Raw genomic sequence first — 144,179 nt, forward strand, 5'->3', positions numbered from 1 at the left:
AGCAGCAAGCAGCAGAGAAACAGCAGATCAATTATCTCCAGTTATTATTGTGTTAAGTAAGGATGGAACAACCCAGTATTTTCTGATATGTATATAATACATTCATTTATTTATTTGCTTGAGAAAAGAGATTGCCTTCCTTTGAACTTTTCTGAGTGACAGAACGCTCCCTTGTCTCCCAACAACTAAAATTAGCCCAGTTTTAATACACTTCCAAGAAGGAAATTAGTTGATCAGGAACAAATTAATAGATTTTGCTTGTCCTTCAAAAGAGAATCAATTCTAGAATGACAGCAAATAGTGTAAGCCTGAATTCACTTTTTACAGAGTTAATGAGGACCTGAAACAGGCATAGACAATGAACACCTCAGTATATTGTAAACTCTAAATTTACAGCAAATTCAACAAAATAATTAGTTCCACTGTTCATTTAATATGTCTAGGTTGTTGTTCAGGATGTAATACGATATTTCAGCATTGTTCACCTTTCCGGTTTCCTTATTGTTACCTTTGATGAGTATAGAGATAATAAATTACAGGACTTTTAACTCATGGTTACCGTTGCAGAACTGTAAATATGCATGTTCTAGAAACATGACAGAATATAAAGAAATTGCCATAGTTATCTGGAGGAAAAAACACCCCTCACATCTGTAGAGAGCTGCAGCTGCACAGAATAAAGTTGCAACACAACTAACCAAAGAAGTGGTAGGGAAAACATGACAGCCAGCAAGACTGTAACATGAACAGCATCACCAAAGTTAGAGAGGAAAGTACAGAATAATTATTGACTTCTTATTGCCCAAGCAGATGTTTAAATAGTCAGCTCTTCACTGATTCCACGCAAGCTGATATATAGAGAGAAGCATAATGATTAGCAAAACAAAGGCTTGTGTCTATGTCTTACTCACCTCTTGGTATTTGCTGCTCAAAAATGCTTTGTGCAAAAGATGGGTTTTACTAAAAGAAGAGTGATGCTGGTTTGTTTTTTTTTTTTTTAATAAGACATAGTTGGAAGTTTTTCAAACTCCAGTGAAGATCTTGCAAAGTTAACGACTATGACATTATGGAAATAGTTCAAAGTATCTTCACTCTAATCCTTGAGCACTCTGGATTTGTTTCAAGGCACAGTGAAACTTCTTTTGAGAAATTAGTAGGGAGAAATATAACAGAACTGACAGAGTTGGTTCAGATAAGGAGCATAGATGTTTTAGACAGAGAATTAAAAATATATCTCTGAGCCTGGACGCTTTATTACTGAGAAATATCAGCAACTCAGCTTTAAGGAAATGTAGGTGGGCATCAAGTAGCACTAACTGCTCTATAGAGAATAGAAATGGATGCTGTGCAAACTGTAATTGATGGTACTTCAGTTTAGAAATGTTGTTGAGAGCGTAAATCATGTGGGTCATAAAAATAGACAATAACATTTTTAACCTTATGTTAGGTTCTAATTATAATTAAAACAAGTTAAAAAAAATCTGTACCTCTTTTGCAGCACTGTCATTAGCCTCAGAAAGAGAAACCAGAATTTAGTATAGTTCATATAGCAAAGCAGGAAAGAAATGGAAGGAAAGAATTCAATAGTTCAACAATGCAGATAAAATAAAACCCGAAAAAGTGATGGGGAGTTTCTCCGATGTCCTGACCCACAGCTACTCACTTGCCAACTGGCAGAATCAAAGCAGCTGCAGTGCTTTCAGAGCCTTCTCTGAGTGCATTCCCCCCATTGATGAAATCTCTTCATAGTACAATGAAAAGAAGCCCAGCCAAAGTATACATGGTTTGTACTTTCTAGAACACGACCTTCAGTATTATTTGGGGAACTAAGCTCATCCATTAAAATAAGATATTAAAATGGGTTTAAGTGATTATAAAAATCAGCATTTTTACATAGGATAATACTCCTCAAAAATAAGACAAGATATAGAAATAATGTATCTTATTTTGTGAGAAATCATGTATCTTATTTTGTGAGATATTCTCTATTAGCATTGCTTTGCACCTACAGCACAAATAATGAGGCTCAGAACTCAAATCTGAATACAGCCAAATTCACATTTCATTTGGTAGTAGAAATAAATGTGGACATAATCCATATTATTATGATTATTGTCTTATAAATCCCATTGACAACAAAGCAAGGTTGCATTGATTGTTTCCAAGACGGATATGCAAATGAAACAATTGATTTCCAGTCTGGATAACAGATAATAGTGAAACAGCTTAATGCTACATTTTCTTACTCTCAATACTATTGACAAAAAGGCTAAAGACAGATTTTGGAATCCAAAAAGCATCTGGAAAAACAAGGATTCATGCATATATGTATAAAGCCTGTCTATCCAATGATACACAGCTAATATATCCTGAAAAGGTTACTATAAGTCTAACTGCGGTAGCATTTTACATGGTCAGATGTACCAAAATACAGCTGCATCAATCAATGTATAGTGCAGGCATGCAGCTGCATCGGTAGTGGAATTCACAGAGACATGTATAGATCCTTCATCATTGTTTTCACTGGGATTATGCACAGTTCTCTGTCTGGAGTGGCTTGATCTGACTTCCTCGGTCCCTAAGAGCATCTACCCAGCAATAAGAGCAGTCCTCTCAAGAGCAGAGGGAAAGAAGCACGGACTAGTTTTCTGTGAATGTCTTATGCTCTTTGACAGTAACATGGGAAAGAGGAAGGTAGCTGAAGTAGGTCTCTGTGAATTAAGTTGACCTCTACCATAATTCTGCAAAGGTCCTCTGTTACATAGCCTCATCTTCAGCGCAGGCAAGTTCCTGCACAGAAGATGCGGCAGTTTCCAACCTGAGTCCGTTCGCGTGTCCAGAAGAAGCCGGCTCAGCCCACAAGGAGCACCTGGCTGTTGGGAAAAATGGCTCCAAGCCACACTCCGAAAGATGTGCTGACTCCTAACACCGCAATGCAGCGGAGGAGAAAATCTCTGCTGGCAGAGCAGCTTCCAGGAAGAACTTAAATTGCACTCATGACTCCACTGCTAGGGAAGGGAATCGAATTGCAGGGGGAAGTACATCGGATCATGCCTGCCTATCTGGAGTATCCCATAAAAATATCATACTCTGTCAGAGTTTTAGTTCATTCCTCGATGAAACGTGAGCTACCACACTATCTGCTCCTTCAGTATGAATGGCAGACAGAAAAAAGATACTTTTACCTATTTGTAAATATTTAATGATATTTTTCCTTTCTGAAGAGATTTGATCTTTTTTTCAAGTAGTCCTGTCATAGTTTGCCAGTAACTGAATAGGGCCTGCTAAAGTGCATCTGAACTTTAGCAGAATGTCTTTTTTTGGTAAAAGGAGAAACCAGCATATAGCTGAAATGTGCTTTCCCACACATTGAATTCGTTCCTATATTTTGGCATCCCATGATGCCAAAAAGGTCCAATTTAGGACTGGATGCTTAGGTTCATCACTGTCCAGAGAAGACTCTTTGTGAAGACCTAGCAATCTAATGATAGACAAGATGCAACAAAAAATGAGATCCAAAGTTCACTGAAGTCTTTATGACACAAATTTCTCTAGGGATTTAAAACCAGAAATATCAATACCAATTTATCTCTTTCTTCTATGCTGTAGGGTAACTAGCTTAAAGTTCTTATAATTTTGTATGTCTGTGTGAAGAATATACAGATGAAAAACAGAGTGAAAGAGCTGAAGGTTTTTATTTTTACTTAGTACTGCATTCCCTTTCTGACAACAATCTGCATTCCTCCAAATCCTGGAAAGAAAATAAATTTTATCTCTGAAGAAGACTTTGCTTGTAGCAAAATAAATGCCATGAGCTCCACAGTTTTAATTGTTTTGATGGTATTATCTTTTTGAAAAGAAATACACTCTATCTCTGGTCTCCCCTGAGAATGCTCACGGCAATGAACTTCCTGTAAAATCCAGGGACAGTGTTTCTCTCGCAGGACTGATAATTGATTTGATTTCATTCACTGCAAAAGGCAAATCTGACCAACTGCTCTTAGGCAGTTGAACATGACAGCTTTAGATATGCAAGTGCAATGGATAGATCTATTAGTGTCTGCTTATCTCAGTACTGAACAGAACTCTGCTTACTGCATTCAATCAGCAAATGACTTAAAATCTGTAAGTGGTAAGTTGGGAATCTTAAGTCTTTCCTTGGGATGACTTTTTTTTCCTTGACACCAAGGAAATTAATAAAATTTGGAAGTATTATTGATGATACCTGTCATGGTGTAACTGATTTTAGCTAATTTTACTACTTTCAGCTAATTTTAGTCACTTAAAAGTTCTCCGTTTGAGACCTAGTCTTACTACAGGTTTCTTACAGACACCTCAGAAGGTATTTCATCCCTGTGTAATACCAATTTCTAAACTAGATGGAATTAATTACCACCTGGAGGTGTCTAATTCTCCATGACAGTCAATATAGGCACAGACAGTAGCAATCCCACTGGAAAAGCGCATTGTTCAAGTAGGAATTTCTCAGGACATACTAACAACTCATAGGGTTGAGCTGAGGTTTTTTTGGATGATGAAGCCTATTATAAAGCAGTCTACTAAAAAGAAAGACCCTTAGCCATTTATGCAGCCCTCAAAGCCCTCTATTTAAAACAAAACTTACTAAGGACTTTACATCACTGCTGTAACAATCCTTGTAACTTTTGAACATGCATCCCCGAATATATTTTGCATTTAGCACTGAACTGGAAGCTAAATACATAAGACCTTAGAACATTTTGCAATTCATTGCATACCCTTCATGCTTTTGTTTTGCTTCAGCCCTTTATTTTGATGCTCTTAAAAGATGTCACTAAATACGTCCTGTGTCAGTGGTGTACCCTTGAAATATCATTGCACTCACAGAGGGTCTCAAAAGACATTCATTTAGAAAGGACATATATTGTCAAGTTTCTTTGCTTTTCTCCTCTTTGATTGCTATTGATGAGCAAAGGCAAACAATGGTTGTTGTTCACACATGTTGTGGTTCTGCTATTAGGTGTATCCAGAATCATGCACACACAAAAGGAAAGGGACCTCAAGAGGTCATTTAATTCATCCTCTACCCTAGTAAGGCCATTTAGAAGTTGGAATAAGCTCTGATCTTAGCCCCTAAACAACCTTAGTTCTTCGAAACTCGGAATAAAAGGAAAAAGCTCTGGATATCCTCACAGATTGTCACTGTTTAATAGCATGCTAATACTGTTTGTTTCTATTAGCAGCATTAGCAGCCTTTGGCAAAGCTGAACATGAAATGTTGCCGACTCGCCTACAGAAGTAGACCGAGGAGGGGAGAATTGCATTATACTGTTTAATTTTACTTAAATAGAACTTACATACTAATTTTTCTAAGGAACACGTTAAGTATGGAGACATTCTGTAGTCAGTCCTTTTTCCTTCTTAACACCAATGAAATAAGAAAGAGATAACTATAGAATGTTTTGGACCAGTAGAGGCAGACTGTGACACAGGATGGATTTCAAAACCATGAACAATGTGATGACACCTCATTTATATCCTATTGCTTGTTCCATTATCTGCCAGAAGAAACACATGACAAACTCAAGTTGGGCTAACGTTCTTGTTGAAAGGGCTCCTCTACTCCATCAAGTATTTGCAGCAAAATAAATCACATTTTTCACATAATATTTTAAAAAGTATTTAATTTTTGTGCTCTAAAAAGCATGTATAGGACCCATTTTTCATCTCACACCCAAGCCTCCACACTTAAAAGTGTTCTGTACAAGTGCTGCAGGTGAATATTGTCCTGGCAACAATATCATGCAGGTCTGCAAAGGAAGGAAGAAAGTGTGGCAAGATTCAGGTAGCAGAACCTTGTGAACAAGGGAAGGAGAAAGCATTGTTTTGGCTACACAGCTAGGGCTAGGCACATTTGCTCCTCTGCGGAGATCAGCAAAGGCATCTGCATGGATTTAAAAATGCTCGACCAGAGCACATGCTGTTCCAGGTAAGAACTATCATACCACATAAGGCCAGTCTGGCTTCTTGTGTCTGACCATGACGGGTGATGAAAACATCCTCTTACGTCTCTTGCACACTTACAGAGTTTACGGAACAAGGTGTGCACAGTGTCATTCTTTCCCTGGGTTCCACACCCGGTTGTGGAAGTCTGTAGTTCAGCAACTCAGTCAGATTGCACCTACACCCATCATGGTTAAAATCTGCTGATGACCCAGTACTCCATGAACTGTTTAATTTTTGCTGGAACACACTTTGCACCCTGGCCTCTGCAACACATTTGTTTTAAGCTTGTTGCCTGTTAACTTCATTTCCTATTCACCTTCTCCACACTGATAAGATTTGATAAACCTCTATCACGTCCACTTGAATCCTCCCTTTTCACATGCAAGAGTCCTAGTCTTGTTTCCTTTATCTCATAGACAAGCCATTCCACATCATTGACAATTCTTCTTCCTTCTCTTTGTATCTTTTCAGAGGTAATAAAACCTTCTTTTCTGAGCCAGGTTGACCAGGCATGTACACATAATAATCAAAATATGATTTTTTTTTTCTGCTTTTAATGCCTTTTACATGTTACAGATCTACAAAGCCAACAGCTACAAATACCATAATTCATAATTAAAACTAAAAAATACTCTTCCATCACCAATAAAAGATAGGCTTGAGAAAACATATAGGCTTTGCAACATTCTTGAAAGCTGATATTCTGACTATTAGACTAATGGAGACAACGAATTCCAGCACTGAAGGTCTTTCAGTGTGTATGCCCCCTTAGCGTTCTCCAGATATTTTAATCAACTGACTTTTAGATGGAATACCTCAGCCGCTATGGTTTACCAGGGGAGTTCAGGCTGTCATCTGGGCACCTAGGAGCTTTCTGAAGATCAGACAGTGTTATTGTATGTTGGGGTTTTTTTTAAGATATGTGGCCAGGTTGATTTCTGTTTTTTTTTTCTCTTGTTAAAGGCTTTCTTAGAATTTAAACAACTACTCTGTTTTCATCTGCTATCTGTAAACTAAGCCTGATCCCTAGGAAGCGCAAACTCCTTTCATTCATCATCGGGGTGTGTTAAATTCACAAGTCTTGCCTGCATAATCAACATCTCAACTACCTTTTAAAAAACACTGTGAAAAATAAATCTGATAAAAGGACTGGAAGCCATCTGATAATTTCTTAGGGAAGACTGGAGTCTAGCCACCACATGTCTAGTAGGTATTAGTTTGAGACAGGATCTTATTGAGGCAGGACACTAATCTTTCTTTTCCCTCTTTTTTGACAGATCAAAAAAGTAAACCTTAGGCAGTTAGGTATTTAAATTTGTCCCATGGAACTAGGTATTGTGGTACAGCAGATCATTTCTAGTCTACTACAATATTCCACGTAATGCTAATCAGTAGAAACATACATCTAACAAACCAACAGTTATTAAAATTGCATTCAAATAATTAATTTTGCTGAGAAAAGGAAGTTGTTAGCTGGTATCTGATTTGTACATTAATGGCAAAGCTTCATTTGTTGTTAAGCATTTTACAATTTTCAAAACAGAAAATTTGCACATCACAAATGAACTTACAGAGTTCTTTTTTACAATGCTGTGGGTATTTGGAACATCTATTTTTGAAAAATGGAATAGTTTTTTTGACAGTTTCACAGCACCCTTTCACATCACCCTTTGCTACAACATTAAAACTCACTGCATAATTTTATCCCTCCTCAACAATTCCGAATTTTAACTTAAAATAATCCTCCTCGCATTTTGGATTGTTTATATTATGTAAATTGCTTATTTTTGTGATTGGGATTGGGGATTCTTGTTCAAAGAATATTCAGTGTTACTGTGATGTAAGTAATAGATACCTAGTATTTTCCACAGAATTTTAGGAAGGGATTCCAAGGTGGTCATCCAGTCATCTCTCCATCCCAAAGCAAGATGAATGGATCTATATCATATGCTATCTCATATGCTCCTCTTGCAAATTATTTAATTGTATGTCTCCTCAGACAACCTATTCTACTACTGCTATGGCTATCAGAAAATATTTTTCTAGTATCAAAACTAAATCTAAGCTCCAAATAATTTGAGGACAGTTAGGGGCTTCCTGAGGCAGATATGACTTTTATGTATTTGGATGTCTTTTGTGGATGTTCGTTCCATGAACTCTTCCAGTGTTACTACGTCAGTTTTCAGCAATCATCACATCATTTGGCAAGAACTGCAGTTGTACTATCTCTTTTTGTTTGCTTCTGAAACTAATTGTTACCAGCTTCATTCAGTGTATCCTTGCCTGACTGCAGAGAGTGAACAACAGATCCCCATCTTCTCTCTCCATGCCCCTCATTTTTCCATTTCTACTATGTCCTCTCCAGTGTTTCTTTTCCAGATAGCAGAGTTCCAACTCAGTTCCCACTTACATGGAAGCCAATCCACATCTCTTGGTTGTCCTTGTTGTCCTTTCTAAACCTTTTCCAATTCTTAGATCTCTTTTCTCCAATTTAGCCTTCCAGGTCAGAGTCATTGGAACATGTCATGGCATTATCTCACTGAAACATTTTACAGAATGAAACAAAGAAACCATTACATGGAATCAGATCACAACAGATTGCTGTGGATTCCCACACACTTCCTTGCATTTGGAAGTAGATCATAAATAACAACTTGTTGGGGTATCATTATCCCAACATTTTTACTTTCTCACTTTACAGCATTTTCATGTAACCCATACTTCTCTGGCTTGCCAAGTTTACATTAAATAACACCTGAAGCACCATTAAGGCCAAAATATCTGACGTTGAATGCTTCTTCACACTTGACAACATGCATTATCCTTCCAGAAGAAGAATGAATTGACAGGCTCACTCTGGCAGTTGTTTCCTTGTTGACTTTTAGGCATCTACTGTTTTTCTTCTGGCACTTTTGCTGGAATTTACGTTACAGACTTGCTGACAAATGCCCAGGTTTTCCTCCCTCATGCAGGCAGGTACTATACTTGCTCTTTTTGAACCCCACCTGTCCTCCATGGTCCATTTCAGCTAGGTCTTGACAAGTCTTAGGAGGGAGTTCATGAGGCACAGCTGACTTGACAGCACCTAACTGATCCTTCCTTAATCTATTCTCAGAGTATAACAGTTTCTCCTTGGATTCAAGTGCTTTATCTGCTTTGTTGTAGTTGGGGTTGACAACTGAAACACAAAAAGATGAGTAATTTATGAACATTTGTTCTTTGCTTCTCATGTCTGACTCTATGTATTATTGCTGTTATTGAATGCTGCTTATTTTTTTTATTTGGTTTTTTTTTAGGTTAGAGGTCCTATATCTTCCTTTTCCTGTGCTTACTTTGAAGTGCTAGTCAAGTGAATCACACTTTCCATTGTTGCTATGCACTCCCCTCTTCATTTTCCGTAACTCCTCAGGTTTAAAGCTCTGAGATTTTGGCTGGTGAAAACCTTTCTCTCCGGCCTGGGACTTCTCTGATGAGCCTGGCATTTCACAGCAGGGATTAGAGCAGAGCTGCCCCATCCTGCTCAGGTGCGTTTGCCAGGTGCCGTTACGTCCTGTAGCTCTGGGGAAACGCAGGCCCTGAGGCCACACTCGCCGCATCACTCAGTACAGGCGACTTCAAAAGGCAGTAATTTTTTTTTTTTTTTCAAAACCCGTAACAAGCAGATATTTAAATATCCGTATTCCACAGGTTTTGAAAATTTATCCCCCCCCGCGATCTCTTTTCTTTTGTCGCCTAGGAAAAATGTAAACCTCCGCAAGCCCCGCCCCACACCACGCCGCTATCGGCGCGGCCTGCGGGGAATGGCGCCACTCCCGCCCGCCGGCCCCGCCCGCCGGCCCCGCCCCCCGCGCATGCGCGCAGCCCTCCGCCCTCCGCGCATGTGCAGAGCGCGGGGCCCGGCGGCGGCCTGGGCAGCCTGGGCGCGCGCCGTCGCCATGGGCTGAGGGGGGAGGCGGTGGCGGCAGCGCAGCCTAGCCTAGCCTAGCCTAGCCTAGCCTAGCCTCAGCGGGGGGTGTCAGCGGCTCCAGGCTGGGCGCCCCGAGGATGGAGAGAGCCATGGAGCAGCTCAACCGGCTGACGAGGTCCCTGCGCCGCGCCCGCACCGTGGAGCTGCCGGACGGTAGGAGAGGAGCGGCAGGCCGGCGGTCTGTCCCGGGGCCGCGGCGGCCTCCCCGGCCCGGGCGGCGGGGAGCTGAGCCGGGGGCCGTTGCGTAGCCCCGCCCGGTGAGGCGAGTCGGGGGGATGGAAACCGGCTCCCTCCCTCCCTCCGCCTCCGAGGGGCTTTTTTATTTGTAATGGGGGTAACAACAACAGCAACGACTTCCCCGTCCCCTTCCTTTCCCCGGTGTCTCGCCGCCGCAGGACGGCGGGGTCTGTCACAGGGCGCCGGGTGCCCCTGCCCGCTGCTGCCGCCCCTGGGCCCGGGCGAGCGGGTGGTCTGGGGTGCTGGACCCTCCTTTTATTCCGTTTTAAATCTTTCGTTAGGTGCTTCTTCGGTGACACACTAGTGATGGCAGATCTTCGGGGTTTTTTTTTTTTTTGTTTTGTTTTTAATAGTGCTGAATTTTGTTTTAAGAGGTGTAAGTCACCGTCACCTGTTACAGCCTAATTTTTTTGTGCTCTAAACTGCTTCTCGTGGGTTCTAGCCACCCGATATTGGGATAGAGTTGAAAATACAGCTTCAGGCACTTATGGCAAGTAGTTTAGTGTTCCAGCCAGGCCCATCCTTTGGGCAGGCTACCCCTGCGAAAGCTTTTGGTAATGCAAAAGTTTCTGTTCATGTGAGTCATGTGCTGTCATTGGACTTTTTTCAGGGTTTGTTTTTACAGACGAGTCTTTGGCGGTATGTCTGCCAGCTTTCATTTCCAGTGTTGGAGGAAAATGAGTAATACTCTGTTTTCTCTGTGTGTTCCCTGTTTGGACTTCCTGGCTGCTACAATATGCACTTCCCCATACACTGAGCTGCTACACCCTTTCCTTATTGTCACCTGTCAACAGTTTCAGTGTCTGCCAGTGCAGTCGCTCATAAATCTCACAAAACAGCAGACAAGTTTCGGATGGATTTTGCTGCTTCCTGTAAGCTCTTGGATGGCAGTAGTGAAAACTGATGTAATTTGTTAATATAAGCTCAGACTTACAGAAATAATGTAGTAGCACCAGTTTAACTAATTGATGATGGTAATATGAATAATGCTTAGCACAACGTATGCTGGCTGGAGCTGCTTTAAATATACTCCAGTACTAGTGTAGGCAAATTCATTCTGAATTTGAGTTCAGGTATTTTCTTCCTGTCTTGGGCATTATTATCTTACACTTCAGAGGTAATTATGTCTGTCTGTGGCGGTGCAAATGCAAGCCCTGTGAGCTCCAGAACAAGTACTTCTCTTGCCCTGTTGTACAGAAGGAATGTCAATCCTATGTAGTCTCTAAGAATTACACGAAACAAATCACAGCTGGACTGACATAAGGAGATAAATGGACTTCAGCCACTGAAGTCTCAAATTACATTCCAAGAAAACCTCCATTCAATGGCCATCTAAATTTGGGTACTTTTTGGCTCATTACATGTCTTCTTTCTTGACCTTGGTGTCCCCTAGGTTCTTGCAGGACTGCCCAAACTCTTCCTGAGAAGCAGGTTTTGGTTGTAGTGTTTTGCTCCAAACATGTACTGACAGGATCAGCTTAGAAAATACCACCACCGGTCTAGTATGGCATGTGGTTTGGTGGCTTCTTGTGTGCTGTGTGCGGCCTCTTGAATTATGATTCCCCCCTCCCCCCCCACATTTGAATAGCTTTAATTTGAAAGAGATGTAGTTAACCTCTGCATCCTTAAACTAAGAGTCATTGTACTATCTTAGAAAGTGGAGATGTATGTTTGAACTCCCTTATGCTGAGGAAGGCACTAAATCTAGGTATTTAACTTCCTTTGCATGTGCTGTAGCCATTAGGGTATTAAATGGATGGTGCTGACACTTCTTTAAGACTGTGATCTCTGCCAAATTCAAGCTAGTATCTCTTATGGAATAAAATACTAAGTGTATCTTGTCAGGTCAGGATTCTAGATGATGAATTTTACATGATTTTTTTTTTTTTTTAAAGCAAGCATTAACACCTGAGTCCAGTGCCAGTGAATACCTTGAGCTGATCTTGTCAATAGGAAATAGTATTGGTTTTTTTCATCACTTTTCTAAAGTATCCTTTAGCAGGCGTTTTCTGGGCACTTAAGACCTTGACGCAAATTTCTGGATTCTACTGTTAAGGCTCAGTGCCTGAAAACTAGGCCTTGCAGCCCGAAGTTGTAGGTTTTGGGCCCTTTGTTGCTTGACTCTGCATTTTGGGTGCTTTTTTTGTCTTTAGTCATGGTTTGATGTGCAAACAAGTTAGATAACAAATAAGTTCTGTAAGTGCATGAGGCATGCGATGCTTTTTCTCTCCCTAGTGTCATGTACTTTTACTTTAAGTCAATAGGAGTTTGTTTATGAATAGGGGTAATATTTACCAAAAACAGGCACAAAATCTCCTTAGTTCCACACCCTTGTACCTGTATTTCTGTACAGGAAAATCTGCATATGCTCCACAGAGTAGATTCTGTTAATAGAATAGCAAGGGCTTAGTTTTGTAACTGTACCATAAACAGCTTTTATGGCCCAGCTACACTCATATTTAACTATTATCTTTTTATAGATCACTATACTTGCAATATAGTTAAATTTAATTAGGATCAATATTAAGCATTTCAGTTAAGCTTGTATATTTGAAACTTTTTTTTGGCCTCTTCTCTTGAATAGGGCATGAGAGTGAGAATATGTAAGGATGTCATGCTCAGATTTGGTTGGTGTTCTCAAGTTCTCTTCTTGTTTCAGTTGGAGAGCTTCATCTTCCTGCCAAGAGATCTGTGGAACAGAGCTCAAGCAAGAGAAATTTTTTTTCATTTGTGTATACTGGGAGCTAATCACAGATACATTTTTTTTAAAAAGTGATCAAATCTTTTCCACAATTGATATCTCTATTTAGCATCTATTTAATTTTATTTCCAGGACTCTCCTGCTGTGTGTGTCCCCTCCCTCCCAGCCTGCCCTCCTGCCCCCCCAGCAGTCAAATTCTAGTAGTGCATATTGAGGATGGAGTTATCTGATGCTCACAGAGCTCTGCCATAAGGAACAGTCTGTAGACAGTTCAAAGTCTTGAACTTGGTAATAGTTAGAATTACTGTCTGCAGCTTTCAAAAGTCATTTGATGTTTTGAGAGGCTCGTGTCTCTTCACCATGCACTCACTGTAAGCAACACTGTTTTGGTGGTGGGTTTTTTTTTTCATTTTTATAAATAACAGAATTAATGTGATTTGAATTTGGATATGACTTACCTCTTCTCAGTGTTCAAAGGTAATAATGGATTAGCATTGCTTCTTTCTTTTGTTAGCTACAGGCAGACTGCTTCAAATAGTGGGTAGCAGCACTAATCTTGGAACTCTGTAGAAGACTAATCATTAATAACATAGCTGCAGTATGATAAGGGTTTCTCTGACTCAACTTGATAACTCTGAAGAATTCTTTGTTTAATATTTGGTAAATGTCAGCTTGCCTGTCTAGTGGAAGTAGTGAAGGTATAGAAGCATGGTATGTAAAAGGTATGAGAAGCTACACTTGTTTGGGTCTGTTTTAATTCTTACTGTTCTGATTGCTTTGTAACTTTGGTATTTGGATCATTTAAGATGATAAGGAAAAAGTTCAAAATAAATGTTTTACGAGAACAGTCCTATATTTCCATATCCTGGAACCATAACCTGGGTTCTCAGAAAGTGTAGTCCCTCCTGTCATAAGCCAGTGTCTATGTGAAGAGTCTGTGGAGATTGTACTCCCAACAATGGGTAGTTTGTGTCAAGCTAGAAAACATAATCATTATACGTCAATAATAATTATTAATAATAATATTATACATTAACATATAGTAATTATTAATAATATTAAAGCCTTTTAAGTTTTGTCAAATTCATCCTTTAAAAATAAGGTTTTACTCCAGAAAGTCTGTAAGTGACCAAACAGGCACGTCATACCCATGCAGTGTGCTGGTACGCGCAGCAGTTGTACTGACAGAGACTGTATAGCCAAATGTCACTCTGTTCCCACCATTGACTTGCATCTTTGTGTTCTGGCCTTTTTTCATTGCCATCAGGTGTGGAATATGAAACTGATTAGAAATTAAAATGAAATTTATTGCATTCAGGTATTCAAGTTTAGAGACAAAAATGAACAGTTGTGGAGTAACCTAAATCATTTTTACAAATGCGTAGGTATCAGGGCTATGGAAGTCACCTTGAAACACCAGCAGTTTCCTTCTTTTTTTAAGCTATTTACTTTTTTTTTGTTAATGCACGTTTCTTAAATACTTTGGCTTAATTAACAGAATTGTCAATTTAAAGAAATGGATGCTTCATTGAAAATTCTGTAATTATTACTTTGTTAAAGAAAAAAAGCCACATTGCAATTTCATGTATTGCAATTCTGTTACCTCTTCCATCTAAGTATGGTGGCTTTTTCTTTATAATGAAATTTTAGGTACATATAACCTTTGTAAAAAAGAATGATCTTTTGAACAATGGACACTGTAAAAGGTAAATACATATTGCTAGATGAATTTATTTTACATAAAAGATTTCTTTATGATAACGGAGTACTTTAATTTTTTTCACAGATAATGAAACTGCTGTCTATACACTAATGCCGATGGTTATGGCTGACCAGCACAGGTGAAAGCTTCTTTAAATTTCTGTTGTTTTTTTTTTTTTAAGGTCTGAAAAACCAGCATGTTTTGTAAAGTTGTAGCTGCTAGAGCGCATGCAGGAGTTCTGCTGCTGAATTGCTGAGATAGCTTCTGTAGCTGAAGTTAGTCACTGACTGTGTGCATCCCAGCATATTCTTATCCGAGAGACCTGTTTTATTTTATGCCATAGACTGGACCTGGGATTTGTTCTGTTGATGCACATAGAGAAATTTGTGCTATGATAAGAACAAAAGCATTGTTTTGTAACTGGGTTGTAGCTCTGAGTGTATATTTATTGATGACATAGAAGCTCTTAGTCTCATTAGATGTCTCGGAAACACATGGCATAAGATCTTGTTCCACTATGAGAGTGATATTTCTGGATTCCTCAGATGAGCAGCTGTTTCTCCTACTCAGTTGTCCTCAAAGTGGTTGGGACCTGGGGGCTGTGTAGTGCCAGCTTAGTGCTGCTACTGTCTGCTGAGTTGTGTAGGCAAGCAGGTAGTAACTCTTACTGAAACTCACTGTTTATCTAATCAGGATGAGCATTTGTTCTGCTACATAATATCTTGTTGCTGTTGTGTCCAAGGGTTTTAAATTATGTGATCAGCTCATTACTGGAGGTTGAAATCACCAGTTCACTTGCAGTTTTGCCTGTTTTTAAATATTTTGTCTTAACTAATATTTTATCTTTACTAATTCATTAGGGCTTGAAGGGTCCTATTTAAATTTCTTATCACATTGGCATATCGTGTGTCCTTCTACTTCATCATGATTTCACATACCAGTCTTCCTTGTGAACTTTGCCTATGTTTGGGAAAGCTGCTGGATATCTGGTTAGGGTATCTGTGTTGAGATAAGGAGGAAAATGGTAATTTATTGTTTTTCAAACCAATGCTGTTAATATGCTTGTTTTCCATATTTGTAAGAAGTGATTTGGCCATCTGCTGTAATTCTTACTAGTTTACATTTGAAACAGTTGCTCATTGTCACAGTTCATTTTTTTTTTTATGTACAAGTGAGAGAGTAAAAGTACTGTTAATATGCAGATGCTTGAAAGCTGTTCGATTTCTTGTTCAGAAATTAGTTGGAGGGAAAAGAAATAGTGATCAAGTAAGAAATAGAGTACTTCTGTACAAGTTACTGTATATACTTTGCTTGGATATTGTGAACTATTTCCTAACTAAAATTGTATTTCTCTTTGAAGGTCTGTCTCAGAGCTGCTGTCAAATTCAAAATTTGATGTGAATTATGCATTTGGACGTGTGAAGAGAAGTTTGCTTCATATTGCAGCAAAGTAAGACTTACTTGAGTCCAGTCCAGAAGTTAACAATGAAAGTATTACCACAAATCTAAGGCACCAATGTAAGCTGGAAAACTCTGTAGTATCAGTTAACATTTTGTTTTTACACTTCTTTTTTGTATTTTGTTTGTTCTTTTAGCAACGTTTCTGCCTCATTGAGAGGACAGGTTTTACACACGATATCAAATGGCTTTCCAGATTCTAGTGAAGGTGGATACTTTTTTTCCTTTCTGTGAAATCTCAGTCTGTGAAGAACTGTAGCCATTACGTGTATCCTGTATAGCTGGGTTACTCTTGCCTTTGTAGATTTAGAGAAGCCTTGTCTGCAGGTGCTGCTTGTTTTTGAAGTATTCTAAAACAGTGGGAAGCACTTGGATGTTCATTGGGAAGCAGCTGTTCTGAAGTACTTCATGTGATCATAACTGAAGGGGATATAACTTGGCCAGTCACTTCTAATAAATTTTTGTATCCTTGATAAAGGACTTAAGTGCAAATTTCAAATCCATGACTTAGATTGTTTATTATTTATGTTGCTCTTCAGTGGGGATAAATCTATATTGCCAAGAAACAGCCAGATTAACACAACCTTAATAGAAATGAACCAGATAGTTTTTGAAATAGCCTTTCAGGAAACTAAACTTTAAACTAATGAATGAATGTTCTATATTTGGGTCCCATTTTAAATAACTTGAAAGTTTGTACATTTAAACTGTTAAAAAAAAAAAAGTAAAAATAAAAGAAATAGTAGTAGTATTGCATATAAATAGCACGTATTTGGGCACAATAAAGGTATAAGTTCCAGCTTTCGAAGCAGACTGTTTTAGAAATATCTGTTTCCCAAATATTCCATCTCAGAATTACATGCTGCTTATATAAAATTTACTTAAGGAAGTACTTAAAGAAAAAAATGCAAGCAAATTTTTAGCATGAATCTTAGCAGTATTTTTGAAAAACTGTATTTATTGATCATAAACCCCAAGAAATTGTGTTACACTTAGTTTCTGGATTCTCTTTTATCTTGGCTAGTTGTTGTGTCATTAAGAGGTTGTCGAGATGCTGGTTTTGCAACTTGTACAGCTTGTCTTCAGTTTCTTTGGGTGGCTGTGTAGCAGTTCTGTCATTGGGAAAACTAGTAATAATGGATAACCTGGTCGTGACAAATGCAAAAATACTGTGTGTTTATCCTCCCAATCAGCTCTTCTTCTTGAAGAGTTCAGGCATAAGATGCATGTATAATGCAAAGTTTGTGTTCTTGGTGACACTGATTATCCTGAAGAGCTGCTATATTATGAAAAGTAAAAGTGAGTTACAGATTCAAAACAAATAGCAAAGAAATTTTTGTATGAGTTTTAGAATTCTTCTGATATTTAAACTTCTAAATGTAACTTCCAGACACTGAAGCATAACAAAAAAAAATTACATCGGAATTGTTATGTAATGGAAAATTCAGTCCTGTGAATAGATTAAAGGTGAGGGAGGTGAGAGGAAATAGTAAGCAGAACACTTGAAACAGTTTGCATTTTAAACAATTGGCAGTCTTAAAGATTCACCCTTGGGTTTTGAAGTCACTAAAATCACATAGAAGGCTAGCACCTATTTATTAGTACAAGTTATGATCAGTCAGTTCTCACTGCATTTAAGTGTCTTTCCTTTAGCTTTGTGTAACGAAATATGGGGTGTAAAAACAGCTTTGTGTTAAGATTTTCTACTGAATGTAATCTGTACATAGTATTGCTGTTGTCTTTGTGTCAATATATCTTTGGTTTGTAAATATCGTTGTTACAGTTTTTCCCTTCCTTATTTTGTTCTTAGCTGTGGATCAGTTGAATGTCTTGTTCTATTATTAAAAAAAGGGGCAAATCCAAACTATCAGGACATTTCAGGATGCACACCTCTCCATTTAGCAGCAAGGAATGGGTAAGAAAAAAAACTCTTAAAAATGTTTTGTGCATAAAGCACTTGAGCTGACATGTTCTGTAATATTTTTGCGTAGTTCAAACAAAATACTTTGATTTTCACTTTTGAAAATAGGGGTGGCACACTTGCAGGGAACGTGGAGGTTAAAATCCATACTTTGAATATTCAGGAAATAATTTCGTAAAATAGGAACTGCCAATTTCAGTGCCAGTCATTTTATTGTTTTCTGTTAAGCAGGAGCTTAATGATTCTTACAACAGTGATGGAACAGGGGATGCATTCACCTTCCAGTTAGCTAAGTAAGAAAAGATTTTGAAGAGGACACTGGAAGGTTTGGAAGGGTTCAGAGTTTTCAGATTTTTCTCAGATAGTATCTCCAAGGAAATTTTTACTACAAGGAAAGGAGTACAAAGTTTGTCTGCACAGCATTAGGAGAAGGAGGGGGGGGAACCACAAAACAGTGAGCAAGCACCTTTTTAAGATCTTTTAAGATCCTATTTCTTGAATTGTAGTATGTGAAAACACACAATGATAATGTTGTCTTTTTCTTTTCAGAGCGTGTATGTGTTACAGTAACTGAATTGTATCATGGCTGGCATTTCAAATGAGGAGGTAGCATTTAGTGGCTTTTAGGTATGTGGGAGGAGTATTTGTAGGAGAAGGGAGGAAGAAGCAGCCAAGTGGTACATGATGAAATGCAGAAATACACACAGGAGACAGTTATGTGGAAAGGAGGCATGAGAAAGGTGTGAGAGGTACCAAATAAAAAGGAAAAGTAAGAATAAACTCTTAAGGGTAAAAGCACTTAGAGCATTAGAGAGCATTAAAAGACAAAAAAACCCCATGAAGTAGGAAAAACACCCCTACTTTCATTAAGGCAGTTATTGTACTTGCCAAAGATTTACATAGTGTTACAATGAGTGTCTCATTAAATAATGATTTAGTGCTGTACTGTAAATGTGTTCACAGAAGTGAACAGACTATGAAGTGTACAGACTATGATGAACTTCATGGGTTTCCATTAGTGGAACTCTAGCTTCTCGTCTTGAGAGCGTAGTTCATGCTGAGCTAAAGCTGTTAGAGTGGTGGTGAAGTACTTCTACACTTTCCACAAAAACATTCAGCTACACAACTGTGTTTTTAGCCCTGTGCTATCATATGCTACATTTGCACTGTATGGGTCTCTGGTGCCACTGATGATCACTTTTTTCACATGCTCAGTACCATACTCCTTGTAAAGTAAAACTACCTGCTGTGGTTTGTGCAATGATGAATTAGAGTGAGTGGAGCTCTAAGAAGATACTCTGTCTTCATAAATTATTTTCCCTGGCTGCATTTTAATGTATTCTTTTGTTTATAGCCAGAAGAAATGTATGAGCAAGCTGCTGGAATACAGTGCAGATGTCAACATTTGTAATAATGAAGGCTTGACTGCAGTAAGTGCTATTTGTTTTCATGGTGCTCTTAAAATGAATGAAGAATTTGAAGATTCTCATTTCTTAAGCTTCTGCCATCTTACATGTAAATAAACAAAACTGCTGTGTATCCAGTGCCCTTAAGAATCAAAAGATGTGATCGAAGAACCTAAGCATATGATAGTATTGTTCAAAGCTTCTCTTTGTGAAAATATTGACAGTAGTACAGTCAGGTTTAAAATCATATTTATGAAATTGCTAAAGGAAACATATCATCGTTTTCTATTTAGATTCATTGGTTGGCTGTCAATGGCCGAACAGAATTGCTTCATGATCTTGTTCAGCATGTTAGTAATGTAGATGTTGAAGATGCAATGGGACAGACAGCCCTTCATGTAGCTTGTCAGAACGGACACAAGACAGTAAGTTCCTGAATTTTATTAACACATTGGATTTGTGAAGAATTGGGTAAAGCCTCAGTGTTGTTGTGTGTGGTTTTTTTATAAACTTCAGGCTAGTCATGCACATGATAAAGGTTAGAAGCGTGAAGAACTCTATTGTTTGTCTTAGTATTGACTGCATACACTTCCATGGGAACAACTAATTTATTCTTGTGGAGATGATTGATCTTGGTGTTTATGGAAGTTTAAGTGACTTACTGTATACTATTCAGCTGTTCTGTAGTACTATTATTGCCTTGTTTATTGCAGGTTTTGATGTAATGTTGAACATTGGAAAATGTTCTTACTTTTTAGAATGTGTTTGATTCATAATTGTACGTTCTATCATATGCTTTTGAAATCTGAAATGATCTTAATTTACTGTGAATAAAAAATGAATGCAGAGTTGGGTCAGTTAAATATCGAACATTAGAAGTAAACAAGTTCACATAGACTCTTCTCTTATTGATCTCTGTAAATAATTTTTAGACCTGGCCTTGCATTAGGGCTGACTATTTACTCTTGGAGTACAGTCTGGATGCTTTACTTGAACTGCATTACAGCCACGTAGAGTAGTGATCTTGAATTATACAGATTGTCTCCAGCACTATTTACTGTTAAAAAACCCCTTTCTTTCTACCTAGATCCTTTCTGTTCTCATTGTCAGAGCTCAACTTTGGAAGACCAAATTCTAAGAAACTGTTATCTATAGACTTACCTACTTTATGTGACTGGAATATAGCAAAAGTTGTTTGAAAGTCTGCTCAACGTTTTCACATTTTAGAATTTGCTTACTTATTTCTTCTAGTGTGTGTTTAAAACTTCAGCTTGTGTTAAGGTTGTCTATGGCTGTCACTAACTTGAGATTTACTTTTCTAAAAAGTTGTTTTCTTTTCTAAATGGCTTGTAGTTCCAGGGATCTTTGGGATTAGCTGAAGTTCAATAAAAGGCATTGTTATTAAAACGGGAAGTTCAAAGGAAGCTTTATGAGCTCTGACAGCCATAATTTTCCATATAGTGTTTAGGAATTTTGGTTTTGAGATTCATTACTGAAAATTAAATCCTTCAGTGTAATTAGACACTAAATAGTTGCAAGCCAATAGACGTTTCTGTTGCTTTTTTTCTAATGCTGGTGTTTTCTTCTGTTCTAGACGGTGCAGTGTTTGCTAGACAGCGGTGCAGATATAAACAGGCCGAATGTGTCAGGGGCAACTCCGCTCTATTTTGCTTGCAGGTATGTATTCTTAACTTTTTAATACTGTGCTTAACCCCCGCCCCCCCCCCCCCACCTTCTGCAGTAACAATGATTAGAAAGCACAAAATTTAGAAAATGCAAAAGCTGACTGGTATTTAATCTTGCCTCATGTTTCAGTGTAGTTTGGTGACTCATCTAAATACTTATCTTAGTACTGCAGGCTTATATACCTCTTTCTAACAGACATGTTAAACACATAGCCGTGCGTGTTCTAGCATGAGTCGTAAGTCAATGACTGCTGAACTTTTTCTCTGAAAAAATGGGATCTACCAACTTAAGATTATTTTGAGTAAACTAAAAATGCAGCCTTTTATAAGGCAAGTTTGACTATTCTTCAATGTACATTGTTGTATTATAGTGTACATGAAATGTGCATATATGCCTTAAAGTTACAATGTTGAAATTATATTGTTGCTTTGATCAGTTCTGTTTTCTTCACAGTTTAGTTTTATTTCAAAACTAACCACATATGATAAATGACCTTTTGTTTTAATTGGAGCATTTCTGCTATTTGGTAGAACATTTACAATTTTATAATCCCTGTTTTGGTTACAGGTTAAATAGTTCACCTATGATTAAATGTTAATATAAACAAAAGGAGAAATGGACTGACCTGGTGGCCTGCCAAGAGTTATGTTGTGGGAGCCCTGGTCTCTGGAGCCTAGTGTATGATGACTTCTTGGCAGTTGAGAAGGGAAGTGGAGAATAAACAGCTGCTAGCTAATTGAATGCCTTGGTGCTTGATTTAGGGACTGGTATTGGCTTTAAAAGAAGTAAGCAACTTGCCTCAGCTTGGAGGTTTTCCCTGAGAAGGGAATGTGTTGCAAGTGCAGTGGTCATGTTACTTTAGAAATTAACAACTGGAGTGGCTGGCAGAGTAGAATGAATAGGGTGCATAGTGGATGTCAGCATCTCCTTGTCAGAAGTGCCAGCTGGTGGTGCTACCACCCGGGAAGAAAGGTTATAGGTCCCTGATGACAGGAAGAGCATGATGTGGTAGCAGTGGCTGGCGATGGCTGGAGAAAGGGTATTGGTGCTCAAAGTCTGACTCTGACACCCCCCCCCCCCCCCCGCCTTTTTTTTTTTTTTTTTTTAAGGTGTTGGGTTGTGCACTTAGTCTAGAGAATTACAGTGAAGAGGTGCTTCAAGTAGGCCATTAGTCTTAGCTCCTTTCTGAGATCGGGTAGCTGACTCTCTTTGTGTCGGGGCAGTCTGGTACATTAGTTAACCTGTTGGTTTCCTGGGCTGGAAGGACATGAACGAGGAGGACTCATCTGGGAACTATTGAGAGACCAGTGAAGCTGCCTCTTGCCCCTCAGCTGTTAATTGTCACTTTTTCTGTGCCCTTCCTGAACCATTAGGGCAGGCAGCCTTGGTGTGTTCCAGGACAGCAAATATTCATATACATTTGTGTAAAGGGCACGCTGCAAACTAGCTTGCGATCTCAAAATTCATTGAAAAACTTGTATCTGTAACCTTAATTGCTGTGTCTTTTGTATCAGTCTTTCGTTTCGCTCTTTAGATACTTCTGTATTACTTTTATCAGTGTATGCACTAAATATTGGTGAAGGCAACAGTCTTCAGTGTGTTTTTAATGAAGTCAACTCTAATCACTGGTACCCAGTTTCTCATTTTCTTCAGAAGAAAGGGCTTTGGAAAGTACATACTCTAGCTGTTGAGGGATATAAATAATCTTTGGCCTTATTTTTTTCTAGGCAATGATGGCCTGTTGGAATAGTTGGTTGTGAAATTCTTGACTCAAGGAAACATAAGTGTCCTATACCAACCTATAAATAGATGAGTGAGACTGTGAAACAGACTCTGAATGGAAAAGTAAAACTCATCGTTCTTCACATTTAAAGGCTAGGCAAAACATTCACATGTACTGGTTAAAAGAAATTAGAGCCAAGAGTGATGTATTGAACTCTTGTGCAAAAGAAGATGTTTTACCAATTAAAAAAAAAAAAAAAAAAACCAAACCTTACTAATGTTTTACTGATGGCTAAAGCAAAATTGGATTATTTTCCCCAAATCTGGTAGGAATGAGCAAAGAACTCAGTGAAGAAAACTGTGTGTGAAGTAAATTAGGGTATGAATTGCAAAAGAGCTCTTCTTTTTTTTTTTCAGGAAATGCAGCTCATACATATTTACAAGTCTAGGCTAAGATGAATAATTTCTGAATGATGAGGGTGACTCTGGCTTGATAAATGGCCCACACCTAATTTTGCACTGTGCTTCTGCAGTGGCCTTGAAAGGTAGTAGAAGAATATAAGTGACATTATCTTCCATCCTGTGTTTCTGCTTAGTTTCATAACATAACTATTTGTTTTCTCCTAGCTGATGTTGGTTTTCTCTGTTAGATGCAATAAAGTCAGATTTATCACTCATAGTAGAGCATAAGTGCTGTATTAACTCTTTCTTCTCTTCTTTTAAATAGCCACGGTCAGAGAGACACTGCACAAATTCTTTTGATGAGAGGAGCCAAATATTTACCGGACAAAAATGGTATTACTCCACTGGATCTCTGTGTACAGGTATTGAGTTAACGACACTATTAGGACCCAGACTAACACGCTTTTTCTGTGAACTTCTATCACTTACTACCGTGCCACCTGATCGGTGTTGTCTTTTTTATTTTTAAGGCCTATGAAAGATGGTAGTCCTTTGGCAAAACAGAAAAGCAAAAACTTTTTGCAATTAAATTGATCCTATGGGCAGGTTCCCAATTTATACCCTTTACAAAAGTCTTAACATTAAAGACTTTGCAAGATTGGAGCTCATGAGAAACAAAGAGTTTGCAGAACTCCATTTGAGTAGAAAGTTTGGGAAACCTTGGTATAATGACCAATAATAGACTCTGTTTAGGTGCTTGACTATTAACAACTAAGAGGTAAAGGTGTGCAGAAAGGAGTGATTTCCTCCCCCCCACCCCCCAATAGATTTTTCTTTTTTCTTGAAGAGATATTGCTAATAAAAACAAACAAAATGTACATGGTGCTGACTCTGTTACTTTTCAAAGGTATTCCAAATACTGTATCTGGATGAGGAACAAAAGTCTTAAGCATTTTTAACTACTGTGCAAAACGCAGTCTTTCTTGTTTGATACCAAATATTGTTTATACTGCTTGGTAGGGTGTCTTTTCTTTATTTGTGAACACTTACACATTTTTCTGTAGGATCAGTTTAAGGTCAGTGTGTAAATAACATGTAATAATGGATGGAAGGTTTTGAACCTTTGCTAGTAATGAGCAGACTAGAACGCTGTGAACTGGAGGCTGTAAAAGAAATCACTGCACTTGGTGGACATCACATTACCTTGGTGCATGTCATTAGTTTGGCAGCATAAAGTTGAAATGTTCAAATCTTTTGCTGTACTAGCAGATTATTTTAATCTCGAATTATTTCATTTCTGAAGATTCCTCATGTGCCTCAGACCTGCAGTTGAAGTAGCTATGTGCATGTGGTAGAGATTGCTGTCTCCGGTACCTGTGGGGTATTTTTGGAATGTCTAACTCTGAAAAATTTGTTTCATAGACTATCTGTGGAAGGTCTTGGTCAGATTAGGTTACTTACAGCATTTCTTTTTGCATATAAGAAATCCTAATAAGTCCTCAGCTCTGAGCACTCCGAAGTGTCAGATCACTTTATTGTCTCACTACTGACTCAACTGTGAAGCTTGGAGTGCGATTTTTTTTTTTCTTTACTATAGCAAAATGACTTGCTGTTACCATAAAACCACATGTCAATTTTGAGGCTCTCTGCAGCTACAGACCTGTAAGACAGTATACCCCTGCGTACTTAATGATACTATTCTTAGTTTTTATGACTAGTGTTTCGACGGTCTGCTTCAGTCTCCAGTTTTACAATCCCTAGGGCACCACTTTATACATAAAATTGTCAGCTTTTTTTAGGTGCAAGTAGTGACACCTAGTGTTTGCTGTTTTGTAGTGATGATGTAGTGTTTGAGATGATCTAGTTTAAAAGTTCATGATACTAAGTGAAAAAGGAGAAAAAAAAATTTCTTTCCTTTTACATCAAGGGTTTTATTCTTTGCTTACAGGTTTGCTTTTCAGAGTAGATACGTGTTTTTAGAAGACTGAAATTATAGTCATATACTTGCCAACATGGTATTACCTTGATTTTTGAGGAGCTGACTTTTCATTAATTCTTACAGATTCTGGGTGGTTTTAATACTTAATTTCTTGGCACCAGGAACAATTAAATGAATCTGTTTAATGAATCCGTTTTCACTGAAGCGAGTTATAAACTGTCATGGAAAGAGAAGGAGCTTCTGGAGTTGCAGCATTTAATACAATATGTGGTCGTCTTTCCAGTGTAGAATTTGATGTGTATTTGGGTGTTAGGTGCCTGCTTAAAAATGCAACTGTGTTAAATAGTATTTGATACAAATAAACCACAAATTCAAGTTCTGCGCTTTCAAAAAAAAATTCTTCTTGCAAGGTGTGAAGTTAGTCTGAGCTGTTGATATAAGGCAGAAGTGGAATCATACTTGTGTATTGATTTTAAAGTTAACTAAGCCTTTCATGGGTTTATCCTATTTCTTTAACAAGTCAGATTTGTGCCTTATGAACCTTTAGGAAAGTATTTGTTCTGAAGGATTAGATTCTGGGCGTAATTAGATGTGTGTCATCCATCAGCAATGGAAAGAGAAGCTAAATATTGCACTGTTTTTAATCTCTGGTAAATTGTTAGGTGAAGGGATGCTCAGATATAACTTTGGCTTTCTAAGTAGGAAAGTGTTTCAAAACACAGGAGAAAGGGAGCGGATATATGTGAGCCAAAATACAGAAAGAATTTGATTCTGTCTTCTCCTGAAGGTTTTGTGATATCTAACTTTGATACATTATTGAATTTCATTTTATTTTACAACTGGATTTCTCCATTCAGCATTTAAGAAAAAAAAAAAATTTGTAATCCACAGTAGGTTTTAATGCTTATAATAGTATAAACCCCAATTCTAATGTTTCTTTTAATTAAAATGATTTTTGAACTATTGCTTTTCAGGGTGGTTATGGAGAGACTTGTGAAGTCTTAATACAATACCATCCTCGACTTTTCCAGACAATAATTCAAATGACACAGAATGAAGATCTACGGGAAAACATGGTAATACAGTATTACATGTTGTATAGTTACTGATCTGTCTGTGTTGTGGAGATCTGATTGTTTAATATGAGTGTCGTGATTAGAAGACACTACCAGCAGTTGACTGTCAGTGCCACAGTAGTTGACCACTATATACATTCCTTTCCCCCATGGAAAATGTACAGTCTTCACATAGTTTTGAACACAAGAATTTGGGATTAAATGTAGGATCTATTTTCATTTAGTGTTCTAACTTTGCGTATTTGGCAATTGAAAGAGCAGACTTGTTGCAAGCTTCAATACAAATGTGCTGGTAGAACATTCTATATATACAATTACTGTGTGTAATGGGGCCTGTTTTCCTTCATTTGGTGGTTATCTGCAGATATGCATTCTAGGATGTGTCTTGAGGCTTGAATCATCTAGAATGAACTTGAACATTCAGAGCATGAGCACTCATCTGTATGAAGTTGCCTTGTACAATTAGAGTGTAAAAGATTGCAGCCGCAATTTCATTTGGTTATTATTGCTGTAGATGAAACTATTCTGTTCCTTTTTCAGTGGTTCTTCTATACTTTGTTTCTTTTATTATTGTGTAGTGCAATCTAAAGCAAAGAAAAAGCAAGGAAAATTAACTTTTGCTTCTTGATTGTGTAGGGGGAAGGAAGCATGGGGTGCTTTTTTCCCCTTCCAAATCTAGCTAGCTGTGGATTTTTAATATATTGTTTGGTTGAAAATAACCACAAACAATTTTACAGACTGTAAATTTAAAAAAAAAAAAATAGATTTAGTAAGGTATGGGCTGCCACTTCACTGAACTTGATTTGCTGGATTTCTGAAGTTTTTATTGTTCTCTCTCATCCCATTACTTTCACTACAAGACTGAGGATTTGTAATTCTATATAGAAACTGTTCAAATTTCTGAGACAGGGTTGAGTTTTACAAAGTAAAATGACGGGGAGAGAATTCTCAAAGTGTATATTAGAATCATGGGAGATGGTGTGGATGATTGAAATAAGAGAAAGTTAAAGAACTAAAGCAATGGAACAAAAAAGACTTACTACAGAAAGGCAAAGCATGTTATTGTATATTGTAGAAGTGAAGACAGTAAGCAACAAAAATGAATGTTTTTGGAGAGGGCATGCAAAATATGAGGGTATGCAAAATATATTAGATAATACATGGTATAGTTATGCTTCATTGCCAAAACAGAAGTATATTTTAAGTGTAGGGTTTTTTTATGGCCAAGTCTGAGCTATTTTGTCCAAAGTTTTGGATGATGGCCAGTTAATTTTATCTGAAAGTGATGACATGAAGAGACTGGATGTGTGTTAGAAGTCAGGACTCACACTTTAAATGTTCTTGACAAACTGGAAAAAATTATCGACAGACTGTGGGGAGAAAGATACTGCCTTAGTCATTTGTAGCTAGAGATTCAACTGAACCTTGAGGAAAAACTTTCACATAGTCAAGGACAGTGAAGTATGAGAAGAGATCAGTTAGTGAAGCTGCAGGGCTTCTAGAATGGAAGACATCTGAAAACCAGGCAGGCAAATTGGGCAAGCCAGTTTGGATTTCAGATACAAATGCTCCTGTCTTGGGGCAGAGTGTTGGACTAGATGACCTTTATGAGATTCCTTTTCATTCCACCTTTCTACAGGAGGAGGTGAGACTGATTACTGAACTTTCTGGAAGTGAGAGAGGAGGGAGTAAATGAGGATACAATAGAAATGTATGAATAGCAGTGCCACTGAAGAGTTAGTTTATCTGGAAAAAAAATGTTGAGGCTAGAGAGAAGTGTAGAACAAAGGAGTTGAAGACAGGGCAGTATCTGGGGGTCTGCAATATCTAGTCTTTGTGAGCCAAGTGATGGTATTAGCAAGAAAAAGGACAATTTTGAGAAGAGGGTAATCATAACAATTATTGATTAGCAGGGTATGACTTCTTATCCAAGGAACCACATTCAGTATCTTGAGCAAAAATGAAGGTAGTGAGAGCGAACTCTAGGATCCAAGCTTGGTTCATTTACACCGTGTCATAAACTAACCAAGGAGTGAACTGGGGAGACGGGTAAATTATGAATTATGAAACTCAAAACATGCTTTTAGCTTTCAGAAGTTGAAAGGGTATCCCACTAATTTTTCAGATGAAAATAAGTTGTTCTTATGAATTAGTAACACATGCTTAAGTGTTCAGCATTCATAGTATTCTATAATATTATATATTCTGTAGTACATAGATTGATACTAGAATGTATACCTTTTCAGTAATCTCTGTAAATTACAATGAAACGTTAACTGGGGTTAGATTAGATGCTGGACAATATGGATGTACATTATTGCTAGATCTCAATGCTTGAGTGATAATGGATAATGTTCTAAATTAAACGTTGATCTGACGCTCCATGACACTATGCAATTTCTTTTGTTTTTAATATATCAGTTGCGGCAGGTTCTGGAACACTTGTCTCAGCAGAGTGAAAGCCAGTATCTTAAAATCCTAACAAGTCTTGCTGAAGTTGCTACAACAAATGGTCACAAACTGCTTAGGTAAGTGTGAGAGGATCATAAGTAGGTTGATAAGCTGCCTGGTAGTTAGTGCCGCTTAGTAGTTTTAATAATCTAAACTATCTGATGCTGGGCACATGCTGGAGTAGATGATCTCAAATCTGATTCTGTATGATAGTGCCTGTTTAGATCCCTGTCTTCATGAGGACTGCAGGAGAGAAGGTTGGTGTCCTTGCATAGCTGCTGGCGCCTAGAAGCTTGAGATGCAGAGAAATGTATTTTTTGTTCGGTTAGTTTGGCTATGTCAGCTCTAGGAAGGGAAGCTTTTTAGCCAACTATCAATCATTCCTTTTTTCCCCGCCTCTCCTTTTTTTTTTTCTCTTCCACATCTTTACTTTTCTGCATGCTTTCTTAGTATGTTTGAGGAGAGTTTTGTTCCTTCAGACACTTTTCCCATGTTTGCTGGCTCTGACTGCCTTCCATGGCTACTAATACATATGAAACAAAAAATTTCATCTCTCAGTGTGCTGTCTCAGCAGCGCAAGAAGCTGTTACTTGGGGAAACAGAAAATAGCCAAGCATATTTTCCTAGTATGCTTTCCTAGTTTTTGTGGCATCTCTTTGAGGGAGTTTGTGCAAAACACCTCATCTGTAATCAGTTGGAACACCAGTAACTTTTTACTGTTTTCAAAAGCTAGCAGAATTTGCTCTAACCTTTATGCTTTACTCGAAGCTAAGAAAATCTTTACTGAAAGAGGTCAAGAGCCTGAAAGCATGAGTGGAAGTTCCTTACATGTTCTGGATGGCTTTTTGGAAAAGAGAGGTTTGAGTGTCCTGTAACCAGAGAGGCATGTCAGCGTAGGTTGTAGAGGAATAAGACTTTGAATGCTTCTTTTCAACTGGGGCTGGGGCATGAGGAGCCCATCAGTTAGGTGGAGACTAAATCATATGTTCTTAGTTGTAGATGTTTTTTTTTTTTTCTTCCCCATCAGTCACATTAAATTTGGATGGAGCTTGCAGATAGCAGGTCAGAACTGCTAGACAATGCCAGGAAGTTCATGACACTGTTAATCACAGTCTTGTTCTGATGGGTGTTCACGTTGATAAATGAGCATAAAAGACTTAAACCCCTCAAATGTTTGGGGTTAAAGTGCATAGACATATTAATGACATTTTGTCGCTGCAAAGATAACTTCAGCTGTTGTTGGGCTTCAGTGTGTAATCAGCTTAACTTGCAACACATCCCTTTTGTCTCCAGACTTCATTAGAGCCAATAGATCTCCCACAAGTAAACTGTGATGAAGTGTAAAACCATTCTGCAGGAAATGCAGAATGCATTTCAAACTTCCTTTGTATGGGGACATCAGAAGTCATGGTAGCTGGATTAGATCACACGAGGCAGTATTTGTTTCTATTTCAGTATCTTCAGAGATATATTAAACTGATTGTATGTTTAGATTTTATTTATTACTGTTACTGCTTCTCTGTATGGAGCAATGCTCCTTCACTATGGCTGTAGAAACAGTACCTATGTGCCTCTACTGTCTCTGAATTTGAACCAGTATGTACTCCTGTACTGCTGCATGTGGGCGGACTAGTGGAGGCTGAAGTCAAGTTGGAAGCTTTGCATTGCGTTGGTTGAGCAGGCATTTCCAGAGATGCCTGTACTTAGGGTGTCCTGTGGACTCTTACTGGCCCACTTCTCTTTGGTACTTTGTAATATGTCACAAGGGAAATAGAATTATTTTCTTTTTCTGTTACAATATAGTTTCACAAAAACTGTGTCTCTGTTCTCTCCAACTCTGTTCCCTGTCACATGCTTCAATATCTACTTCAACTAAGTATTTCCCAGTTGCTTTATTATTAACATAATGAGAATGAAGGTAGTACTTGGTGAATATAGATCCTCTGAGCTTGGGCCTCTCTCCTCCTTCCAGCAAACAGTATGTGAAATGCACTCTGTACATGAAAACCTCCCATAATGATACTCTTGCATGGCTGAGCTAGTATCATCGCTGTTAGTTTCCTGTGTGCTAACCTGCAGCACATTGCTCTTGGGTTTGTTTGTTGTGTAGTTCAAAAGGGTCTAAAGTTGTTTTTTGTAATGCTTCTAGCAGGTAGCCAGGAGTGCCATCAAACTCCTGCCTGAGGACTTCTGCCTGGAATATTAGCAAGGAGCCTGTTCAGTTAGCATTACCTCCATCATGTATTTCCTCTTTCCAAGAAATAATTGTAGTGTGACATGATTTGGTCTTGCTGGTGCAGATTTGGCCTAGTTGAATGTTTACAAACATGCTAGTAAAAGCTTCAGTAAACTATTAAAAACACTTTAAGGTTTTCCTATATATGTGGGTCCTCTTCCTGGAGACCAGGATATTTAAACTGAAATTTCACCAAGAAAACGTTGCTGTTGAGGGATGAGAAACTAATCAAAATGTGTTGTGGTTTTTTTTTTTTTTTTTAATCAACACTTCGGTTAGCTGCTTGTATTCATAGATTCTTTTGGTATATAAGCAAAGACTTTACGAATACTGATTTGTGGCTGTGACCAGAGCTTCTGGTAATATAACTACAGCCTGCTAGTCAGGGGATTTTCTTTACCCAGTTAAAAACTTAACATGCCTACTGTTGCACTCTTTTACTTTTTGTGTTCCTTTCTTACCTTGATTTACTGAAAACTTCTATGGTTAAAGTCTAGATTGTGACAAGAAAGTCATGCTTTGTATATCAGTTTGGTAAAATCCTTAGTATGTGGCTTTTTAAAATTAACACCTCACTGGCAGTCATTAAACGGTAGTGCTAAAAACAAATAGGTCTTTTGCTTTTACCCATGCCATAGGGAGAGCGAGGTCATGATAAAGGTACTGTGGTGTTACAACTAGCTATGTTTCAGATTTGTGAATTAACAGAATATTAATTGCATCAGAAGCTTACAGAATCCTCCAGGATGTCAGTTTTCTGGTGTATACTGATCTTATATTTAGAAAGCATGCTTTTAAGTTGCAAGTACTTTAAGGGTAGAATTGAATATGTGCTCACTTATAAATGAGTAGAATTCAGTAGAAAAAGTTTTGATTTCTTGCAGTTTTTGTTAGCAAAAAGATGGAAGAATTCTTACTACTTGGGATTTAAGGAAAGAAAACCAAGTTGAATTTGGTTGAGAGTGTTCTGCTTGTGCATGAACTCATGAATATCTCATTCCACACTATTGGTACAGAGTTCAGTGTTGGCCAGTTCAGCTAAGATGACATAAAACTTTTAATATATTTGTTAGGTAAATAACATTGGTGCTTTTGTGTACTATCTTTTAGATGATGTTTCTCTTGCGTAGAAATAGTGGCATCTTTACCATCCTGATCCCTTGTCTGATTGAGGTAGTTAATGGGCGTTTAGGATAATAGCTAGGTGAGGATGGGCTGTGGCAGCTTATCTGATTAGTCAGTATGCTTTTATCATTGGATGCTGTCTTTTCTGGATTGAAAAACTTTTTCATCTGGATATGCAAGTTTGTTTCATACATTGAGATCCTTCCTGTAGTAAGCTGAATTTCTGACCAGCTGTTCATAAAGAAGTGTACATATGTGTAAAAACAAATGAAGTATTTTGCGAGATCTGGAATTTGATGTTCTTATTTCACTTCTAGTTAAAATTATGAGTACATGTTAGTAAAATTGTAGTGCTTATATTTGACTTTTGGGGCTGGTGCAGGAAATGAAAGTCGAAATTCACTAGGCTGTAAAGCTTAGGGGTTTTTTTAGCATGTGTGTCAGACCCTACCATTAGATTGCTTACTCCTTAATATAGTAAATTGTTTCATCTAGGAAAAGAAACTTAAATATTCCATTTTTTCCCCCAGCTTGTCAAGTAATTATGAAGCTCAAATGAAGAGTCTCTTAAGGATCGTGAGGATATTTTGCCATGTCTTTCGCATTGGCCCATCCTCTCCCAGTAATGGAAATGACATGGGCTACAATGGAAATAAAACTCCAAGAAGTCAGGTGTTCAAGGTCAGAAAAGTATATGATGTTGTTAGGAAGATAGACGTTAAAGAGATGAATTTCACAAAGCATGCATTCATTAATCAGACATCTCATGAACAGGAAGTAAGTTTGGTTGATGTCCCTATCCCTTCTTAAGTTAAGCCTACCTCTTTCCTTAATTATTTTTTTTTTTCCACTGGATTCATTTAACCACTGATGCACATCTCATCTTATGATTTCTGTTTATTTCTTATGTAATATATTGTTTATTAGATGTTGAAGGTTTAGTTACCTAGCTGATTTTGGTAAACTTTGTTTTTATTTCTATTATGTTATTTAAGAGTGTAGTAATCTCAAAATGTGGTAATATTAATATAATAGATTGTATCAATGTAATTTCAAAATAATATTTGGAGATTCATTGGGAGTTCTGCTCATTCAGTTTTATCCAGTTTCACAAGATAAATTGAAATAATTGAATTCTTAATCTGTTCATTGTTTTCATTGTGACCATGAAGTTTTTTCCCAAGTTGGTCTTGAATTTTATTACTATGTGCTTTGAAACATACCAGTTTACTACTGCCCTTGCAAGGTTATTGATTTGTAGCTGTTATTCAAACACTTACTTTAGGTGCTTGCCATCTAGATGTTTAATTTCTGAAGGGTTTTTTTATACTGGTTGGTTGAGGAATTTCTCTGCAGAAAATCATAGCTTGCCTTTCTGTAAAGCGGGTAGTCTCCCTTACCGCTGTGCCCCCCCCCCCCCCCCCCCGCCATCTTCCTCCATGGTCTTACATGGCACAGTTCATACCACCAAATTTAGATGCCAGTGATTACATGAGAATTTTCCTTAACCTTTGCATTTCTTCCAGAGTGGTGTGAAAACAATATTCTGAAATTACATGCTCATCAGGTTACTTCTAATGACTTTTAAGACAGAGCTATATTGATAAGGTCATGAAGGATGATAACTCTTAATTCCAGCTATACTTAGTTAAGTAGCTCAGTTTTTGTTTAAATTTCTTCTCTTGGAAAGAAGGAAAACATCAGACTAGTTAAAAAACAAACACAAATGTTTGTTTTCTTTCTGGTAGCAAAATAGTTTTAATAACAAATTGATCTATATAATGAATATAAAACTAGTGCTTGAGTATGAAAAATACTGTGTGCAAAATGTAATGCATTGTACAGTATGTAATATAATAATTGTCCTTTAGAGTTGTTCACTAAAATGTATTGAGCTAGACTGGCACATTGTGAGTTTAACGAGGTATCAGTTTTCAAAAAACAAAGCCCTACCCAAATCACAAGAATAATTTTATTTAAGACAGCATTTTCTAACAGCTTTAATGAAAATTGGTTTAAATATACCAGATTAAATAACAAGCAAATGTGAAACGTGCTTAATACAGGAACTATCTGCAGTGAGATATTCTGTTACCTTTCTGTGTAGATATTCTGCTACCTTTTTTTCTTCAAGGTTTTAGGAGTAGTGACCTCGTCTCCTTGTTTATTGTGCTTTGCTCATAGCCCAAAAAGGAAAAAAAAAGAAAGTTTCATGCTTTTCAACTCCAGATAATTTCAGAACTCACTATAAACCTAACAAAAACATTCAATTGCAATTTGCGAAGGAAATTGTTTTTCAGCAGAATTGCTTATCTGTGTGCCCAAACTACTTCATGTGATGAAAGAATTGTTTCTCAATTTAGTATGGAGTTAAGTCTTGTGCAGTAGACTTACATTACACAACTGTCACAGTTGTCCCAGAAAATATCAGCAATTCTTAATTTTGTAAAAGCAACATTTATGTTTTTAATAAATGAGCAATATATATATTACTGTTGCATTAGCTAACAAAACAAAAATTTCAGGATTATTTTAAAATTATTATTTCTATTATTTTAAATTATTTGTTTTAGAAGTGTTAAAACTCAGGCAGCCCTTCATTAGGGCCACTGTTGTCTCTGCGATATTTTTAAGGTTGATTTAAATTTCAAACTCGAATACAAAACTGCTGATGAGAACTTATTCTTGTTTGGGAATGGGGCATACGGGTCTGGCAATGCTAAGTTAATCTTCAGTTGTGGTTGGATTAGCCTGTTCTTCCCTGAATTTACAGTAACTGGGTAGTGGGAGATTAGACACAGTGCAGAGTCTTCCTGTGAAGGGTGACTTCCTGTTCTCTCTTATTTCTACCTTCCCTCTCCTTCTTTTTTGTCCTTTCCTTGAAAACATGGTTGTGATGATCCCTTTCATCTTTTGGGAGGAGGGGAAACAAGCCTGCTATATCTCTAGATTATTACAATGGTATGGAGACTGCTTGAAGACCTGTCAGTTGTATATCTTCACTGGTATCAGTACTTGCATGTGGGACATGCAGGTCAATGACAAAGAACTCCTTTTCTGGTTTTTGTTTTATTCGAGTTTTCTTCAATATAGGCTGTGTAACTGTTTAGTACAGACTATTAAGGAAACCACAGAGGTTGCTGTTCCAAAATGGGAGTTAAATTTGTATTAAAAAAGTCAACATGGAACTTAAAGATTTTAAATTTGAGATCCATATTGAAAATTTTAGAGGAAAGTAGATTTAAATTGGAATTTGCTGACGATCTTAAAATTCAGTTGTGGGGGGATAAATGTTGTAGATAACTTGAATCTTGATACAGGTTTTATGGGGAAGAGCAAGTCTCTTGGACTGGTTCATGTCTGATGTAAGGTCTTGAGCACTGTCCAGGACACAAGAAAGTAATACAGGTCACCACCCACTTCTCTGAATGCTGTTTATTTGAGCAAAGGAAGACCTCTAGATACTGTCTTTCTTTACTGTATAGGAAGCTAATCTGTTCTTCAATACTGTCTTCTTTCAAGAACAGAAACTTCTATCTGGGAAGGACTGAGGGTAGCAGTGGCAGGAGTTCTGTCTTGTGGTAATGCAGAGGAACATTATCACGCCTTATTGCATGGTATAAGGGATTGATTCCTTTCCTTCTGAATGCACTCCCATTAGGTCCAAATAGAGCTGTACCTGATGACCTTTGAAGATGTACTTCATAACTCCTTTTAAAAGCTAGTGCAAAACCATATTTTATCCAATATAACAAGTGAAGAAAAACTTTCTTCTGACTTTTTTCTTAATGCTGTGTTAAGGTTTTCTGTATTAGTATGCTGATTGAATGTATTTTGGAGAGTTGTTGCTGTAATCTAGCTTGGAAGGGGATTGAAAATGTGAGTATATCTTGATCTGAGGCTACTGAGGAATGTTATTGCTTGACAAAGACAAGCAGATCACAGGGCTGTCTTTGCTTTACTGAAGTTCACTGGATGTAATTCATTACAGTCCTGGTCAATTCAGGACTATCCAAATACTCTAAAGTGGAAACTCTACCTAATTAAGACACACTTTTGTACTGATCTTGCAAGAAACAAAATAGTAATTGAATTTTGACACCAAATCTTGAAATAAGGTACTGCTAAGTCAAATGAGATCTTACCAGTGAGAAACTTTATGAATAGTAATTTTGACCAGGTTTACATTCATTACTTTTTCATGTATCGCTCTTCCAATTGCCCTTCAGTATGATCACATATTAGGGAAACTTGCTGCAAAATCTCCTGGTCTAGTTGAACAAATTTGGGAAGCCCATAGCATTTTCCCTCATTTCAGATACTATTCTTTTCTAGAATTGAATTGACTTCTCTGCTGTGACACAGTTGCTTCATGGATTAGTGATCTCCTGCTCTGTGTCTTGAAAGACTGTCTGTCACCTGGCAAAAGATTTTGCTCCAGTATTGGAGTTTGAATATGGGTTTGTTTCCTAGTGTCTTGCTTTCTAGATGGGTAAAGAGGAAGGCATTGCATAGCTAAATCCTTGCATTTGAGAGATGAGGTGTGTAGCTGTAAAAGCTTGGCACTTGATCAAACTCAAGTGTATAATTCCAAATAAACTTTTCTGAAATGTGAGATATGAAAACTGAAGGTTGAGTGGAGGTTTGTGTTTAATATGCAGTTTGTGGTAAGAATCAACAGAAGAATGCTGACTTGTAGTTTTGAAAAAATGTTGCTAATGGTTTGATTGAATATGTCCATATTACGCTTGAAAAGGTCTGATCATGGATGATAACATAAAATGCTGACACCCATTGATATGGACGTGGTGGGTGATATTTAGAGAAGTGCTTTACATCCTGAAGTTAGACTAGAAAAAGGGAAAGTGAAATGTTGAATTTGCTATGCTTGACTGCTTTTTATGAGTGTGTGATCAGAATCTGTGAAAAACTAGCTTTGGAAAAACAAATCAGTTGCAAGAGTTCTGAAAGGCATGCTAAGTCTGTGGGGAATAAGACGAAACAGGAGGTATCAGCAGAAGAATGGTATCTGGCAAGCCAAGCATTGAAAAGTTTGGGAGAAGAAAACTACATTTTAGTATTCTACTGAATAACTACCTAGTTTCTTGTGAGTTACATGTTAAGAACACAGTTGCATTTTAATTCTTCCATATATTCAATAAATCATTTTCCATTAGAAAGTTTTCCTACATTATGGTTCGTGGTGAAAGGTAGGTCTTGAAAAGAAGGTAACTTGATCCTGTATGCAGACATTTATGTAGAAATTGGTACCTATGCTGCAGGTATTCACATCACCATCTAGAGAAATGGGTGGTCACTAGGAGTACAAGGATTAAGTGAATATCATGCAGTATGTTGAGCAAAGCCTACCGATCTTAGACATCAGGCTAGCTTTCCCCAAACTTCTTGTTGGGGAAAAAATGGAAGCATAATGGTAAATTTTTAAATGGTAAATTTCAACTGAATTTTTTAATACATGGCTTTTATAAGAAGTAATTTCTTGTGTATTGAGAGCATGTGGCTATTAGGTGTACTGACAGTGCTCCAGATAGTGTAGGCTTCTGGTATGGTGTGCTGGGAATAAATAGCTCTTAATCTTTAAAGGCAACTTCAGAAGATGAGAACATCATTTTCAGTATCTGCTAAGTCTTTGAATGCTTTAATTGATGAGAAGTGTTGATGCAACAGTAACATATGGAAAAAGGAGTGCATTTAGAAGTTTGCTTTTACTTTTGGAATGCCATGAAAGGCTTGAGTCAGAATTGCCTCCCTGTAGGATACACATCCCTGTGCTCACTAGACTGTATGCTTGTGAAACATCCCCTTAAACACCATGAAGGGATAGCACAGTTAGCCTTCGTGGTTTTTTTTTTTTTTAAATGCTCTTGAGAAAGCCACGGGTCTCTCAGCCCTTTCTCTCTTCTGTAGCAGACCTGCACCTCAGACCAAATGTGTAATGATGGAATTGTACCAGGTTTCAATTATACTGGTTTTAAGCTGGTGGTAGTGAATAAAGAGTGACTTTGTTAAAATAAAATTTTATAGCTTTAAAATACGTGATTCTACTGATACTTGTTTGTATTTCATAAAGCTAGGTGTTAGTGACTCTTACTACATCTGAGATACTACCAAAATGAGCTGTATGAGCTCACACTATGCATAAAGCACATATTACTAGATATGTACATGAGCCTGAATCTCAGTGGTGTTGTCTGGGGTTTGCTCCATCTACGTGGAGGAGGGAGCTTCTTTGACCAGGGCCTTAAAAAAGAACTGACACATGCTTATTCTGGAAACTCAACGTGTGTATTACCGTGTCTCTGCTTGACTGCAGCAGTCAGGCAGTAGTGTGCTGTGTAACAACTGTGAGACCAAACTCTGTTAAATAGTTCAGTATTTCACCCTTTCTAAATAATTTTATCTTTATTCTATCTGCTGCTTGATTGTTTTTCTTCTGTATGAAATCTTCTCTTTGTGCTCTATGGCTAGAAGTACAGAATTTTTCATGAGCATTTGACTGTTATCTCTAACATGACTTCCAAAGGATCATTTAAAGCTTTTAAATGTTCATGATATTTATTTGCCTTAAGAGGATTATCACATCATTAATATTATCTAATGTCAACATGTTCCTTTGTTTTTGCATGTGTTTATTGCAGCCGCTGGAACTGCTCTGGCATTCTCTAGATGAATGGCTCGTTCTTATAGCCACAGAGCTGATGAAAAACAAAAGGGACTCTGCCAACATTACTTCTATTTTACTGAAGCAAAAAGGACCAGATCACCAGGATGCTACTCCTACGCCTTCCTTTGCCGATGCAGGAACTGAGGGCAGGAAAGAGCTATCCGCTGATGCTGGCGAGTCAAAAGCATACGATGTTGCTGGGAAGCAGGAAGCTTGTGCTGATTGCCAGGATGTTATCTCCATGACAGCAAACAGGCTAAGTGCTGTCATTCAGGCCTTTTATATGTGCTGCTCCTGTCAGATGCCTCAGGGGTAAGGAGGGGATCTTGTTTGTTACCGAAACTATTACCATTTTAAAATCATACATGCTTTCTTGGAAGAATGTTTGTGCTGACCAGATGATATTAGTGACAGCCAAGGGTATGCCTTTTATTTCTCTAGTTCAATTGTTTGAATGCTTTTTTTTTCGGCTTTAATGGCACTAGACAGCACAGCAAATTTCAAATTTTCCATGGTGCTGCTACCTATGAGTGTAACTGCGTTGAAGCAGATTTCGTATTGAATATCTAATGGCTCTTTTTAATCATGTGGGATATTTGCAGGAAATGTAATTTAATCTCTTGAAACTTAGCTGTTTCTGCTGTTGGTTCTTAATGTGAAATTATCCCTAAATTTAATGTGATTATCCAACAACAGCTATAAGCTCAGAAAAAAATGTGAATTACCTTTGTGTAATAAAATGACAGCTGGGGCAAAACTTGTTTGGCTATATTGCAGAAGTTTATAATGAGGAGAGTTCAATCTCAAAGTAATGCTTGCTTGGAATCCTGTCCTGGGTTGGCAAACATAGTTTTGTGTGGAACAGGCGCTACAACTTAGGTAAATTTATTATCATCAGTGTCTGATTTAAAAAGAAAAAAAGCATGTCCTCTGTAACTGAGGTCTTAGCCTGTCCGAGGTTGTTATGGATTATGTTTGTGAACTTGCAAGGAAAGGATCCTTCGACCCTCTTGAGTGGAGGATTAGGCAAGTATGATGGTATTACGAGTCCCCTGAGGAATCGGGAAGCAAGGTTCCCACTACATGACAACTCTTGGTTATTCCCAGCCGTTGGAAGTGTTTTTCTTCTTCTGCCAAACATAGTGGAATAAAAGCTTTCAAGTTGGCCGGTACTGTTTGTCTGGGGTACACTCCCCTGTGGACACTCTGGAAGATGATCTGAGGATCAGCATGTTCTGCAAGCACTTTAGTACTTTTGCTTTTAATTTTACTCCACCGTGAAAAAGGAACTGCTGGTTAGCCATTTCCCTTGAAATCTCTATCAAACCTTGCTAAGGTAAAATGCCAGTAAAGTATTATTTACAGCAGCCAAGTGAAAAGCAGAAATGTTTATAGAAGTGAAGAAGTACATTTCGCCCCACCAATTTATCTCTATACCAAAATTCAGTTGGAGAGGTGACTGTCTCCCTGTGTCCAGGTGACTTGCTGACGGGCCTTGCCCACTGGGTCTGTCTGTATGCATAATTTACACTTCACGTTAGGGAGAACTCCTGTGGATACTACATAAGTTTAATTGAGATTTATCATAGAAGCCAGGAGAGTAAGAACTGTTTCAGTGACAACTGGGAGAACTCCCTGGGATGCAGGAAATTAAGGCAGAGTGCACCTGAATTCCATCTTGCTTTCAGAACTGTGTAGAGAACTACAAAGATCTGAGACTTACTCTCTTTTGCTGAAGTTTTCGTGTCAGTAGGAGTAAATGGCACAATGGTATAACTCAGTACTGCTGCCATCTTCAAATAACATTTGAAATTATAACATTATATTTCCAGACAAAATAATTTAAAATGGCTCTAATTTTAGATTTGAATGTCTTTATGTTTAATGGAGGAGAGTAAACAGAGCTCATAGTTTTCCATTATTCCTAATATTCATACAATAAAGAAGGCATTTCATGCTTATATGGAAAATTATCTGATTAACATTTGAAATATTGAGGTTATTTTCTTTTACTTGCCATGATTGCTTTTCTTCTGCAAATGCTGATATTGAATTTAGGCATTCTTTGTTAATATACTGAAATACAATGTTGCAAGTTTTCAGCATCAAAACTGATGAAGGTATGCTAAGTTTTTGTTTGGTTGGTTTTTTCCCCCTGTTCTCTCTGTATTGCATCTTACAGCTTGTGTGGCAATTTACAGGTAGAGAGTGTTAATTTCCTTTCAGGGAAGACTCTTCTAGTTGTGTAATACTTTCAGATGATCTCTCAGACCAGGAGTGTGTTTAAAATGTTCTTGCTTGGTCTCTGGAAGATTTTATTTGCTTATTTGTTTTTTGTGCAGATGAGGGGAAGGATATGGTGAGACTTGTTTCTTCAAAACAGTAAGGGAAAGAAGGAAAATAGCTGACAACAACTGTTCTAGGATTGTTATCCTGGACTTTTTAAAATACTGTTTTTCACAGCCTTGCAGGGCACTTGATGAGAGGGTTTTATTCTTGTTTGCAAGTATTCATTAGCTTTTGCAGAAGCTAAAGGATCCAGATAAGAATTTCTCTTTTTGAAAAAAATTGCAGGACATAGATGCAAATAAACGGAGTAAAACTTGCACCGATGTTAATCCTTCCCTTGTTCTCCACATATATATAGGAGGAAAAAAAAAATTCCATACTAGTGTATGAGATGCTTGCCTGGCAAGTAGTTTTGTTATTTCACGAAACCTTTAAATACCACCTTGCTCCTCATTATTAAGTTTGCTAAGTTTGTAATGTTATTTCTTCCTAGCTCTTTTCCTCACTTACCACAATTTACAAGGTGTGTGGTGGGAATTTTATACAATGAACAAGAATATAGAACAATGTGCATATCATGTATATTGTGCATATTGTATTAGTGCTTCCATATATGTACTTCTGTTGTTGTATTGAAAGCTGGGAGGATTCAGTAGAAGAATGTGTATCCCTATTAGTTTGAGCTTTTTTTTGTTCATGTGGTTAATAATAGTTAGTGGTCAGGTTGCTTGACCTTCTTGAGTATTGGCATTTTTGCCTTAGTTTACTCAGCAGCATTAAGATTTCATAATATTTTGTTTGATGATTGACTAGTTAAACAACATGAGTTTCTGTTTGCTTAGTATCTTATTAAAAAAACAAATGCAACAATTTGTCATTCGAGTTCTTTTCATTATCCAAAAGCATCTTGTGATTTTCTTTGAACAGGATGACATCGCCTCGTTTTATAGAATTTGTCTGTAAACACGATGATGTCCTTAAGTGTTTTGTTAACCGGTAAGCTTCAAGAAACATGGAATTTCTAATTTCCTTCCCTCCTCCCCCCCAATAATTCAGACTTACATTTTTCTTCTTACTGAGTTGTATTTTTAGGCTTTTGTTGTGTCATATGTACCATATGCACTTTAATGGTCCTGCCAAATTGAAGGGAGTGTATATTAATGATTTGGAGCTCAGGCTTAAATGAACTCTTCTGCATATGTAAGTGATCCTTTTGTAAGATTCTGTGAGATTTTGTGAACAAAATCTACTTCACAGAGCAACAGAATAATTTCCTTAACGGATTCTTTCCTCATCTTTGTTCCAAATAAAGCCTTCTCTTTTGAGGCAGATGAAAACTTTCATTCTTCCTCAAATGTGTTACACTTCATGACTTCTTAAAGGAGTCTAAACCATCTTTGTACACTTGGCTGTTTCCAGAGTTTTTCTGGGACTGCGCAGTTTATAACCTTGTTTCTGTCTGGAGAGCTGCTTGTATCCTCCATGCTCAAAGGATGAGATCATATAAGTAATTTGGAAACAAGACTTAGGAAAACATTATGAAATAGAAGAGTCTGTTGGAACTTTTCTGTATGACTAATTGCATTGTCTCTTTATGTAGACTTTGTGTATTATGAAGCATTATTATTGGATCTCTGACTAACAAGCTTCTAACCTATTTTTCTTTCAGAAATCCCAAAATAATTTTTGATCACTTTCATTTTCTTCTTGAGTGTCCTGAACTAATGTCCAGATTTATGCACATCATAAAAGCTCAGGTAAATGTCAGGAGATGCTTAGTTACAGCTTCTAAGAATATAAAGAGGGTGTTTTGTTTAAAAATAATAATATTTTTAAAAAAATCAGTTTGGGGAGGATGGAAGAACTAAGTGCGGCCTCCAGTGCTTCTGAATCTGGGTTGTTGAAAGGTCAGATTAAACTGACATGGCAGCCAGATCTCTGTACTTCTAAGTGTTTAAAATTCATGTGTAAGTCCATTTGAGATGACCAATGTTAAATATGTCTTACAAGTCCAACGTTCAGTTCAACAGAGTTAACTTTCTATTATTAAATCTATTTGTGCACATCTAATAGATTGAGTTTTAAAATGCTGTGCTTTTTCCTTAATTGGCTTACATTTTGAAACAAACCAGAGGATAAATACACCACTATTAGTTGACTTGGCCGTAGTTAATTAGCGGCAGCTCCTTCAATGAAACATCATGTTGTCTTGTTACCCTTTGCTCTGTTTCCTACCATTTCCGTTTGTTTGGGTTTTTTGTTTTGTTTTGTTTTTTTAGTAAAATCCTGATGTCTTGCATAACCTAAACTCACTTTTCAGTTTAACATGGGACATGAATTCAAGACTTAAGAGTTACTTTAGGGAAGACTAGTGTAGTTAGTGGAAAAATTAGTGAGCAAATGCCTGTATGGAAGTCTGCTGCTTTACATTACACTGTGGTGTTAAGCATCTGCCACATTTTCATCACTTACCTTTAAAAGATTATGATTGTCTCCATGTAGCTCAGACAGAGCTGTATATTTGTTCTATTACAAATGAAGATGGTCTTTGGGTGATAATGAGCTATTTGGGACTCCTTCACTTAGCACACAATGGTATACTTTTGCTTTGTTCTCTATGAAAGGTTCCTTACATTTAAAATATTTTGGTCAAAGACCGAATTTGCTGAAAACAAAGGTAAAATTCCTCTAACCAACCAGAACCACCCCCCATAAATAACTGTGGAGAATCTGTTCCAAAAGCTTTATTTATTTATTGTGAACAGTACTGTGCCTTTATTTTTAGGTGTACATTGGTTTTGGTAATCCAGTTTCATTTTTAGGATGTGGTGTAGATACATAGTTTTACTCATTCTTTGGTTGACATGGGTGTTTTTGAAATTCATTACCTGTGAACAATGAGGCCCAGAGAACTGATACCCTGTTTGTTAGATCAACTAAAAGTACATGCTGTGAATTGTGGTAGATGAGAGAGGCTGTACTTGTGTCATACCTGTCTCGGAATAACTGCAAAATGTCAGTCTAAATACAAGTTAGGACCATCTCACCTAGGAATTTCTTTGGAAGGTTTCTGGTTCCTTTGCGTTGTTTTTTATTGCCAATGAACTACAAATACGACTTGTTTATATCAGTTGCGCTTCTGTGCTCAGCTGTGGTTGATAATCAGTAGTGTTACAGAAGCCAGTGACTTCTTACCTGTATTCCTTGCCCCCCTCCCCTGGCCCTGGAAGAAGTTTTGTGCTATTTTTCTCCTGTGTGGTGAACTCTGATAGCTATTTCTAGATAACTGGTGGTCCAGTCTTTTTTCATACCAGACTTCAGCAAGCACTCAAGGGCATGTCTAGTCCTTTCATCTTCCCAAAATACTGTTTAGCATATTGAGGTAGCACTGAGTAACTCTCTGCACATCTCAAAAATTAATTGAGAAGTATGCATAACCATTTTCCAGTCATGCTTATGAAAGAGGAATTATTCAGTATAATGCATCTGTATGATATGGTTTACCTCTTGTTTTGTAGCCATTTAAAGATCGTTGTGAATGGTTCTATGAACATTTGCATGCGGGGCAGCCAGATTCGGACATGGTGCACAGGCCTGTAAATGAAAATGACATCCTTTTGGTTCACAGAGGTATTGTGTTATGGATGGAATTAGTATGTCTTTGAAATACATTGAAATATAATGAATTAAGATAAAAACATTAATTGGTGCTTTGTATTTAGATTCTATTTTTAGGAGTAGCTGTGAAGTTGTGTCTAAAGCGAATTGTGCAAAACTAAAGCAGGGGATTGCTGTGAGATTTCATGGAGAAGAAGGCATGGTGGGTAAAATTGCATGGTTTTCCTTTATGGTATTTATATATGGAAATAGTAATTCTCTTTCACAAGTATTGTTTTGAACTAAATCCTAACTTGAAGTAACTTTTATACGTTATTAAGAAGTATGTGGTTACCCAGTGTAACTTTGTGCAGTGAAAGTTCTATGTACTAATATGTTTTATTCTTTTGACATGCAGGGACAGGGTGTGGTGCGTGAGTGGTTTGATATCTTATCCAGTGAAATAGTTAACCCAGATTACGCCTTATTTACCCAGTCAGCTGATGGTATGTCTCTGCCTTCCCCCCCCCCCCCCCCCCCCCTAATTTTAGGGTGTCTTCTTTTATAAAAGCATTTTTATAATCCAAGAAAAAGTCACTTAATTGGTTTCAGAATATGAGACTTACTTTTTAAAAGCAACACTGACAGAATTGATCTCATATATAGAGAGAGAAGCGATCTGTTAATTGTACGTTTTTATAACTACGGATGAAATGTTTTTCTTAATTTGAAGTTTTCTTGATTTTGTTCTCCCTCTTGTAAGAGGAGAGTTGTTGGTTTTAATGTGTCCATGCTATTTCTGCCTGGTGGTAGAAGGACATAACACTTTGAGAGCAGTATAGAAAGTGTTTTCCGTTCTTCTGCATCTACAAGGGAACTGTGGAGGTATTCCTTTATTTCCTTTTAGAAATCCTGAAATTCAGTCTGTTAACTTTTGTGGTAAAATTAGTTGTTGATCTCCACAGGTCTGCCTTATATTTGACTCTTTGTCTTTTGGGTGCTTCATGTAAAGCAAGTATCTATCAATAAAAGATTTCACATCATCATCAGTGATAAATGTTTTGCTTTCTACCTTACAAAGTCTTGGGAAGTGGCAAGGAATTCAGTCAACAGCAAAGGCATAGATTAGTTCCTGAAAGTTCAAAGGAAAAGTTCAGGGATGTCAGCTTGAGATAGCCTTTTCTAAGGAGACCAGGACTGGACTGTGTCCTGTCTGTATCTGGCTGGAGCCAGATGAAAGAAAGTGGATGCATTATGATCCTTCTTTTGAGCATGTTCAAAAGTTGATAGAAGCATGGCCCATTAGAGTGAGTAAAAAATACACATGGCAATCTAGTAAGATGGAGGACTGAATTTAGCAGATCATGATTACCCTTACGTTGATGATAATTATTTCAGAGTGGTGCCTTGGAGACTGGCTAAGCAGTATCATTGTAATAATAGGATGTCATTACATTGTAGTACATTTCTTTCTGACGTATTTGTGTTGTGAACAAAAAACCCCAAACAATCTTTCAGAACCCCAAAATAAAACTTAGTGGTTTCTGATGCTTAGTGTATTTGATAAATACCAACTTCACTTAAAAATAAAAAGTCATGAAACATGATACTCTTTTTATTTTACAGGAACAACTTTCCAGCCCAACAGCAACTCTTCTGTAAATCCAGATCATTTGAACTACTTCCGTTTCGCAGGCCAGATCCTGGGGCTAGCTCTGAATCACAGGCAGCTGGTGAACATTTACTTCACAAGGTCATTCTACAAACATATTCTTGGTATGGTTTTATTAAAATCCTGTTTATTAGTCATAATGGTTGTCTGAGCAGTGAACCTCTTCCTTTTTTACTTTTGTATATGTGTTAAAAGTGGAAAAGCCTTGGAAATGAATGTCTTGCTAATCTTTTATGTACATCAGAGTCACAACATAATATGGCAGTGATTGCTTTCCAGTATGAGCCTCTCTTAGGTACTGTTACAGTTGCAAAATACAGAAATACATTAGCAAAACTATGTAGGAATTTTATACAGTTAGCAACTTCTAATAAAATAGCCAATCTTACAATTTATGTTTGAATATGAATCTTAAATTAGAAACAAGGAAGTCGTCATTAATCTGTCTAAAGCATGATTATATAATTCAGTTGTCTTTAAGGTTGCTGACTAGGAATGCCTGAAAAGCAGACTAGTGTGGCCAATTGTTTTTGTGGTGTATGTAATTCTTTGCATCACACTTGTGAAACTCATCTGTCCTGTCATGTAATGTCATTCTTGAGAAATGAAAATAATCATTCCCTAGATAACTTAGGATAGACTTAAAAAGTTGATAATGTTTATGAACTCTGGCAAAAATCTATCAGCCATTCTTTATTATGCCTGCAGTTCTTCAGTCATGTAAAACAAAGTGAATCCATACTGTTGCGAACCTCCCTGTCTACCCACTCCAACAAATACTACTGGAATAGTGTTTCAGAACTAATGCAGGTTTATCCTGTCTCCTTCCTGAGGAAAGTTAATTCGTACGCTTACTGTAGCGTACGAGGGTTGGTCAGAAGTCTTTATAAAAATGTAACTTTTCTTTTTAATAGAAAAGGACTGCTGTTAGCTGGTGGTATCTGTGGTCTAAGGCTCTTCGCTCTTCTTTGCGAACCTTTGTGCCTCTTGATTGTCGAACATGATGTCCCTGTTCGGCATTGTCATGAAAAACTTTTCCTCTTGCATGAAGATGTGATGGAAGGGTAAATTTCCTTTGCATTCTTGTTACTCCTCTAAGTACAGGAATTCCTTTGCCGCTGCATGCAGAATTTAATTTGTATTTATGCGCTATTCTTTAATCTTCTTTGGAAGTATAAGATAGCTTGATGTTGGAAGTTTTACTTTTTCTCAAGAACCACTCCTTACTTTAAGGCTACTAGCAAGGTTTTCAAGGGATTGTTTGCATGTCATTCTGTTTTTCTGTATTCATTCTGTCTACCCACAGTCTTCCTGTGATGTTTGCTGAGCCCAGGACAGATCAACTTCAGATTTACTGTTTCTCTTCCCTGAAAGTGTTCAAAGAACACTGTTCCACTTTGTTGATGCTGCAGTCTCAGTCATCTTTGTCAAGATCTTCTTGTCAAAGGGGTGCATTTTACTTCTCTCCCTCAGTACTGCTTTCTGCTGCAGGAGAGTGACTGTGAAGCAGCACCGTGTTGGCAATGCCTCATCAGGCTTCCCAGTCATTGATCTTCACATAGGAAAGTGGTTCCAAAGTAGACATATCTTTGTGTGGCACAATTTGGCACTGACTTAAGGGTTGGCCTCTGACATCAATCAAGGGATTCCTCTGTGTGAGCAGAATCATGATGCTCATGAGTTAATCTCCATGTGATGTATTCACAAATGAGAGAACCATATTTTTCTGCTGTTCAGTGACACCTTGAGAATAGTCAAGTGTTGCTCTTATCACCTTTTTTGGAAATGACTACTAATTAATTTGGGTTCTTTTCTAGTTTGAATTATGATTATACACTGGATTTGTTGGTTTCTGAATTAACAAGATGATCTATTATTTACTCTTTTTCTTTTTTTCATTTTGCTAGAGTCACTATTGCAAACGAAACAGCAGTGAGTAGTCTTTTAATAAGATCTCACCAGTTCCTCTTAGTAAGGTCTTGTCATTCTGTTGAACGGGCATCCTGGAACTGTAGAGGTTTGTGCACATTCAACTTCTTTAAGTTTGAAAGGTTCATGGGTTTTTGTCACTTCTTGTTACTTATCAGACACAGACAACTGGAAAAATTACACCTCCACTTCCCAAAGTAGTTGCTTTTTCTGCCTCAATCACAGTGGTTTATTTAAACCTTTCCAAGGCCTTTTCTTTCAGCTTTCTGTATCTCCTCTCTTCTTGCTTAAGGAACCTGAGTTGCACAGCAGCAGGTGCTCCTAGGGGGTTTTGTTTTATTTTTGTTTCAGGTTCAGCTATGGGTTATGCTAACTGCTGTTCATGCCAAATACAAGTTACCAGGTTACAGACATAGAGATCCCCTTCAGCTACTTGTCAGGCCTTAAGTAATGGAGTATGAAATCTTTTGAAGCCTGAGACTGTTCCCATTCCTTTGGTTTATCACATTGCACAGAAATCCTTGTTTTCTGTAGCCTTTCCTGTTGATGGCACTTAATCCACCAGTTGTGTGGTAGGACCTCCTGTATCTGAGGAACAGTGTGAACCTCTTTCAAAGGAACTCTTCTCTTTAGTCAACAGACATGATGTGGAAGTGCCTTAATTAGAAGATGAAACCTGCATTATTAACAAATGTGGCTACTTTTTTGAAGCTCAGGTGGGTGCATCACCTTTTTTCACTGTGGTGAACCGAGATCTTTCTGCAACAATATCTGGTAGGCAAGGAAAGATCACCAACTTAAGTGATTACCCAGCTAACATGCAACTAATGTGCTTTATAAAGATGTTAGCTTGCATGATTTTTTTTTTTCGTGTGCTGTGAAATCAAACATTGTCCCATAGGTCTTCATGTTTATTAGGGCTGCACTCTTACGGATGTAGAACTGAGGCAGAAATATAGTCAGAAATTAATAAGGCCTCTTAGGGTTTGTTTTTCTTAGACTGCCTATCTGTCTGTCTTCTGCTTAAACAGGGGAGGAGAAGGTAGTTTCACTAGTGCTGTTGTCCAGTTACTTTGTATGTTTTTCTAAGGAGCCAGTAACTTTTCTGTTCAGAAAAAATAACTTCCACCTCCAACCCGCAAAGACACATAGCAGATAAATTTCTAACTGTGCTATCTGCTGTTAGACTTAAACCCCCTGTTTCAGAGTATAATACAAAATACTCCTTGAAATGGCATAAACAAAAGTGAAAATTAATTTCTGGGTCAGTGTATACTGAGCTGGAGGCCTTAGATCCTTGAATAGTTACTGAACTTGTCTCAGAGCTTGCCTGTAGTATCTTTGTGTGACACGGAACTTCAAAGAAATACCTGTTTATCACAATTATGCTAAGATAGATTTCTCTTCCTTTTCAAACTACAGGTGTCTTAAGGGTATAGCAAGAGAAAGATACATAATATTTCATGGGATTCAAATTCTGTGCTGATAAATCTGACAGAGTTTCTTTATGTAACTGCCTGGCTTGAGTCTATTGATTGGTAAAATATCTGTCAAGCAAATGAGGAAGCTTAGTGCTTTGGTCTCACAACATGCTGACTATGAGTGTAGTCTCATCATAATGCTCTAGTTCAGTTTCTTCTCTAAAGGAGTCTCTGATTCCTGCTTTTCAGTCTGCTGCTTTTCCCACATGTTTTGCTTATATCCCTCAGACATCATTATTTCCACATTTCATATGTGAAATGCATGTATGCTTACTAGTTGGCAAAAGTGAAAGTCCTCTAGAAACTACTAGACAGCTGTTAGATTTTTTTTTTGAGATGACTGGAAATTCATAAGTAAATTATCTATCCCTCTCTTAAACTGGAGTGTTGCTTGATTTTTATTAGGAAAAACAATGCCTTACAGCTTGTGTATGCACCATTTCAGCACTAGTCAGCTCTTCCAGGGAACTACTGTAACAGTTTTTGCACTTACATGTTTGCACCAGCTGCTAACCTTTGAATTTTGTGTTACTCTCTGGGGTACTGCTTCTGCAGTCCATAGTGTGCTAAGACTTCTACTAATGGGCACTCTTGTGACACTTCACAATGCGCAGAAGATGGTGAAGCACAGAGAGTACTTCCCGATAACTTGCTTTTCTCTAAACCTACTACTGCCCTCACCCCCTCCCCCTTTTCCGAGGTATTTATCTGTCTTGGTAGAGCTAAAGTAGCTATCATGACAGAGTTAAAGTAATTGGTGTTTGCTTTCTTGTGTAGTGAAGGGGGTAGTTCTCTTGCACAAACTCAGGGTCACCTTGTTCTGAACACCTGTCCTGGTTTTGGCTGGGATAGAGTTAATTTTCTTCCTAGCAGCAGGCATAGTGCTGTGTTTTGGATTTAGTAGGAGAAGAATGTTGATAACACGCTGATGTTCTTAGTTGTTGCTGAGTACTGCTCACACTAGTCAAGGACTTTTTCAGCTTCCCATGCTCTGCCAGGCGCACAAGAAAGTGGGAGGGGGCACAGCCAGAATAGTTGATCCAAACTGCCCAAAGGGTATTCCATACCATGTGACGTCATGCTCAGTATATAAACTGGGGGGGGTGTTGGCCGGGGAGCAGCGATCGCTGCTCGGGAACTGGCTGGGCATCGGTCGGTGGGTGGTGAGCAATTGCATTGTGCATCACTTGCTTCATATATCGTTATTATCATTATTATACTGTTACTATTAGCATTACTATTTTACTTTATTTCAATTATTAAACTGTTCTTATCTCAACCCAGGAGTGTTTCTCACTCTTACTCCTCTGATTCTCTCCGCCATCCCACAGGGGTAGGGGGAGTGAGCGAGCGGCTGCGTGGTGCTTAGTTGCTGGCTGGGGCTAAACCACGACAACACCTTTGCTCAAATTTGTTTCAGTGCCATGTCTGTGAAGGGGCTGTAAATAGGTGGTTTCTATACTTGGATAGAAGTCAGATTTATAGCAACTCGTGTCTTAATACTTCTAAATGATTTGCAAGTTCAGTTTGAAAATGTAAAATTCCTATAAATAATTTTTTTCAACTGCGTAGTAGGTCTCAGAGCAAACATGATTAAAAAGGAAACTGAAGAGCAAAAGAGTTTTCTAAGTACAAAAAGGTTGTATTCTCCCCCCCACCCCCCAGTTCTAAATAATTTTCTGCGGGAAAAGACATTATTGTATAGAGAAATGATATTTGGGTTTCTAAAAGTTATGTAGAAAACTTTAAGATTTTTTAGGAAACATTTAAAATTGTGTGTTCTGTTAACATTGTGTGTTAGATGCTTTTACTGAAATCCCTTAGCGAGCTAAAACGGCAAATGGTTGCTGCTCAAGTGGTATGCCATTTGCTTCGCTGGGAAGAAAAACGTAAAGAGGAAACTTGATTCTTTAATACTTTTAAAGTGTAGTAAGTACAGTTCTGCTGTAGTTAGTGATGGTGAATCCCTTTTTCCCTTTTCCTATTACTGCATTATTCTGGTTTCTCTCTAGAGGGCAATCTTCTACCATGTATTAAGTTAGAACCCTTTTTGCTTTATCCTATTTATTTGAAGGGTTTTGTGTGTCTCTTTTGTCTAGGTATACCTGTAAATTATCAGGATGTAGCATCTATTGATCCAGAGTATGCAAAGAACTTGCAGTGGATTTTAGATAATGATATCAGTGATCTGGGTTTAGAGCTGACCTTCTCTGTTGAGACTGATGTATTTGGAGCAATGGAAGAAGTGCCATTGAAGCCAGGTGGTGCAAGTATACTTGTTACACAGGAAAACAAGGTGAGTATACAGGTTTATTCAGAAGTTGATAGTATAAGAAAACTTGTTGGACTGACTTTTTGAATAACTGGAAGCATAAATAGTATACCCTTTTTGAAGGAAGTATGCAAAATTAAAAGACACTTTTCCCCCTTTTTTTTCTAGCTTAGCATGTTATAGAAATAGTACTATTTAAAAATGTCTATAAGTGTTCAGGTTTGAGGTTCTTCTTTCTGATAGAACTTTTGGAAGGAAAATGGGATCAACTTTAAATGCAGGGTTTATTTTAAAAGTTACAAATATTCTTAAAGTTAAGTCATGGACATATATACCAGGAAGAAAAATCAGTAGCAAATGGTAAAAGTAAAATTGTAGGTAGTGTTGGAAAGCGTGCTGCCTGCTAGGGCAGTCTGTGGCACTGGATTGCTCTACAGTAACATACGGATAATTGGCACAGTAAAAGGCTGCAGGAAGCTTTTCCAGCCATTTGCAAGCCACTTGGTGTGTATGGAAGTAATCTACCTTTTTAATTTACTTTAATAGTAACAGCTTGGAAAGTCCCTGAGTTCTGTGCAGCATTAGTTCAAAAATGAATATGGAAAAATGCAGCCAGATTTTGAAAACCATCTAGAAATTTACACATCAGTTTGAATTCTGCAGTTACCGACTAGATAGTTTTGAGTAACTGTAGGAGTGTCGTGGGTAGACCTGCAATTTTTTGTATCATTGACTCTTTTGATCCTTATGTCTCTTTGTGTTTTGATTTTCATTTGTACTGAGCTAGCCTGACTTGCTTTGTGTACATAGTATTAATTCAGCACTACCTGTCGGGTAGACAGCTGCTCTATTGGTAAATGGCCACTTGGTGTCAGCATTTGTTCAAACAAAATTGTAGTTCGTGTTGGAGCAATTGGCACTAGATTCTTGTATGATTAATCCTCATTTTCATTAAGGAAGAGTGTCATTCCAATAACAGGAATACATATTATTAGCCTGATTCTGCACTGTTTCCTGCAATATAGTCATTCATGAAAGAATACAGATGGTAAAACAAGTCTTAATTGTGAAGGCAGTGGATGATTAATTTCTTTATTACCTGTCAGAGAAAGCAAGGATGTTGATTCTTGTTTCTGGGCAGTCTTAGCTTCTCAATATATAAAATAGATGTACTTGACATAAATTGTGGTTTCATAACTATTTAAAAACTGTTATCAGTTAGCATGAAATTAGAAGTTTGCCCATACAAGGATACCCTCAGCTATCAGTAGCTTACATTGCTCTGTTAACTTCTGACTGGAGGCACAGACTAAAAAGGGTGATTGAACATGTGTAGAACAGATGCATCCATTCTAGCTCATCAGCCTTCCTCAGCTGTGGCAGGAGGGGACAGGAGTTTGTGTAGCTTTTATTTGAAAGGTGGTAGGGAGCAGATGACTGTTGTGGTAGTTTTGAAACTGTTAATTGATTTTTTTTTTTTTTTTTAATTTAAAGCTGCAAAATGTGAAGTCAACAAACACTTGTAAGATGGCACTGTCTCTTGTTCACTGATTTTTTTTTTTTTTTGACAGTGGCGAACCAAGTTGTTGAAAATTGTAGATTGGTGTTTTAGTGGTGTTTGAGGATTTTTCCCAACTTCTTTAATGTGATGTGGCTTTGCAGTATGTTTTAGCTTAGCAGTTCTAACAGGTTAAACAGGAAAGTGTCTACTTTACTTTATAAAACATCTTTTTTTCCTGCAAGAGGTATTTCTCTTTTTCTGCCTTTACCTCAGGAATAAAAGATTGCTATTTAAAACTCATTGTATTTGCTATACCTCTGGGAGAAGAAAATTCAGCTTCTAAAGGAATTTGCTGTGTATGCACACTAGCAGATTACCTGTTTAAAGGCTAACATTTTTTTTTAAATGAAATAGAGTGAATCTTTATTCCTTAAAAAAAACCCACTGCCAAACCAACAAACCTGCATGACCTCCCCATGCCAAAACCAAAACATTCCTGCTCCCAAATTGCCCAAACAATTCATCTCCATCTTATTGAAAACCAAAATGAAAGAGAGTAAATGCCTCATTGAGGAAGTAGTAATAGCTGTTTGTAAAAAGTTGTTTTCTTTGAACAAGGAATTTTTTTTTTTACATCAACTGGGTAATAGGTTGTCCTGGTTTCGGCTGGGATAGAGATTAATTTGCTTCCTGGTAGCTGGCATAGTGCTGTGTTTTGGATCTAGTATGAGAATAGAGTTGATAACACACTGATGTTTTAGTTGTTGCTAAGTACTGCTCACACTAGTCAAGGACTTTTTCAGCTTCCCATGCTCTGCCAGGTGCACAAGAAAGTGGGAGGGGGCACAGCCAGAATAGTTGATCCAAACTGCCCAAAGGGTATTCCATACCATGTGACGTCATGCTCAGTATATAAACTGGGGGGAGTTGGCCAGGGGGCAGCGATTGCGGCTCAGGGACTGGCTGGGTGTCAGTCAGTGGGTGGTGAGCAGTTGCATTGTGCATCACTTGTTTTGTATGTTCTTTTATCATTATTATTATTTTCTCTTCCTTTGCTGTCCTATTAAACTGTCTTTATCTCAACCCCTGGGTTTTTTTTTTTTTTTTTTTACCCTGATTCTCTCCCCTATCCCACTGGGGCAGGGGGAGGGTGAGCAAGCAGCTGTGTGGTGCTTAGTTGCCACCTGGGGTTAAACTGCAACATAGGTGAATGGTTGTGGGACCATACGATGCAAATGGTCCAGTCTTGCAATTGGAGTGTCCATGTAGCTCCAACTGAAGTATGGGTTATAGTAGTGGTTCAACTGCCTTCTGTCATGGTAATGGGGTGTCCTGGTTTCGGCTGGGATGGAGTTAATTTTCTTCCTAGTAGCAGGCATAGTGCTGTGTTTTGGATTTAGTAGGAAAAGAATGTTGATAACACGCTGACATTTTTAGTTGTTGCTAAGTACTGCTTATGCTAGTCAAGGACTTTTCAGCTTCCCATGCTCTGCCAGGTGCACAAGAAACTGGGAGGGGGCACAGCCAGAATTGTTGATCCAAACTGACCAAAGGGCTATTCTATACCATATGACGTCATGCTCAGTATATAAACTGGAGGGGGTTGGCCGGGGAGCGGCGATCGCTGCTCGGGAACTGGCTGGGTATTGGTTGGCAGGTAGTGAGCAGTTGCATTGTGCATCACTTGCTTCGTATATTATTATTATTATTATTATTATTATTATTATTATTATTATTATAATAATATTGTTATCATTACTATATTGTTATTATTATCATTACTATATTGTTATTATTATCATTACTATTTTACTTTATTTCAATTATTAAACTGTTCTTATCTCAACCCGGGAGTGTTTGTCACTCTTACTCCTCCGATTCTCTCCCCCATCCCATCGGGGTAGGGGGAGTGAGCGAGCGGCTGCGTGGTGCTTAGTTGCTGGCTGGGGCTAAACCATGACATGGGGAGACTTCAAAGGGAAAAATCAGGCTTTTTCCAGTGTCCGTGCTATGCATTTCTCTGTTCTTTCCTGTGTATATTTTTTCAGCTTTCTACTTAACTTTCTAGGGAAAAATAAAACTAGCTCTAGACAAAAGTTTGACCATATGCTATTTTAAAAAATGGTGCAAATCTTCACAATCCTGTGGCTTTCTCTGTCCTCCCAGGACATGTCTGTCTGTGAGCTGGCTGTGCTATTTGGCGGTAAAAAATTACGGGTTTTTTCAGTCAGCTTTGGAATGGGGCTGCTCTCTGAATCTGAATGTCATAATGAACATTGATCCTCATCTCACAGTGTATGGGGTTGTGAAATCGGGGAAGCATGATCTCTGCTTGATTTACCTCAAAGGAAAATACAGAACAACCCCTCACCCAAACCAGACTTTGGCATCATATTTGTAATGCACGTCTCACATGTGTTCAATCAAATCTCCCCGCTTAAAAGAAGGCTAGATTGTCCCTTTTATGCACTATGTAGGAATGCATATGTGGATCTGAAATTATGTAGATATTTCTGTTTTGTAATGTGCTCCTAAGGCTTCTAGGAGAGAATAAAATGTAAACGAAATGAACAGAGGGAAAAACAAATTGACCATTTTTTTTTTACTGGCATATATTATGTAAATTGCGTGCTACAGGTCTTTCAGCATGTGCCAGTGCTGATAGTCAGGATGCTTGGCTGTTCCACACTATTAACAAAATTTCCTGTTACACCTAAAGCACAGCAACTGTTTTCTCTCATAATGAAAGTGTTCAATGTAAATGTTTTTGTAATGCAGAAAATAAGTGTTTGTCATTTTTTTCTAATGGATTTTCTTTAAAAATAAGATTGTGAATTTTTTTTTTTTGCTAAGTTTCTGATTTCTTCTAGAGTTTTTAAGATGTATTCACAGAGGCTGACTTCTGTCTAGGGCAGTTAATCTCCTTTGGCTACCCCTTTAATTCCTTAGAGAAGGGAGGTGTCTTCAGTTCCACTGACAGTAGAAGCAACCTAGGGTGGTTAGACTAAAACTGGGTTTTTGGGAACAACTCTGCGGTTGAAGATATGATTAGGTAATGTTTTCTTCAGAGCACTTCACAAATTAATTGTCTTCTTGCTCTAATGAAATGGTGGTAATGTATTTCAAAATGTCTTCCACCTGCGAAGCAAATGACAACTTCTCGATACTTCTGTGAATGTAAGGAATAGCGTTTGAAAAATATTCTTCTGTTTTGAGATGTTTCATACTTCATTCTCTTTTTCAGAAAGGGAGGAAAGAAGGAATGCTTGGTTGTTCTTGTTCAGGTTCAGAACCTAAAAAGTTTAGGTTAATGCTTTTTTTTAAAATTCAAGGTAGCATTTTTGTAGGATTATTGTCTTGAAGGTGATAGGTGAGATGGTTTAATTGGGAGGTATGTTTCATGATTTCATTATTAAAAACCACAATTAGGAAGTCGAAGCATTACTTTGAAACAGAGTACCTTAAATAATCTAGGAATAAATTTTATTCTCAAGTAGAAATCTCTTTTCTTGAGTAAAGAAACTTTTAGACTTGTGTAGTTTTGTTGGTGTGGATGAGATGTGTATACAGCTTTAATGTAGGCACTTTTGCCTGTCTCATTCTGAAAACCTTCCTCCATTAACTGACTCCTAGGCTTTTGTGTTTTCAACAAAAGCAAAGTTCCGGTAGCTTCCTTTTCTAATTGGCATCTTTTAAAGGGGAGCCCCCAAATCTCTAAAGCATGCAAACTATGGTATTGTTTATTCACATGGTTCTGGTATACATGCTTTTCTGTCTTTTTTTCCTTTTTAAAAACTGAGGAGACTTTCAAGACTTTCTTAAAAAGATTGAAATTGTTATTAAGACAACAAAGCTTGCAGGGATAAGATGTATTCTCTTAGACTTCCAGAGATAGGGGGAAAGCAAGAAAGCTTTTTGGCTCACAGATATTCCTTCAGAAGTTTATGCTTTTTCGTGAGTTATGCCAGTTTGCTTAATAGAATATTTTTCTTTACAAACATTGCCTTGTTTATGTCAGATGATCACAATGGTGGTTGCATTGGATGTGGGCATGACAAACTAAGTTTTATTCACTTCCTTTACCTTAGTCCAAGTCCCTGGTTTTTTTGCCCAGTTTGTGTTAAGATTTAAATGTTTCTATTTGGGAATTATCTTTGGAAGGAAGGAAAGGGAAGAGGGGCTCTGAACTCTGAGGGGCCTTCTGAATTATTTTGGGTTGTTTCCATGTGTGAAAAGTGCATAGGGACTCTTACCATCTTCCAGTAGATGAAATTTGTAATGTGTTGAGGACTGCATTTATGTGTGTATGAGTTTGTATGAGCACTATATATTTTTGCTATTGTATGTCTTGATGTCATTTTTGATGTTGCAGGCTGAGTATGTCCAGCTTGTCACAGAGCTTAGAATGACAAGAGCCATTCAGCCTCAGATAAATGCCTTTTTACAAGGCTTCCATATGTTCATTCCACCATCTTTGATCCAGCTTTTTGATGAATATGAACTGGTAAGCAGAAATTCCTATACTTTTTTAAATACTTTGTTCAGCATACTTTATCAGTAGTGTAATGATATAGAAGTAAAGTTCAGTACCCACAGCATAAGCATTTTGTATCTTTCACTTTGGTTTTGCTTCCTGGACATCTATCAGTGAGGATATCAATATGTGTATTCCTGCTTACCCTAATTACTTAGAATGATCATCTTCCTGGAATGTGATAGCTTCAAGTGCCAGTGATAAATGCCTTAAATTGTAATTTCAAAATGGAATCAGGGTGTTGTGGCCTTTAAGCCTTTTCATATTTTCTTTCAGGAGGACAGAAGTTCTTTAAAAGTAAGGAGATGCTGTCTGTTACTTTTTCTGAGTCACAGAATCAAATTCCAATAAGTTTTTGTGGTGGTTTGATCTTCTGTAACCAACACATCTCAAGTTTTGTCTCAAGTCATGCCAAAACTCAGAGCTTTTTTTCTTTTAGCTTCTTCGGCAATAATTCCTATCTCTTGATACCGTGTGCTTAAATTAAACAGATCATATGAAGTTACCTGAATTCAAGAATCTTCTTGTACTAAAAATCATAGGTTGCATAAGGTTGCCACTAAACAGAAGCAGCACTGTAATTTTTATACTTGTTAAAGCATTACTTTTCAAGTGTTTATGCTATTTTAAAATTAATGATTAGTTAGGAGGACTAATCATGATCTGTGTGCTTCTTCTGAAGGAGCTTTTGTTGTCTGGTATGCCAGAAATTGATGTGAATGATTGGTTAAAAAATACGGAGTACACCAGTGGCTATGAGAGAGGAGACCAAGTTATTCAGGTAAAATAATTTTTTTTAATAATGATGACTATTGCATTTTAATCCAAAAAAAGGTGGTGCTGTTGTAATTTTCTCTGTGTGTTTATGGAAGCTTATTTTGGCCGAAATTTGTGCAAGTTTTTTATACTATATTCCTATATTAAGTGACTTTTGCAGCATCTGTGGTATGAATTTCATATGAAAACTTCCATCATTTAAGTAACAAACACACAAATATTCCATTTATTGTTTTACCATTATCTTTTCAAGTACTACGAGTATTTAATGGAAAATACAAACTAACTTATTTTTCATTTAGTGGTTCTGGGACGTTGTGGAAGAACTAACTCAGGAAGAGAGAGTATTACTATTACAGTTTGTTACTGGCAGGTGAGAAACTTTCCTCTAATGACAAAAATATTGCCTGGATACTCTGAAATAAGTCAAGAGACTTCAGATTACCATACAAGATCACTTAACTAGGAACTGTTTTGCAAACTTAGGTGTTCTATATGTTGATCAAAGTAGACAAAGTGTGTGTTAATACTTTTGCTGCCTGTATTGCCAGCAAAATGATTGATTACTTATTTATTATACTTGACTACTTTGCAAGAGGCCTTTGTTGCTGTCCCAGGCAATATTTAACAAGGCAGTAGTGAATTTAACTGCACTTTATATTCTTCTTCCTGTTGCCTATTTATGTAGCTCTTGGCTTCTCCAGTAATCAATATAGGCTTTAATATATGAGATAACTAGGTATCACTTCAGTCAGTGTAAACAACATCCTTCTCCTAAAGCTGAGGTGAATTTAGCATTAGTGCAGCGTAAAGATGTAACCTTATGCAAGACGATGTTTGCTTTATATAGGATTTCTGTCCTAAATTCTAATTGTTCTTCAGGGAAAGCCACTTTTATTTCCTTTTATGGTTTGGGGGCAGTGGGGGAAGGTTTTGAGCAATAAATGCCCCTGTGAGGTGGGTGAATTGCTGAGTTTGTATATACAGAGATTTTGCAAAGCGGATCCATAGACATACATGTGGCACCTGCGTTGTGTAATCCATGTCTTTTTCTGGTGGTGGGCAGAGATTGCACCATCTTCTTAATTTGATGTTCCCTTCATATTCTAGGATTAGTAGAGTTAGTTGACCTTTTGTTTATAAGTCTTGTGGTTAAGCAATGGTAAAGTACAAATTAAGATCATCAAATCTTGTCTCTTATACCAAGGAATTTCACAGTAATGGATGTATCGCCAAATGGCATGGTCTTCAAATTCTATTAGTTTCACCTGACTTATTATGAATTTCATTGTTTTTAGGGATCACAGACAATTTAGGAAGCTAGTTCTGTGCACATGGATCTTTTCTTCTTGTCCTCTGCAGAAATGATTCCTGCAGTTCTAACTGCACATCTGTTACACACCAGCTGCTGGTCTTTCATTTTTAGTGGACTAGTCCATTTCTAAATCTAGATGGCAAATAAGGACCTTCAAGATGTAAGGTCATGTTTCAAATGCTTCTGAAAACATTCCAAATGATACTGAAGTGGCATTCACTATTTTTATGGCATTTGGATTAATCTACTGGATTCTAAGGGATGCTTTCTAGCAAGTAAACAATTATGTTGTCTGATAAATACGTGCTTCAGCACCATTAATTTTGGTCACAAATCACATAGTGACTTGTTCTTACCCATTTCTTGTTAGTAGCAAAGAAATTTTTGGTGTGTCTCTTAAGAACTCTGGGCTGGAATTGAAAAACAAATTGCTTAGTCTTTTTTCTGTATCAGCTAGTAGGAACACATTGTGTTTTTTATTCAGTGATTGAAGTATAATAGGTATATTTTTCCATAAAAATTTAACTTTTGAAAGTTACCTCTAATAGTAGTATGCAGCTGGCACTTTTGCACATGAATCCCCAGACAGTCCTAGTTTCTGGGCGTGGAAGATTTAGATGCTGAGTTGTCTGTGAGCTAAAACACAAGTTAGTCTAGTACAGGCCAGTATCTTAAGTAAAATTGTACACTAAAAGTATACCTGATAGCAAACTATGATGTTTTGCTGGCGTCACATTTCCTTACTGAAGAATTTGTTTCTGTATGTACTGGTTGGCAGGCTGTATTAAAAATTTTCATTGTTTTTTCCATTTCCCTTTAATGTCTTCTGCATATTTACTTACTTGATTTTTTTATTTTTGATGTGTGTGTGAAGTGGTACTATTCTTTCTTTCCACTCAAAGACTATGACATTAATTTAGTGAATTAAATAAAACAATTATAGTTATGATTGTCTTCAGTGTTTCTCTGACATTTCTAAATATTTCTTAAACTTTGCCTTTTGTCTTCTTCCCCCATTCTTACACCTTTTTCTCTTCAATGTAATGGAAGTCTTGCTTTGGTAGTTTCAGTGGAGATAGCATTGTATTCATCATTAATACCAATCTTGAGACGTCTTTTAACAGTAAAGTAATTGTCGTGAGCAGTGTTTGAATAGCAGATTCTGTGTGTTTGGAGGTCTTAGCACACTCAAGAAAAAGCCTAAATATTCTTGTGCCTCATGTTGGGGATCTGAAAGCTTGCTTATGCACCATCTACTTTTTCTTCTGCTGACAGCTGCTTAAGATGGTATTGCCAATGCCACATGCTTTTACTTCCCCTGCCCTGATCTGTTTGGTGTTTGTAATAGTATTTGGCTAAATTATTGTTAATTATCCATTGGCAACTTTTGATCAGATTTTTAGTTAACAGTTGGAGGAAAGTGTTGGCAGCTTATCATGATGAATTCTGCTTTATTGGTATTCTGCAGGTATCAGGATTGCTGTTTAACTTAGGGGACTGTAGTTTCTGCTGAGTAATAAGCTGTATGTGACTTTAAATTCAGCATATTTGATAAATGTGATATATATATGACTACTTTTAAAAGTAAAACAAAACGTGAGGGAACTGTCTTAAAGTATCTCTTCTATACTGTTTTCATTTCAAGCAAATTTATGCAAAATCTGTAAGTGGAAAAATAGTGAGAAAAGTTAGCATTCAGATTAAACAACATTTTAATAGTCTTGAAGTTTCCAAAGCTATGAAATTCTATTGTTGCTCTTGCTGAAGGCTATTTGCACATGCAGTAAGAGAGGTAAGATCTTGTGATCTTATTTGCACGTATTTGGAAGGCTTTCTTTACTATATTGGCTGTGTTTTGCTTGGAAAGAAAACTCATTCTTAGAGGCGTAAGTTGGCAGCCATCTGTTACTTTTAAATGTTCAAAGCCCTGATCACACTATACAATTTTGACCTGTTGTATGAAAAACATTTTAATAAGTTAAACTGTAAAAACTTTCAGCTAATAGTGGGCTGAATGAGAAATTTTCAACAGTTAGGTCTGGTTTATTGCTAATTTTGAATGTGGAATTCTCTTGCTTCATTGGAGGAAAAAAAAGTCACTGCAGGGGAGGCAGCACTGTATTAGAACTGTGAGCCAAAACCATGGTATAAAAGAGTACTGCTGTAAAATCTTTACAACTGTTCTGAACTGTGGCTGTGAGCACAATTCCATTTGTATGTCAGAAATAGTGTGCTGCAAATAATCAGCACTACCCTATGTAGTGGTTGCCTTGTGTACCAGTGCTAGAACTATATGCCCACCATTTCTGTCATTAAGCTAGGTGATACAGATTTATGCGTTGGATACTGTAGCTAGCGCTTAAAAGTAAAGTATGTTTAAAAAGTATTATTGAGAGCTCTGTCCTAGCTCCTTAACATTTGGCAGTAGCAACCCTTACTCTTTTGCATTTCTGCCAAGAAGTTTTACTGTGAGTGGAAACATTACTGCATTCTTTTCCATTCTTGCACCTGGTTTTTACAGTCACTTTGATTTTGTGAATATGGGAGCATTTTTTTAATGTAAGTACCTGTAATCCAAAATTCTAACAGCTGTTATGTATTTTATGAAAAATTTGTTTTATCACATTGTTTCTTTGCTAGCTATAAAATCGCAGAATAGCTGAGGTTGGAAGGGACTTCTGGAGATTGTCTAGTCCAACCCCGTGCTCTGAGCAGGGTCAGCTAGAGCTGGACACTCAAGGTCTTGTCCAGTCAGGTTTTGACTGTCTCCAGGGGTGCTGACCCCTCATCTTCTCTGGGCAACTTGTTCCAGTGTTTGACCACCTCACAGTAAAAAGGTTTTTCTCATGTTTAAATGGAATTTCCTGGATTTCAATTTGTGCCCATTGCCTCCTGTCACTTGGGCACCACTGGGTGCTCCATCTTTAGACTTGTGCTCCATCTTATTTATTCCTCCCTTCAGGTAATTATATACATTAATCAAATTCCCCTGAGCCCTCTCTTCTCCAGGCTAACATTTCCAGTTCACTCTCCTCCTGCGTTGGGTGCTCGAATACCTTACCATCTTTGTGGCCCTTTGCTCAACTTGCTGCAGTGTGTCCCTGTCCCTCCTGTAGTGGGGAGCTTGGAGGTGGACTCCAGATGTTTCTCACCGAGTACAGGAAAAGGATCACCTCCCTTGACCTGGTGGTGACATTCTTCGTGATGCAGCCCAAGAGGCTGCTGGCCGCCTTTGATGCAAGGATGCATTGCTGGCTCACATTCAACTACTTTAGTCCTTATCCTTTCATTATGGTTTTTCGATTTGGGGGGGGGGGTGTGTGTGAGGGCTGCACTAACAACGTTACCTTGTAATGCATACAATTTAAGTTGATGTTACAAAAATATCTGAATCTTATTCTATTTGTCTCTGTTAGTTTAAAATTATAGGGAAGGACTCTGAAGACCCGGGGCTATTGTCCATTTACACCTTGAGTAATCTTTGAATAATATATTGGTAAAAGGAAAGTGTTCCTGAAGATGCTAGTGATTTTTTTTAGTCTTCTGGTTTTGCCATAGGTTGTCACTGGGTATACACTGATGTAATGGTTTTATTAGTTACTTGAAGTAGTTGGTCTGAAGTAGTAAATGAAGAGACATGTCAAGAACACTTTGTTCAGTTGTTTCATGGATAATAATTGGAGAATAAACTATTTTATGATACAGTGTTTCTTAAACTGTAAATATAAATAACCATAGATGTTTGCCTAAACTGAGATAATGTTCTGTTACAAAAACTGGTTGTAGAAATGAGTCCTCTTTGCAAACAGAATTGTCTTTAAGTATCATTCAAACAATTTGATGCCTAATGTAAATGGACAAATGCATTACTCATATTGTAATTAAAAGCGTTTAGACAATGAAAACTTTTATCAGGGTTCCCCCTTTCTTACCCATATCAAAGTATTAGTTACTGTCTAGTTACTAGCAGTAGGAGATGGTTGCAGTGTAGAGATTATATTTTTTGGCTTACGACACTCTTGTAATGATCCAACTTCTGTGAATTTTCTCAGTTCCAGGGTGCCTCATGGTGGCTTTGCCCATATAATGGGTGGCAGTGGATTGCAAAATTTTACAATTGCTGCTGTGCCATATACTGCAAATCTTTTGCCAACATCAAGCACATGGTATGTTAAATAGTCTTATTGAAATATCTTAAAACCAGGGCTTTTTCATGTCAGTTGCAGCCAAAAGTACCGTTCTTTTGACTATTTTCATTAAAAGGCCAAAAAAAATTTCAGACAGTTTGTGAAGTATTCACTATCCAACATAAAAGTGGTGGGTTTTAACGCAGGGGATGTTACATTATGCTTGCTCATTGTTTACTACTTTATTTTGCTTTAGTAAAGGCAGTGGGATTAATAAGGGAATATTAAAGTTAAATTATTGTATTACAATTTACTGAAGTGAAAAACCCCTCTATTTCCTGCAATATATTTGAATGCTCAGTGGTGCTGTAATGCAGCACAAGTTTTTTTTTCTTCCATAAATGTGACATCATCAGGGTTTTCATTCAGAAAACTTTACTGTTGGGTTTCTTGCTGAATTGTGATGTGGCTTTATTTTTCTTTTCTTTCCAGTATCAACATGCTCAAGTTACCTGAATACCCAAGTAAAGAAATCCTTAAGGACAGGCTTCTTGTGGCATTGCACTGTGGAAGCTATGGTTACACAATGGCATAATGAAGTACAGAAAACTCATCTGACTACTGATGTTCAGAGTGGCAGAAGTAATTTTGGAAACTGTCAATAGAAAAGCAGCTTAGATGCTGCAGCCCGTTGGCAGGGCTGGGCTTCAGAATTCATACAGGATCATCATTTCCTCCATTATGTGTTGTCAAAGTAACCAATACTGTCACAACAAACTTCTCAGTATTTTCATTTTTTTAAATGACAGATCTGTGTGGAAATCAGTTTACATGCTTTTCATTATTACTTCAGTCTAAATCATAAAGTTTGTCAGAATCTTTCCACACTTTTGATTTTCAACTATATGGTTGAATGACATCTGCGTTTTAGTTTGCTTTGCCCTCAGATTGCATACTGCTAATGGACAGACTTGTACTTTATGCCTTGTTGCATGTGAAAGTGCCATTTATTTTTGCGGAGAACGCTATAGAAAGTTCAATTTGGATATTGTACAGTAAGACAGATCTGATGTATTTTCCATTTCTTTGCATAGTAACAGAAATAAAATTTTATAACTTTTTAGTATTTTAATGTATATAGTATGTAAAGATTAGACTGTTATCACTGGAAAAAATAACAGATGAAGTTAATATCTAATTTATATTCGAATTTACAATATATTCTACAAAATATTTAAAGTATTTGTGACTTTATAGTCAACTTGCAGTTTAGAATTTGTAAATATTATTTAAGATCAATATCCATTTGTTTGAATGCCTTTACTTTTTCCTTGACATAATTGTATGTTCAAAAAGTATTATTAAATTTTAATATTTTTACCAGAATCTGAATGTGACAAGTTTTTTTGTCTTTGTGGGTGTTTTATTCTTTTTTCCCCCCAGGATTTTATTCATCTTACTATATTACAATTTAAATTAATTGTCATGGAAGTAGCATTTGAGAAGGCATTGTCAGAGTGTATGGATGGACATAAGCAATGCACAAGGAAGGAACTTGAGCTTATTGAGGTTAACTGGCAAGACTAGAATGAATCTCATGTCAAAATGTATATAAAATTAGAATGTATTACTCAATATATAAAAATACACAGCAATGGCTCATCATCATGTGTTTTTGATGGTAAGTAGCTGCACATGTTGGGGTAGATGATGCATAACTGCTTTTTAGGGACGTTGTTTTGGTTCAGGCTGGGAGTGGTGGTTTGGTTGGGTTTTTTTTCTTTACGTTAATCTGGTCATCCCTGCCTGTCATGCTTTTGCTTCAGAGAATGCAAACTGGATTCTCTCCAGGTGAAAATAAACAGAAAAACATGATCCAAAAATGTACCAAATGCAGACATAATTAAGTGTTCATCCATTAGCAAGACCTAACTGATCTGAAGAGGTGATCTGAAGAGTTAGTAAATGAGTTCAGGCATAGCGAACCCCCCAAACACGTAAATTTTAAGGTTCAGCACAAACTGTTTGCTACTAATCCAGTCATTTCCTACACTAAGTGCTAATACATGTGTAGCCTGAGTTTACCGGCTGATCTGTCTAGGCTGCTTACTTGGTGCTGTTTCTTGAGATTTTATTTATTTTAGTCTGAAGTCTGGGGGTGTGAGAGAGAAATATGTGGACCATCTGATTCAGTGGTGCCATGGTAATTTTACGTTGGGCTGAGCTTTATACATAGACTTAGTAGCTTTATTTCCCTTCCAGTTCTGTTTGTGCACATGTATGCATAAATGTTGGTTTAAATTCTTACGCATTGTTTGTGACTGCAGCTTGTAGGAGAATACTGCTTTTAGTTAGCAGGAAGAGCAGACTCTTCCAGCAGGGCAATCCGGTGAAAGCTGGTTAAACTCTATTGCTTCAGTCACTGGAGAGATGCTGTTCTTCTCTGGCATGCCCTAGGAAGCTTAGACTATTTAGATAGGTTAGATGTTTGAGGCTGTGGGGATTTTAGCATTAAATCCCAGTTGCCTTGGATCCTTCAGTTAGCAAAAATACTCTGCTTTTCTGCACAGTTGGGCACTGCTTGGTTCCCTGGCTATGTAGCTTATTTCTTTGTGTGCCTCTGCAAGGTAGATGGATTGCAGGACAGTGTTTTGAGCAATACAAGGCATTTGTCAGGAATTATGTATTCCTGTTTTCTTTAAACTGGGATTTTATCCTTATGTGAGGGTTTTACTGTAAATACTGTTGTTCATTAACTACTATGCAATCTGTTTTTTTTTTTTTTCTTTTTTCATTTCACATGTTCTGTTTCACAGTAATAACAGCTGTTTGCAGGAAACTGAAACCTTGCGTACTCCTGCGTAGTGTCCAAAACATGTCATACCATAACACTGAGTGAAGGGGAAAAAAGAATCAGATTCTTTTTCTTTTTTTTGCACTTACACTTTTGTATTATACTGTAGGTGACATAGGCATCAACAAGCTGAATTTGGTCTCAAAAGTATTTCTAAAATGCTCTGCAACTGGTTTTGAAATGTAATGGAGTGCAGAATTTTAATGTTCTCAACAGTTCCCTATGACAGATCTCCCTGTTACAGCCTCACAAATGGTTCAGAAAAAAATTGCTCCTTCCTCCCCCATCCTGATGTTAGTCATGTCCCGTATGAAGTATCTTGTGGTATTTCTTGTAATATTTGTACCAAATACTCCCTTGGTAGGTCACAATGAAATGTTGTTAAAATACTCTTGTAATAAAAAAGCATGATGAAAATGTGTAGAAAATGGGAATAGAGCTCTCGATACTGGACTCTTGGCATAACAGCAACCTTGTTATTGCTTGTTTTGAACAGGTTTTTTTCCTGCTGAAATGCTAAATGGTACTGTCTGCTGCAGTTGACCATGTGAAGGTAGCAGGATTTAATTATTGCATTGAAAGACTGTTTTTAGGGACACCTGTGCCCTATTACCAATGGGGTATGAAAAGCCTGTTGAGAAACTATAACTTAATATAGCTTATAGTTTAGAATGATTAATTGGTTTATATTTGTTCTCTCCCACTGTGAGTGTTTTATCTCGGAAAGAACAGAACAGATGTCTTGTCAGATCATAGATCATGAGTGCTCATTAACTTTTATTATCTTTATGAAATGTTAGATAGCAAAGCCTAGTTTTTGATGCTTGAAAATGTGTTGTGCATCTAATGTTGCAAAACCATTAAAACCATAAACTGTGAAATGTAGCTTAATGACTTCTACTGTATGTTCCACAGTCAATAAGATTGAAAATGGAATGAGAGGGAGAAGGTGGTTGGCCTGAATTTTTCAGAGACTTGGAGACTTCCACATGTACAGTAGAACAGTATTAGGACCACCTATGCTTTGGAAGTGTGTGAATGCTCTGTTTAAGAGTATAAACTCAAAACTGTAGTTTTAGTTTAGCTGGACTGTTCTTTGAAGACTAATTAGCTGATTCAGCTCTGCAAGTACAGCTCAGTAGTGCCTCAGAAAAGCCTTGCTCTTCCTTTCCAGACCTGAGCGGGAGTGGACATCTCTTCAGTGGTGTCCAACCTGGATGTACAGTGCATAAAGCATGGAAGGGGGAAGAAGATTGCTTTTCTAAACCTTTTGAATAAATAAATAAAAAACCTTATTTGTCCCTCACAATATGCAGGCAAGTAATACTCTGTACGTGTTCCTCTAAGTCTTAATGTGTAGGTGTTTTTTTTCTAGTAATACTTCTATGGTGTTGCACAGGAATCAGGTGTAGAAATTAAACCAAGTGATCATCGTTCCTTTTGTACACGTAGTGGGTTGATCTTTCACTCTGAAGGAAAGTAGTCTTTGCAGTTCTGCTCCCTGGACACAAGAGGACCTTTGTTCAGGCAGTAGAAGGCTTTTGCTGGCACTGGCTTCCTTCCATTCCTCCCAGTGCCCTCTGCCGGTCAGGCGTCTGTTGCTGAAAAGCAAAATCCAGAGTTCCCTCAATGACCAAGACTTAAATTTTTTAACTGATTGAATCTAAAGAATGCAGCTGCTGAATGCTCCCAACAGGATTATCTATTTTTGTAATAATGCTATTTTTTTCTTTGTGTGTTATTCATGGTATTATTTAAATACAGTTGCTGAGTTCTGGATTCTTGGTTCAGTGAAGACCCTGGGTTTGGTTATGCTTGGCTGTTATCTAGAGTAAACTTGAATTTCTTGCAGTGTACTACTGCTGCTTGTGTGTCAGCAAATCTTGACAAAAGGCAAATTTCTCAATTGATAAATTTTTCATGTTTCTTGTAGAATTTTTTTTTAAAAAAAGCACCAATCATAATCAGAAGTCTTGCTAAGAGCACCCAGTCACCATTTTAAAGACCTTGTAAATAACTGCTTATTATAAAATATTTTCTATTAAAGAAATGTTTCAAGCAATTATGAAAATACTAAAGGATATTGAGAAAGTACTCTAGCATATCCCACTTTCTAATACAACTTTTGAGTTCATAATTAAAAAAGTCCAGTGAATTCACAAAGGAAACACTTCTTCTTTTTTAAGGCACATTTATGAAGAAGGAAGACAGTGAACTAAGGAATGCCTTACCTTAATACCTTGTTCCTGTAGTAACACCACCCCAGTCTCCAGAATGGAGGCAATACTCAAAGGGCTTGTAAACTGTAAAGATAGGGGTGTTTTGCTTCTGTACCTTAGCTTTTGGGGAGTGGGATTCATCTGGGGAGAACAGGCAAAAGAGGAACGGCCTAGCGATGGAGGAAGCAGAGGAGAAAGTTGCAATCAAATACAGTAATGCTGGTAGCTTAAGAAGGAAGGCTTCTTCCATAAGGTCTGATGTCTGCCTAATGCTGGTAGACCAGAATGGAAAGCTGGACTTCTTCAAGGTTTGTTTTCTCTCTTTTCCCCCATCTTGCATACTTACCTTCTTTTATGTGTGTTAAACAAGCTGTTCATGATTGAGGTCGGCCTCAAGTCTCTTGATTAATCAACAGAGATGTGAGGAGAAAAAGAAGACAGGATAGCTTCTAGAAGAAATCTGAGATGGTGTCAATATATAATGCATGGGAACAGCTGTTTGCCTGGGAACCTTTACGCTAGTCAAACCCTACTTCTGATGCAAGATTATTTTCTAGGAGCCGCTCTTTCTACAGAAAGCCTTTCTGGAGTGTGTACTTTAGGAAGCCAAATAGCTGCAGTATTTAACTGGACATATTGCTTTATTGACTGCCATTCTGGTATCCTCTGGTAATCGGTTCCCTTTGCAGAAATCAGAAAACAAAGACGGTACTATCTCTATGGGAATTTTTCTTGCGTGTTAGAAAGAATGCTTGAAGAAAACCATCTGATTAATTAACACACTGATAAATATGAACTGTGGTAAGAGGAAATGGATGACCCTGGCTAAATTCTTACCAGGCAGGCATAATGATCTGTTTTTAGCACCTCTTATCTCCACCACAAGCTTTTGGAATGTGATGCAGATGTTGAAGAGTGGAGAACAAGAAGATGTTTTCCCAAGGCAGCTTTTCAGGTTTTGAAGGCTAGTTTCTTTTTCTTTACAGTTTCCATGCTATATTATATATAATATATAACAATAAATATTTAAATAAGTATAAAACAACAATATGGTTGGACTGGATGATCTTAAAGGTCTTTTCCAACCTAAACGATTCTATGATTCTATGAATATATATTAAATATATACATTACATAAATCCAAAGCATTTCAATTATATATGATATATTAAATATATATATAAAAATATTATTAGTACTACCATAGTAAAATGCTACATACCAGAGTGTTTTAGGCTGTGGAAATTTTGTTTTCCTTTATTAATACTGCTTACTGGATGATTTTTTGTATAGATTAAATAAAGTAGACTTTCTATTTTAGCCTTGTAGTTGGGGATTTAGCATGTATGTTTGTGTTTTTCTTACCTTCATTTTGAAATGGTGGGTTTTCAATTAGGCTGTTGAAATTATGGCAAATCAGTAGTTTGTATATGCCGCTGCTGTTACTAAGAATTTTTAGCAGGTCCGTAGAAGAGTATTTTTCCAGTTAAGAAGTGAAATTGGCCAACTACTAAACTGATGCTAAGAACCAAAGCTTTAAATCAACTAGATTAAACTTCCTCAGGGATTCTTGAGTTGTAAAGATAAGTGCTTTTCAAGTCAGAACATCTGTTTATACCTAGACTTACTATAGATAATCATACAGCTGATAGACTAGAGGCTGTGATATATGTTTTATAGACACACTTGTCAATTCAACTTTTTTTTTTTTTACTCTCTAAGGACAATAACACAGTTAATATACTTCTGTGGGACTAACTATAGCTTAGAGGCAGTAGGAATCAAACCACATAAGGAAACCTAGTATAAGGTTACTGGCTTACTCCTGTTCTTAGTTTCATTTGAAAATAACTCTATACAGTTAGGTAGCTTTAAACATTTCTAGTTATGGGTATAAAGCAGTATTTCTAGTTGCAGTTATAAAAATCTGCATGTAATTCGAACTAATAGAATAAATTAATAAAATTTGAATTAAAATAGCATGGGTTTCCTATGCACCTTTAGTTTCAGTTTAAAAAATGGCATTATTGCATGTCTTTCCATGGCATACAATTTAGCTGGAGCCCATTATTTTTAAAATGCTCACTTGGCATGTTTGAAATGTTACAGATAAGCTCAAAACACCAATGAGAAGGGCTGCAATGGTCCATCAAAATATTTCCTCTGAAACCCGTGTCTTCCATCTGGTCCATCAAAATACTTCCTCTGAAACCCGGGTCTTCCATCCATTTTAGTCTCCTCATGTCGTCGTCTACTGCATAATGCTAAATCTTCTCTCACAACAGAACCTTTCCAATTTCTCACCCAGATATTTCTGGACAATTTTCTCTGAATGTAACATGGACCCATTGATAGGAATAGCAAATAATATCCCTAAATGTGTGTTAACTTTTTTCCATGAGAAATTGTTTAAAAAAAAAAATGCTAATATGATTAGAAACTAATAAATACCAAAAGGTGTAAAATTTCAGCACGAGTGCAAACACTGTGAAGGCATGTGGCCCCAAGCCCGCCGTTTGCAGCTGTATATACTTGCTGCATTAAGTGCTTGTGACATTCTGTGCCAAGAGTTCAACTACTGGGTTTCATACAGTGCTGAGTGATTCATCGGGATTATTAAGATTCTCCTGGGATAGCTTTACCATACTGATTGCCTCTGACAGATCAGTTTGCTTAGATTAAAAAGCAATTGTTACTGTCTAGTCAAATTTACAACCTCTGGTAAAAGGAAGCTGAACCTTAGTGCTGTCCAGTATATAAAAACACCTTGGTCTACAAATTATGTGGATTGGAAAGAAAACTAATACTTGAAGAGTGATACTAGTTTACATGCACACAGGCAAAGATTTCCCAGGTATCTAATACACAGCTTGTCTGTGCTAATAAGTTTATTCTGATGTATTTAGGTGAGTCTATGTATAAAAACATTATTTTAGATTAATTCTTCTTATTGCTGTCTTTGTGGAAATAAGGTGGTGCAGGTATTGATTGGTATTTGGATGCCTGTGGATGTTATGGCAGTATGGCTTTTAGGTGTGTGTCACATAAAGGAAGGGATTGTACTACAGGGAATCTAAATTCCATAATAGATTAGGCCTGGTGAGCAGGCCTGGAGACAACTACTGCTGTTTACCCCTGATTTGTGGCACATATTAGTGATGCTCTAGGTGTAAGATGTAACCAAGAGAAAAGAGAAAATAAGTGGTAGAAGCACACTTCTGAAAGTAAAGAGCATCTTCTGGGAAGAGGTAAGTAGAGTCCTGAGGGTAATGTGGAATAACAGGGGTGTTTTTGGCAACAGATATGTCATTCGGTCGTCGGGTGGGAAAAGTGCCCAGGCCTCCTCGAGGTGTGATCTTTTTCTCTTCCCCACCTGGTCTGAAGGCTGCAGTCTGGTGCCACAGAGACTGGGAACACTGGTCGGGCTCGGCAGGTCTAGAGGACGGTTGGTGGAGATGGTGAATTGTCTCTTTCAAGTTTGATGCTGGCTTAGAATGAGTCTTCCGCTGACTTGTCACTTTGATATTTCCCCCCGTCCCATGACTTAAGGTAGATTTTCTTGGCAGTATTTGCTAAAACAAGTTAAGCTTTTGCTGAAAGGGCACCACTTCAGATTGTATATGAGAAGGGGCTCCCTTCTGTACAGACAAGATGCTCCCCATTAAGCACAGCGGCATGCGTAACTGCTAAAATGTGTGTCTAATTTAAGAAAACTCCAAATGTAAACTCTGTGGGCAGGACATATGGGGGTTAATTATCATATCTGTACTTTTGGTCCTTAGCTCATTGACATTCTTTTTGAAATGCACTTTATTTATGTTGCCTGTTTGTCTTGGAAATAGCCTGTGTGTGCCTGTGTATACTTCAAAAAAAAAAACCAACAAAACCCCACCACCCACAAAAACCCAAACAAACTTCTGAATATTAATATTACCTTCCTTGCCAGCAAAGAGCTGTTCTCCTGACTTCACTTAGAAGTAATTCACACACAAAGGTTGAAAATCTGGTTGGGTGAAATTTAAGTAGATGTCGCTTGCTTTATTTAGGTTTGGGGATCTTGTGGAAGTGTTTTTATTTTAGCGTATTTAGAATCTCCATCTCCAGTCTTGACTGGATTACAGCAATTTAAGAACTGTCTTAGAAAGATGAGACAAGCATACTTAGAGTCTTTGCTATTCATTACAGTTTCCTTCTGTGTATTTGATGATGATTTCCTGTGTTTTCACTAACAGAGTCACCAGAGAAATGGACTGAAATAATGGAAATGTACAAGTGAGTAACTGTGATAACCTTTAATGCAAAGCTATGCTTTCTGTAAGTTGTATTAATACTTTGATTAAAACTGTTCAGGAGACCAGCTGTGTGTTAATTACATCTCATAGCTATGTGTACTTTATTTGTGTGTGTGTGTGTAAAAACCTGAAGAAAATCTTTTCCTTACTGTCTTTCACAGGAAAAAAACCACCTTTGGACATGTCTTGCACTGCTGGACCATAGGCTTTGTTTCTGCTTCTGTGTCTGTCTTGTCTCCAGTACCAAGCTTTTCTGTTACTCCAGTCTTGACTGGTTTGATGTGAGTTCACCAGGGGCTTTTGCTCTGCCGCGTATCTTTGTGCTTAACAGCCAGCAAAGTTCAATGGACAGACGGATTACACAGAGACCGCTCAGGCTCATGTTTGATGTCTACCTCTGCCGCTGACCTCCTTTGTAACCTTAGTAAATCACTTCGTGTCTCTGTACGTAGGCCCATGCTATTATAGTTAGGCTGTAACTTCAGAGGAAAGGAGACACCCTTTGTGTATCTGTGTGATGCCTCACAGAACAGATGAGTTCAGTAGGGACATCTGGAAGTATCCAGATACAGGGTCTGTATTTTTACCCAGGGTTTAATTCTGGTGCCTGTTCCTTGGAGACAGCCCTTGAGTGGGGCTTCATGAGTCTACTTGCTCTTCTTCTGTCTCACCATCCTGCTGAGCTCTTCTGGCAGCTGGAGCAAACCAGAGAACCAGAGTGGATGGCTGTCATAAACATGCTGTTAGGAGACCTCTGTATCTTGAAAATGCTGTGCAGTGCTCGCTGGTCACAAATTTTGAAAATGGTAATAAAATTATACAGAAGGACTCAGGATCAGCCAAACACTCTCCAAGGCTTGCTTCTGCTTCAGTGTCGTCTTCTCCCCTGTCACCTTGACTATATACTTTGTAAAATGTGGGGCAATAGGTTCATTCCTGCGATCTGTCTGGAAAGCAATCGTGTTCAAGAACTAGTGAACTGGTGGGGATACTCTGTAAGAGTGTGACTCAGGTGCTTTAACTTGACCTAGAGGCATCGTCTTCTCCAAAGCCTTCATTGCTTTGTTGCTGAAGGCTTTTACATCCAGAAACTGATGGCCTGAATGGAGAGGTGCATTAGATAAGGGTAGGAAATCCCCATGGTTTAATACTGATTCCTTAACTTTCAGACAACTAAGTTTCTAGTCGTTGCTTTCCAACTTCTGACAAAGCTGGAAAGTTGCTTTTAAGCAGTAGGGGTTATCTTATGGGAAATCTTACTTTCTTCTTGCAGCAGAAATGAAATTTATTTTTGGAGGCTTTGATGTCAGTGTCATGCTCTGCTTGTTTGGGTCTTTTTCTGTATCCATTCAACATCACCTGGCAACTTCTGTACCAAGACTAACTACCTGAGGTTGAATACACAGTCCATCTTGTGTCTATCCTACCTTTTTTCTACATGTATAAGCTCTCACTAGTACAAGCTATACTTAGGAAAGTCTGCATTTTTTTTCTCTGTTATGTAGAGACTTTGACACTAAATCTGTGTCTTCAATATATATTTGCTACAATTAGTGCTTTTTTTTTTTTTTAGTTTGTTGCTTTAAGTCTGTATTTGAAGTGGACAGCACTCAAAAGAAAGGAGGAAAAAAATAAAAAAAGTCAGGGAGCAAGGGTGGGGAGTTTCCAGAAGGGCGGGGGGTTTCCAGAAATATGCCTGTGTCTTCATCCAGGGTGTTACCCTGCAGCTCTACAGAGATGTTGGGTTTTTTTAAAACATACCTTATTTGTCTGTGACTGTGGAATACAAGACCTTTAAATTTCATCCCATCCTCCCCTTCAGACAAATCAAACTTCACAGCATCAGGAATGCTTCTGAGCATGTCTTGATGAAGGCAAGGATAGAAAGCAGTAAACCAGCAAAGAATCTGCAAGGTCTGAAGGTCTTTAATTCTGAAGGTGATATATAGCCAGGTGGTGATATATGCCAAACATCAGCTCCTACCAGCCCTAAAAAAAGGAGTGCCAAATATAAATCTATCTAAAATATTTCCTTTGCTTTTTCTGCCTTAGGATAACTATCTACCCTGATCCTGGACCATAAAGTTGTGCTAGTTCAGTATATCTGAACCTGCTTAAGTAAGGGAACTTAATTATTTGTGATTTTTATGACATTTGTATTTCCCTGGGTGTAATGCAAAGACTGACATCATCAGAAGCAAGAAATCACACACTAAAAATATTTCATAATGAAATATACGAACTATGTGTGTAGGTGGCATAACCTCTCTATCTCTGATTAATTATAGCACATGAAATTCAGATTATGGTCTCAGAGTACCAGATCTCAAAGCATACAGGGCTACTTGCAGAACACCCACTTTTGCTGACACTTGTGTTTTCTTTTTGACTGTGGGAGAGTTGAGATATTGGTGGCACCCAGCTTTACAAGTGAGATCATCTTGCCAGCCATTCCATTAAATATTGTAAGACATTGTTACTTCAGGGCTTTAAGCTGCTTTTTTTTGGCATATAAAGTTACATCAGAAGGTAAACATCTGGTTTTGTTTTGCTGCATTCTTCATGCAAAGAATGTATCAGTATCATCAAGCAATGGGAATGCATTTAAGTGTAATTATCTTGAATTATTTGCTGCTAAGTCTCCCTTGCCAGTGGTAGAATGCTCTGATTTCTATCTTTGCAGGATGCCAGGCTTTAAACCTGTCAAAGGCCAAACTAAATGTTGGCCATCCTGTTCATCAGGTTCGTGTAACTTGATGGGTAAAGGGAAGTCTGTATTTGGAAATCTTTGCTGAATTCTCAAAGGTGCTTGGCTTTTACCTTTTGGGAGAAGGCATCATTTATATCAACAGCTTGTTTAAGAAAATGGTCTCTTGCTTGTAAATTGGTATAAGAAATTGCTGAAAAGGGAGGATCATACAATATTCCTCTAATGAGCAATATTATATGGTAATTAGTCTAGTTCCTCTTTCCTCTAATGAATTTAGTGTTTGTATATTAGCTCTTTTTTAATAGACTGCTGTCTATGGGAGGTGTGGGTTTGACCTTTGAATAACTTGCTTTGTCATTTCTTTCCATTTTTGATTACTGGCCTTTCTTGTTATTGCCAAACTTCTATATTTATGTTCTGAGCAGAGACTTATCTGAATCTACTGAATTCAGGTAACACAAATAAGGACACTTATCTTAAAGGAGTCTTTTACTCTCTTTAGATTCTCTTTCCCCATGTAGAAGAGCACCTTGAAATATGGGTTAACATCTGCCCTACACTACATATTTTACATGTACTCTTGAGGAGTTCTTAAAATCCTCAATTTTAGAGGAGCATGTGGTTCTGCTTATGTTGTCCTAAGACCATATTTCCTCTTTATTGCTGGACCTCGGTTATGGTAGGAAAAGACTCTGATCAGCAGTCTCCAGGGAAAACTGGAGAACTTTACATCTGTTCTAAAACAAACATCAGTGTTTTGGGAAGACATTTCTTCCACTACTTATCAGAGCGGTACCTAGGACAAACTGCAGAAGTTTCCACGGAGATGTGGTGTGCACAGGCTGCTGAATGCTGCAGTACGCACCATCTATTTGCTTTGGAGCTGGGACTGCAAACCCCTCTCAAATGTGTGCAGTAAAACAGCTTAAGTTGAAAGAGGATAAAATTAATGTCGTGAGGGAGTCGCCTGATGGGCAAACAAAGGGACTATAAAAAATGTTGAGGCCCCTTCGGATACATTGAGTGGAACAGGCTCCTTTCATTACTAATCGTTTGCAGAAACTGCAGTACAGCTGCTGCAGTGCTAACCTGAGGCTTGCCAGCTCTTGGATGAGTTCCCCCTTTCTCTCCAGCCCCAGTGGCTGTGGCCGCCCTTCCCTCTTTCTCTGTTGCTTTTCCCTTTCTCTCTCTCTCCCCCCCTCCTCTCTTTTCTCCCTTGTTTTTCTGTTAAGTGGGAGAATGATCCTTCCCTTTGTCACAAAGAAAGCTGGCGGAAAATGAAAAGATCTGCTTTGTGGAAACACGTAAGTTATATTTTTGCTCTGCATCAGATCTTATTTAGTTCCTGCCACCAAAAGTAGCCAGTAGTCTGAGAGACAGTCTTCACCGTAGCCTCCTCAGGTCACTGCTATTAGTTGTTTTATGTGTGTATGAGACTGCTCTACTTGCAAATACATCATGCACGTGCCTATATTAGCCTTGGGAAATGTTTATAGTACATTTTCCTCATGGACAAAACTTTCACAACTATTTCATGTTTTCATGATCAGCTCTAATTACGAGGATAGATACTTTAAAGGTTGGGACATATTAGAAAATGCAGCAATGAAGATCATGGTGATGCCAGAGGTGACTCCGAGATCCTTGTCATAGGAATGAAAATGGGAATATTTAAGGCAGTCAGTCCTTGCTGTGCTTTTGATTGTATTCAGTCATTACATCATGTTTCCCAGCTGAACTTAAAAGTTAATGCTATCCCCACCCCTCCCCAAAACAATGGTTTTATTGAAAGGGTTCTGCCTTTCACTTTGTGAGAAAAGTCTAATTACTATAGAGAGGGAATAAATCTATAGCTACACAGGTGGTTGTCTTTCTTTTTTTTAAAATGTAAATTACATCTGAGTGAAACTGAATCCATCTAACTCATCCAAAGCCTGATAAATTAAGACGATTCCTTCCCTGTACACCACCTGGACTTGGGTTTGCCTGCAAAGCTGATGTGAATTGAGTGGTGGTGCCCAGGCATGTGGCTTTGAATGCTCTTCCTGATGCAAATCCAAATATATTGATATATAATAGCTCTTGGTATTTACTGCTGTGTGACCATGCAGGTGGTATCTCTCATCTAAGCCCCTGACCAGTGCTGTTTGTTGCACTCTGTGAGATGGTAATGGTCAACAGCAGATAAGATTCAAAGTCTGTGGGACAAGTCTATCTAAACGTTACTGAGATTGTGGTATTGTTCTTCTTGAAAAGCAAAGGCTGTAAAATTTGACAATGCTGCGGTAGATTCTGCTGCCTCCTATCCCTATCCACCCTGCAGCTCTATTGCTGGCCATAAAATTAAGTTGTTTTGTTGCCTGTGGTTATTCATTTTAACTGTAGCATAGTAAATTTAATGCAGAGACATTTACTTACTGTAAATTTGTCTCCCATGAAACAAAGGGGCACTAACTTTGTGTGAAGAATATCTGTTTCCATTAAAAATAGTAGAGGCTGCAGGTTAGGACATCTTGTAGAGTAAGCACACTAAGAATCAATAAGTGTTTTATTAATGACTGGAGATTATTTGACTATAATTTTTTTTTTTTAAAAAATCCAATTGCTATAAAAAGGTAAATAAAAAAGTTAACCATCTGTTGCCCCACTTTCATTTAAAACCTTGTATTTAATTTCTTCTTTCTAGGTAACCAATTTTTGCTATTTTGCTCTAATGTTGGGGCTTGGAAGAAGGTGGCTTTAATTTATAACTTCTTTTTATTCAAATGTATTGTTGGCATCACAGGTTTTACACTTCCTATTAGAAGTTTGGAAAATATTTCTTGCTACACTGAAAGAGAACAAAATCCAGTTTAGAAATACAATTTGCTACCACTAAGACACTTGATAACATGAGAGAGATTAATGGAGCCTTATGACAGAAATTTGATTTAAAGCAGGAGATTAATACTGCTTTATCAACCCATACCACGAGTGAATTAGCTCAAGAAATCTGTTTGAAGTTGCTGAGTTGTCTGCTAGAAAAAGGTCTCTGGACATTTATTTGATCATTGCTGAGTACTTGCTGTAGGCTTGTCTATCTAACAACACAGGAACAAACTTCACACCAGTCTTGCTTATTTTACAGTAGTATGTTTCTTATTATTCCTTGTTATCCCACAGGAAGCTGGAATGCTTTGGAGGTCAGGTACTGGCTCAGGGGGATTATTCCTAGTAAAGCTAAAATTAACAAACAGAATTACACTGACATTCTGATTTCATTGAGGACAAAAAAAAATGAATAAGTAGTGTTTTTTATGGGAAAGGTTCTGTCCCAATGCCTGTTGTAAGTCATATTTTTATCAGCAGAAGAAGCCTCTCATTTGCTTTCCTAAATATAGGAGTGTTTATCTTTGGAGCACATTAAAGCAGTTCAGAAGTTGGGCCTGACAGGTTGATAGATCTACAGATGGACACAACTAACAGAGGGATCGGGGAGCTAATGTGTTGGGGCCGCAGCTGGCCGCTGGTCCAGGTAGGCATTCCAGCTCTGCTGCTGATATAAATTACATCAGCATCAAATAAGAAAAGAAAAAAAAAAAAAATCTGTGGCAATCAATCCATTTAGCAGATGTGCTCTATATCTGAAAATACAGCCACCAAATTAACTGGTAGTTCTTAGGATCCTGTATGCTTTATTCAGTGTAAAGGAGAAGTTGCACCATGTGCATGCATAAATATAATGTATGTGTCTGTGTGTATGCACAAGATATGCATGCATGCACACAAATGCTTTTTCCTCCAGTGGCTCTCAATTCTCTTGGGAGAATGTCTGAAGCAACTGTACTTGTAAGTTCAACCAGGCCAAAATGAAGTCTGTATGATTTTGTAGCTTTTAATTTTACTTCTCCTAGAATTGTAGCATCTGGAGTTTTATTTCTAAATCTCTTTCTTTTAAACATTTTTGCTATGCTGTCTATGCAGATGAGTCTGCAGAATTGACCTTCTAACGTATGTATTGGATGACTGTGAAAATGACACATTGTTACACTAAGCTTGTATTTGTTGCCTGCAATATGGTAATATGTAAAGGTGCAATCTCAAATGCTGCACTGCAGAGGTATATGCAAACAGTGGCGTTCTGTATGCACTATGTATGCAGTGAAAAGTGCTTAGAGTACCTTCATCAGGTATCTCAAAGAGCACCTTGTTTCTTTGGTATAGATGAGAATTAACAGTAAAGAGCCTGGTAAGGCACGTAGATTTTGCTGACGTGAATAGTTGCATTTCATAAAACCAAAAGACTATATCTGCAGTGTGGTGACAGAAGTGTGCATTTGCAGACAGAAGATTAGCATTTACCTGCAAACAGTTTAAAGCCTATTTGTGAGAGTCAAACAGGACATGGGAGTCATCTTAGGGAAGAGGGAAGGGGAAAGATCTCTGCTTTCAGGCTGGAGTGGCTGGGCTTTGCTCCATGCCTGCAGTGTGGGCATGAAGTTCTGCTCATCTCAGTGGGGTACCAGACCAATATAAAAATCTGTAGCTTGGGGAGGGGGGGTCAGGACAGCAAGCTGTTTAAAAGGGGCTGACTCAGGCAGCAAAAAAAAGCAAGCTAAAAAAGGATTGTTGAATGTGAGCAAAGGATCAGAGACCTGAACAAAAAAGGGCAGTTACCTGCCAAAGCATTGTCCTTGTTTTTCTCGCTTTAGGATATCTCCAGACATTCTGATATACTTCAACACAGGCTTGAACTACCTTCAAAAGTTCTGTTGAAGAAGACCCCAGTCTCTGAAGGGGACTGCAAGGAGCAAGTGACAGCTCTGTCCATCTTGACGAAGTTGCCACATCTCTTCCTCTTGATGAGCTCATACCCAGCCAGGCTTAGCCCCATGTAAAGGGCAAACAGAAAAAGCCCTGATGCTTTGGGAAAGCTACTGTCGGCGCAGGTGTTACCTTGTGAACTGCCGAGATTTTCCTTTGTGCTCAGTTCTTTGGGGCTCTCCTTCCCTCGTGTGCCATCAAGGAGACCAGTTGCCATCTGGTCCAAAGTGTTTGTAAAGTTCACAGTTGCAATAAATGTCATTCTACAGAAATATAAACAGGCTGTTGCCCTACTGCATTATTGGTGTATTCACATCAGTATGCCTAAAACTTTGTCTGAATTTATTAATGCAAGTTAAAGGAAAATTAATCTTTTCCAGCAGAAAGTGCCTTAGCAGCTACACTGAACGTGGTGCTGTTGAGGACACCTCTGACTTGCTATGGTGCTTGCTGAGTATTTTGTTTGCTGTGTAGGCAGAACCAAGAAACTGGATGCTTTATGCCGGTTTCAGTCTTGAACTGCCAGGTCTATCGGTATGTTCACATCTGACCTTTTGTATAAGAGCCCACAATATATGTTTTTTCAGGAGCCAATTATTTCTGTTCTGTTAAAATATACTTTCCAGAAAGACTGCCAGCAAAGAGAATTGAAGAGCTGGAGACTCCATCTTTTTCTTTACAAATATATTGTAGTAGTCAACTGCCACTATTTTAAAAACTTATAACTTAACAAATAACTTAAATTTACTTGGCTTCAACTTCCAATGGAACTTGGCCTTTTCTGTTCTGTTAAATTAGATATTCCTTCTGTAAAGTGCGTTTTCCATGTCCATGGCACTTGGACACCATAGCCAAAATCTTTCTTGCCTCTAATTAATTCTTGAGTCTTTGAAATAATTTGAACTCTGTGCTCAGTATTGGGGAATACTCATCACTACTGGGGAAGAGTACCCAAGAATACCCAACTGTACATTCCTTGTCTCTTCCTGTCTCTCCTGTAACACTTCCTTCAGACCCCATTTCACCCTCTCCAGTTTATCTGGTTTTTTTGTGTGTTTTATTTTCAGACTATGGACATGGGAGTTAAAGCTAGTGTTTGACTGTTGACCTTATGAAACCCATATATGGGCAAAAAAAAGCTTTTAACTTACTATTCCAGTTTTTAGCTATCCAAGAACTGTGATAGCATTGATATGTATATAGATAAACAGGACTTCTTATGAGAAGTATTAGAGGAGGAGAGTTTGCTTGTTTATCTTCTATAAAGGCAGACAATCAATCAAGTGTTTGTGCAGGTACATATGCAACGTGGGAAGCAAATAGAAGGAATTTGAAGTCCATGTGCAGTTGCAGACTTATGATAGCATTGGAACTACAGAAATGTGCTGGGGTAGCTTGCGTGACTGGAGTGGACCTGGATCTAGCGAAGGGCAACAAGACAAATACACTGGGCTTCTACAAATACACTGGCAACAAAAGGAAGACCAGGGAAGCTGTGAGGCCATGGCTCAGCAAGGCATGGGACCTAAGGACAAAGGACATGGAAAAGGCTGAGATACTCAATACCCTTTTTGCTTTAGTTTTTACTGGTAAGGTTTGTCCTGAGGCCTCCCAGGTCTCCGAGTCTAGTGGTAGAGACTGGGAGGGTGATACTTGCAGGAAAGGCAGACTGCGTTTGAGCGCTTAAGTCAACAGGGCAAACACAAGATTGTGGAACCACATGGGCTGCATCCAAGGGTACTGAGGCTGATGCAACTGTAAGACCTCTCTCTATCATCTTGGAAAAGTCATGGCAGTCAGGGGAGAGAAAAAAGGCAAATGTCTTGGCCATTTTAATGAAGGTCAAAGAGGATCCAGGGACCTATTGGCCTAACCTCTGTCCCCAAGAAGATTATGGAGCCTGTCTTCCTGGAAGCCATGTCCAAGCACATGAAGGACAGGAAGGTGACCGGGAATGGCCAGCATGGATGTACCATGGGCAGATTGTGCCTGATCATTCTGACCACCTTCTGTGGTGAGCAGAGGAAGGGAGTGCAGTGGGTGATGTTTACACTTTAATGATGTTTTGTGAGGTGCACAGGGAAAGAATGAGAGGCAACAGAGACTAGCTGCAACAAGGAAAATTCCAAGTGGGTATGAGGAATTTTTTTCCACCATGAGGGTGGTCAAACACTGTAACAGGCTCCCCAGAGACATTGTGATGTCTCTGTTCTTGGAGACACCACATTCAGAACTAGACTTGGACATGGCCATGAGCAACCTGATCTAGTGGATCTGCTTTGAAAAGGAGGTCAGATCACTTGACCTTTTGAGGTCCTTTCCAGACCCAGAATTTGAGAAAGACAAACTGAAGTCTCTGCTTTGCCTAACTGACAGTAAGATGTCAAATATGGATCTCCCACTTTTCAAGTGACTGTCCTAATTGATGGGTGGAAATGGTGACATTTTCTTAATAAGAAATATTGGAAAGACCTTGCTTTGTTTTCATGCTAGCAAGTTTTGCGGGAGGTGGAAATGTGAGTTCTTGGGGATTATCTTTTCCTATGCTCTGTTTCATCTAAAAATAATTTACTCCTGAATAGATAAAACGGATAAAAACACATACAATCATTACATAATTTATACTTTGCTAACATGTTTTTGCACAACAGTGGAAGCCAATGCTTTTTTTGGAAATTTTCTTTTACAGCCTTTCATTTCAGACATCTTTGAGAGCAATTTTTACACACAGAGAACGCAAACAAGTAAGACCTGCTTTGTGATTAAGGAGTCCGTGATTTTGCTATTCATGTCATAAACTGCATTAAAGTAGCTCTGATAGAAAGAAACAATCTTCAAGGTTAAGTGTCATAAGACGACATCATTTTGTTTAAGCCATTCTGCTTTTATTTGCCTCAGAGAATATATCTTCAGTAAGAGGTCTAAGTCTGCTGGTTCCTGTGGTCATGCTGATGTGTTCCTGTGGTCATCTGACAGAACAAATTCTGCTTTTCCCCTCAGCCAGCTGAAAATGTATTTCAGTTGGAGGAACAAGGTGCAGTGACAGTTGCCACCTTCTTCCCCCCGCGTTCCTCCTACCCAAAGACAAGCTGTCCTTCTGGCAAGAGCTCTCTGTTCTAGTGCAAAGGACTAAGAGAAGATCCTTGAGCAGGAGCGAGTGGGTGACTGCGTTGCTGCCTCTGCCACGGTGTCAGGAAGGCAGTGGCTGTGCCTCCAGGTCTGGCAGCAGGCAAAACCATCACCTTCCTGCTCCTTCTGCTGAAATACACTTTGTTCCTTAAAGTCTAGAGAGATGTGACAAGCTCCAGGTTGTTGAAATTTTGCTTGCTGAATATTTTGCAGACATCCTAGATATGTTTCTGCAGCCTGTCTCTCCCTGTCCATCTGAGATTTGGAAGGGATGTGCAACACCTCTGTAAGTGAAGGAAAGAAAACCTCCTGACTTCCTGGACAGCAGAGCAGGCTTGCTTGACCAGGAACCAGAGACACTGGCCCTGCGTACCCAACCAGTTGTCAGAGCCTTTGTGCTGATCGCAGCCACAAATCAAAAAAAAGGGGCAAGTGGGTGGAAGAGCTTCAGAACTAGGTAAAGGTGTTACATATTTGCAGATATAAACTTAAGTAGTTGAGATAGGGATGAGGTTTTTGTCACTTACCCTCACTTCTATTTAATCTGAAAACCAAATGGCAGATGCCAAGGTTTGTTTGGGTTTGTAATACATGCACGAGGTCAGCAGACAGTCCCCTTGAACAGGGGCTACCTACATGAAGCTGAGTGCTTGAAGGAATCAGAGGCTTCTGGAACAGGATGCCTCGATACAGAGTTGTTCACTCAAATGGGGGTATTCAAAATTGGGAGTAAAGCTTTTAATTCTGGGGGCAAAGTAATTTCCTTAAGGGTCATGAAGCTGATCTGAACCTTCAGACAAAAAGTTCAGGGATCAAAAATTGCTTCTTCCTATTGCAAAAAAAGGGCTGTAGTTCAGTACAAGTAGCAGGTTTATATGGGTTGTGTTTGAACTATTCTTTTTGTCATTTTGTACTTAGATCTCTGAGCTGTCTATAAGAGTAAGAAAGTTACTGCTAGAGAGATTGGAAACTGGTAGCTGATGAATAGTGCTACATCGCTCTGCAAAGAACAGTTGATGAATGTTACCATTGTATGTGAAATGTTTCTCTTTTTTTTTTTTTTCTCTTTAATAGCAGTGTTTTAAACTACATTGTCCCACACAGGGGACTGCAGTAAACCAGAACTGACATACGATAAATGCAAAGCTGTAGTTACAGCTCCAGAAATTGATGAATTACATGTTTCACATGTAGAAGGGCAGTCATGCTATTTCTGCTTGCAGAGTGATAAATGTAATTCAATCTATGAGCAGTAAAACATGAGTGTAACCTGCTAATGCATGTGTATGCTTCCAAGAGGAAAGAAAAGTATGTGAGAAGATGTACTGCTCTGCTTTGAAACCACCTGTTTAATGATGAGTTCTAAAATTTGCAAGGAAAATGTACAGGAGAACCATGTTAGAGTATAAGTCAATAACCCAGGGAATGTTTCTCTAATAAATGTAGTTCAATACTTGTGAGTATTGTTATTCTGTCTCAGACACAGGAGCACCCAGCAAAATGTCACTTTGAGAGATACCAAGATGGGAAAGATGATAAGGCTGTAAATGAAGACCATTATTTATGGCACTATGGGTGCAAAAACGGACCTGTAGGAATGACCCCCTACAACTCACCAAGTTAGAAAGCATGTTTTAAATGATGCCCTGTGGCAAGTGCTAGACAAATTCTAGAATAAAGGGGAAAATACAGGTTCAAATATACTTCAGTGACTGGAAATGAAGGTGACACTTTCAGTTCTGATTTTAACATTTGCCCAGTGGACTGCTAATCATGAGTGGTTTCTCATAAAGAACATACAGGAGCTTCCTTCCAAAAGCTACTTAATTATTTTTTTTAAAATTCTGTTCTGAATTCATATTTAATAAAGATTATTTTTTCTTGGAGCAATACAAGGAAACAGTGTCACAGTTCACTGAGCTTGTGGCAGGATGTTGTAGTGTTCCTGTAAGATTCAGTGATATTTTTTAATGTTAAGATGCTGTTAAACAAGCCAGACCTAGCTGTTGGCTCTGCCAAAGCAAGACCTTATTGGAAGGTTGTTGTCAACAGGCCAGCAGACCATGCCATTGAATGGGCATGCAGAAGCTGATAAATTCCATATGTAGTTCTAACATATGGAGGCTGTAATAACACACCCAGCAATGTCTTAAAGTGTACGGAATTGCTCTAGGAAAAGTCTAACCCTTCTGTCCCATGAGAAGGAGCTTGGGATGATTGTTTCAGCAATTGCTTTTCTTACAAGTTAGGATAATGACATGAGATATATCCATTTTGAAGAGAAGAAAGTCAGTGTTTGATCTGGAAATGCAGCTTTCCTGGCTTTTGTATTTTAACTGAAATGCCTTCCTATTCACAGAGCTTTTTCCTAGACCCTAGTTCTAGATAGGGCAAATGCACAGACAAATGCCTGCTTGGCATCATGTGGGACCCCTCTTTACAGTTTCTGGAGTTTAACTCCAAATTTGACATCGTTTTGACAAACTGAAAGGCATATATATGGCAAAAAAGACCATGCAACTGAATGGAAAAAACTGTAGTAGACTTGTGGGGTTTTTTTTCACTCTTCATTTTGGTTTAACACATACCACCTTAATACATTATATGGGAAATCTTCCACTGTCCTTTGACGCTGAACTTAATGCACCGCTGATCTCAACAGAATGCAACACTGCTTTGATGCTGCACATCACGATGTACTGTCTATGGAAATAAGGTGCAGATGATTATTGCAAATAATGATACCTTGTACTGCAGAAGTGCTTAGAGATCCAGATGGAATAAGTGAGTGGGTATCAGAAGAAAGAGCTGCCCAACCTTACTGCTTGCTAATGGTGTAAAGCAAAAGCATTATCTGTGTAGCCTGAAATGTGAAAGGGACCTGTATGAACTGTCAGGTAACAATTAAATACAGTGCACCTAGCTGGCAGTATATTTTTGAGCTTTTTGAAAGGGAGATGGGAATGGATGCAAATGAACAAGCAAAAGCTCATCTGGTTACTGCTGTGGAATAGGAAAAAGCAGAAATGAAAGATGCATTTGTGATAAACAAGATTGAAATTCCTTGGGAGAGTGCATGTGTATTTAACCTCTTAGCATGAATGTATTTGGTTTTTTGTCAGAATAAATTGCTAAAACAAATCATGAGATAGAGAAGCAAAGAAATATAAGGAAAATTTCTGGATTAGGGTGCAAGTAAATTCACATGCCCCCAAACTCTCTGTAAAAATACTGATTAGAAGAAAGCAGCATCAAACTATGATGTATCTTAATAGCGGCTGAGAGTTTCCAAACAGATATTCTTATCAAGAAATGAACTGTGAATACCTCCCCAGCTGCTAATAGATTGTTTTAAGAGGTGTTCTACTTAGAAATTGATGTCTTACCTCTCTGGGTTGTTTTTTTGTTGGTTTTTTTTTTTTTTAAATATTTTATAACGGTATATTACGCCTTCAGTATTTGATATCCAGCCATACTCACAGTAAATGTCTTTTCTATACTTGCTATTTTCACAGACGCTTATATGTTTTTCTGTCAGTTATGTATAATCAATCCATGCCCTTGGGAGAAAGCTGAAGCTCTGCTCTCAACGTGTGTGCTGGAGGGGGGACATGGCAGAGGACCTGTCTCTGGGGGTGACAATGACACCCTCCCAATTCGCTGGCAGCCCAGTTTCTACTGGTTTCACCTCTCAGCCAATTCCACAACAGTCACAGGGTATGTCTCATGCCTCTCTAAACTTGGTGTGCTTTAATATCTCAAAAAACCAAACCACAATCCAGGTAAGTGTTGCGCTGATGGTAGTTAGAAACCAAATACTTCATTTCGTTAAGTTTCATTCTCTTGTTTTTAAGAGCTCAAAACTGATCACCTTGAAGAAATACCTAGATTAAAATATTTTGGAATTGTAAATAAAAGCACTTTTTTCACAATTGTTTTTTAAAATCAAAATGCTTCTGATGATGACAGTGAGCCAAGGAAGAAGGAACAGCTAATTTCTAGCAGAGACTTGAGCTTGGTCTGGGAAGTGACATATCAGGGTTTAAAAGAAAAAAAAAAAACAAAACACAACCCCACACCCCAGACCCTTATCAACTAAGTGAAAGAGGTCAGCAACAGTTCACCAAAACTAGGAGAACTTTAAGCTTTATTTCTGTGCAGTCTCTTTTCAGAACAACTGAACAATTGTTCATCCCCTGTGCCAGGTGCCTTCTCTCCCTCCCCAAGGCAAGTTAAGGTGAGCACACTGGATGAAAAAAGCACCTGTGTAGTTATTCCTCCTTATTCTTCCGCTGATACTAGACCATTTGCTTGCGGTCTTCTTCCTCTAGCACAGCAGTAACTAGACTTCAAGACCCTAAACTGGCAGCTTTTTTCAGTTTCTGTTTTTTCACAGACACACTATCTTGTTTTTGAAAAATGCTGGTAGGCTATAGAGAGCTTGAAGCAAAATGTGGAGGAACGCTTCATGTGGCATTGCCTTCTGAACACCACTGGATATGCTGTTTGAAAACAGGTATTCAGGTGAAGTGTCCAGGTCTCTGTTTATTCCTCAATCATCAGGCTGGGGAAAGTATTCAGTGAATCTGAAAACTCAGTTTGCAGGATTTCAGAAGAAGAAAACTGAAAGTCTTGTTGAAAGGTCCTGGGTCTAATAACCTCTTGCACTTTACCCAGTAAGACATTATTGATGGGACTTGTTTAAAATCTACCTTTTTCCTCCCTACAGCCCCCAAATCCCATGGCACTGGAGTCGATGTTCTGCCAAGCAGGGGATCGCTGACAGTTTCAGACAGAAAGAGCATGTTTGTTGCCCTTAGTGGCTGAGCTGCAAGTATTTATTTTTTTTTTTGTCAAAATCCACTTAAGAAGGTTTTGCCCCGGAGTGGGTTTTTTTGTCAGATAAGTGAAATGAAGTCTTGCCTGAGTGTGAAAGTTGTTCTGCTCTAACTGTGTCAGGATAATGGTAGGGGCACAAACTTCCCTCCTCTCATCCATGACAGACCCATGAATAGCACTATGAAGGTGTCTGATAGTGGTACCAATGACTCCCACATGGCCAGCCTGTGACTCCTGAGTCACGTGCAGCATTGTCCTGGTTTCGGCTGGGATAGAGTTAATTTTCTTCCTAGGAGCTGGCATAGCGCTGTGTTTTGGATCTAGTATGAGAATAGAGTTGATAACACGCCAATGTTTTAGTTGTTGCTGAGTACTGCTCACACTAGTCAAGGACTTTTTCAGCTTCCCAAGCTCTGCCAGGTGCACAAGAAAGTGGGAGGGGGCACAGCCAGAATAGTTGATCCAAACTGCCCAAAGGGCTATTCCATACCATATGACGTCATGCTCAGTATATAAACTGGAGGGGGTTGGCCGGGGAGCAGCGATTGCAGCTTGGGAACTGTCTGGGTATCGTTTGGCACATGGCGAGCAATTGCATTGTGCATCACTTGCTTTGTATATTATTATTATTATTATTATCATTATTATATTGTTATTATTATCATTACTATTTTACTTTATTTCAATTATTAAACTGTTCTTATCTCAACCCAGGAGTGTTTCTCGCTCTTACTCCTCCGATTCTCTCCCCCATCCCACAGGGGTAGGGGGAGTGAGCGAGCGGCTGCGTGGTGCTTAGTTGCTGGCTGGGGCTAAACCACAACAAGCATGTTGCTACAGGACCCTGTCACTAGACGATGTTTGGCTGAGCGTTGCTGTGGCACCCTTCGATCCAGCCAGATATTTTGCTGAGTCTCATCCTGCAATGGAGCCCTAGGATCTCAGCAGCTGTTATGCCCTAGCTTTTCTTGTCACCTGTCCCCTTCTTCCCCTTTGGTTTTCTGACGTACCTGTTTTTATGGCTCTTGGCCATAGGAGTTTTGTACGCGGCTCACAGAGTCGGTAAGGCTGGTTGTCTAATTGGATAGGAGGAAGAGAAATCAGTATCATGTATGATACTCTCATGATGCAGTTGGTGTCTACGTGAAGGGCTATGCTGATAATTTATCAAAAGTCACATCTGTAACAGGCGTAATTCTATTTTATAATAGTCTGCCCTGGGATTGTAGAAGAGCTCTGAGAAGTTGCTGTAAGAGATGAAAGAGCTGAAAAATTCTTAAATGGCATCTAAGGAATAGGCTGCAGGGGTAGGGAAGGGGGATGGAGGCTCCTCAGTTCATGTTTGAGGCTAAATGTTTAGCATATCAGTTTTGCAGCATCACTGAAGTGATGTGGACCTGTTTCTCTGACCTCTTTCAAGACAGCATTTTGCTTTCTGTATCTGAAATCGTTCCTGGCTCACCTTCTGAAGACCTTTCTAGCTCAATCTACAAAGCCTTTTGCAACTCACTGTTCCTCAGTGAAAAGCTATTTGGAAAGGCAATGAATCGTGAAGTGGTCTGATAAATACTTGGCAGAGGAAAGATGCTCCGATGCTTGGGAGTCTAGCCTGGGATTTGGATGATCAGGTTGACTTTTTATTTATTTTTTTTTTCCCTCTCTCTTCAGCAGACTTCCTAAAGAAGCTCAGACAGGTTATTTAGCCTTACTTTCCAGCTCATGGAAGTGTTGTGGATATGGTCTATGAGGTGATCAGTGATAACAGCAGGAAGGTATCAAAAGAAAAATTTGAGCCTGTTCTACTGTTTTTTTCTTCTAATTTTTATTAAATAGACTGCCAATTTCAGTTGATTTCATATCCTTTCCTGAGATATATTAAACCAGACTCAACTTTTATGGGATAAGGCCTCATGTTATACCCTTGTTTTGACACCCAGTGGCTGTAGCTGTAGATTGCTCCAAGGTCTGGAAGAGTCCTTTGAACATCTTCCTTACTGCTGCATTCGTGTTAGCTTTGCATGGCAAGGTTTCGCCAAGGACATGATTGTGTTAATCTTTGCAAAGTGGTGGAACAGACCAATTGTTTCTATTTATTAATCTCTGATCACTTCAAAGAGCATTTGAATCTATGGAAAATGACAATAATAAAGAAATGATGCTTGACAACTCTCTCAGTGCTACAGATGGTGAATTGCACAATCAGATATTATGCATGACAACTTGAAGAGGTCAGTTGTTGTTGACAGAGAGCTTTCTGTGTAGCACATGTAATTGCAGAAGTACCGTTTGTCTTCCTGTTGATTCATTACTATCATTTTCTGTGCAATTTCAATGTCATTTTACTCGCCCTGATTTCATTTCATGATCCAGAAAGGAATTTACTTTTAGCACAGGTAAGAGGATTTTTCATAGCACTTATCTGCTGAAAGTCACCCTCAGCAAACACACACCTGAAAGCAGACGTGCCTTCAGACAGCATTTAGCATAGGCAGCCAGGCACCCATGGACTGAAAAGCAGAATCTGTAGCAGATTCATGCAATCCATGATAGTGAATGAAACAAGGGATCTCCTTTCTTCCCAGCTCCCGAAGGGGATTTCCTTCCTTTCTTTGCTTCCCAACAAGAAAACACTTCTCCCAAGAGACACTTCTCAGCAGAACTGAGAGCTTTGTAGGAACATCTGACTTCTGAGGCTATTTGTTAATGTCCTGAGGTCCCGCTGTCTTGGCCTATTCATGCTGGCTTCAGGAAGACTCTGACAGAGAGGCGTCATCTTGTTGATGTTACTCTTCTTCCTCTTCTTTAGCTGACCTTTAGCTGCACTCCTGAAACACAGTGCAACTTGAGGAGAACTGGGCAGATTATCTGGAGACAGGTAACCTACTTGTACAAACTGTCTTGTGGCATCATGTGATTGAGACCTGGAGGATCTGTCCATTGAAACAAAAAGTTGGTGATGTAAGAAACCAGCAGTGTAGGCTGTGCATAGATATCTTTCAGCTGAGCTGGTGGGTTAGGTTACCTTCCATGTTGGTCAGACTATAGGGACTTTTGTGCAAGCTTTTGCTCTTATTCGCTTCAGGAAAATAACACCTGTGGTGTTATGTGAGCTAATTTATGTGGCTTGGCTTGAAACAAGATGAGAGTGCTTGGACAGATTTCTCCACTTACAAACTGGCAGGGACAGTAGCCTCCAACAAGGGAGAAGGGTGATCAGCAGCTATGATGGTTGCCCTTTTTGCTGGCATAGCTGAGTCTGGAAGATGACAGCTATTTGAGGCTAACCAGAATTAACATCGGTCTGTGTTTTTTAACATCGTAATGCTGCTAGAGAACAACTCAGGCCATGAGCAACAGTGGAGAAGTTCACACACTCATTCATGAGTCATCCTTCCCCTGTCTTGGCCTCACACCCACTCACCCACGACCTGGACAGGGAGGCAGCTCTGTATTCGTCTCCTTGCCCCACAGCAAAGCCAAAAAAGGGCCTCAGAGAAAGTGATTTTACAATGCGACTTGACAACACTAAGTCAAACTGGGACTGATCACAGATTTGACACTCAATTAGAGACCATACAAAGGTAACGGGTTCACAGTAGAACTGCTTGCTGCTCAATCTTGCTCTCTGTGTTGAAGGCAAAGCACTGAAGCGAGAGTCCTGGACATTTGCTTCATTTAAGGCAGCAGTCTCAGGCTTTCCTGAAAAACCCATATGCTATCTTACGAATTAAACCCTTGTTAATATGTACTGGAATAACATTTGTTTTAGGTGCTGCAGCTTCACACTGGTGGCATAACTCAGGCTGGTTTGCCTCTACCCTTCTAAGCTCCCAGCAACCTCCAGTCTCTTGGGAAATGAATCAACACATTTACGACTTTAACTGTTGCATGGGAGAACTGTTCACCTGTGAGATTTACCACCTCTGATCACTGAAGCACAGTAGCTCTGAGTATAATTATGAGGAAAAAATGAAGCTAGTTTGTAGCTTACCCAAGTTAATTAAATCAAAGCCATAATTAATTGTGTATCCTATTCTGTAATTTGGCAAGCTCTTGAAAAGCTGTCTTGCTGAGACCTGATTTTTACCACTTTACTTGTCTGATGAAGATGGCCATTTTTATGAAAGCCTTCAAAGAAATAGATTAGTACCTAATAGCACCAAAACACTCAAAATCTTCTGGTTCAGATGTCAATCTTATTAGCTGTCTGAGTCTTTTCAAGTAGCACAAAAGCTATTTATTTACAGACTGACACATAGTAGCTTGCTTTATTCCTTCTCCCTCCCCTAAAAAGAGATCCTGTTTACTCAAAATCAGCTCTCTCTTCCAGTATAAATACTAAAGAACTGTTTCTGTCTTCAAAGGACTGTGGACATTCTTTTAAGCATTGACTGCTGTTATTAGCTATTACTTTAAGCTTAAATGGTATTGAATTAAAATAATCTCTTAATGATAATCCTCTCCTCACAGGACTTAATGGTTTTTAAATTGGGTTTTGGCAAATATGAGACTAGGCAAGGATGCAAGCCTGGGTCTTATCCAAAGACCATTTAAATCAATGAAGTCATCAGGTTGTTTAAATGCATCATTCCACAGCATGACAACTAACATTTAGTGGAATGTTTGCAGAATATTACAATGTCTATAAAATACAGATTAAATGTACCTGAGACACAGCCAGTTCCATGACAAACAGGAGATGAAAGTTGTTTGGTCTTTTTTTTTTTTTCTTTTCAGATTTACTCTGCTGATCTGACTTGCTGCAAGCTGTAGAAAATGTCAACTTCCAAGCAGTAATATTCATTACAGCAAGCAGTCCAACAAGTCTCTTCAAAATGGACTGTTCTATATGATTTTTTTTTTTTCTTTGAAGGTTGATGGATTTTGTTAGATAAATGATACATGGAGGCTGTAAAGGTATCTAGTGACTAACGTCCCCCTCTCCTCCGTACCAGTGGAAGATGGTCTGCACCTTCCTATTCATACTACTGTCTATCCCTGGATGGTCAGTAAACTGCTGCACCTTGTCAAGGAGTGATTTTTATGCCTTTTCTGAGCCTTGTCATTTGTAAGGACTTTATATTTCTTTGTACATTTCTCAAGAGTTTGCAATTCAAAAAAATAAACTGCCTTCAGATGCCTAAGGCTCAAATCAAAGTGTGGTCTTAACTGCCAGGAGGTGGTATTGTGTGACCTTTTTTTCTCCTGCAGATATATGACAGCTGGGTGAAAAGGTATATTCCTTACTTGTATGAAGCTGAAGATGTTTTGGATAATCTTAAAAGTAAGTCAAAACTAACCCAATCAATTCCTTCAAGTCCCATGTCCTTTGTGTTTAAGTTTTGAATTAACGCAAAAATTCAACATATTTCTGGAAAAACAATCCTAAGGGTAGTTTGATGACAGAGTAGGAAGACATTAGAGAGAACAGGAAGATCTGAGGTGATCTTGGAAAAGAAAAAGACAGAGTCTTGAGCTCACTATTTTTATAGGTAAATTTTAGGTCCACCCTTGCTCTTCTCTTCCACTGTATGTGTCAGGCAGTCTTTGATATAGAAAAGAGTAGTTTTGCACAATAACATGCAAATTCAGAAAATGATGTTGGTTTTGTGGATGGTGAGATTTGCTGATCCCCTTTTCCTTAGGGCTCTGAAGCAGCCGTATTTTATGGGAAAACATGAAAACCTTATTCCAGAAGAAAGCAACTGTCCTCTACAGGAGCAATAACTAGAGGCAATAAAGGTGTACTGCAGAATCTGAGCAAAAAATAGCTGTGTATCACACTTGTTTTTTTGTGGGCCCTCAAGCTGTAGAGTTAGACACTCCGGGAGCTACTTTTGGATCCTTTGTTTTGGAGTAAAGCACGCACTGTGCAGTGCCAGTTCTGGGTGTTCCTGGGATGCAGTGCTGTTCTGCAAGCAAAGCCAGGGCTTCTGTTGGAGCCAGAGAACAAGGGAGGACTGGCACCCAAAAAGGCCATAAGTAGTGTAATTCCCCACAGGCAGTGTGAGGGAGACTGTTTTGGAAAGATGCCTTCCTTATCTTCCTTTCTCACTCTGTTTTTTCAGACCAAGTTAATTATATTTGCATATACAGTCACTGTTTACTCCTGCGACAAGACCATAGGGAGCGGTGGTTTTGGCTGGAAAGGATGCTGTATTTGTGGGGGAAAGAGGGTGGGATAATTGGGCAGAGCTGAGATTCCCTTCTTCCTTGCTCCCTGATGCGATGCTAAAGCTTGCAGTTGGTGGCCCCTGTGTCCTCTGTAACTTTTCACAGAGATTTCTTGGCTGTTTCAAGGCTAACTTTGCTAACTTTGTTTGTGCTTTGTTAATACTCATTGTTACTGCTGTTTTGCAACCTTGCTCAGGCAATTACATTCTGTCTATTGAAGATTCCCATTGCTGGATCAATAGAAGAAATTTATTCTTCATTTCCTTCATAATAGCTATTGTATAGTGCTGCAAAATGGCTGTTGTAGCCAGCTGTAATTCGGCAGTGGATGAGCAATCCTGCAGTCTGAAAAGCATCCAAAGATCTTATGGGATAAAAAGTGATATAATTGTTATTGGTAGCTCTATTGCTCCCTTGGCATCTCCTGTAAGTATTAGTTGAGAATTGGAGGGTTAGCTGGGCATAACTGTTGCTTCAATCAATTATCTGTGCATTTTCCCCATCCCATCTGATGATCGCTTCTGTTGCAAACCACTTGTATCCCACAGGGTCCCTCGATTGAACTTGAGTCTACAGAATTTTGTATCTGGTTCCCTGCAGCTTCCCAGCCATCCAATGGCCCCATACAGAACTGGGCCCTCGAGGTTAGGATTGTTGGTTTCCATTCTCTCTCAAACAGCTGGTGTGTCATTGGTGTTGTCTCTAGACATCAAGCAACTTGGCCTCCTACAAGCCTGCTGGCAACATCTGATGTGTAAAGTTACGCGCCTGATGACAGAGAAAGTGTTGAAGCAACCCACTAATTTAGCTGTGACAATATCAGCTTCTGCCTTTTGTCCCTGAAATAGGAGACCTTCTCAGGGTCTTGGGTTACAGATTGGAGTGTTTTGTAGTTAAGAATGTCTGGGTCAAATAACAGAAAAAAACGCTTTTATTGTTGCATGGCATTGTGAAGCCAAATGTGTGCTTGATTTTCTATCAGCACGGTGCATTAAGCTGGCACCTAAAATGGTTCTGTCTCTTTAAAGGGCTTGGCAGTATGGGAGGCAGTAATCACGTCCTGAGCAGGGAATGATGCCTGTACCACTACAAAAAGTAGGTGGAAATGCTACTAGGTTGCAACACTGGTGTTTAATACTCAACTTTTAATGGTTGAAATGGCTGTTCATGTTTTGGGTAGCGACAGTAGCTGCGTCCTGTGATTTTCGTATTTTGAAAGACCATCTCAAAAGAAAAATTGAGGAGGTTTTATTATATTGCACAGCCCCTGGTGGGGGGCTAATAGAAAGTGAGAACTAATAGGACAGGTAACTTGCAACGATGGTGTTCCAAAGAAAAGCATAAAGGAGTGTGTTGTTTTGGTTTGTATTTTGTGAGGGATGTTAAAGAAATGAACGTTTACTTAGGAAATAGGCAAATGTCGTACTGCGAGGAGAGGTAAGGAAAGAGCAGGACCAAAATTTGGAACCTGAGTGAGGCATGCTCTCCACAGTCATTAAAAAACCTGAACTTGTCTTTTATGCATTTGTGATAATGAACAAAGAATTCTCCAGTCTTTAAATGAGCTACCTCACAGAAAGCACGTTTATATAGCAATCTTCTTATTGCATCTGCATCACCATAAAACCTTTTGACATAGCCTTTTTATAACTCCTGTCTACATATGCATCTCATGCAAATTATTTGCTTTTGAGTATGATAGTGAGGTCTATTGAAAACATTAAATAATAAATTATGTAACTTTCTCATTCCCTTTTAGGTGAAATGCTTAATAGACAAAATTCAAACACAAGTTTAATTCACCTGTAAAGTACTTGGGCATCTGAATTACAGTTTTAATCTGCAGCAGCTGAGTTATGTCCTACTGTTACAATATATTCAGGGAGGGAAGGCTAGATAGGTAGAATCTCCTCATTCTATGGATTGTGGGGATAACTTATGCAGACAGCTAACAGCCTATTCCTACTAGGTGGGGAGAATTTATTGGAAGGGCTCAGCATCTTGCTCCTCCTGTCACTGGTGGGTTATTAGCTTGTTCCTCCCCCTGCGGGGGGGATCTGTTTGGGTTCAGCCTTGAGCTGACAAGTACTGCTTTCTGGAGAAATGGGTTTGCGATGTGAGAGGAGGATTGTGCCTGCATGTGCTCCTGACCAGGAGGGATGCTTAAGTGGGTTAGCTTGTTTCTTCATTACTGCAAGCTAAAAGAGACAAGCTCTGCTATTGTTTGTGCTGTTGGCTAACATACGAAGTAGTTATACAGAGAGTTGGCAGAATACATGTCAATTTATATAAGCATGAAGACCGTCACGGTCTGATGTAAGGCTTGAACCTGCAAACATTTCTTCTGAATAGTCAAGAGGGTACTCAGCTGGAACATAAGCTGGCAACTCAGGCTTCTGAGGACGATGGGTATCTGCCCAAACTATTGGATGTTCTGATCTAAATGACCATGAACTGGGTGTGAATGAAGCATATTGTTAATCTTACTGGGTGAATAACAAGATTTCTTTTTTCCTTGGGGCACCCAGAGAGACAAAAAGCTTGCTACTTGCTTATATTCCCACATCAACTCCCATGAGTTTTATGGGTAAGCAGGCGTCTCCCTTGACCTCCACTTTCTATGTCAACTACTTGCTCTCTGACAGAAGACAGAGGCTCGCAATATAACCAACTACCAGGTATTTTTGCCTACGAGTTGTTCTCCAGCCCCTCCAAACTCCTGAGGAAAAGGACTGGGGGTGGAAAGCAGAAAGGGCTTCACTCTCTGTTAATATCAACACATCATGAAGGTCATTAAGTGTGTTAGCAGTTCAAAATGAGTCAGGGGGAACACTCCTTTGAATAGACTCCTATGGCTGGCTTGGAAAAAAACCACGTTTGGATTCTGGCCATACAGGGAACAAACTCAAATGGATCAAAGGCAGAGAAAGAAATCTCATTTGGTAGCATATTAACCATTTTTGGTTAATACCTCAGTACCTCAAAAACCCCTTGAGATTGTCAGATGAAGGACAATATGGAAAAAACCATATTAATGCATGTTCTGTAGTTTGTAAGAGAGTTACATCGTTAAATCTTACTCTGAAAAATAGCTTTACTGAAACCTCTGCATTTTGCAGTGTCTGCTGGTGGAAAGGAAGATGCAGCATCGAGATTTAATGTTGGATCCATGTTATTCTGTGTAGTATTTGCCTGCTAATATAAAAGTCTGGGCACACTGCACTTATCTCATATTTACTAAAGATGAACTACAACATTACCAGTTGCTTTCCCAATTAAATTTAACCTTAGACTGGGCTGGGTGATTTTGATAAGACAAATTACAACCTGTCCCTAGGACAAGTGAACAAGATACTAACTGAGAAATATAAAGCTAGAAATAAATAAAATAATTGTACCTAATGGAGCAATTTAAAAGGGTTGCTTTTTATGGTCTTTGAGAAGTATTTTCAACTTGCAGTGATTTATTTCTGCTGCTCAGAAGCTACATGAATAACTAATATTCTCCGATAAAGGCTCTATCCTATTAAGGAGTCAACTTTGCAGTAAAGGCAAAGAAGAATATAAAAAGTTGCAAAGACAAGGTAAAGCTATTAGCAAATCTCCATTCCAAAGTTGTTTCCTACTTGCTGTAAACCATTTCTATCAAGGGAGCAATTTCCTGTGTGCTGCCATTAGTGGATAATATTTTCCTTCAAATAATGGGCTGTGGATGGTGACTAACCACAAATGGTAATATTCTCTCTTTTAAAAGCCTGCACAGCACACTTTAATGTTCCGCCATGATGCATTAAAACATAAAGTAGACTATTTCCAATATGAAAACTCATTTGTTTAGAAAAATCTCTCTCCCTCTCTCATTACCTCTCTCAAAACAGCTGAATGAGAGTTGAGGTTCCCATTAAGTTTCAGTTGTCCCGGAGTTCAAAGGTACATTCTATAGTTAGCAAACCTTGGAAGAACATTTTATATGGGGCTTGAAAAAATACAGTAAAATCTGATGAACAAGGCAACAGCATGTGCACATATGCCATGAGATTTGTTACTGCTTACATCTCTGGGCTGCACGGACATGCACAGAAGATAAACTGAGCTAGGATTAACCAGGTGCAGTATAACAGCATTCTGTTATCTGTCCCTGACAAATTACAGGCTGCTAGCTGGAATTGCCACTTGCAGATAGTAGTCATTTAGTAGTAAACTGTGCTTGGTTTTTTTTCTAAAAGCCTGAAACAAGGACACGTTTATATAAGTATGTTGAAATATGAAATGCTTTGAGTATGTGTAAGGGAAATGAAAACCTTCCTAGCCTTTCATTTCCTATCAAACATTTACTGCATTGCAGGTCTCTCCAGCTCAGTAGCAACGTCAGTGTAGCATACCTCATACACACCATGCTTTATAGTGTCATGGTAATGTATTATTTGAGGCCTTCTTTAAACCTGTATTCTGTTTTTATAGAACTGATTTTGATTAAAGAGAATATAGAAACTCTTTTTGGATGTTTTCAAGTGTGACAATTTATGAGGGAAAGTAAATGCTCTACACTTGTATGTTATCACAGGATTCATTGCTCTGGAGGAAAAGTCCCTGCTCACAACTGAGCTTGCTCAGTGGAATAAGCACAGCAGAAAATACTGAGGTCCCTAACTTAGTTTTAAATGGTTCTTTTTTCAGGTGGTTTGATTTCTATTTTTGGAAAAGCAAAGCTGCAAAATAAAGGCTACTGTTTTGCATTGCAATACCATGACCCTTTCCTTTCTAGAATTGTATTAAACAAAACCCACTTAAATCTCATATCCTACTACTGATGCATATATTGGGGGATCATTTTACTCACCATCAAATGAGAAAAACAAGACAGGAGATAGGTGGTGAGAATACTGCACCTAAAAGGCATTTACATGTAAATTTAAAGAGAAAATGTAACCAGAACATAAGAGCAAATGCAGTTCATTTTTCAAATGTGGTGTAAGTTATTGGTTTCATGGATTATCAGAAAGCTGCACCTTTGCTAATATCCTGTTCCCACACTCCTTGCTCATTGCAGAACAGATTGGGGAAGTTTTGTACTGAATACTCTGAAGTTCATACCAAAATATGTCAGTCAGCAGTTACCAAGCTGTTGGTTTATGAATCAGCTTAAAAAAAGAATTGTGATGTCACTTCCATTTTTCCATCTCCTTGTGCACTTCTTTTATGTCTCAATAAACGAAATATTTTCTAGAATATATAGTAAAATAATGCCAGGGGAAATTTAAAATGTTCAATTACACTGTCCTCCTAAAATATGTCAGGTCTTTCAGGCAATGTATCAGAAAGGAACACAATGAAGCTGTCATTATTTTATCTCTTCTATTACTCAATTTACCAGAAACAATTAATAAGGCCATAAACAGTGTCTTGACCCATTTTGGTTTGCTACCGAAATACCTTCTGTGATCTGACTTTTGTGCTTGTCTAATTTAAGTGTGAAGTTTCTACTTGCTTTTGTTTGGATCACTTCCAAGCATGAGACAAAGTCTATGGTAGCAATATTACAGCACACAGCTTTAGTAAAATACCAAAATTTTGGCATGGCTCTTGAAATAGCTGAAAGACTGTTTCAGTGAATGCGTTATGGTAAAAGAGAGAGAAAAAGAGCAAAGCCAAGGGGATTCAGAGGATGTGACACTGGGTGTGAAACAGCCTCAGTTTCCCCTTGCATCTCAGCACGTGGGTTGTCTTTCAAAGTTCATCGAGGCTAAATATATGCAAAGGGGCTCCCTCTCTTGCGAAGCAGCAGAAAACCCAGTCAATCAAGTTTTCTACGTGGAAAGACCAGCAATGTATCTGCCAAGGAGCTAATGCAACTTTTTGAACTGTTGTCTCAGTCTCCTAACAGCATGTCTGTCCGGACCAAGGAGTACATGGGTTATTGCACAGGGAGAGCAGCAGCAAGACTGCGTTTGCAGCAGCAGAGGTGCAATGGCATTGACTAGCAAACTAATACGTACTCAGCCCACTGGAGAGTTTAGGCTCCGCTGGCTTCTGCTGAGCTGAGGCATGAGATAGAGTGTACAGCGTTGTATGCTTAGCTGTTCAAGAGGGAGAGAGTAAATGAAACCAGTGGTCCATTCTGGTCATGAACCTCTGATCAGCAGGTCTTCTGTGTTACCCATGCATTTTAACTTATCAGCAGGATGGTATAAAAGATGCTGCCACTGGTGGTTTCGTTTGCTGAATATGGAAAGCACCGTGTGGGTTGTAAAATTATGCAAGATGTTTCAACAGCTAACATAGGAATGCTGCTTTTTAGGTCCTTTACCAGCTGTGTCTTGTTCATTTTTGCTGTAAACTAACTCTTTAAGACCTTTATTCCTGTTTGTTTAAACAGTTAAGAGGTGGACCCTTCTTTGCTTTGTGGCACAGACAGTCCCCTTTGGAGTGTCTTGAATCTGCTACTGGTGTGTAGCAGATTTTATTTCTGTCCTGGTTTTGGCTGCGATAGAGTTAATTTTCTTCCTGGTAGCTGGCATAGCGCTGTGTTTTGGATTTAGTAGGAGAATAATGTTGATAACACGCTGATGTTTTTAGTTGTTGCTAAATACTGCTTATGCTAGTCAAGGACTTTTCAGCTTCCCATGCTCTGCCAGGTGCACAAGAAACTGGGAGGGGGCACAGCCAGAATAGTTGATCCAAACTGCCCAAAGGGCTATTCCATACCATATGACGTCATGCTCAGTATATAAACTGGAGGGGGTTGGCTGGGGAGCAGCGATCGCTGCTCAGGAACTGTCTGGGTATTGGTCGGTGGGTGGTGAGCAGTTGCATTGTGCATCACTTGCTTTGTTTATTATTATTATTATTATTATTATTATTATTATTATTTTGTTGTTGTTGTTATCCTTACTATTTTACTTTATTTCAATTATTAAACTGTTCTTATCTCAACCCAGGAATGTTTCTCACTCTTACTCCTCTGATTCTCTCCCCTGTCCCATCGGGGTAGGGGGAGTGAGTGAGCAGCTGCATGGTGCTTAGCTGCTGGCTGGGGCTAAACCACGACAACTTCTCAGCAAAATTGAGTTGGCTTTATTGGGGCTACCTGGAACACCACACTGGCTCAAATCACACACAGCAAACTGCCATATGTGGGTGTGTGGACAGCTTGTTAGCAGCTGTATTTCTAAGGGATCAGCCACCAAGTTCTTTACTTCTCAGAAATTGTTACCTTTTGCATGTGGTGCCAGCTTTGCTAGCATCCCATTTCATTGTCATCTGTGTCTGGTGACATGGTATTGGTTCCTTTGGTCATGCCTTGTAACTCCTTGAGTCATGACTACAAATACCAAAATTGTTTCCTCATACCACATATCACAGGCAAAATTCTCTGTTCCTATCATATTACCCCCCAGCACCTTTATTGCAGGTGGAATCAATTTAGCCTTTGCTATATTTAAAAAGCATAGATGCCCAGAAGATGATGTCTGAGAAAAAATATTTTGCCTTTCAAATACATGATTCCAGGATTAAAATCTGGGATAATTCATTTTTTCCCCGGTTTCAATCATTTCTGTTTTTCAGATACCCTTCCTAGCTCTTTAAAGTGTAAATCTTATAGGTTATATGTGTCTGTAAATCAAAAACTGCAGAACTCATTTTAGCCTCTTTAAAAAAAATATCACATGTGGACTAAGGACTTTGTATGCCAAGCTACAGCATAATGCACATAGGGAGATGAGTTAAAATCTTTGAAAAAGGGAGGAGGTTTATAATGGGAATGCTTTTTGGAGTGGAAGTATGAGAGGACACCACTACAATAAATCTAGAGAACAGAGATAAAATGAGATCTTATGATGCTTTCATGCGGTTTGGCAAAAAGGAGTTTTGCACCTGAGTTCAGCTGATTCTGCCCAGGAGAGGCTATTAAATGTGTACTTTTCAAATGCTTGTGTTTCACCATTTCCTTCTTTCATTTTTTTTTTCAGTATGAACTGAAAGTGTCACAAAGTCAATGACCCAAAGGCAGAGCTGTGCTTGAGAGGGGCTAAAGATGGGATATTAGCCCCCTCCAACACTCACTCCCGCACACCTCTGGATTGTCTCTGACATGTGCCAGCTCCCCTTGGGGCTGTTGAGCCACAGCTGACCCTGAACCAGGCACATTTTGCAGATATTCGGGTGGTTTGGTGGTGACGCAAAATTTACTATGGCATTTCTCTGCCCTTTGGGAGCTCCCTCTAAATACACAAGGTCTCAAAGGGATAAAGAAAGCAAGGCTGTACTACTGGGTTGGGAACATCTAAGCAAAGTGCTAGAATCGTTTATGGAAGCTTTGTGCCCTCTAGAAATGCCCACACAGCACTTACCCCAGGTTTTGGGCTCCATTGTGTCAGCAGAGGAGCACAAAGTAGCCTTGATGAGACAAAAAGACCCAGCCTTGAGAGCTCCTGATTAGGAGCGTGGCTGTTTTCAGAGGTCCTAATAAAGACCGGAGTCCTGCTGAGTCCAGAGGAGCTTGGTGTCTCCTGCAAGTGAGAGTCTAATTTTGTCGTAAATAGGTTTTTTAACCTTTGTGGCAGCCTGAAAATGTTCGATTTGAGCTTTTGTGCACTGGACTGACCGAAATAGAAGGATTAGAACACAATGAGAAGCAATATGCCCTGGAAAGTGCAATTATGCGGCAATCCATCTGAAAACAGCTGTCTGCAGGAATAGACCAGAGGAGGCATTTTTAATACATCACCAGGCAATGAGGGAGCTGCACCTGTAGCTCAGCAGTTTGAACCCTGATCACATCAGCGCCGCGTCACTGTCGTTTTAGTTGCTCCTTACTCTTCTGCATGAAAGGAATCAACTTGACTTAGGAGGAGACATAAGGAGCAGCAAGAAATCATTCTTCAGCCATACTTGCTAAAGGAGATGATGCCCAAGGAAAGGGTTGGTTTGTTGCTCAACAGAGCAGGAAAGCTGTGGACCAAAAATGACATTGAAACAGAGTGCCTAAAGCCTTTTGCTTTTTCATTTTCATTGCAGGTTCAGGTACATCCTAATTAAGTTTGGGAAGGTGGAGAATAGTTATCTGAGGTTCAAGCTTTTGAATTCATTGCTCCTGCTGGGCAGTAGGAAGTTTAGCACTAGGATGTTTAGAACCCAAAATGATCCTGGAGCCATAGAAAGTTGTCTCTGAAAGCTCAGGGAGTGTGGGTGAGGTTCTGGGAGAAGGTCAGGTAGTGTCTCTTTTCATAAAGGATAAAATGGGTGGAAGGCTGCTGAAGGCCAGTCGACTTGAATTCAGCTGTAGGAAAATACAGGAGTAGGTGAACTACATACAAGTACCTACTGGGGAAAACAAGCCAAACCAAACCCTTGAAGTCTGTGAAGCTTCTGAGTCTGTCTTTACAGCATTCTTGGAAGCACCCTGGGAATTATGGACTGGATGAAATCACTGCAAGGTAGATGCAAAACACATTAAAAAAGTACTCAGACAATACTTCACTGACAGAATGGAATTGTGTCTGCAGGGGTCTGTTCTTGTTCAGGTGCAAGTCAATGCTGTCACTAATGTCTTACTTGAGGGATAGGAAATATCCTATTAAATTTAAAGTTGAAACAAAATGAGGAGGGGAGAGCAGCAATGTGAAGGACAGGTTAAGTGGTGTTGGCAACATGCAGAAACAGACTGAACACAAAAAAGATAATGACAAAGGCAGAACTCTACGCTCAGTGCAGTTGTTTACTGCTGCCAAAACCAGGATTAGGAACAAATGGCTGGGAACCAATTCTGTGGAAAAAATCTAAGGCTGTTGTGGACCACAAGCTGAATGTTCTTGAGACAGGATATGGAACCATAAAAAAAAAAAAACCAAAAAAACAGCAGGAAAACTTTATCCCCTGTTCTGCTCATCACTAGAAAGGCCTCAGCTAGAATAATGGTCTTATTTTGGGTGGACCCATGAAATTTCTTGCCACAAGATTGTGTGAGTGCTGAATTTTACATGCGTTTAAAAGATAACCTGACAAACTAAATGGAAACAAAGTGTCCTGTTTGAACAACAGCATTTTATTTAGGGGCTCGGAAAAGTCCTGGGAAAATATTGCTATGTGTTTGCTCTGTGCTTAACCCCTTATCAGGTCCAAGCTAAATGAACTTCCAGGCTGCCACACTATGTCCGTTCTTCTGTTCTGCCACGTTCTTAGAGTCAGCAGTGAGGATGAGGGATGGGGATGAAGGGGCATCAGGTTGGACCAGAAGATGCCAATGGCTGCCAGGAGCTGCCCAGTCAGTACTGGAAGGCCTGTGGTGAGAGATGGCTGGGCAAACTGACTTGCTGAAGTGGTAGGTTTCCTGTGCGTATAGCTCTTGTATTACCTCCACACCAGACCTTCGTCAGTGCAAGTCCTTTTCTCCTTCTGTCCAACCTGCTTCCCCCTTGCCACATCCCAGGCTCTGCTGACACCCTCCTCTGAATGTTGCTATACTGCAGTAATACTGGTTTTAATTTTGTTCCTGCACATAATTCTGAGGTCATCTGGTAATCCATGCAGGCATCCAACGTAGAATTTGGATTTATGTTTTAAAAATCTGCCTGACCTGAACAACAGATAACAGTGATTGTGAAGGAGATGTTGTCCCTTCTTGGATAAGTTCTCATAAAGTTTTATATGACAGATTAAAAAATAATAAAAAGAAGAGAAATAATAAAAGAGGACATTATAGTAACAAAGGAGCAGAGCAATTGAGAAGATTCAAACTCCAGACAAAAGCCAAGAGCAAAAATCCATCTTATTCTATGAGGTTAGTGCTGCTTTTTTGGTTTTAATCCTTTTGCTTTGGTGCATTTCACTCCTACCCTTTGCAGGGTATGGAAGCTGAACATTATACTCTAGTGGTTTAATAAAGCCTATCTTCTTGTTTATTTCAATCATTTCCTCGGTGGGCTGAAAGCTTTAGGGATTTCTTTCACAATAATTCCCCAGATCTCATTCTTGGTCATTACAGTGCAGCTGATTGCCACTAAGCAGATCGTTCTTCCTTTTTATTCTTTGCTTTCAGTCTCATAATTCAGTGCTTATCTGCACTGAACTTCATTTGCATTTATTAGCTCTGTTGGTATTTAAAATATCTTCTTGAAGACATTCTTTATCTGTCTGAGTTGTTTCTTAATATTTGCTGTCTCTCCCAATTTAACTTTAAATGTAAAATCAAAATGTTTGTTCCAAATGGTTGTCGAAATTCTTTGCATAAACTGTTGGGTGTGGACCTGTTCCCATTTCCCAACTATCAAATTCTTTCTAGCTGCGAGGTTACCTTTTCTACTTGCACTTCTTCCATGAATCTCCTTATAGCTCCAGCTGGTTCCCGCCTCTTGCTCCTCCTTTCCTCCCTGTCTGGGGGACGTGCCCCTCCAGCGGGGTGCTTGGCAGGGCAGGGCTGCCTCTTGTTCCTACCGACACACTTGCTCATCTCCCTGAAAGCATCCACCTCGTTTTCCCCGCGCAGATCTCCCCATGTTGGGATGAGCGTCTAGTCTTAGTGTCCACACTCCAACACTGCCACAGGGCAATATGTGTCTTCTGGAGAAGGCAAATCCACCCTGATAGTGCTGGGTTGAGGATTTTCACATGGTGCCATCACTGGTCCTTATGCTTTCTCTGGTATCGGAGGTTAATTTGTTTAGTGACTGAAGGCACCCTGCAGGATATCGGCAATACCTACCTGAGGATAGGTTGGTCACGGTCAAAGCATGGACCCTGGTTCCAGTTTTTGATTCTGGCATAGACTATTTCTGTGACTTGAGGCAAACAAACCTCTCTGCCTTAGTTTCCTCTTGTGTGATATGGAGACTACAATACTTAGAATCATAGAATCATAGAATCATCTAGGTTGGAAAAGACCTTTAAGATCATCCAGTCCAACCATTAACCTACACTACCAAGCCCACTCTAGACTAATCAAGGGTAGACCAGACTAAACCATATCCCGAAGTGCCACATCTACCCGTTTTTTAAACGCCTCCAGGGATGGTGACTCCACCACCTCTCTGGGCAGCCTGTTCCAATGCCTGACCACCCTTTCCGTAAAGAAATTTTTCCTAATTTCCAGTCTAAACCTCCCCTGGCGCAGCTTAAGCCCATTTCCTCTTGTCCTATCGCTAGCTACTTGGGAGAAGAGACCAACACCCACCTCACTACAACCTCCTTTCAGGTAGTTGTAGAGAGCGATAAGGTCTCCCCTCAGCCTCCTCTTTTCCAGGCTAAACAACCCCAGTTCCCTCAGCCGCTCCTCATAAGACTTGTTCTCCAGACCCTTCACCAGCTTCGTTGCCCGCCTCTGAACACGCTCCAGCACCTCAATGTCTTTCTTGTAGTGAGGGGCCCAAAACTGGACACAGTATTCCAGGTGCGGCCTCACCAGCGCCGAGTACAGGGGGACAATCACCTCCCTGCTCCTGCTGGCCACAGCATTCTTGTTAGCAGAACTTCTCTTTTGTTGTTGTTGTTGGCCTTTTCTCACATTTTAGCAGATGTGTTGTTCCCAAATGGAGCAGAACTGAGAAACTGCAAGTCCCAGGATGGTTGTGGGACACGGTAGGGCTGCAGTGCACACCAGTGTAAGTACAGCAGCAGTCACCGACAAGCTGTGATGGACAGGTGAGGACAGACTCCCTCGGAGGGGATTGGCTGCAGACTGGGGCTCCAAAATTCAGGTATTTATGGAGTAATAAAATAGCACTTGCCTGTAGCTACAACTTCAGTATCTCTCCTTCTCACTCCTATCAGAAATCCCTTATTGTTTAGAGCTTGCCAGTGCTGTTGAACGTGACAGTCTTCCTAAAAAGCGGTGTCAAAGGCCAGAGCCACAGGGGGTACAGGGTTTCTGCACTAATATCTAGACCTCATGGGAGTGCATATGGGTCCATCACTTCGGGCAACAGTTATCACCATTTTCTTTCATCTGAGCCAATTAGTCAGAACTGAAACTATACTTTTAGGGTCTGATCGAAAGTCCAGAAAAGTCAAAAGATCATTTCTATTGGCACTACAAGGCTACAGCAGTCTCAAGGGCATAGCGTTGAGCAATCTAAAACTGTTCTTCAAGTTTCTTCAATATTTTAAAGCTTGAAGGTATTTTACCACACTAACTATTTAAGGCAGAGTGTTATAGTGGTGGGAAAGTACAGAAATATTTTGCAGTCTGTGGAAATTTAAAAACAAATGAAGCAGCCTACTGTCCCTGATGTCCCCATACAACTCTCTGAAAACAGAGGAAAAAATAAAATACTATTTTCATTGCTGTTAGCTATAACATCTGTTTCTTGTGGCTCACGCAGAAGGTACCTTCCCCCCTGTCCCCCGCAAAGGAATTAAAACTCTCATAGTCTTTCACCCTTTGTTTTTAATTGTAAAAGAAAATTATAGTCCATCCAGAAGATAGATGTGGAAAGTATGAGAGTTTTGGTTTTGGAAGAGCAATTAGATACAAATTCTGGAAACAATGCTGTAATTTCCATTGCAAACATTCTGAAAGCTGCTTTTTGAAACTGTGAATTGTGTCTTTAATACCAGCTCTTTTGAGCCTTTATGTCCAGATAGGCAAGGAACAAGTATATGTTTAGGTATGCTAAAGCATACTGTCAGTGAGTTGTAGAGACCAAATTTAAACTCTGTCAACTAAAAGAATTTTAAAAACTACCATAATTTTATATATAAGTGGTTTCCTAACATCACTTCTTTTGAACTTTCTCTTCCACTGTGAACACTTCCTTGTTGCTTGCTCGTTTTCTAGGGTGAATAGGATTTTGCCTCTTAATGTATGTCCTGCTATTATGGGGACCTAAAAAACTGGCGATGTGCCTGCAATCTTTTCTTGCTTTGGTACCTTGTAGGTTATGGCTTGGCTTTTTTTGTCTGTCGTTGGTCTGTCCATATCCCCCCCGCCTTTTTTTGTGGTATGAGTTGTTGTTTGTTAGCAGCATTCTGTGACTTGTGGTGCATTAAGAAGACCATCTGTGAATTGTTTAGGACTTAAACGGCTGTTAAATGATTTGCTAACATTTCAGGGAATTTGGCTTAAGAAAAAAAGATGGTACCCCATAACTCTGGTATCAAACAAGTCTTTACTAATTCATTTAGATTAGAAGACTAGGCTGACCAAGTCTGCTTTCATTTTTTCACTTAATGCAATCTGGATAATAAGAATAGTTGGCATAATGAAAAAGAATTCCTACATAATTATAATGTTAATGATACTTCTTATGAAGTTTTTTGCTGACAACTTTCCTTTTAGTGTTTTTTTTTTTTAATTTATTATAATAAACCTGCTTATTAAGCTATTCTACTACTTGTAATATCTCATGGAGGTTAAACTATTGTACAACTCACTGCCCGTGAGTGTCTTTAGTTTATTTAACATTTTGCACAGTCCTTTTATTCTTTTACAGAAGTTGTCCACAACCTCCTTAATATTATAATTCTGTTTACTTCATCATTATTCCAGTTACAGTTGTGTATTCATGGTTTACTTAAGCTGTTGATGAATGTGTCTACACACATACAGCTCTTCATGGAGATATAAATTCACTGTCCAGTGAAGTCTTTGGGAAAGACTTCTGGGGAAGGCTAGCACTTCATTTTTTGCACTTTTATCCTTAACCTCTAGGCTGAGCCATAGCAGAAAACCTTTTGTACCAGGGTTATCCCACATCCTTCTTTCATCCTCCAGACACGCTTGTGCTGCTGCCCTAGACCTGTGCCTGCTCTCTTTGGCTGCTGGCAAGGCTCGGGCCAATCTCCCTTGTCCTCATCTGGTGTCCAGGTTGGAGACCCACCAGACATTCTCTGGTGCTGCAAAAGGCTGGTATTTAAAATTCTTGCTTCCCAGCAGGTTTGCCAACAGAGCAGAATAGAGGAAGAAGTTGAAAAGAAGTAATTTCCTCATGTTTTATGAGCAGGGTGGGAGAGAGGTCTTTGAAAATTGATGGATTCATCCTGGGGTCATCTCAAGTAGAGTGGGAAGAAGAGGGGAAGATGTGCATTATTTGTCCTCCTCCAGTAATGCAGCCCCAAAATACCCATGCCACTTTTGCAGCCAAGATTTCCAAAAGAAAAGGTTCATCCTTTCTGCATCAAATCATGATAACAAGGAAAAAAAAGTGTTTAGAAAGAAACAAGTTAAACAGAAAAACATTCTTACAGAAAGCATGAAGTCCACTAAAAAGCGATACAAAGTGTAGAAAAAAAATCCATAAATTACCAGCTTCATGACTTGTAACTGTCATTTATAATTCATTTTTGTTGACACATGTTTCCTCTTCTCTCAGTTCTGCAATTAAATATTAGCAATATATTGATGACAGGTCCTGGCTATGAAAACTGCATGACAGTTTGCACAAAATACTAGTAATTAGCTTTCAGAGACACATCAACCTTTATGTAAGAAGACACTTTAAATCTATACCATATCACAGTATTTAACAATTGTCCGTCTGTTGCCTCAATTATAATTTGGTGAAGCAGGTTGCATTTCTTTACAATTTAAATCAGAATGTAAAAAAATTCAATTCCTTTTGTTATTGGAACTTGGTTTATTCTAGATATATGGAATTAAATCCAATTCTTGGTGCTAATGAATTTTGAAAACTTCATTGAACTTAATGTGTGGAGTATTTGAATTTATGTCAGGGAGTTTCGAGGTCTATGAAACTATTTTGGGTACCTCTGGTCTGTTTTAAATGAGCTCACAGGGAGTCTACAGTGGAAGAAGAATGATTATTTCAATGTGCAAACTGAAACAGCCCTGTATGCTCTGAGTTTGCCTGAGGCTAGATTAACTCAGATGAAAAAGGGTGGTATTTCTAGGATTTCAGTAAGACTAATGGAGCTCTGAGTTACTGCTCTTCTTTTCCTGTGAAATTCGGGAGTTACAGGGAACATTATGACTATCTGATTATGCATCTGGAATGCTACAGGTACGGAATTTCCTGACATATTTTATGCTCCAGTCCAGTAACTTCTGGTGCATTTGGAGCATGGGTGACTCTGTCAAAGTTTTCCTAAACTTTTCAAAAGTCTATTTCAAAATCTGAAGCTTAACAGTCTAATTTTAAACTCCAAAACTGATCTCTCTGAATGATGACCATCTCACAAGAGGCATTAAAACATCTTATTTATTCCTGATCATAAGCAAGTACTTCGACACATGTTTAATTGTAAAAAACTTGCAACAGGCTCCAGTAGCAAGGAGCAATTGCACCCCTGTCTGATTTGTGCATTCAGGGTTCACAAGTAGAGCAAGTGACAGCAGCAGAGAAAGTTTGGAGTCTTGTAATTACAATCAGCTTCCTGGAGTGTTCCACGAGGACAGCTTCTTTTGGGAAACAGAGAAAAGTGACTGGGTAGGGCTAGTCACCCTGATAGGGATGAAATACTTTGGCTAAACTTCTGTAATGAAACTTGGCTTTCATAAGTCTTGTGTCAGATAGTGGTTTCTTTTGAGTCCTTCCATTTGCCATCAGTTAGTTAACAGCAGGTCAGAGGTTTTCTGTCTCTTACGAAGAAGTGGAGAACTGCAAGTGCAGGGTCTAGCTGATGGTGCTATTCCTTTTTCTCCTGGGTCATGAACATTTAAAGGATACCTTCTCTTTTTTTTTTTTTTAAAGACAAGCTTTATTTTGTTTAGATCTTAATTGTTTTGGTCTTGAGACAGTGACAGCAATATTTGCTATATGTTCTTTTCATGTGACTAAGGTGCATGCAAGTGTGGAAACTTCCCACAACTGGAGGATAATAGGCAAAACCCTAGACTTTTATAGGTAAGATGTGTCCTCAGAAATCTGAGCAGGGGAAGCTTTAAACTCTTGATCATGGTTACAAGAGATTATGGTTGAAAGAAAAATCCCCCTTTTTAACAAAACAGTGACAGGAACATGAAAAAGACATCTCATTTTAAAAATAGTTCTGTTCATCAGATATGGCTCATGAATCCTATTTGGATGAACTGGGAATCATATAACCACAGCATGAAATATATATTAGACGTGTTGTATAAATTTGCAGTGTGTCTTCACGATAGTTCAATAAATGAACACAAGAGTAATGCATGTAAGGCATCCAGGAGTGACTGAGTGAGCCTTCAGACCTTCTACAAAGAGTCAGCGTACTTATGGGGGGAAGAGAGTCAACAGGAGGCCTGGACTTGGGATCTATTCCTCACTTTGCCCTGGCATGGTGGATGAGGTGGAGGCAAGGCATTTCTCTATGAGATGATCCTGCTAACCTATTCCTGCTTCCAAACAGAAGATCTTGGTAGGGCCCTGCTGCCTGAGGTAGCCAGCACAACACAGCCCTTGGTGATCCAACTAACTCTAAGCACGAGGGGAGAATCAGTGGGCTTTTTTTCTTTTTTTTCCTCCCCTTTCGTCTATCTAAGTGAAACCTCCATATTTATTTCCTGCGCTTTTTCCAAGATAACCACTCTGTCTCAACATCCTCAGTATCTGAATTTCCAGTTTGGGAACCGCAAACTTTAAAATCATTAGTCAAGTTCAGGAAGTTTACCAACTTCTTTACTTCCTTCTATAACAACAGGGCACAGAATTCTGCTTAAAAAACCTATCTGCTCTCTTCCTGTAACCTATTTGTTAATCATGTTTTGGTGACTGACTTTTGGGCACAATCCCAAGAATTTTTAAGGCAGTCTTTAATAACCACTAATACGTCTGCATACAAAACCAGATGATTATTATTCATGGGTGAGATTACGCAGAATTAAACTTTCTAAAACTGCAACGAACATTCAGCTAGACATGAAAGTAAGCTGAATTTCCATTTGGTTTGCTTCTTGCTGAGCCTTCAAATTATAAAGTGAAGCAAAGCCAAAAGATTAATACAATGAAAACAAAGATTGGGAAATTAAATGACACGATGCAATTTTCTGCCTCATTGGGCTGGCACCAATAATATGCAAAGGAAAGCCTGCTTAGTGTTGGTTAGTTGCTGTATAAATGCGGGACAATCAGTCTCCTTCTCCAGGGAAGGTATTTTTTTGAATCATATAGCCATTGACTCTTCCAATTACCAGAGACCCCATGAAGAGCTTGAGGCCTATTTTTTTTTTCTTTTTCTGTTCTGCTTTGCCCTATTACTGCTATTAGAGTTTACACAGGTACATGATTTCTCATTATCTCTAATATTTTAGTGACAGATAAGGAGAACACATTGAAAAGAAAGAAGGGAAACCCTGCAGCCTGCTGCCACCTCCATAATTAAATATTAATATTTCAGAAAATGTTACTTTAGGGAGCCCATAATGGACTGTCTGTTAATCATCTCTTTTAGTATACTTTTAACCTATTACATATTCAGGCTGCTGTTAGGGTATTACTGAAAATAAGTAATGGCTTATAACTGTCTGGGGAGAAGCATCATCCTCTAGTCTGCTTCTTTGGATCATTTAGATATTAAAAAACTAAGTCCTCATTATTTTAAAGATTTGAATACTATTTGAATTTCTCTTACATAGCTATGAGCCCAGGGCCTGTTTACTCCTAGCAGGTCTAGTTTGCTTTACCACTGAGTCTGCAAGACTTGTGACCTTGGGAGGAAGGATTTGTTATCTATGAATATGTTGGTGTTCTTGCAGTCAAACTTGGAACCACATTGATGGCTTCATGACATCCTGTGGTGTGCCCAAATTATTGGCCAATGGTTGACTTTTCTTATGATGCAACATCTAAAGAATAAACTCTGAACTGGGGTTCAGGAGGACTAGAGTTGGTCCCAGTTTGAATACTGACATGGTGCATGACCCCAAGTGTGTTTCTTCTGCCTTTGTTTTACCTTCTGTTCTTGTTTGTTTGGTAACTTTAAACTCTAAACCCTTGAGAGTGGGACATGCCTCGCAATTGAATGGTTTGTACAGCACCTCTGGGTCCAATCCCTTTCTGCAGCCCTGGTTTTGCCACTTTTTGGTGGAATAAAAGAAACACTTACATTTTTTGTGGTGTTTATACCTGCCAGGACAGAATGATGCAGGCATGAATTAACATTATCTTGGTGTTATCTAACTACCAAATGCTTGAATCTTAATCTACTTAATGCTCTTAATTTCCACTCTTGTGTTATTTTATATTTAATTTTCTATTAATCCCGTAGTTATATGTGTGGGTGCAGCATTTGACTGGACATATCAGCAGGCTTTGCAAAGCAGGTCTGGTCAGATAACAGAAGAATCATCAAGTGCAAGTGGGAAATATGTAACCTGAGGAAATGGTACAGGTGCATTAGCAAGAGTGACAACTCACTGATCAGCCAGGTTGGTGGGTTTGGTAGATTCTTTGTTGGGTGCATCTGACTAAGAGCTGTTATTTACTGCAGAAAAGGTAGTATTCTATGTTATAGCATATATATCTATATATGTTACAATATTCTGTATCACAGAAGAACCTGAAATAGTCTTATCCTTCTGTAACTGCACCTTATTGCCTGGATGTGATATTATGACACTGATGTTTCTTGTGAAAGGTTTTAGCAGCCTGACATTTCATAGTGAAATTTCCATTATCTTTTGTCTACCACACTCTATTGGATTCAGTGATTTGCACTTCTGGGTGTTTCACCTCCTCTTAGATAGGGTGCTTCTTGCACTTTTAGCTTCAGTGCTGATAAAACTCCACAACTTGGTTTGGGTAGTGTACTAAACTGAAACACGGATTTCAATGCCTCTTCATTTGTCTTCAGTAATGTCTACTCAGTTACTCCAATGTGTGTTTTCAGCCATTCCATTGGACTGCAGCTAATACAAACTGTTTATTGTGTGTATGAAATACTGTCCTTTGCAAATTTTCGGAATTCCTTGGGTATGTATTGCAAGCTGTTATTCCAAATTAGCTTGCTGTAAATACTATGCCTGGTGAATATTACTGTGGTCTGACTCATTGCAGTGCTGTATAATGTTGAGTTACTTTGACAAAACGACTGTAATAATCAAGTATCAGCAGGTAGTGGTTCTGCCTATGTTCATATAAATCAGGCACCAATTGCTGCCAAGCCTCTATTAGGTGCATCATGAACTATCATTGCTTCCTTGCTGTTTTTTCTGATACTTTACGTAAATAAAACAGTCTAGGAGAATTTATGTTACTTGTGAAGTCTTTCTGGAAAATTCCTGTGTGCTTGTTTGCCTTTTTTACAGCGCCACATCTTAGTGCCCCGCACAGACTTTCTTCCAAATGTCTGGAGGAAATATTCTCTGGAATCCCTTGTTTTTTTCTGTAAACCACTTTTAGACTTGTTCGTATCCCACATGCAGAGCCTGAATTTTTTTTTAATTCAAACATCTCTGATAGCCATGCTGTGTGCCTGACATCCAGGCCTTGCTGGCTGTATTCAAAAGAAATCAATGGTATCTATACACTGTACTTCCCACCTCCTCATTTCTGTTGGCAGATCATAGGTGTGAATGAACATCTGTCCCTTCTCTTTTGTATGCCATCATCCTGCTGCATGAGAGGACAGCTGCTACAGGATTTTCCCTCCTTTTTTGACTTTTAATTCGAGTCATTTGAGTGTGATTATCATCATTATAATTTGTATTTTGGATGCTCTTGTCCATCTCCTTCACTACCAGTTGCTCTTTTCTATCCCTCAGGCCTCATGGAAGTGCTGACATTTCTCTTAATCTTTGTGTAAATACTAACAGGGAGTCCATGGCCTCAGTGAGGTTCAGTTCTTTTGTGGAGGTTGGTGCTTTAAATCCTTGCAAGTTTTCTCCTTTAAAGATTAGATCAAATCACTTCCCCTCTCCTAATTTCATTGCCTTTTCTAAGATATGAAGTGCTTCTAATGTATAGAAGTGCTTTCCTCCTAATGCAGTAATGGAAGCAACAACCCCTCTGCTTCCCCCAGCAGATGAGAGTAGGCTGTATCTGTTCCTATGCACCGAACCCAGCCTTTGCGGAATCCATGCAAGTTACATCTGGGAGGGTGGCTGTGGTACAATTTTCCCCATTTTAGCTGTGTGTGGGTCCCAAGGGTCTTTGCACATTCAGATTGGCCCAGCATGTGTTTTGCTTTTTTTATTACTTACAGCAATCAAGCTAACCCGTTCTGAGGATTCCTCCACCTTTCCAATTACACTTAATTATGCTGTGTGCTGGAGCTGCTCTCCCACTTTGGCCATAATGCTACTGACGCATGTTGTCCTGCACGCACCACTGACACTGTGTTCAGTGATAGCTTGAGTTCTTCATTGTTTTAGCAGATGTCCCATGCCCTCCAACACGTCAGTAAATCTCCTAATTCCCTCTGCCTTGAGCTGTCCTTATGTGGATTCCACTGTATATTGCCGAGGTTAATGATTTTTGCAGCTTTCAATCCCACTGCTAAATATTTTGGTTTTGTTTTCTTTTTTCTGTTGTGCTGATGAGAATGAAATCTAGATATTTGACAGCTTTCCTTTAACACTGTATTGCCATCCTATGTGTAGCAAATGCCTCCTGTATCCTGCTGTTGTCATTCACATTCATGCAGTGCTTGGGTCTAGAGGTTGGCTTGGCTGTCTCATTTGCTTTCCAGGATACAGTTTACTAATGCATTTCTGGAAGTTTTGAGGGTTGGTAGCACCTTTCTTGGATCTATTAAGATGCCTGTTTAGCTGTAGATCCTTATTATCTCTTTCCTTACTCTGTTTCATAGCTTTGTAACCACTCAGCTTTGAAGGCAAGAGTGGGCATGCATGGACTATTTTTGATGCACTTTGCCCATCCCCAGGCCGCCTTCAGTGTTGCAGGGAGATGATGGTGCCCCTTTGTCCTGGTTTCGGCTGGGATAGAATTAATTTTCTTCCTAGTAGCAGTCATAGTGCTGTGTTTTGGATTTAGTAGGAGAATAATGTTGATAACACACTGATGTTTTTAGTTGTTGCTAAATACTGCTTATGCTAGTCAAGGACTTTTCAGCTTCCCATGCTCTGCCAGGCGCACAAGAAACTGGGAGGGGGCACAGCCAGAAGAGTTGATCCAAACTGACCAAAGGGCTATTCCATACCATATGATGTCATGCTCAGTATATAAACTGGAGGGGGGTTGGCCGGGGAGCAGCGATCGCTGCTCAGGAACTGTCTGGGTATCGGTTGGCAGGTGGTGAGCAATTGCATTGTGCATCACTTGCTTTGTATGTTGTTATTATTATTATCATTATTATATTGTTATTTTTTTTGTTTTTACCTTATTTCAATTATTAAACTGTTCTTATCTCAACCCAGGAGTGGTTTTTTTCACTCCTACTCCTCCAATTCTCTACCCCATCCCACAAGGGTAGGGGGAGTGAGTGAGCGGCTGCGTGGTGCTTAGTTGCTGGCTGGGGCTAAACCACGACACCCTTGAATGGAAAACCCATCAGCTTTCCACAGAAAGGATAACTACAGCCCTCTTTTTCTGTAGTCAGAGGCCTCTCTACTTCCCGTTCCTCAAATTGAGCTAAGTGAACACTGCTCTCACAATGATCTCAAGAGCATGCTGTCTTGTACTTGGTTTCCTTTGCGGAGATGTTTCTTTGTTACTACCTTTTTATTCACTTAGCAGCAGAGCCTGGTGCTGGCTAGCAGTTCCCAGTTCTTCCTATTCTGCCAGACCATGTGTTGCTATATGGAAAACTACCTGTTTGTGCTGTGGGCAATGCCATCACTGTCCCAAAGACAAGGACCGAAAACCAACAAAGTAAATCAACCCCAGGAACAGAGCAAGCATGGGCATTTTCAGCTCCCGTGCTTCACATAGGTACAATGTTAAGTGCTATTCATATTTCATAAAATCCCTCTGTAAGTTTAGATTACTGGGTGGACATGAGGATCTGGAGCTACTTATGCCCAAGTAAGTCCAATGCTTAAAAGACTGAGTTTTGTCTTCTGTCATTTGTCTCAGGGTTTCCTAGATAGCAAAAGACTGAGATGGAGAATATTTGTTTATCATCTACCCTAATTGTAAATACATTTTCCCAGCCTAGAATATCTTCACATTTACCTTATGACTTTTTACAGCTGCTCTCCACTACTGTTGCATTTCAGAACCTCTGAAATTTGGTTTCTCGGGTAAGTAGATAATTCCTTTTGTTAAAGGAGTTGTTAAAGTGGGTGGGTACTGCAAAGACAGGAATTTTTTTATATTTAAATCTCTGACTTTCTAGCCGCTGCAGCCCTGATCAGTAGGATTACAAGTAAATAAAAAATCACTTTTCTTCATAAATTGACACATAATTAAATGATAAATTGATTTAGTTCCGCCGATTAAAATGGCAGGCCTCAAATTTTATAGGGGGTGAATGGCGAGGCACTGTGCCTGCTTTATGCCATTAGCTTTCCTACAGCTGTAATAAGTAACTAGTCTGGCATGTGTTTTCCATTAGTGATTACAATAAAGGCTTTATAGGGGCACAGTATAAAATGACCAGTAAAAGTGACTCACAGCCAACTCTGTAATGGTGGATAGGGCTTAGCTTTACAAGGACTAGTCTTGTTAACTTAGTAACTAGAAAGTTTCTGTAGTAAAATCAGGCTAGATAGGCTCCTCTGTAGTGCAAGGGGAGGAAGAAGTGCTGACAACTGAGTATCAAAAAAGCTGAGTGAAGAGGTGCCTAAGCTCCTGCAGATACAGTACTGAAAACCTTTCTGTTCTCTAGCATGGGTAGGCAAACACCCACCTCTTGATTGGAAAGAAATGCTTCGCTCCTCCTTTTGGATGAGCAGTCATGAACCTGTTTCAGAATCTAGGGGACTTGACTGGTTCTTAAAATGATTGACTTGTTCTTGCTTTTGGCTCTCCTTCCTCTACATCCAAGCTCCCATGTTTACCTGGGAGCAGAAATGTGAAATGTTGTGTTGGATCTGAATTCCCTAATGGCTAGGCTGTGGTGTGGGTCTTCCTCTGCTTACTGATCGAGGTCAGAGAGAGTGAGGATTTGAACTTGATCTCCAATACCTGAACATGCTTACAGGATGTGGCCTCCCAGGAGGGCTCGAGACTCTTACTGGACAAGAGATTTTAGTCAGTTCAGTGACAGTGTAATAGAAATATTTGTGCATTGGAAACTGTACAGTCAGCATCTGACAATAGCTTGGAGATCTAAGTTTTGGACTAGGTCACCTGAAACTTCAGTGAGGTCACCCAGGTGCATCTTTAGATGTAACCTTTTATCTTGCCTTTCCTCTGTGTGAGAGTGTCCCAGGCAAACATATGCCTACTGGCATTTCAGACCCCTAAAGCCTCTGTCTTGGTGTGCCACTTTGTTGTACTGTAGCTGGTCACCTACCACACAGCTGCGCATGCTCAAATTACCTGTTGAGTGGAGCAAGAATTGTTTCAGCCTCCTGCAATCAGACTTTATAAAAAGGTTAGAGCAAGTATGACTGATTAAGAAGTGCTGGCACCAGCTAGCACAACTGAGTTTTTTGTCTGAAACCAGCTAGGAGCTGCTGCTATTTACTCTTCTGTGTAGTTTCTTTTAAATGTCTTCTGTTTTCTCTTTCTCTCTCTCTCCCCCTTAAAACAAACCTATAGTCTGATACGTTCTTCTGAACCATACCTGGCTACCTTCTGTTATTGGCAAATGTCATTCTTACTGATAGAGGCAATCGTTATTTAAATTAATAACACCCAGGTGGTACCTGAAAGTTTTACATTAATTCCCTGGCAGCTATTCATTCTATCCTTACCTACTTAAATGGTTACAAAGAACTTGCATGAAAAAGAAGTTCTTCATGCTCTTAATGCTATCTTCTCAACTCCTCATGGGAAGCGTGGATCAGTTGATTTCCAAAGTGTGAACTCCTTGTGTCAGAAATATTGGTCAGCTGAGAAGCGTAACTGAAGGTTTGTATTGCTTCTTACACCATGTCCTGCAGGATGCCACTAAAAGTAAACAAACAAACACATGGAACAAGATGTTGCCATAAAATAGGTTTTGTTTTGTTTTAGTGCTGATGGTAGTGTAGTTTGCTTTGTCTATAGCAGATGGTCAATGCTTATTAGCAACCATTTCAGCTATACATGTTTAGTTTTGCATTTCAAATGTCTGAAGTCAGTGTCTTAGTGTGACATTATCAAGATTTTTACAAATTTGCTTGCTAGAGGTGAAGGTGGAAAAGAACTTCCATATGGAGACGTCTTTGTTTTTTGCCTTCTGCCTTGGAATATATATTTAGAGGGGAAACCTGCAAGTGTTAGGACTGGATAACAATTTTCCCTGATTAATTCTCTCAGTTGAAACATTATTGCATCTGTATAGCTGGTGCTGATACCTTGCAGTGAGTGTGAGTGTGGTGAAGCTGCACATCTTCAGTGATGTCATTTAACTGCTATGCAGTTCTAATTCATGGGTTGAAATGTTTGATCGTACTTTTCTGAGGTTGAAGCAGACTTCAGTCAGTGTCAGATATTTGTGAAAACAACGGTGAAAAGCAGAGAGAAGTTTCTGACTGCAGTACAGGAGTACTTCATTGTAGCTGGAAAGCAATAAAGAAATCATTTAGGAGGTCATGTCCATTTTAAGTATAGACATGGCTTTATCTTCAAGGACCAAGACAGTGTCAATTTATGTGCAAAGATATTCTACAATTACTCTGGATGTAAATATGCTATGGGGCTTCTGACAAACGGTGACACTGGCTTGTGCATATTCTTCCTTTTTGTGGGACAACTATAATAATTCTTTTTTTTAACATAAAATCCTGTATCACTCTCTTTGCCCAAAGGTTTTGGGGGGGAAAAAAAAAAAAAAAAAAAAAGAAGGTGAAAACATAATGAACAGGGCAACCTTGTCCTGAATCCTAATGGCTTTCTGATGAGGTAAACAATGACTCTTAATTAGAAGCTAAAATTTTTAATTAAGATGATTCTTCAGTAATTATCTCAGTTGTCTGCTTCACTGGATTTTAATGAAAAAGATTGATTAGGTATAAAACCAGTAGCATAATTAAATATTTAGGGTCTACATTGGTTATTGAGGTGAAAGCAACGTGATTAACTTCAAAGTGCATTTTTCAACAAATGGCGTGAGACAGTGAAGCCCATTTCAAGTACCATGCTGCCCTATCCCAGCTCCCTCCCTCTTTCCCTGCCTGCCCATGTTTCACAAAGTGAATATGCAGGAACATCATTTTTGGGTAATAGTTATGTTGAGCGACAGATTATAACGGCACACTTTTAACTAAGGCTGTCAGAGTGGTTATGAATTCCATATGTCAAGGAGTTTTAGTAAATGGACTGGAACTTGTCACACCAGACTTCAGACCCAGGAGTAGATTTGTTTTTTGTTCTTATGAGAAGTGTGAAATAATTAGTTCAGCAGTTCCATTTCTACATGCACTCAGAACACCCCATAGGACCTGAACGGAGAGAGATGCCTTTCTGTGGTCGATATGACTGCAAGGACGGTGCCAATCACAAATCTCATTTCTGCTTGCTTCCTTTACTCTCACTGAGCAGTCCCTCACTTTATGAACAGTGCCACTGAAGACATGAGTAAAAGCTTATCGAAGTGCAAAATTTGTTCTGAAGAATAAATGGCAGCTGTGCTTCTGATTGTGATTTTATAGCCTTACGAGACCAAGAGAAACTGTGTTCAGCATCCTGTTAGCTAATCATGATTAAACCTTGTAGCTCAGTGTCACTGTGAGGCAAACTGGGCATGTTTTTCTTCTGGAAGTTGTTGCCATTACAGCTGGAAATAAAGACGTCTGTACTGAGAAACCAACCTTAAGAAAAATCTGAAATCACTTTCAAACATTCAGCCATAGTCGTAATCTCAGTGAGAAAGCAGCAACTGTGGGCATGTATGGAAGGAAGCTGGTTGCTTGCTTTCCTTTTTGCTTTACGATACAGAATTCAGGAGCCCTATCTGGAATTCAGGGAGTTTCCCAAAGCCTTTATTATGGATCAGTCTATTGGGAGTCATCCAACAGTACTATGTTTCTTGCCAGTTGCCAGAAGGAGGAAATGTGGTAGACATGCCAAAAAGGTCTCTATGTACAATCATTCCAATGAAAGACTGCCTTGCATTGATTCATATTCTCGTTCATTTTCCCGGTGTGAAGGCAAAACAAGTTTTTCTGCGATTGCACCGGTGCATCAGAGAACAAGACTTTGAACCACAGGATTAATTCTCCTGTTTTTTCACTACATCAGCCCACATTAATTACTGTTAAACTTAATTCTTTTCTCGGGTTCCTCAGCTAACGAAGAAGCCAGCAGATTACCTTTCACACTTTTCCAATTAATTGTTGGAATATTTCCTCAGTGCTAGACAGTCTTAGTTAATCATTAGTCACATTAGCAAAAGGGGTAACACTTCTCTTTCTGTTGATTGTCCTGACTATCAGAGTTAATGTGAAAGGAGCGTAGTGAAGGAGCTTGTGTTTTTTATGAGTTCTTGCACTTAGACTTCCATGACTTCTATGACTTCTTCAAATCTTCTTCAAAGCCACCTCCCCAGTCACATGGTTCTGTTAGACAGGCAATAGCCTGTATAGAAGAAATTCTCCCTTGTCCCCTCCGCCCTTGAAAATGTATTTTTAAGTGACCTTTTTTAAAAAAAAAAAATTAGATTCTGTGTTTCTGTGGTATCCTGACTGGAGAAGACCTGGAAAAATGTCTGGCTATCTTACCCATATGGAAAGAAAAGGGAATTCCTGCAAGGACAATTCTTTGTCTCAATCACCAGAAGATCTAATAAATAAGTCTAACCTACTTTCATGGCTTTCCCTGTTGTAATGAGACACTTTGTAAGGAATCATATATGCGGGTAACTTCTGTATAAGTACTCTCTGCTCAGGGAATGTTGATTTGAACATACTATTTTTACTTCATGTTTCCTTCATGTTTGGAAGGTCAATAGCTCTTTTATGTTTACTTGGCCAACAAATCTAGGAACACAGAAGACATGGGAAAACCTGCATATTGTTTCTGGAGAACACTACACACCAGGTTTCACTACCAGTGTCCACAGCAATGAAAAATAACTCAGTGGAGATGTTTCTTTGACAAACAGTCTGCTTATTGAGGGAGACCTCTCAAAAGACTCTGGTACCCCTCAGAGCAACTGGAGGTAGCAGACTGTGCAATACATTGCTGGTGGGTAACATTCCCTTTCCACCATGTTTGGAGCATAGCCTGGCTGATTTTATTACTTTCTCTTATGTAATCCAACCAACTTTTATGGTCCCAAAATTTTTTGGGTCATTTTCTCAAAGACACTGTTTTACTTCTTACTTATGGTGACAATATAACAAATGAGTAGAAATCCAGATTTTTAATGAATGTTGCAACTACTCCTTGGAGAGCTGAACCAACTAATGTGCTGGTCATCTTGAGCCTATGAACACAACAATCAAATAAAAGACTGGAAAGAAAATAATCCAGTGTTTGGTCATGTAGCTGCTCAAATTTTCTGTTGAGGAGTGTGTTGTGTGCTTAAAAAGGCCAGGGTATACAGTTTTGTGTGTACCAGATTAATCAGGATCTGAAATCTCTTGCTGCCTCGCTTTCTGGAACGCATTTGTCACAGTGGTCTTTTGAAATCAATTGAAATGTATCTTTTCCTCCTGTTAACTGACATGATAGATTGGTAATAATCAAACACTATTTGTCCAATGTCAGTCTAGCTTTTCTGTCATGAGTGATTGAATATCCTTTAAATACCATTGTGGCATTGCTCCTGAATCGAAACCTAATGAGAAAACTTTATAAATGGACTAAAGTCATGTTTCCAGTTCCCAGTTGTGCACTCAGTACAGACACACCTTGCTTTATCTCTGCACTTAGCAAGAATTGTTTAACAGGCTGCTCCTGCAAACTGTCAAGCCCAATACAGAGTGCACATGTAATATTTTAATTAGTGTTTAATGATTCTTTTCTGATCAGGCTTAAAATCCTCTCTGTGCAAGTGATTATAGGTAATTCTTCAGCTGTAACAAGATCATTTGATAATAAGGCTGATAAAAGAAAGCAATTATTTAAATATCAGCAGCTTAATATCAGTAATGACTATCTCCTTCTTGTTAAGGCTTTGTACAAAAGTGTTAATACAGTGTCATTTTAATATTAATTTTCATGGCACTGGAATAGAACATAAACACAAGTAGAGTGGAAGTTTCCCAAGGGAGAGGGATTTTCAACATTTAGTTCCTCTTACTGCCTCACTCCAGTTGATGGTAAGAAAGAGGTAGCATGTGTATATTCACAATTTACCTGGTCACTATAATTGTTAGTAAGAATGAATTTTTCTTGCTCAGTCTGGTTGGATCAGCTCATAAGGCTCTGTTGTATGCTTTGCCATGGGTTCTGGCTCATGGGAAGAAATAGTTTATTTGTGGAGCTTCTCTGCTCTGAGGCTTGTCTAGGGCTACGTCTTGTGTATGCAATAGGGAGCAGCTTCCATAATTTTAATGGACAGAGTACTGTAAGGTTTTTCTCTGAAACCACTCAAGTTAGATTGATTTGTGCTCTGGTAAGAACTATGCTCGTTTAAGAAAAAAACGTCCTATAATTTTGCAAGACAAGTGGAGGGATCACCTTCTCTCCTGGGAGATTTGAAGCCAATTCACATGCACTTAAGCTCTTTGTGCCAGGGTTAATGCCTGGCGCTAATGCTACAGAATTTGATCTTGCAAAGTAGATGTAATTGAGAGGTAACTACTTTTCCTCCTCACTAACAAAAACATGACTCTTCAAATAATGACTAATGACCTGAATTACTGTGATATTTGGGAACACAGAAATGGCAAGATGCTGTTGTACTGGTCTTGGTTGAGATAGAGTTAATTTTCTTCATACTAGCTGCTATGGTGCTATGTTCTAGATTTGTGCTTCAAATAGTGTTGATAACACAGGGATGTTTTAGTTATTGCTGAGCAGTGCTTACACAGCGTCAAGGCCTTCTCTGCCTCTCACACCGCCCCGCCAGCGAATAGGCTGGGGGGGCACAAGTAGCTGGGAGGGGGCACAGTTGGGACAGCAAACCCCAACTGACCAAAGGGATATTCCCTGACATGTGACATGGTGCCCAGCAATAAAATCTCCGGGGGAAGTTTGTCAGTTGCTTGGACAGTGGCTGGGCATTGGTTGGCTGGTAGTAAGCAATTGGGCTTTTTCGCATCAATTTTTCTTTTTTTTTCCCCCCGCCCCTTTTCTTTCTTTTCCTTATTAAACTGTCTTTATCTCAACCCATGAGTTTTCTACCTTTTGCTCTTTTGATTCTCTCCCCCATCCCACTGGGGAGGAACGAGTAAGTGGCTGTGTGGGGCTTAGCTTCCTACTGGGGTTAAACCACAACAGCTGTAAAGAAACAATGCCACAAAATCCTTTTAGATTTTTTTTTTTTTTCCCTTGTTTGCTCCAAATTATGGCCAACCTGACTGGCCTGGTTTTGTCACAAAATGCTATTCACTGGTGACCCTGGGACTAAACAATAGCTTGCTAGACCTGGCTTGTGTGTTTCTGAAAGCTGAAGCAAGTTTGAGTCACTAACCATCAGGTCAAATCTCAATTACCAAAGGAGGTGAAGTGTGAGAAAAGGAGGGGAAATAACCCCTCCTTTATTTGCAAAATAAAGCAAAACTGGAGATGACACAGAGTGCATACACCTTAGACCAGAAGACCATGCAGTGAAAGTGTGATAGAGAGCAGAAAGGGGAATGATGGTTGAGGTGCTTTGTGTGAGGATGCAGAGCACCACTCTGAGGCATGATGTCCATCCCATGTACCTGGCGAATGCAAGCATCCTGCTTGCCCCGCCAGGCACGATGCTTCATGCAGAAGTAACAGCGGTGCTTTTGCAGGCAGGGTGGTCAATCTTCACACTGGTCAGTGGTCCATGGGAGGTGGAGAGAAGGTGCCATGGAGTTCAGCTCTGCTTCCACTGACTTGAAGCAGAGCAGGTGAAATGATCTTCAGTCATGCTTTTAGCTGTGGAACATAATGCTCTCCTTTTTAAAAGGCAAACTGTCAGATGGTTTTCCTCCTTTTATCCAGATGTATATTGGCACATATGTAACCATAGCAACTATGGCTGGAAAAACAGATATCTAGTAGTTTTTAAATTGCCTTCAGAGTAAGTTTAACAATGAAGCTTGAAAGCAGATGATATAGCTCATGGACAGGTAGATGACAAAAATGAAAGGAAATTTTATTGCTAAACCTGTTCAAGCAAAAAAAGGTCCTAATAAGTGAAGTAATAGCTTCTCTCACTAAACAGGCACTTTTACAACTCATTAACGTATCAGCCTTAACTCCAGGCAAACTATTATGTTTTCATGACACAGTTGATACCTACTATCGTTTACTTACCTCCAGTAGCTATTTTTAGGTACAAGTTCTTAACTCAGCGCATGCTGAGTTGACATGACCTCAGCTGATCTTGGTTAAAGTGAGTATTGGCTGTGTGGCGTATGGATTTAAACAAGGACTCCTTCAATTGTATCATCCGTCCTGCTTTGAACTCCACTGACTGCACCTGAACAAGTCTCTGAGTCCACATTTAAAAAGCAGCTTGCGAATGGGATGCTCTGGTTTTGTGTACCTGACCTAGAGCCAGGGAAAGATGTTCAAAGTGATGAACACCCACACAAGCAGTAGATGTGGACAGGCTTCTGTTACACATGACAAAATAGCAGATGGGTGCTGTTAAGGTTAAGGACCCCTAATAACTCGCAGCTTATTGCTTTTGGAAATATAAAGTCAAGGCACCTTAAATCACTTGGGTGTTTTTGGGAATACAGACCGAACTCTACAAAATGCTGCAGACAGTTTATTGCAAAGGTAATATTCATATAATGCTTCTTGGAAATGAAGTGGTACTAAACTAAAGTGCTATGCCTTTCTGTGTCAACAGCTTGAGAAGATCTTTGAGATAATGAGTAGACGAATTAAACTTGAAAAAGGTTGAATGTTTGCAATGCATTTCTACTCCTTATTTAGAAGACTTTTTTCCAGGAAAACAAATGAATCTTTATCTATCTCCATGGAGGATCTTTGCACATAAATAAGAAGAATGTAGCTGCTTAAGACTTCCATCTGTCAGAAACTGGGCTTTTAAAAATCAGTCAGTGCAGAGGAATGCCACATGTATATGCATATACTGGAAATGAAGCACTTTTTAAAGGCTTTGTTAGCTTGGTGTGCAAGTTCACTACTTTAGCAGGAACAGCCTCCAGGTCTTTAGAAATACAGTTCTGGGGCCTGATGTTGGTAGGAGGAGGAGCACACCTCAGCGTAATGATTATTAGGCAATGAGAGAGGCCTCCTTGGCATGATACGTACTGTATCAGTTTGGGGATCCTGGGATGCTGGATACAGGCAGATTGAAATCTGGTAGTCTCTGCTGCATGGCTGAGGAACTGGAGTGCCCTGGGAGAGGGAAAGGGTTGTGATAACGGTATAGCTGTTGTGGTTGAAGGGTAGAAAAAAGGCAGGGTTTGTAGGGAGAGATAATATCTTTTATTTAACTAACTGGTACTAGTAAAAAGTAAGCAGAGAAGGGAAACTCCTTTATTCAAATGTAAATTAGGGTTCCAGAAAATGGAAGGCTCAGAAGTGAATTACTGGGTCTGGGGCTAGATAGACTACAAGTCTGAAAGGGGTTTCACAGGTTTCAGCTAATCTAGTCGTCTATCCTTCACGTCAAGGCTTGGCAGAAAAGGATGGATTTGTTGGTAAAGGTTCCAGGGAAGATGTTCAGCTTTTTGCCCTCTCTGGATGAGGAATTAACACGTTAGTGGCAAGAATGCCATGTTAATCTAAACTTAATCAACCATAATTTTGACAGTTGTTTAAAGTTTTTTAATCAGATTGAATTATAGTAATAAGTCAAAATTTTGTAATCAGTTATTAAATATATTAATCTTAGCATTTCATGGTGGTTGTAGCTGTGAAGTAAAATTAGCTTCATGAATTGACTATCCTAAAATTCTTTTTAATGTGATACAAGTGTTTTTAAATAGTATTTTTATTTCTTAGACAGATAAAGGCTATTTCTTTTGCTGCATTAAGAACTGGAATGTGGTAACCAAGTCAGAGTTAAGTATTATTTGGGCTTTGATGTCATCAATACTAATGCATATAAGAAACTTGAATAAAGGTGAGTCCATATGGGTAGAATTACTCACAGGGTTAGCTGCTTCCCTTAATGGGCCATTTACCTCTGAAGTCTTTATTCAATTCCAGTAGGTCTCAAAGAGTAAGATGATTTTCAATTGGCATAAACATTTTACAGTTTGCCATGAAGGCTTGGATTTACCATAGCTTTTCAAGGTGTTTAACTGAAGTTCTTAACGTAAGAGCATAGCCTTCCACAATACCTTTAAAACTGGCAGTGTTATAGATGCACCCGTGTGGGTGCCAGCTCATTCCAGTCATCTAAGGCCTGAATCATCTTCTGGAATTACCTACTATTATCCATTTGTTAGAGAGTTAAGTGGTGGTGCTCCTCAGATTAGATGCAAAAAGTTAGAATAATTGATCTGGTCCTAAATGTATATACTGACTTGCATAGCGAATTAGATGCTTCTAGTGATTTCTATTGTCAACTTCTTAGTTTGTACATTCACTTGAGGTGGTGGCAGGAATATTAGCACAAATTTTTGCAAGTGGATAGAGAAGCCATTGCAAAACATAGAGCCTATTATATTCTTTACAACTCAAGAGCATGGTAGTGCTGAATTTTGTATATAAAACTGGAACAATTTTGTGAAAGAAGTGAGTTGTGCCATCAAAAGATATTTCTATGGCAGCCAGAAGTGCTGTGCCATGATGGTGGTATGAAAGCACCTGTTCAAACAAAATTCCCCAATTAGGTTTAAATGGCTCTAAGGTTAATTGCCTAGCAATGACGACAGGAAGCACATTGCACTCTTTTCTGTAATGACAGTACTATAGTGCCTTTTATGTAAAGGAAACAAGCCTAAAATTCACCTAAGGTAATGAGAGAAAGAAAGATACCAGGTTTTTTACAGGACGGTCTACAGATACAGAGCAGAAATCATGACCAGTAGTTAGATTTCATGTACAAGAATCATTTTAATTACAGCAAAGCTTCCAAATGTGAAACATTAAGTTCCTTACTCTGCCTGTCGTGCTGATCTTGTCCAAGGGCACAGGGGAACCATGAGGTTAGTACAAACCGTTTAGTTTGGCATCAAGGTAATTCTCAAGGAAATGAAAGAAGGTGCAGGGCGGGTAGTGCGGTGCTGGGTTGCTGGAGCTAGGGAGCAGCTGTTCTAATTTTGGACCATAAAATCTTATCTAGATCTGGAAAGCAACCAGCGTGGTCCTAAAGGAAATGGGAAACCTCCTGAGTTAAATGATATATTTCAGGAGGGAGGGGAAGATGGTAATTCTTTGGTACTGTACCTCATCTGTGATACCCGAGCACTTTATTTGGATACCTTTAAAATAGATCTGGGTGCTGAATTTTAGACATCTTTGACATTTGCCTTTTAACATTTATTCGTTCAGTCTCCAGACAGTTTAGTTAAAATTTGGTCATATATTGGGCCGCTTTCACTTTTTGCCTGTCACTCAGGATGACATAAAGCAGCACTGGACCTGCAGTTGTCCTGTCCACTTCTGTGCTGACCACAGCCCCTTGGGAGTTCCTCGCTCCAGTCTGCCCTTCTGAGGCTTTGCTGCTGTTCTGCCCGGGCAGCAGGAGACAGCAGAAAGAGAAGATACAGCAGGAACTGAATGCACACAGTCTGAGTTCCATGGCAAAAGCAGGCAACATGCTGATTGCTTAGTGGAAAGCCATTCTTCATTGGGTATTTAAGGAAAAATTATTCTCTGATGGATAGGAGGAAGTCTATGTTACTGAATGTGACTTTTAACTCTTGTTTTATGCAGGGTCTTACGGACACCTAAGCTGTCTAAGAAATGCTCAGTACCTGACAAAATATGCCAATCATAAATGTATTAGTTGATTTTTTGAGAGAATAGAAAGTTACCCATATTGAAGGAATGAATGAAGAAAAGCATGGTGCCATGATTTCATAAGGTTAAAGCCTGTTCTTTTACTACAGTCTTTCCATTAGTGACTATAATATTTTGATGTGAATCATTGTCTCTTCCTTCAAAGAGAATCTGTGCTGATATATTTTGAATAATATGCCTTGGGAGTGAAAAAGAATAGCAGATAGGAAATCAATAGGAACATTTACTTTTATTGTTCATGTCAGCTATTGTTTAGGAGACATAAAAATGTCTGTAGTGTTTATATAACAGCATTTGCTCTCAGACCATTTCCAGTAGTGTCATATTTTCATGAGTGATGCTTACTAATATTTTCTTTTTTCGTTCCTCAAGAGAATGAATAAGAAAGAGTAAGCATCGATTCATAATTTGGATAACTGAGTGAATAGGCTGAAGTGGGATGAGTGTTGTCAGAACTGATTATTCCAAGGGCTCATTCCAAAAAGCTTTAGTTCTTAAAACAAAAAGATCCTAAAGTATCAATTCATCAAAGCTGCAAAAGGCTCCTGACTTTCCTCTAAGATGATCCAGCTGAAGTCTCTAAATGTGCTTTACATTGTGGATTTCAAGCAGGCTGTGCTAGCCAAGCAGCTATTCCCAGGAAATCTTCTTGCTTCTGAAATGTCCAGCTGGGTAGTGGCATTGCTAATGCAAAGGTGGGAAACGTCATGTCAATGGCTTATGGTGTCATTGCTGGCTGAGTGAAGAAAAATGCCAAACTGAAGACCTGTCCAAAGAACTAAGACTGTGTAGGTGTTTCTTGTGCTGATCGAGGGCAGACACCAGAAGGAACTTTTAGCTCTGCTGAAGTGCCCTCCAAAGCCACTCTATCACTCCCCTCTTCAGCTGGAAAGGGGAGAGAAAATATAACAAAGGGTCATGGGTCAAGATAAGGATAGGGAGATCACTCAGCAATTACCATCAAGGGCAAAACAGACTTGACTTGGGGAAATTAGTTTAATTTATTACCAATAAAAATTAGAGTAGGATAATGAGGAAATAAAAACTAAATTTTAAAACACCTTCCCCCCACCCTTCCCTTCTTCCTGGGCCTAACTTTACTCCCAATTTTCTCTACCTCCTCTCCCCTCCAGCAGCGCAGGGGAACAGGAATGGGGGTCATGCTCAGTTCATCACATGTTGTTTCTGCTGCTCCTTCCTCTTCAGGGGGAGGGCTCTTCACCCTCTTCCCCTGCTCCACTGTGGGGTCCCTCCCATGGGAGACAGTTCTCCACGAACTTCTCCAACATCAGTCCTTCCCATGGGCTACAGTTCTTCACAAACTGCTCCAGTGTGGATCCCTTCTACGGGGTGCAGTCCTTCAGGAGCAGACTGCTCCAGCGTGGGTCCCCCATGGGGTCACAAGTCCTGCCAGCAAACCTGCTCCAGCATGGGCTCCTCTCTCCATGGGTCCACAGCTCCTGCCTGGAGCCTGCTCTAGCACACGTTTCCCATGGGGTCACAGCCTCCTTTGGGCACATCCACCTGCTCCAGCGTGGGGTCCTCCATGGGCTGCAGGTGGATATCTGCTCCACCACGGACCTCCATGGGCTGCAGGGGGACAGCCTGCCTCACCATGGTCTTCACCACGGGCTGCAGGGGAATCTCTGCTCCGGGGCCTGGAGTACCTCCTCCCCCTCCTTCTTCACTGACCTTGGTGTCTGCAGGGTTGTTTCTCTCACATATTCTCACTCCTGTCTCTGGCTGCAGTTGCTGTTGTGCGGGTTTTTTTCCCCCCTTCCCAAATATGTTATCACAGAGGTATTACCAGTGTTGCTGATTGGCTCAGCTTTGGCCAGTGGCGGGGTCCATCTTCGAGCCAGCTGGCATTGGCTCTATCAGACATAAGAAAAGCTTCTGGCAGCTTCTCACAGATGCCACCCCTTTAGCCCCGCTGCTACCAAAACCTTGCCATGCAAACCCAATACATGGTGTCATTGCTGGCTGAGTGATGAAAAGTAACAAACTCATGACCTGTCCAAAGAACTAAGACTGTGTAGGTGTTTCTTGTGCTGATCAAGGGCACATGCCAGAAAGAACTTTTAGCTCTACTAGTGGCTACATCCCTGGAGATGCTGAGTGGTGGAGGCACTTACCATGCCAGACCTTGATTTGGATGGTCCCCAAATCACCTTTATCCTAAAAGGGCCATCAGAGAGAGGATTTTAGGCCAAGTAGTCTGTCACTGCCAGCACATTTGCATAAGGAACCAATGACTGAACCATAAAAAGTAATGGGAAGAATAGCTGCCACTGTGTGATTTAAAACTCCCTAAGCAGAACAGAAGGAGATAAAGTGTCCTTGGAAAGACAATGGAAAGGATGTTGCAGCTGAGGTAGAAAAAGCAAGGTAAGTGGAAGTGTTACCAGACTCAAAGATCTGGATTCTGTAAGAGGCGACAACAACAAAGACCCTGTGATCATTCTGAATGTAAAGAAACTGAATCTGCATGGATTTCCTACATACAGTGTCTTCAGGTTCCCAAGACTCCCAAGATATCTGGCCAAAAGATTGGTGAGATCTTGTTAATGTGGACTACAAAGCTTATTTTTACGTAATTATATACGATTTGAATAAATCTCCTCTGTTAGAGAGTGGACTGTCTATTTCAATGAGGGCTTCACTGGCCTGATTTATCACTTGGCCAACCATGCTTGTAGAGCTGCAATTCCTTCTGAATAATATTGTTTCTTGAAAGTTGGGTATTAGCGTGAAATGACAGCAAGTCTTATAGCTGGATTGCAGGGTTTTAGTATGTTTAGAACTACATTTATTATCGTGTTATTTACTCCTGTTATTCATAGACATTGAGAAGTTTGGCATACTGAGAGTTGCATAAGACTCTTATTGTGACTGATTTGTAGAATGAATACATTTGATTAGAGAACTGTGAAGCTTCTCAATATTTTTGAGATATATGAATACATAAAAATCAGGAGCCTGAAGTCCAAATGATGGTGAATTTTGAGAGTGAGCAGATTTTCAAAAACCCCTCCATGACTTGCCTGGCTAAAGTTACCTCTTTCCATGAGATATAAGTATATAGATAAGCAGGACTTGCACTGCTTAATCATTTAGGTTCAAATCATGACACTAACTGTTGTGGAGGTCTGTGATGCAGCCTTGTTCTCAGGTAGAGTTTTCCTTGAGGTTGCACTGGATACTCAAGAAGCACCTTCGGTGCCTAGTTGCTGATGTGTAGTTAGAAGTTAGAACACTTGAACAATTAATTGATTGTTTCCAGAGTAATCATTACTTGTAATTACACAGCTGCATACAACTTACTGTAGCTTCAGAGGAATGATGCTGTGCTGATATTTTGTAAAATGACTAAGTACAGTGAATGAGCACCCCAAAACCCTCATTAGGATGGAAAAAGTCAGCTTACAAGCCCAAGGTCTATTCTCTAGAAAGCTCAGGTGTTAGCAAATGAGTGCAATTATGGTGTTCTTGGAGATATTTTGTGTATTGCTGCTGGAAGAAAGACCAAGATCCACCAAAATTTGTCCTCTTTCTTCCACATAAACTTGTTTTACTTTTAAGAATAGTTTAGATGGTTGAATTTCCAGAGGATTTGGCAATAATTAGTTTGGCTGGTCTCCATTTATTGTACTTTTTTTTTTTTAAAGCAATTGATTCTCATGGCATGCAACACTTTTTCTGGGATAATTTCAAATTCCAAAACTCTTTGTTTAACATTTTCCATTTCACAGCTGACACACGACTACATTGCTTTATTCCGTTCCCTCAGTGACTGTAATCAGAGCAACCGTACCATAATTTCTGAAATACTGACAAGCCTTATCTTGAGACAGAAAATTTCTGAATGGGAAAAAATCAACTTGGTGATTTATTCTGGTGAAGAACTCTTTCTAAAATAAATAACTTCTTTCTTTTGCCTCCCAGCTGTCAGTGTTTGGAGGGGAAGAAGAAACAGAAACCTGATTGTATAAACACAATCCCCTTTGAATTCATATTTATATGGTGATAGTGGAAATAGGAGATTTTTCAATATCATTAAAATCCTGCTCAGTTCCTCGTGATACAGAGCTCTGAATAATATTGTAACATTAGTATCATAGTGAAAGGTTTGAAGGTTGACTCCCTTAGGAGCTGAAAAACCAGTGGTGATGATGGGTAATACTCAGATGCAAACGCATGTACTTACAGACCCTTTTGGTGAAAGTTCAGTTTTTCTGTTTAGAAATGGCAGAAGATTGTTCCTTTGCTTACAGCCCAGCCTCCTACCTGTTCTTTGTCTTACACACCCCAGTTAAGGTTATATAGCCTTAAGATTACATAAACAATATTACCAGACTGGTAAACCGTAAAACTTCTTGCACAAGTGGCTTGAAGGCTGCTGCTCATGCCAGCCACCTTCTGTTCAGGCCAAGTGGAGGCAAAATCACATGCTGCTTTAACTGTAAGTGAAGAGCTGCACTTACTTGAATCTCTTGCCCTTGCATTTGTTGCAAACTCTGTATGGTTGAGGTTTGCTTATGATCTAACCCAGAGGCAGTTTTCTGTTTTTTCAGCTGAAGCTAAAGTCATGTTTGTCTCTTCTTTCAATTAGCCTGAAGGGAGGGAGGATGGCATGCTCCAAAATTCAAAGTCAATCTGTTTACCCAAATTTCAGCCTATAAAATGACTGTAAAACATTTGAAAATGCTAATATGTGAAAGCCCACGCTTTTTGGACAGCTAATTTTAATGTGGTTAAAAGACTGGAGATTAGAGATATACAGCCAAAGTCTAATGTTTATATCAGTAAAATGTAGGAAAATGCCAAAAGTATACTTGGGAGTTTATCGGGGTGTAATCAATTTGACACCATTGTGTATGTTTCATGGTGTTTTTTTTCCCCCAAACCTAATACAATGCACTAAAAATACAACCCTTCTTAGATGTAAACATGATATAGTCAACTCAAGAGTTGTATCAGACTTGGGCATTGAAAGAATCAGGGCTGAAAGAGTCGTTTCTCAAGTTCTATACTAAATGTACTACTCAGACAGGCAGATAAAAGGGGCAGACTTTTTTTCAATACTACACTGACTCTGATTTACCCAAGCAGGAGTCTACATTTCCCCCCAATATATTTCTCGATTTGCTTGTAACAGTGATTCAGGTGAATGGTGATGAACATGTTAATTAGAGGCCAACAGAATTAGCAAATGTGCTTGAAAGATGCCAGCAGCACTGCTCCCTTCAGCAGGGTGCAAAATGCCTACCCTGCAAGGGGCCATGGCCAGGAGCTGCAGTGCAAGCATCCATATTGCCTCTGGGGACTGTGCTCTGCTGACTACCAATTTTTCTGTGGGGCTTAGGGAGAAAAAATGGAGAAACCACACCTGTGATGGTCCCTTTTTCCAGGTACCTTTGAATAGAGGTAAATAACCTGTCTAGTCAGGGGTTCTCAGGCTGGAGCTGCACAGCCTGATACTCTCCCCCCGCCCACCAGCTCCATGAGTTATGCAACCGTGATGAAAATAAAATGGTGTGTGCAACCTCATTAGCTTAATTATGACCTACAGAGCATAGACTAGGTCAAGATGTGGAACCCTAATCTGAGAGAATTCAGTGGGTTTACAGAATACTTGGCTTCTCTCAGTGACCAAAGTCCAGCTCTTCAAACATGATCTTACTCTGCTTATTAAGACAACACCATTTTCAGCCAGGAAACAGAAACAGCAGTGTGAGGCTAAGGTGGAAAATTACTATTAATAAGGCAAGGTGATTGGAGGAGATCAGATGGACTCATTTTTATTAAAACTGATCTTTGTTTGCATGAAACAGTGACGCAACTATGAATGAACATTGTCCCAGATATCAGTCTGCTAATAAACTATGAAAAGATCCTGAAATTCTTCTATTCATCTTTTATTAATAGCATCATAACCAGGCATAGAGACTCTCTTCCTCCTTCCTTTGTGAAGAATATTTACTGACATCAGTTTTGACACTTTCCATCTTTGTTCTTTATAGGTCATTTAAAAACCCAAAGATTTTAAAATTTGATCAATTGTGGTGGCTTACATGGACAGGTACTCAGAAACGCACAGTGAATAAGATTTTATGCCCTGATACATATACATCATGTCATTTTCTGAAGACTTGGAACACCTAGAAGGAAATAGAGATCATTAGATAGTGAAGTCTTTAGGTTTACAAAATGCTTGTGGATGTGCAATATTCTCTTTTTTTCCCCATAATTATCTGGTATTTCCCTCTCTTGCTTGCCTGCCAAGAGATATTGGATCAGATGTCTGTTTTTCTGTTATTTGAATTATTTTATTATCCACCAAAGAGGTGTTTGGCAGGGTGGGTAAGCAGAAAAATAATGAAATGAGTTGGGAAAGTTTAATAAACATAAATAAAACTTGAAAACAACGGCTTAAGGTTTTTGATCCTTGGATGACCCTTTGATTGCTTCCATTTTTCACTCCTGTGTGAAAGTATGCATTGCAGCACATAGAGTGGGAGAGGGGGTGAGCAGAATAAAAAGTGGCATAAATAAAAAGGGAAAACCAGAAAGAGGTAAAACTGGACTTGGGCACTGGACTGAAGAAACACCTTTTTGCTGTAACTCATATTTGGCAAGTGTATCTGTTGAAGAACAGGCACTTGGCTGAGTTATTTCCTCCTACTTTTGAAAACTTACTGTTTTTGAAGCTGAATAAAAAATATGGTCCAGATCTGTTTCTTATGGGTGCTTCTTCCCGTGCAAGACCTGGCATACCAGTCCCCGAGGTGGAAGCTGCAGCTGTGGGGGAATCTCCAGCTACTGGACCCCACAAACATTCACTGGCTATATTTTGAGAAGGTTTGGCCCCTAATTACATTTTAGGGTGGAGAAATTACCCTTAAGTTGAAGATCCACTGCATTACCATGGAAAGATAGTATTTGTGAGGGGGGAACACATTATGAAGCCACACCAAAGCAAAATTGTTCTAGCAATCTGATGAGGAAGAAAGTCAGAGAAAATGAGTAGTGTTATCAGGAGATCCTAGCCACAGAGACAAACTCTTGGGTGATGCTGGATTCAGGAGGCTCCTTTTTTCCAGCAGCACACTTCTGGGAAACCTTTACTACAGTGTCTCCAATTCCTATTGGAAATGTGCTTTGTATGTATTAGCTTAAGGATATAAATATGAGTGTATTTCTATAGTGGCTGGGATTCTGTTAGTAGCTTTCATAATTTCATAATTTCTCTTGAACAAACAAAAACCCTCTTAGAAAATTCCTATTACTTGTAACTGTGGTGAGAAACCCAAATCTTATGACATGAAAGTTGTCGTATATCTTCTTGCTTGCAGCCTATGGTCTACATTTCAGATATGTTTGCCTGCCAGAAGAAAAGTAGTAACACTAAATATCTGTTGGTCCTGATGCCTCAGGTTTTCCAGGTTGGTGTACCCCTGTCCCTTCCCTCCAACAGTCATTACCTAGGAGCCAGGAAATGTTTGATTTTCACCAAGCTTTTGTTGTTGATTATATTTGTATTACTGATACTTTGCACTTTTTTTTTTTTTTTTTTCCTTTCAGAAGGCTGACCTATCTTTTACTTGTGCAGTTTTGCCCCACAAAAACAATCCTTACTTTTGTGGGAATACAGGTGAACCCAGGGTTCTGGCTGGAACATTCAAATAATTACAATTTAATAATTACCAGACTGAGGGTGACCTTCAAACAGAAGGTGCAAAAGTTTAAGTTTTCTAACATAATGCTTTTTACAAACTTGAAATCAAGAGCACCCACAGGCAAACTCATTTTGTTCAATCTATCCTCAAGGAAAAGCTGATTTGATATTTTGTAAGAGCAACACATATTGACAAACAGAGACCACAATCTTCTTTATTAATGACTGCAATGTTGTGGTGTGAAAATTTGTCTCAGTCTTCAATGCGCTGCAAATGTATTCCTGCATGGCAAGCCTGAAATTGTAGTAATTCTGTTTTCTATTATGTTGTAAATTGACCTTCTACAATAAAAAGGCAGCACAAGAAGACAGCCTGGATAATACTGCAGTTGCTTCTTGGAATTCTCAGGGACTTGATGCTTCCCATCTTTGGACCTTGTGAATTTTGCAGCTAATAAAGAAATAATAAATACTTTGTGCAGCTAAAGTTCAGGGTAGTTTAGATCAAAACTAAAAGGGGATTGTGACAAACTGTAGCTGAATTTTAAATGAATATAAGACTATTATAACCACTGATGTCTTGAATCCTAAGTTCTATATTAAGGTCATGATAATGGCTTAGTGTTTTATGAGCCTTTGTAGTTTTAGCAGCACCATCTCTTTAATCTTAACTTTGCCTCAAGCCAAAATAAATCTCAGTGTTGTAAACTGTATTGTAACATAACTGCCTTGTTCAGGAATGATCATTTTTTCTAAATGTCACTAATGTCTTGCTGTGGCAAAACAATAAAGGAAATCTTACTCTTTCTCTTGAAATGGCAAATCTGGAACTATTGTAGCATTTCTGTGTGAACTGAATCTTTATTTTTGAGCATTTTATCCCCAGCATTTTGAGCTGGTTCAGTTACTTTCATGACTGCATAACTCAGGTTAAAAAGAGTAAGAGAACTGAGTGCCATCTTCAGTGGCATTCTTTGAACATGCACAGCTTATTTGTTTAAGCATGTGCTGTACCCCCAGATGTATTTGAATAAATCAAAATTGGACCTCATGAGTGTCTGTCTGAATGTTTGAAAAAGTACTGCCTTGGTCAGGTGGAGGGAGAGAAAGTAGCAAGTGGGGTATGGACTTTATTCAGCAAATGTCACATCTCTGTAGTTTTGTTGCCTGAGTCAAGAAAATGTAGGATAGTGCCTATGCACAATATGTAGTATAGAGGATTTCCTTGTTTTCAGGATCTTAAAGATTGAGATAGCATTTGAAAATGGATATAAACTCCTTCACAGTTAACTGTGACTGAATTTGTAATCTCATGCAGCATCATTTGATGAGACATAGGGTATGTTCTGGATTACTTTGTACGTCAGCTGATTTCTACGTTGCCGCCCATCTCTGGAAAAAGCTGGTAACAAAGTGCATGGATGGATAGGTATGATAATTCATTGCCAAAGTCAAACAAACAGTAGGCAATGTTTAATAGCTGATTTAGTCTTTGGGACTGTCATAGAGGAATATCATGGGGAGAATGCATCTTCAGAGCCTGTTTTTTTATAAATAATAATTTTATGTTCAGCCACTCTCATGTTCTGGATGCTTTATTGAGCCAGTAAAATTACAAGGGTGACAATAAAATTACATCTAGGTGTATTGATTTTCTGCCTGTTTTAACCATACAGGCACAAAGAACATGAACCTGAACAAACATGGCAAAAATGGTAATTTTCTTCTCTGGTGTTGCATTATCATGGGAATTGACTGAGAGATGGGTTTATAGCACCTGCACGTCTGCAGGTGTGCGTAGCAGTGCAGAAAGGGTACACGTGCTTCACTTGGGGTTGCCCCTGAGAAAGCAGGTGCTTGTTTGGCTAGTGAGCATGGTAAGCTTGCATCCCCATGTTTGCAGTACTAGATAGAAAGATTAAAGTGAGTCTGTGTTTTCCTGAGCTTGTCCCAACAACATTTCTGTTGTATGGCATTAGCAAGCAAAGAATGGCATCCAGGGATATTTCTGCCTCCTTGGAGCCTCAAAATGTCCATGTGACACTCCCATACCATGCAGCATTTTGTTACTTTGACAACTTGCATGTGCCTGAAGGATGCTGGTGGTCAGTAATACTAGCACATGCCCTGAATGGCCTCACTGTTTGCTCATACCAGAGGGACTGTTAAGAACAACTCAGTAAGATGGGATTGCTTCTATTTTGACTTTAGCCACCTAGAAGTTATGCAGAGAAGGACTTAGGGATACTGGTGGATGAAAAATTGGACATGACCTGGCAATGTGTGCTTGCAGCCCAGAAAGCCAACCGTATCCTGGGCTGCATAAAAAGAAGTGTGGACAACAGGTCAAGGGACGTGATTCTCTCCCTCTACTCTGCTGTCATGAGATGCCACCTGGAGCACTGTGTTCAGTTCTGGGGTCCCCAGTACAAGAAAGATATGGACCTGTTAGAGCACGTCCAGAGGAAGGCCATGGAAATGATCAGAGGACAGGAACATCACTCCTCTGAAGAAAGGCTGAGAGAGTTGGAGTTGTTCAGCCTGGAGAAGGCTCCCAGGAGACCTTATTGTGGCCTTTCAATATATAAAAGGGGCTTATGAGAAAGTCAAAGAGAGACTTTTTACTAGGGCCTGTAGTGACAGGACAAGGGGAAATTGTTTTAAACTGAAAGAGGATAAGTTTAGATTGGATATAAGGAAAAAAATTTTTATGATGAAGGTGGTGAGACACTGAAACAGATTGCCCAGAGAAGTTGTGGATATCCTACGTGTGGAACTGTTCAAGGTCAGGTTTGAAGGGGCTTTAAGCAACCTGACCTAGTGAAAGATGTCCCTGCTCATGGCGGGGAGGGTGGACTCAGTGATCTTTAGAGGTCCCTTCCAACCCAAAAAATTCTGTGAATCTGTGATTCTATTTAGTCTTAGTCATCAAGGCTCCCTTCATAGCAGTGGAGAGAGACACCTCCAGTGGATGATTCGTTGTATCCCAAGTTAGTATATATGAGACAGATGAGAATAATTGTCCTCTAGGGGCACCTGTCACTCTTCATTGCGTGGAGGGAACCCTGTTTGGGTAAAAGCTGGGTAGCATAAGAAGAAACACATCTGGCCTCTTGTGAGACATCCCAGACTGAAAGGGCAATCACTTTTGTAAAGCATGTGTTATGGGAGCATTCAAGTACACGAACATTCACAGAAAGAAGACATGTTGGTGTGACTTTAGCACAAAATACTCTGAAACAATTTACCATTTTTTAAGCCGGGAGGAAGATCTTACCTCTCATAGTAACCTTCTTTGGTATATGGTAAACAAAGGTTGCTGCGTTTTTTTTAAATGTTGAACATTGCAATCAAATTGGGATAAATACTCCTTGCCAATTACCATTCAAAACCTGAATGGGGAAGTCTGTACCCATCTCTTTTTTTTTTTTTAAATTCCTTGAAACTGCATTGCAAATTGCTGGCTTTTATCACCACTTTTCTGAAGCTCAAATCTGTTCTCTAAATGTGATAAAATGTTATTTAATACTCTCTCTGATTTATATTTATATCTCCAGAATCTCTGTAGGATGATGCTGGTCATCCATGGCAGACATTAGGAGTTTTTCCTTCCACTCATTTTGCTTGCATCAAGGAGGGTTTTAGGATAAATTGCTCCTTTTCTGCTGCCATGTTTTGCCATCATTCAACAGTCTTGTGTCAAGGCAAAAGTGCCTATCAGTTTTGAATCATGTATGCTTGTGAAAATTATTCATTAGAAGTGAAAAATTCTTCTGGTATGATATATTGGAAAAAGTTCTTCCCTTCATGGAGATATTGCTTAGTAAATTTAAAGATGACCTGTGTTTACTAATCCAGTTCATTCTGTTAAAGCAATGATATTATTAAAGATCATTTGATCTGTGCATATTAAAAATAAAGAATGAGTTTTGTTATTGTAGCAATAGAATCTTAAGGGTCAAAGTATAAAAATAAAAATGGGTAGTATAAAATATTATCTTGCAGTCTGGAGGACAAAATATTGTGCTTAGGATCACTCAACCTCAGACACTGTATCGAGCATCAAGGGTTATGAATTTTATTTCATTGTGATTTTTTTTAAGTGAAAACTTAAGTGCTTTCAGACAAGGATCTGGAACTCTGCCACTCTCCTCTTCCTTGTCTTTCTAACCAATTTATGGCATGAGAGCTTGTGGGTGTAGAGTGCCTTTCAAAAAATTTTGTACAGTGTTAGGACAATAAGATTCCAGCCTTATTTGAGATCTGCTGGAGTTATATCACTGCTAATAATAATGGTCTGAAAAAGCACTGTTAAAGCTTAAAGCCCTGGAGACTTCACCAGCTTACCTCTGCAGAGGTTCTGATTCGCGCTTTTAAGGCAACCAGAATTCTTATTGCCTTAGACATTTAAACAGTGTAACTTAAACCAGACTAATTTATGATGATGGAGATAAATCTCTGCCCTGAGGAACAGTTACTGTCAGGACACTGACCCAGATGGGCCACTGCCTTAATTGGTTGTGACAGCTACTGTACTCCTATCTATCAGGTATTCTTCTCAATCCAATTGCAAAAGGAACTGTTTCTAAGAAAACCTTGTTTAAAACATGTCTGGTGGCAGAACTTAATCACTGAAGACATAACCAAATAAGTTGGTAGTAGCTCACAGTGAATAATGCATGTGACAAAATTAGCTGCCACCGCTGAGTACAGGCAGCTGTCAGGCAGCTGCCAGCTTTGGCCAGGCATAGCTTCTGCGTATGTTTTGTGAGCATTAGTTTCTGTTACATTATGACTGGGAAACATTTTGCCATGGCCATTCAAAACCAAGTCCCCTAAATACTCTTGTGTGTTTGCAACTGGTCACAAATTTAGAGCAGATATTTCTGTTTCCTGCTTGGCTGGGTGCAGAGAAGGACCTGAAAGAACAAGAATTGTAAAGTCTGTGTTATGCCAGTGTGAACACATGAAAAACAAGTGTAAAATGTGCTTTCTGCCAATGCCTGTACAAATAAAACATGATTATTCCAGTTTGGAACTAAAGCAAATGTCAAAGGAACATAGAAAATCTGTCTTTCCCCGCATTCTGTGAAGTAGAACGTCCATATGGATTGTTATTTTATCTTTGTACTGTTTATGTCTATCAGTGGGCACACTGATAACTTCTGCCTATACACTTTATCAGGTTTCTCATTTCATTATAAATGTTGGGAATAGGGTATAATTTGTGTTCTTCTACCATTTGAGGCATCCAACTAATAAATTAGCTACTTCTTAATATTTTAAAATTAGAGAAATTGTTCATTTCTGCTGTGTCTGATCATTAAATGTAACAATTTGGACAATTTTTTGTTTGTTTGTTTTCCTTACATGTATCACAATGTAACTTTTGCCAAAAATAACTTGATTTTAAACAGCTTGAATTTTTTTAAAGATTGGATCCCAGTAAGTAAGCTTATTTCTTTTACTGAGGTTATTTTTATGTTAAACAGTCTTTGGAACTTAATAGCAAATACAAATCAATATTTTTCTAAGTAATTAATATATGTATTAAAGTTCTTGTAGTTGCTACCACAAGGTTATAAGGATGGAAGCCAGCCATTTTATGAAAGAGTATTATTTATATGTGTATGTCATTAGTATATGACAGCCTAGGCATAGAGACACTGGTGTTAAATTGACTGAGTGATAACTGTGCATTATTCCCTGAGATGACTTAAATGTTTAAAATAGAGCAAAATAATAGCTGCTGAGAATTTTCCTAGGGTTGGTTTTTGGGTTTTGGTTTTTTTTTTTTAATGGCTGAATGGAAAGACACTGAGTTACAATTTGCAGGAGAGTATTTTGGGTAAGAATGGTATGCTTACCCTGTTCTTCTGCTCTTTCCTTTGGAGGGAAGCAGTCACAACGATCCCTGTTGGCCAACACAGGCTGGAGACAGCATTTTGGGTTTGGTGGACCTGATACATCCAGTGCTGAATTGCGTTGTCCTGTGGGCTGGCAGTAGAGCTGTGTAACACGATTTACTAAGTGAATAAAGATGTAAGCAGAATATAAGAGTCACTGTACGACTTTGGGCCAAAGGTCCATCTACCCCAGCATCTGGTCTCCAGGAGTGGCCTATGGACAAAGAATAGGGATATAAGTATATGTATGTTTGGTAAAACACCTTCTCACAACCCCTTTGGGGGTATCCTTTGGGAAGTATTTCTATCCACTGCAGGAGGAACCCCTTCCTTTTGTTCTTGTTGACCCTGGCTCCTACCAGCATCCTCTGAGATGGCCCCTGGTTCTTGTACAAGGAGAGACATTGAGCAGCTGATCCCTGCTCGT

The 144,179-nt window shown here is 38.9% G+C and overlaps 1 protein-coding gene across 9 annotated transcripts; it reads left to right on the forward strand.

The window, feature by feature from the left end:
* Nucleotides 1-10,025: 10,025 nt before the first annotated feature.
* Nucleotides 10,026-65,363, forward strand: HACE1 (HECT domain and ankyrin repeat containing E3 ubiquitin protein ligase 1). 9 transcript variants are annotated; one of them, XM_075707173.1, is made up of 24 exons: nucleotides 10,026-10,105; nucleotides 14,677-14,731; nucleotides 15,953-16,042; nucleotides 17,861-17,965; nucleotides 19,326-19,401; nucleotides 19,671-19,802; nucleotides 20,972-21,054; nucleotides 23,513-23,609; nucleotides 26,101-26,202; nucleotides 28,624-28,730; nucleotides 32,545-32,791; nucleotides 38,674-39,011; nucleotides 41,916-41,984; nucleotides 42,658-42,745; nucleotides 44,507-44,618; nucleotides 44,711-44,808; nucleotides 45,004-45,091; nucleotides 46,212-46,361; nucleotides 51,767-51,963; nucleotides 57,813-57,944; nucleotides 58,657-58,755; nucleotides 59,054-59,124; nucleotides 64,119-64,232; nucleotides 64,686-65,363. In XM_075707173.1, exons 1-24 carry the CDS (start codon nucleotides 10,030-10,032, stop codon nucleotides 64,786-64,788), a joined length of 2,829 nt encoding a protein of 942 aa, XP_075563288.1. In that variant the 5' UTR covers nucleotides 10,026-10,029; the 3' UTR covers nucleotides 64,789-65,363. The 9 variants fall into 9 exon arrangements, with proteins under 9 accessions (XP_075563288.1, XP_075563290.1, XP_075563291.1 ...); XM_075707175.1 differs by having other exon boundaries at nucleotides 32,545-32,695; XM_075707176.1 differs by lacking the exon at nucleotides 19,671-19,802.
* Nucleotides 65,364-144,179: the final 78,816 nt, after the last annotated feature.

Source organism: Pelecanus crispus, chromosome 3 (assembly GCF_030463565.1).
Source record: "Pelecanus crispus isolate bPelCri1 chromosome 3, bPelCri1.pri, whole genome shotgun sequence".
In the NCBI taxonomy this organism is placed as follows: domain Eukaryota; kingdom Metazoa; phylum Chordata; class Aves; order Pelecaniformes; family Pelecanidae; genus Pelecanus; species Pelecanus crispus.

Excerpts from the sequence above, each read along its gene's own strand:
- HACE1 (XM_075707173.1), top strand. The coding sequence starts at position 10,030 with ATGGAGAGAGCCATGGAGCAGCTCAACCGGCTGACGAGGTCCCTGCGC. Across the intron at positions 21,055-23,512 it reads CCGCTCTATTTTGCTTGCAG|CCACGGTCAGAGAGACACTG; the intron begins GTATGTATTCTT and ends TCTTTTAAATAG. Across the intron at positions 39,012-41,915 it reads TCCTGTCAGATGCCTCAGGG|GATGACATCGCCTCGTTTTA; the intron begins GTAAGGAGGGGA and ends TTCTTTGAACAG.